Genomic DNA, 102,801 nt, shown 5'->3' on the forward strand with positions numbered 1-102,801 from the left:
GCATGTTAGTATGTTGGTGTAAGCATTATCCTACACAGAGCTCACAGAGCTGCTGGCATGACTGCAGACTCTTAATCTTGTTTATTAGTGTCATGTCAAGGCCAGGTACAACCTCCAATCTTAGCTTATAAAAATAATAAATTCTTTCATCTTTTTTTCCCCCATATAATTTGATAGAAAAAGACCAGGCGTACACACAGGATGATGAATACTGAGGAGCTGCTGATGGATCACACCTAATAAGGCATAAAGCAAAGAGCCATATAACTCTCTCTTCCCTTACATAAGAGAGAGGCTACATATCGACAGTATGCTCTGAAGCTGCCCTCATACTGCTGCTCTGTAGGAGAATTATTTATCTCTTGCTCTATTCCTGGGAGGATGTTGTTGACGGCATCTCATCTCGCTGTCTGAATACCACTGGCTTCCATTAGGGCAGGAATTGCAATATGATGTCTTTGTAGGAGGCTCATCGGTTGCACTATATTTAAAAGCTTCGAAAGCAGGAGTAATACTGAGGCAAGAAAGAAAACATTTATTGTTTATGAATGTGGTGTCACACAGGTCCTGTCAGAAAAAAGAACAGGGAGGTGAGGTCTTGGTTTGAGGTCTCTGAAATAATCCTGCCTCCCCTCTTCTCTTTCAACAGGCAGCTGGACTTTGGAATTGTTCCCGTCAAGAACAATCTGCACATTCGTGTAAAAGCGTTACATTGCAATTGCAAAAGACAGTCTAACATTCCACATGACAACTAGGTTTTACATTTGTGATGCCCACTGTAGTTTATATTGTTATAAAAATTTACAGAATAACATTTTTGTGTCTCAGTGCAAAAGATATATTTGAAAAGAATTTCAGAAAAGCCGTGCCCTTGATAAATGTCCCCCCCAACGCCTCCCCCTGATCTGTGCCCCGACAGTAAAATAATTGGCCTGTTTACAAGACCACCAATAAATAACCAACAGAAGCAGTTTTACAGTCACCGTCAGATAGCAGCAGTGTTTCAGCTTTGACTTTAAATACATATTCACAAACAACAGTGTGTCACTGTACACCCACAATTCATCAGAACAACTTTAACTATAGATAATAATAATTACAGTTGTATTGATAGTAATTACCATGACAATAACAACCAAAAAAAAAGTAAAGAAAAAGTAATCCAATGTGTCACATCTGCATTAAAGTATTTACATTGCTTTTTCAAGTTCTGTGGCTTAATTTCCCGTGTGTGAATTTCCCAAGTAAAAGAAGGCAATGAAGTGTCTCTAAGGTAAAAGGCTGGGAGTGGGGAGTTTATCAGCTGGTACAGATGCTGTTGATGGAAATGATGGCTGGGTCCACCAGGCCCAGCTCCTCGTGCTCGTTAACACAGAGCTGATAGCCGCAGCCCCGCCTACGCTTCAGTGGGGTCACCTTGGCATCGGGCTTGGCGCGAGGCGGTAGGAGGAAGCCCACGCTCCCTGCGATCAGCATGTGCCAGATGCTGTGAATGTAGAAGTAGTTCTCCTCCGTCTCCACGAAGGCGTAGAGGGCCACGGCAGACGTGGCAATCATGGTGCCCGGAAAGAGGAAGAACACCCAGCGTTTCCAGGTGGGCGGGTAGCAACGCCGCCGACGGATGGTACGCACCGTCTAACAGGCCAACAGACAAGGTGAATGGATGGGACAACGACATGATGGGGAAAGTTATTTAGTACCTTGAAGAGGAATTTAGTTCTCTGCTACAAGATCACCTGTGACAGTAACAGATGTGGGACCAAGTCATTGTTTTGCAAGTCACAAGTAAGTCTCAAGTCTTTGCACTCAAGTCCCAATTCAAGTCCCAAGTCAAGACAGGCAAGTCCTGAGCTAAGTCCTAAGTCAAAACTGACATACCCCCAGCTAAGTTACAAGTCAAGACTGACATACCGCAGGTTAAGACCTAAGTCAAGACTGACATGTCCCTAGGTAAGTTCCAAGTCAAGACGGACATGTCCCAAGCTAAGTCCCAAGTCAAGACTGACATACCCCACGCTAAGTCCAAAGGCAAGACTGACATACCCCGAGCTAAGTCCCAAGTCAAGACTAATATACCCCGAGTTAAGTCCAAAGTCAAGACTGACATGTCCCGAGCTAAGTCCCAGGTCAAGACTGACATGTCTCGAGCTAAGTCCCAAGTCAAGACTGACATACCCCGCGCTAAGTCCAAAGGCAAGACTGACATACCCCCAGCTAAGTCCCAAGTCAAGACTAATATACCCCGAGTTAAGTCCAAAGTCAAGACTGACATGTCCCGAGCTAAGTCCCAGGTCAAGACTGACATGTCTCGAGCTAAGTCCCAAGTCAAGACTGACATACCCCGCGCTAAGTCCAAAGGCAAGACTGACATACCCCCAGCTAAGTCCCAAGTCAAGACTAATATACCCCGAGTTAAGTCCAAAGTCAAGACTGACATGTCCCGAGCTAAGTCCCAGGTCAAGACTGACATACCATAGGTTAAGACCTAAGTCAAGACTGACATGTCCCTAGGTAAGTTCCAAGTCAAGACTGACATGTCCCGAGCTAAGTCCCAAGTCAAGACTGACATACCCCGCGCTAAGTCCAAAGACAAGACTGACATGTCCCAAGCTAAGTCCCATGTCAAGAATAACATATCCCAAGCTAAGTCCCAAGTCAAAACTGACATACCCCGAGCTAAGTCCCAAGTCAAGACTAATATATCCCGAGTTAAGTCCAAAGTCAAGACTGACATGTCCCGAGCTAAGTCCCATGTCAAGAATAACATGTCCCAAGCTAAGTCCCGAGTCAAGACTCACAAGTCCAGAGCTAAGTCCCAAGTAAAGACTGACAAGTCAAGACTGACATGTCCCAAGCTAAGCCCCAAATTAAGACAGGCAAGACCCGAGCTATGTCCCAGTTCATGACTGACGAGTCCCAAGCTAAGTACCACGTTAAGACAGGCAAGTCCCGAGCTAAGTCCCAAGTCAAGACTGACAAGTCTTGGGCTAAGTCCCAAGTCAAGACTGACAAGTCCCAAGTCATCCCAATTCAAGTCCCAAGTCTTTAACTTTAAGTTTCGAGTCCTAAACAGGTCACAATGCTCTCTTCACTAAAAGTAATGCCATATCAACAACAAATTAATAATAATTTAAATGTACAAAAATCATAAATGCTTTTTAAAATTTGCATTCATTTGGTAAAACAAGTGTTGGAAGTTGTTGCATCTCCATCTGTAAATTCTGACGTGCAAGGTTGCACATTGCAATTCAGTTTTCGTCGAACACCACACACTGTTCTGTACGTAAATGAACTTATCATTGGTATAACAGTAACTTAACATTTGTCCTTTATGGTTCTCTCCTTCAGCTTGATTGCATGCTGTCTGATTGTTTCAAATTAAGTGGATCTTGGGAATTAAATGTCAACTTTTTTGTAATGAATAGCGTTAACATTTGCTGATTCAGGAAATGGAGGGAAATTAGTTGATTCGTGGCACATTTTTTGAACATCATGGGGGCAGGTATCAAGTATTTTCAAGTCATAAGGCTCAAGTCCAAGTGAAGTCACAAGTCACTGATGTTTAAGTCCCAGTCAAGTTGCAAGTCTTTTCTGATTTCGTCAAGTCATATTTAAAGTCTGACGAAAAAAAAAGAAAAAAAAAAAAGAAAGAAAAATTAAAGTCTGACTCAAATCCAAGTCATTTGACTCAAGTCTACACCTCTGGTTCTGTGAAAGATCACTTGTGGCAGTTCTTAGCTGAAACAGAAGGTCAGCACTACCCGTTATTGAGATTTGAAAGGTGTGCAAAAAAAGGAGCATAATTCCAGTTTTAAACACTGTCTTTAGCTTTGCTACACACTGAAAATGAAACGTAATGTGTTCTTCTGTAATTAGCTTCGAATTAAAAAGCCCTTTCTAAGAAACTAAGACATAACAGTTGCATATCATTTGCTTTCCAGACTTTTTTAGGAAACTAAGGGACCCATAACATTTTACAGTTTATTTCTTTCACAATTGATCTCAAAGGCCCCCGTGTTTAATGTTCTTCTTTCCTTAATTTAATGAAGACATTTCATGCAGAAACAGGATATTGAAGTGGGAGATCACACGGGGAGCAGTCATTCAAAAATGACACCAATGGGATTAGAGCGTAGGGAGCAGCAGGCAGTTTACTTTGATTGGAGGAACAGAGGGACAGGATTCTTCATAAATCTCTGTTGGCTTTATTGTTTGAAATTTGCATTCACGCCTACTGCTGCAGCATAAAGTCACTCACAATGATCATAATCAGCTGATAGATGTTTGAAATTGGCCACTAGCTATTGGCCGGTCACCTTTTTGGTATTTATGCTTGTGTTCTATTCGCCATTAGCAGTATATGATGTCTCTCGGAGAATGTGCTCAGTCTGTGCTGAACGTGTGGCACAGAGAGACTTGGACATTTAATTTAATTTCTTCCTAAACAGCGTTTAGAGAGTACTTCATTATTGAATTCAGTCTCTATTTTCATCGGTTCATAAACACTGATTACTTGCATTAGATTTTTTTCCCCAAAACATTACCATAAAGAATCACGACAATCTCAAGGGAAATGTAAGCTGTTCATGAATGACACAAATAATTCCATGTATTCTGGCAGTAAAATGGCTCTGATTGAGTTATTATGCTGTATAAATTTTAGTCTGAAGACTAATAATCTAAGTGAAGCCAAGTGGAGAAAAACATGAAATGTGTTGTTACTGCTCCAGTCCCTTTGAAACTGCACATTTTTCTAGTTGAGACAAACAATTTCAGACCAGCATGATCTTTTTGCGCTCAAGTCAGGGACCTCATTTAGTTTGGAGGGTTAGGGATATTTGGCATTGACAGATTTGAACTTCTCCCCCTCTTCTTACTGCTCATGACACCTCTGCAAAGCAGCAGACGTTCTGTGCCCTTCACTTGACTGATCTAATTCGGTTGTGTCTGGGAACATTCAGAATGCCAGGCTTTGCAGAAACATGACAAGTTGAAATGAAAGGGCTCTTGTAGAAAATGTGCGAAGCTCAAACTCAGAGGTGCAGCACAGAGGAGAGAGTGCTGAAATGCAGACATACGCTATTGAACAGCTGATAAATTATGAAGTGTCACATAATCAAAGCACAAGCACAGGTTTATCTCTAAAAAACTGCAACATTAGCATAAGATCTAAGTGACTTTTTATGGAAAAGCTGCCGTGCTGAGTATTGTGGCTAGTTGCTGTGTTGCTACTGAAAGATCAGACTATGCCTCTCTGTTGCAGTCATTTTGACATTGCACAGAATCTGTGTATACTTCCATTATGTTGATAATGTGACAGTATACCAGACCATAATATTTGCATTTTACATTTATCAAATAACATATGTCAACAAGCCATCTATAATTGAATTACAAATGTGCCAAAGCCTGAGGAAAACCTGCCAAAAAGGAGAAGCCAGTGGCTTTATGTAATCTCCCCATACACTCCCATTTGAATGATACAGTAGTGTGAATTCTGGAGCGCTGTTGTTAATCTCAGAAGAAAAAAAATCTGGTCTATGGTAAAATATACTGTCTCCTACCTTGCTAAAATGGGAGGGTTTACATGGTGGAATTAAACAATACTTCATCTTCCACGGTTTCTGTAGGATCCTCCAGCTCACAGACAGATAACTCTCAGAGCTACAACTCCCACACTTTATTCAAAGCAAAGCTTTCTCCAAGGAAGCCACAAACCTTGTTTTCAAACTCATGTCAGAGGTTTGGTGTTAAAGGCTTTTTTTTTTCCAAGAACCTTGCCTGAAAGACTATTATTTTTTATCTTCTCAGTTCAGGGAGCACATTATGACTCGGAGAAGAGTCAGTGAAAGTACAAGCTGACTTATAATGGAACTACAACCCATGACTAATACCCACAGGCTGCAAAACTTTTAAAGCCCCTTCCATGCTAATGTAAAATAGCTTCATTGGTCAGAAACCCTCAGTTTTTAGCCATGCACATGTTCCAGCCCCATGTTCCAGCCCTAAGCTTAAATGATGGATTAAATCCTTTAACACTTACTAGCATGAGGGACAATAGTGGGACAGTGCTTACACATTTTGTCGGCATGTTTGAACAAGCTTGTCTATGAATGTAAAACACACATTATGTATTAAAGTTAATCACCCTTTATCCTGTGTTAAATCCCTTGTAGACTAGTTGTCCACATACAGTAAGACGCAACAATTTGGGGGAGAAAAAAAATCTGTCTTCAAGTCTGAAATATGAGATTAAGATGTTGAATTGCTGTAATATAACAAGAGCATACTGTGTAGGCTAATTTTATTCAAGTCCTTTATCTTTGCTTTATTCCCAAAAACTGTTTTAACTTTGAGTGGTCATTTCTATTTACAGCAGCTGCTGTTTTCAGATCCACATAAGCTCATTTTGGAATAAAGCCATATTTCAGCTGTAGGCTACTGGGGTCTGCTGTGCAGTAAATACATGAGTTGCCCTTACCCATGCCACGGCCATGATGCCCAGAGCAAACAGGCTGGGTCCCAGCAGGTTCCAGAGACCATGACGGTCTAGCTGCAGAGCCATGGACAGAGACATCGCCCCCAGCAGATACAGCACCTTGACAAAAAAACACATGGATCAATACCCGCCCTCCATAAACACCGTTGACACTGTTACAACCTCAGAAAATATCAAAATATTTGTGTGGTCAGGAAACAGTACATGGCTGCTTTTAAGGGGAAAACAAATTCTGTCAAAATTGTAATTTTCTCTCCACGTTAGAGAAAATGGTGACAAAAGCTTTGCAGTCTTTATAATGATTGACAGTTACCAAAACACCAGGAGGCGATTTTCACTCACTGAATGTCGAACGTTCATTATTTCTGCACCTGTGTCCTATTTTTTTTTCTTTTTTTTTTTTTTTTGGATGTGAGAGTTCTACTTTTCCTAACAAAGCATAGTGATGCATTCATGGAGGTCTAGAAAAAAACTTGAATGCACCACAAACAGACAGGAAAAAGAGTGCTGTAGTGTTGTGGGTGCAAGTCAGCTCAGTAGGAAAAATGAATACAGTGAAGGAGAACTGAAATAACTTGTTTGTTATTATTCGGTACAAGTCGCTATGGCAATGCATCTTGAACTCTAGCTTGAAAAGTGTTAACAGTTTGTTATTGGCTTTGTGATGTCAAGAAGCCAGTGAGCTAATTTGGAAAACTCTACTCAATAGATAAAACTGGGGATATTCTATATTCTTCTTATTGTCTGTAAGGGTGTAATGATCCATCAGTGTCAACTGACGTATTGATTCAATGATCAATGATCCAGTTTCATTGATGGAAAGTGAATACATCCATACATATCATCAACTTTAGGGTGCGCCTTTATTTTGAAATTCCCATGGCACGTCACCATCAAGCAGTGTTAGTACCAGGTAGATAACGGCACGCAGCCAAGACAGAGAAAACAAGGATATTTACTCTGCTCTTGCAAATACATCAGCAGTATGGATTTCAGAAAAGCATAGGCCATACATAAATAAGGCCATTACGAGATAAAATACCCAGGAAAGACGACGAACCTGGGCAGGCAACTCACTCTGTGAACTTCTGGCTCTGGCAACATTAGCTACACCGTTTCAACAATGGTAGACTGAGAAAAATGTGCATGCAGGCTGAAATTAAATGGTGCTGCTCTGTCAGGAGATGCAGTGACTTAAACCAACAGTGAGTGAGAAAAAATATGAATATCTACAATAATTGGTTAAGCTACGAATAGAGGGAAAGTCCACTAGCTGCCAGGCTAATTTATGCAGTGTGAAAGGGCTTCGGCTAATAATAGGTGACTAGCAAAAAATAACTGTTTTGTCTATAAGCCTTGATGGCTATAGAGTGTGCCAATAAACTCGGAACTCCGTTAGCGCTTTTAGCACTTTCGGTTCTCTCGTCTAAAAGTCAATACGTTTTTTGAATGGGATTTTGGTAAAATGCCTCAAATAAGGTCTGTGGTTAACAAAAGCTTAAGCGAGTTTCAGGTTTTGTTCTACAACATAAAACACATCAGTAAACACCCTACTTGTGAATTTTGAAGCTTTTACGTGTCGTAAAAAAGGCAGTTGCTAACAAGTTGCTCAATACGACTACAAACCCTGTCGGGGACATTAAACGTCATCACCCCCCAACAGGCGAGAGTGCTGGCAGTCCGCCATTACAGCTTCTTATTTAGCTTAAACAGTCTGATTTCCCCATTATACAATGTTTTTGAAATAAAGCGGCCGAAAGCAGTTGAAAGCTGAGTGGCGGTGACGTCAAGAGTCATGTGACCGTGGAGTAGTCATGTAGTCCGTTAAAGACTAACGTTAGCTTTTTACTTCTGGCGATCGCATTTAAGCTTCAAATGTGGTATGAAAGGTGTTCATATGTGAAGATTATCTCGCTGAACAAAACCTGTAAGTATCATAAACTTGTGTTAGCCACAGAGCTTATTTTCTGACATAATCCAAAACACAATGCAAAAATCACATTCACTTTCTCTTCTGGGAACCAGTGCGATGCTAAACTTCCAGGTTTTGACGTCAGCCCTGGCACACTCTATTATTGAGTTGAATTTTATATTTGTATTAAAAGCTCTTGTTGTTAAGTCATACATTGTGTCCTAACTGGATAATATGTGAGCGAACATCAGTGGCTAAATCAGCTGGATGGCAATGTTTTCAGATGAGGTGTCCTAATTCGCAGCAAGCGACGCAGTGCGATGCAGCGTGCTGTTTTGAGCTGAACGTATGATGGATGCCCCCTTTCTATTCTATTCCTGTCGCTCTCGTTAAATGGATTGCAATGGATAGGGAACGACTGAAATGAGGAGTTATCTATACAAAAACTTCTCACTTCATTACAAAAACTTAAATAATGTGGCAGCTGGCTGGAGGGAGATCGCCAGGGAGCAAAAGGTTTCTGGTAAGCATTGTTGTATTGTTGGGGGCAGCTGTGGCTCAAAGGTAGAGGGGGTCGTCCACCAACTGGAAGATCAGCGATCCATCATTGGCTCCTGTAGCTTGCATTTTGAAGCATCCTTGGGCAAGATACCAAACCCCAAATTGCTCCCAATGGCTGTTCTATCGGTGTGTGAGTGAAACTGAATGGTTACTGAGTAGCAGGTGGCACCGTGTAGGTTAGCCTCAGCCACCCACCCATTCCATCCATTTTCATCTGCTTACCCGAGGCCAGGTCATGGGGGCAGCAGGACAAGCAAAGCACCCCAGACGTCCCTCTCCCCAGCAGTGTTTTCCAGCTCCTCCTGGGGGACCCCAAGGCGTTCCCAGGCCAGATGAGATATATAATCCCTCCATTGTGTTCTGGGTCTGCCCCAGGGCCTCTTACCAGTGGGATGTTTAGCAAAGCTTGCTAGCTAGCTAGCTTGTTTTACAAAGTGGAAATGGTGGAGAAAGGCCTAGTATGGTTGCCACAGCGACATCTATACCTGCCAGAGAATTGTTGGGAATATGAATAATAAAGTACTCGCCCATCTTTTAAGTGGTTACATCTTGAATCTGATGTCTTTAAGCACACAGCTGATAGGTGTGTGGTTAGTTTATGTGATGTAACAGAGCTAGCAACGACAACGCTAGCTTGCTGTTAGTACTCATGTTATGTGTGTCATTGGAGTCAATTTAAAATAAGCTTTCCTGCACTTAACCCCTTACAATTATCAACAATTATTTATGTGGGTTTTTTTATGGCCAAAGGCAAAAAAAGGGGTGGCAGCTTCTTCTATATTTGAGTGTAATGGACATAATGATTTCGTCTCACATGGATCGCAGGCCCATGAATTGAACAAAATTTAAATTGTATTGTGACTGACTGTGATATCAGCAAACATCATATCACTGTCCAAAGAATCCATATTATATCATATTGTGATGAAACTAGTGATTTACACCCTTAAGTGTCAACCAATCCCATGAACAATGACTTGATCCTACTACCACATACAGACTGTGTATTCACAGTCTAAAATAGAGTATTTCTCTGTGTAATACACCCCCACTACTGCCACATTATTGCACTGGATGACATATTCCTTCATTATCAAAGACAAAAACACACACACACACACACACACACACACACACACACACACACTGTAGTTTAAATATGCACCAGAGCATCAAATGTGTATTAATCTGCAGCTGAAAATAGTCCTCAACAAATGCTCTATTTCCTCCTGTTTGAGTGATACAAAACTACAATGCAGTATTTTAGGATAAACCTATAAATGAAACAATGTCTTTGAGATCCAGCGTTAAAGATTTACATCTTCTGTAGGAACGAATGGGCTTGGGGCACCAAAGTCAGAAAATATAGAGAGACTATTTACTGCATTGTTCTTCACAAGAAAATATGCCAACCTCTTCCTGTGATATTAACAGTCACAACAAGAGCAGGCTTTCACAAATAGCAAATCTGTGTTTTAAAAAAGGTACAGGCCTATCATTACGTAAACATGCCATCATTTTTATGTAGGAGTGGGGAAATGGTCAGTACAGAAAATAACAGTGTCTATCGAGTTCTGTTGAAGTCAAAATAAGTATGTCCAGGCACTTTCAGGGTAATAAACCAACTGAACTTCCTCTATATGAGTGAGAGCCATAATATAACAAAGAAACAAAACACTGACAATAGAGGCCCCTGCTATAAATAATGCCACTTTAACTTTTTTTTGTCAAGTTCACAATTTGACATAAAGCCACAGGATATAAAAGAGATAAAGTGAGAGGGAAGAAAATCAATAAGCTGTGTTACACATGCTTTGGGAGAACTTAAGCCTGTCCAGGACGCCTGAGGTCTGCATTCTTCTGTCTGGAAGGGAACGTGAGGAGAAATTGGGGGATTTTTTGAGCAGGCGAGGGATGACCTGTGCTGCAGGAGAACAGGACTAATTGGCACAGACCGAGGAGGAGAGGAACAGCGTGGTGCAGCCCGAGGACTCTGTGCAGCAACACTCATCAGTCATGCTGCACCGCTGGATCATACAGGGGCGCCCAAACATGCATGTATACATGTATTGTATGCAGGCATGAATGCACGGACGCTCACAGCCAGGGGTTTTGCTATAATGAATTATTATCTGTCAGTGTGATGGCGGAGCCTTTGGGAATTCTGTTCGGAAGTCTATTTCTGTCTGCAACACATATTTTCACGCTTTCAAATATACGGTAATATAGACTTTGCATTTGTGCAAGTGTGGGCAGTGGATTGCAACATGTCCACACCAGTGTCACCATAAGCTGTGCTTTAAGGGCCATGCTGAAGGTTTTTAATCATTTTAACATGGATGTTCGTTTTTGACTTTTGGAACAGTATGTGGTGAAGAGTTTCAGAGCCAAAAGGTCCACTTACTAGCTTTAAGTGCTTTTAAATGAATCTCATGGTCATTCGCTACATGTAAGACCTTGGCACTTCACCATCTCTTCACCATTTTAAATATAATAATCTATGAATGTTGAAACCTTGTGTGTTTCTGTGTGTATATGTGCTCTGATTTTAAAGGCCTGTACACTCTGTTGATTCTTCTATGATTGGCTGCCTCTAAGTTTGCTCCAAACTACAATTGTTTGCTGAGTTTCACACAACATCAAGCTGGCTGTTCCAATGCTCTACCTGCACTGTTGATCATTTGTCCATCTGCTGAACTCTTTGTCACATAATTATGCTACATTACGCCTTACCTGAATAACAATGTTGAAGCACCTGTGTGTTTTTTTAAACTCTCAGAATAATGAATTTTAAAAATGTTCCAAAACATCACAGCAAAAATTGAAATGAGTAAATTAAAGCACTCTCTTTATACAAGAGGTACAAATAACAGGGTTGACACACTTTTCTAATGATACATGTCAAGCGTTTTCAGCATTACTCTAGGACTTGCTGGGCCAGATTCAAGCAGTTTCAGCCGCCTTGTGGACAACACAACACGGCTAGTGTAGCAAACGGCTAGTCTGGAAAAACCTCCCTACGAGTCTCTGTCAACATTAAACAACTGATCTACATTTTGGCATTAGTCTTGGTCCAAACACCTAACTGTAATATTACCTAAATCCTATTAAGTGAGCATAGCGTTAGTTCAGGAAGGACATAATGTCAAGTTCAGCTCACATCCCAGCTACATCAGCTAATCTCAAACAACCCAATCAACTGATGGAGCAGCTGACTGATGGAAGGGAGTCAGCTGATAGATCACATTCAGGGCGCCCTGTTTAAACTGTTCTGGCCTGCCTACTGTTGCTGCTTCCTCTGCAAGCCGCTTTGCAACCTGCCTCCACCCCAGCTCCTCCTTTTCATGCTGTGTCTGACTTATCAGTGTCATTTCTGTTTGTCATTGGTGCAGCTCTGTTCTGTTCCCGGGGGGTCTTTGCTGCTGCTCTCCCTGCCTTAGGTTTTCCATGTAGGCGCATGGACGGGCAAGGAGGTGTGCTCTCTCTGCATTATGGCTTTCCTCATTTGCACATGTAAGGGCAGAGAGGTATGCTCTCTCTGCCTTAAGGCTTTCAATGTAGGTGCTTGGAAGACACTTACAGTGTAAGCCAGAGGAGAGGCAGAGGGGCCCCAGAACAGAGCCATACCACCAAATATAATACTGAGAATGCAAATAATGTTTTCTTTGACTGAAGTGTTCTTGACTGAATTAGCGTTTTATAATACATTGATGTCATGCATATTATGCCCAACACCAAAAAGCAGCTAGCCAGCAGCTACATTAGCACAGCTGAACTTGGTGGATAAAGTTAGACAGTATTTCATTTAGTATTCAACAGACCACCGAACACAAACAGAAAACACAACACATATAACAAATACCTAACACTGTTTTAGACTAATACACTATAGCATCACATACTATTTGAAAGTACTCTCTCTGCATGCTTGTGTTTGTGTCTGCATGTTGCCCAATATAGTATATTATTTGGGATCTTTAGTAGCCATTTGTAGTTTGGGTTGAGCAACCACAGGTCATTAAACTGGTATTTGCGGCGCATGCTGGACAAGAAAAAGCACTCCCATTACTTTCGACGGTGAGAGAGGGAATGGTGCATGCTTTGGGCCTAGCCTCGATGCAGAGATAGAAAATACATTAAACACTCTGTACTACATTGAATTTTTTTCTTCAGAAGTCGATCAACAGAGGCTCAAACTCATAGATTTGACAGGGTAAATCCAAGCACTATCAAGGACCTCTTTCAAACCCAAGCACTTTCAAGTAGCCTACTTTTTAGACCCCTGGCGACCCTGAAATAATATGAATTATTTTTCATGTACTTAAAAGGATAATTCTGGCTTTTAAATGCAATTTTTTGTGTAATTCCTATCGGTATTCAAGTACCGGTACTCAAGTCTGGATAGGTGTCACTTAAAAGAAGTCTGAATGGCAAGAAACACAAGCAGTCAGATGATCAGACAGAGAGTTATTTAAAAGAGAACAATGGCGAACAATAAAAAAAGATAACCAGAAATGTCTGTTTCATACATCCATCACAGTTCACAGAGCAACATCCTGGTTCTGCTTCTACATAGTGCACTTACCATAGCTGTGCGAGCACAGTTTTTCTGTGCAACACATTTCAGGTGTGCTCACTTACGGTTTGACCTCCAAATAAAGTAGCTGAGCTAATTTGGCTAAATTTTTCTGATTGTCTGAATGCTCATGCTCATCATAACTGCTAAGAAAAAAGAGGTCCAACTACAACTACAAGGTCGAAATTCGAGCTGCAATAAATCTTAATTATCCTTTAAAAATGATTTATATGATTTTGACACAATGACCTTCAGCATGTTGAGTTTAACAAATCTCCAGAAGCAAAAATGCCCTTGCCAGATATTCTGCTGACATATCTGTGAGGACTTTTAGACCTTTGAAGGTCCAAAAGTCATTCACACACACACACACACACACACACACACACACTATCAGGTGCTCCTGGGTCCTTCACCCTCTACTGCTGCTGCGGTCATGGACATAAACAAACAAACAAACACACACATACACAAACAAACAAACATACACACACATTGTCTCCCTCTAGTATACAAACACACACAGCTCCACTTGCCAGTCCTGACATGTGCGATTTGATTAGTGACTGCGTACTGCAGCGCTCAGCAAAAATGAAAACTCTAGAGGACAGCAGATGTTCGTATAGTCTCCCTCCCTCCCACTACTCCGCCCCCTCTCCCCCTCCCCCTCCCTCTGTCTCATTTATGGACATGGACCCACACACACACTTACACATTAAAACACATACACGCTTACACATTGCCTGAGACCGCTCCATCTTGGTGTGCAGCCAGGGAGTGACCCAGGGAGAAGGTGCACCTGTTAGTGTTTACTGTTATTCACCGCAATATGTCAGCAACCAGAGAATTTAGCACCATGCCATTGCTGACTCTAACACATTGATCTTTTAATTATTAACCAAAAATTGAGCCATATGCGGTGCTCATGTATATCTCTCCTCGCAGCTCTACAGCCCTGCTTCTCAGTCCTCTAACAAACAGGTCTAGAGATGCTCTTGTGAATGGCTGCACCTCCGTTTGGACACACAATTGAGCCAATGGGAGGCTTTTGTGGGCGGATCTAAAGGCACTGGCTCCTTTATCTATGTTAAACAATGTGATATCCCACAGCTCCTACACTTTGTCATGACTTAATCCACTTGAATGCTGTGCATGTAATGTAGTGTTCTCAACTTCCCAAATCGAAAAGCTCACAAGTTTTATTTAAGTGGAGACCAAATGGCCATTCAGTTGGACTATCAGGACAAATGTGTCTACATTCACTGCTCTTTCCATTTCCAGTTCCATTAAAAGAGTCATTTATTTCATTCAACAACTCACTTGACTGTCCTTTAAGGATACTCCAGTAGGTGCCTACCTGCTTGATGATGGACTTTAGCCTGGCCATCGCGATGACAGTGACCCACACTGACATGAGCGACCCCAGGAAGTCACAGAACTGCAGAACGTCATACTCCATGATGCAAAAGACCACAATACCCGGCTGGTCACATGCATGGTAGAACTGTCAGAGCAGAGGGAAAAGACAGTCAGTCATTAATCCAACAAGTAGATGCGTCAGAAGAAACATCAAAAATTGGTTCAGTGAAGTTATTAATTATCCATTTATTCTTTTTAAACCTGACAACAGCTTACACGCATGCTATTGTTTGATCAAGTGAATGTTATTCCTAAAATTGATTATTTTAGCCACACTGTCACATCCTGATTACTTCCTAAAAACATCACTTCTTGTGTTTTTGTAAATGCTTTAATAATTTCTTTCATTTCAACATGGTTGTTTCTTTAATCAAGTGATAGCAACAAATGTGTCCTACTTTATTTTCAACCAAAACTACAGAAATATGAGATGTCTGGTTTGTGAGTCATCTTGTCTGTCTTGAGTGTGAAGTGCATATCCTTTTTTAATATTTCAATTGTTCAATGTTTGCACTTATGTTTGTTAGCCTGCAGCTTTCTTTTTCCTTGCCTCTGCTGGTATATTGCGTCTTAGCAGCAACCTTTGTGGCTGAAAAAATGAAGCCAGTGCAGAAGTGCTGAAAACTGCAGTTCCTCTAATGGCCACTTGAGGCTGGCACCAAGAGCGAGTCAATGACTATACACTCCCATGTTAAAATGCCAAACTTTACAGCAGAAAAAAAACATGTTGCCTGGTACAACATGCCTGGTAATGTTTGTTTTTTGAGTATTTTGCTGTGCTAACAGGTGTACGAACTAACTGGGGACGGCAGCTAACACCGAACTTGGTTTGCAGTAAACCACAAGGTGACTGGCATGAGCCAATTGTCATAGAATATTTAAATATATCAGGTGTCTACTGGAGTATTGTGTTGCAAAGTGGCATGCAATCAAAGAAAAAAATGCTATATTACTGTTACTGAGTATAATTCTGTGACACTGTTTGATGTAATAGAGTTGCTCACCAACTTCTTTCCTCACCCACTGACCACAACCCCCATGAAATGACTCATTTCACTACTGAGATTTGATCCATTTGGTCTAATAACATCTAAAGACTAGAATAGCCACACCATTAAATCATTTTTGTTCTGTCTCTGTACAGTACAGATATTGAGAGGTAGAGCTCCAAGTGCCTACAGATGGCGTCAATAAGCTTGTCCTCCATTTGTGATTCACGGTAGTGTCACGAGAAGCTTAACTAATTGCTTGTCTTTGCATCATTCGCAATGCGTCATTCACATCATTCGTGTCATTCAAGTTGCCTTGTGTGAATTCACATTTATTCGCATCTTTGCATTGACTTTGTTCCACCCCTTGTTCCTCCCCAGCATACCCTCTTATTTCAATATGGTCAACCTCAGGTTACTTCTGGGTCCAAGAATCCTAGATGGCAAACGCCAAAATGCCAAACCAGTGGGATGACGTCCATTATTTTTATAGCCTGCCGTCTATTAATGCTGTGCTTCTTTATGCTGTACCATGGCCAACTGTAAATCAGTAGAAAAATGTAACCAGTGGCAGGAATATATATTGTGTCACCTGTCTGCTCGCTAATGTTGATGTGCATCCTTGTGCATACACCACACAAACAAAACATGTTTGCACCATGCTCCATAGCACAACTTTTGATCCAAATGCCACAGGGTACCTTTAACTTGCATTTATAATAAAAGCTCCTGCTGTGTTTATCATAACTTCTTTCCATCACTGACAGAACATTCTAGTTCAGCTACAGATGAAGCAACAGTGCAGCTTTCCAATTGTTTGCGCTGGCATCAGACCCAAAAATATTTTATAGGTCAACTCTGTTTTCTTCTTTTATAGAGGATGGAAAATGCATCACACTGTTTGTGAGGCAGTCACTCACAGTGGAGAAGAACATTGTGAAGATGTAGACTGACGCCTCCAGCAGGTAGTGGCTTCGGATGGCAATGGCCACAGGCGGGACGAACATCAGGTTACTGAGACAGAGCAGGAGGGTGGAGAGGAGCTGGAAACTGTAGGAGTAGGCCTCCGAGTTGTCTGTGCATCCCCAGCCATCCCATCCTATCACAAACAAACACATACAAGCACACAATCAGAACTGCACTGTAGCACTGACTGTAGTACTGTACGACTAAGAATGTAGAGATCTAAAAGAGTTGAGAGCTTTTGTGCTTGCAGGCTTAACAAGGTTGGGAAAACTGGAGGTAAACACAATAATTTAAGCTGCTCAGTGAAAAACAATTACAAAAGACAGAGTTTGATGATGTTGTGAAGTAGCTTGGGAGTTGTTGTCTTCATTGTTACACTACCACCATTGCCAGTGAAAATCTATCCAACATAACTCAGGCAGAAATCATTTTTACAGATGAGGTAATGTATTAAAAGGATGGTGCACCCAAAAATGAAAATTCAGCCATTATCTACTCACTCTCATGTCCTCATAACACTTGCGGAGATCTGAGGGGGGAGTGGGTAGCAGCACAACTGCACACCTGGCTGACGGCGCCCAAGATTAAAACGTCCAAGAACACACACTGCCTCTCTGTACACTGCGCTGACGTGTGTGTGCTTGCGCGAGACCGTGAGACATGGGCACCGTCTTCATGTGTGTTCACGTGCTTTGCATGGGCGCACACGTGAGCTCCACAGAGAAGCAGTCAGAGCTACAGGCCACAATGAGGCTAAAAACAGAGTTCAAATGACGTTTTTCCAAACAGCTTTTTATGTCGGGGCTTCAGGACACTTGGATCACTACGGACGAGCAGTATGGAGATATTTTGAGGTTTCAATTATGTGTTCTTGGACATTTTAATCTGGGGCGCCGTCAGCCATTAGGTGTGCAGTTGTGCTGCTACCCACACCCCCTTCGGATCTCCGCAAGTGATGTGAGGACTCTAAAACTTCACCAGATCCTCCCTCAGCATGAAGGTGAGTAGATAATGGCTGAATTTTCATTTTTAGGTGCACTATCCCTTTAAAGTGTTACTCACGTTTTGTTGCATTGTCATTGCATTCTTATGATATAGCTGCAAGAAACATTAGCATTTAGTGACTATCTGTTGGTACAATACAATTTACATCGTTGTTTCCATTTCAAAGGTATAAAGGAAACAGTCAGTATCTTGGGAAATAGCTTATTTGTATTCTTGTCAAGCACTGGATGATAAGATAGCACTGTCATGTTTGTACAGTAAATATGAAGCAACTGCCAGCAGCTGGTTATCTTAGCTTATCATAAAGACTGGAAACAGGGAAACAATTGGCTTTGTCCAAAGCTAACAAAATCCTCCTACTGGCCTTATATGTTGTTTCTAAGTCCCTATAATGGGGAATTACTATGTAAGCCACAAAAAATGTTAGCTAACGTGACATTAGCTTGCTAAGTTACAGCTACTATAACAGTTAGCTAACATTATGTGGTGAACTTAGTCATGTGGTAGCCCAGGGCTGCTTTAAGCGGTCGAAACAATCAAACAAAAAATAACTTGAGGGTGTTGAATGATATTGAATGAATGACTGAATTCATTAATTAATGACTTCACTTCGAACCAAAATAGAAGAACATAATGACAAACAAACAAGACAAATGAGTAGGTCGAAGTAAACTTATATGTCCCTACCCCTTTTTTACATTTCTTTTTTTGACTCAAACATTATTTCAACAAATTCCTAAATTTATTTATGACTAATATGCAACTATCCCCAGTCTATTTATCACCCACCAAATAAATATCTTGCATAATGTTGTATATTGTAAATGTTGTAATGTTATAATGTACCGTACGCATTAGCTTGGTGGCTGGCAGTGGCCACCTTGTCATAGAAGCTGTGATAAGTGTGTTCAATATTGAAATATATCAATGAATTAGATGTCTACTGGATTATTGTGTTGCAAAGTGACACGCAATTAAATAAAAAATATGTTGTGTGGCAGAAAAAGTGCTATATTACTTACTGAGTATAATTCTGAGACATATTCCTCACTCACCGTCTGCAACCCCCTGAAATGACTCATTTCACTATCGAAATGTATTCCATTTGGTCTGATAACATTTCTAAAGTCTAGAATAGTCACACTATTAACTCATTTTTATCCCCATTCAAGTTAGCAGATGGTGAAACCACAAGTAAGCCGCAAGGCCAGTGGAATTCCCTTATGCTCTTGCTCTTTGGGCCCAATAATGCAGAAGATCTGGGCAATTTTACACCGTGGAGTTGCACTATTTTTTGCTTCATGTTGAGCCATTGAGCAACTGTCAAAGGAATGAACAAGGCCCCACCTCCTATGCTGTATCCTGTTCTTTTTATAGATCCACGAACTAGAGAAGATAAAGATATGACACTGCTGGCAAATGAAACACACTGTTACCTGGAATACAAATTACACATTTCTCTGGGTTTGAACATTGTGGAAAATATTTGGGAGAACACAACTCAACAAACTTATAACACAGGTCAAGTCGTTTTAGACATTTCACTGCGGAAATGTTACATATCAAACCTTCAAAGCACTTTTCGTCTTCCGAAAACTCTAAATAAACTTTAAGAAAGTCTTCTTCAATCTTTCGTCTGATGGATGAGAAGGAACTCTACTGAGGATGAATCAGTTTGTTTCAAAAAGCTCTTCCCTTTAGATTTTATAGTATCTCTTAAAATGGATAAAATATTTATCTCTTGACGAGATGAATGCTTCATCGGCCCTTTCTTTTAAACAGACATTTCTCTGTGAAAAACAATCAAACACAGATATGTGTGAAGTTGTTTATCCTGTAAACAAAGGAGCCTCCTGGTGTGAACTCCCTCCTATGTTAACCCCCCCCCGTAATTAAGAGTGTGTTTTATTGGCTTATATTAGGAGATTAATACCAGGCCGCTGTATGACTCACTGGACAGCAGCACATACAATTTAATCGCTGTACTGCCAGTTCAATTCAGGCCAGAGACCAGTGCAATCCCACCTTGCTCTCTCCCATTTTCTTGTCACTCTGCGTGATGTATTTTCCAACAAATTAGACATTCTTTGCCGCAGTGATGACCCAATTTCCTAACAGAAAGTTTTATCTCGTGTTGTGTGCAAAAAAGGCATTGACTGCTAAAAATCACTTCCAATTATTAATTCACTGTCACACTTTTAGCTAATTATTAATTACTAGTTATTAATTAAAAGCACTGTTGAGTATACACCACAATTATTTCTCCACTTCTATCAAACAACTTGGTTTGTTTTGTTGGTAAGTGGCTTCTATAACTGGGTTTAGTGAATGCAATTTGAAAATAAAGTGAACATTAAAGTAGAATTAAGAACAGACATAAATAGAACAACTAATCTGAATTTAGTTCTCATTCACAATGTGCACAAATTCAAACAAAGAGGAAAAAAACACACTTAATTATTACCTGCTTTGCATTCACACGCAGCATAAAGGTAGTTGTTGGTGCGCAGGAGCTTGCACTGTCCATATGTGCCACAGTCATTGATGCATGGAGTCAGGTATGAGCGCATGTACACCTCTGCGGTGACATTGGTGCACGCCTCAAATCTGGAAAAGTCACAGACAGGCAGAACATTAGGTGAGCATGTGGAACTTTACTGCAGTGCCACTGGTGAATATAGGTACCTTTTTTTTTTTTTTTTACCAGTGTGAAGGTAGAAATGTGCTACAGTTTCTCTTTCTCCTTTCACTTTCTCTCAAGATAGACTATTTAATTTGCAGGTAGTTGTTTTATATTGTAATTTTGCTCTGTCATTCAGTCCACCACTTTGATTCAGACTGAAATAGCACAACAAGTATTGGAAGGATAGGCATCAGATTTTGTTCTGACATTCATGTTCACCATAATGAACCCCACTGATTCTGGTGATCCCCTGATTTTTCCTTTAAGCCTCGTTTCCACTGAGCAGTACAGTACAATTCAGTATAGTTCATTGCGCTGTTATTCTGTTTCCACTGTGAAAAGTTGTGGATGTTGGGGTACCTAGCACACAGATCTGGTACTAAAAGGTGGAGCTGTCAACACTGCAGTCTGTTGACTGGTCAGTAGAGGACGGTCACTCTGCTCAGGGCTGAGTTGTGGCTGGTTTTGAAGCTCATGTAACCACTGTTCATACTGTGGAGAGTTTTATTGCTGTAACTATAAAATGAATGGATGTTTTGCTGCCACTTGTAGCAACTGTAGTCAGAAAAAAAAATAACTGAATTCACTTTTAAGGTGGAACGTTAATTTGTAATGTGAGGACGTGGATCAGTCAACACACCTTAAATTTCATTGTGACAACTTTGACCATTGCTTTAGTTTTTATATGACATACACTTTTAGTAATAAGTGGATCTTCAAATGTTTAAAAATACTTAATTTCGACCAGGTTATGTGAACTGCATATTCTAATTCTCACTTGGAGAAAAAGAAAGCGTTGCGGAGCATTGTTCCTGTGGGCTCCGGCAACGCTAAACCCCTGAGCTTGCCTGAGAAGGGCTAATTGCACAAACCTGCTATTTTTGAATATCACATGGAGAGAGACTCTCACTGCAGCCTGTTCTATTTTGTTCCAAAAATGATGGCGTGCAGCCTCGTTCTGTGGACGATAAATGAGGTGGAGACTTCCCTCTGTGTCACCAGTAATGAGGAAATACAGCGAGTGCTGGACAGAGCAGTGAGTGACAACAACCTCGCCCACATTTAAGGGTTCTGTTTGCAGTGGAAACACTACGGTCTAGGTACCATGTCTGAAGGGTTACTTTCGGTTCCAAAGGTACCATACTGAAAGTGTTTGGTGGAAACGGGGCTTTAGTGGCACCATGAAGTTCACATTTGCAGTTTTGTATAAGATGTCTCAACAACTATTTGATAGACTGCCATCAATTTTTGGTACATTCATGTGCCCCTCAGGATAAACTGTGACAAGTCTGGTGATCTGTTCATGTCACACAATCATCAGGTCAGAGTCCTTAGTTTGTCCAGTATTATGGTTTGTGGCCAAATACGTGGTATTTTTTCCCAGCTGAAAATAAAGACGACTCTACGCTCTATATTATTAGTATCATACTACTTGTAGAATTAGACTGCAGTTGAGGCTGCTGACTGAGGATTGTTTCCAACTCATGTGATCCAATTATTCCCAGTAACTCCAGCCAATTTATTTAATAAAGACAGTTGTAATCATTTCCGAAATCCACAAGTCTTGTGTGATGAAATATTCTGCTTCAATCCCTATTTGCTGGTGTTTAAGAACAACAGCTTTACAGTTTGCTCTCCCACTTGCGGCACACAAAGGGAGGCCCACATCTGTATCTACGGGGTGATCCAGCTGCAGTCTAAGAGCACCATGAATTACATTTATCAATTAAAGGTCTAGTGTGTAGGATTTAGGGCAACTTGCTTGTGCTGAACATGAATGGCCCTGTCTAGAGCCAGTGTTTGATTTGTCCATTCCAGGCTACTGTAGAACAACATGGCAGACTCTGTGGGAGAGGACCCACTTTGTATGTAGGTATAAAAGGCTCACTATACAGTAACAAAACCCAGCAATTCTTATTTTCAGGTGATAACAAACCAAAACTAGTCACTGTGAGCACGTTGAAATGCTGACATTCAGATTTCACTCAAAGCGCTGCCAAATTACAGCCTCTCACAGAGCTGCCAGTGCGGCTGCAGACTCTCAGTCTTGTTGTTTTATCTGCTCCGGCACTGCGTTGAAGATCAAAAGGTCGTTTTAAGGGTTGTCAGATGTCAGACAACTTTACTCTGCTAAGCTTGTGCGATCTCCAGAAGCAATTACAAAAGTAATTTTCTACAAATTATGCCAGTGCTTTATAGACCAACAAGGAAGCCAGAGTTCTGCTGTGATAGTTTAACCTTCATTAAGTATCTCAATTAAGTACTCTACTCGGAATTTTCCACAATACTCTCTACCTATGATAACAAAGAACTCAAGTTTTAGTGTCAGCATCTCCTTTATTTGTATTCCTGTGGAACAATTTCAGCCAACAGATACATATTTGTTAGGAATTTCACGGCCCGTTAGAGGCTGTTGTTATGCATCGAACTGTAACGTACAAACTAACAACTGCACACAGACCTATACGTCATTTGTTAATCTCTGATACTTCATAGGATAAAAGAAAAAAACACCCTGTATATTTGTGCTTTCATTGCATCTTTTCTAATTGCTACGTTATACAATCAGTCACAGAGAGTGAAACTCCAGGAGGTAACAAATGTGTTTCTTTGCCTTCCCCCAGAACCCATTTTTTTAATTGGCACAGCTGCTCGCTTCTTAATCTTTAAGTTATATCACTCAACTTAATTGTAGCCTTGAAGAGCACCTATCGTTCATACCACCTCCTCTCTTCTCTAACAAGATCTGATTAATTTAGCATGTGTAAATTTGTGGAAATCTAACACATAGCTACGTGAATGTTTTCCACATTTTTCTTACCTCAGCAATGCTCTCATGTGAGGATGAGACCATGTCCCACACCATCTGTTATTATTTGTTATTCAAATTCAAATGGAACTCCCAAGTGTCTGGCGAAAAAATCTGCTTAATTTCATTCTGTTCACATTTTCTTGCCATTAAGGGTTTCGGCAAAACAGCTCAATCTGCTGAATAGCTAATACTTAAGAACTCATGAAAAACAGTGCGTTGAACAACTTAATGGAAACATTTTCCCCACTTCTTGTCTTTGCGACATTTCTCACAAATGACTTTAAACAACCCTCGGAGAAAGAGCGTGCATTCATCTGTGCATTAAACTGTGCACACAGGTGGAGAGAACAGTAAAGATAATTTCTAGTCAAGAAAACACAAGAGTTGTGCCCTTTATATAAAAACCCAATATATCTTGTAGGTGCAATGCATTATGGTCTGCTTAACATACTAAAGGTGGTAAAACTAGTTTCTCTACCTCCTTTACGTGAAATGTTTTACCTGTATAAATGGTGAACCGCACAGGAAGAAGCTACTGAATGTTTAAATGTCTGAATATGCCAATGTACAAACATGAAAAATCTGCTTTTAAAATCTCAAAATCTAACTCCCCTCCATGTCATATGCTAGGTGTGGACCAGAGGCACATTTATGAAGCCAATCCTAAATTAATCTGCTCAGTGACAGATGGGAGAGGATGTGGCTGAACGAGGGAGGCAGCACCGTTTAAACAGTGAGCATGGTGTCTTCATTAGAGCACTGAATTATTCATTTTTGGTAAATAAACTAGTGATTGTTATACAAAGATGTTTTTAAGAAAAACTGAATGTCCTATTTTGCAATTGTCTTCCTGTAATTGACAGCAAATATTGTCTCACAGGTTGCTTTGGGGCACTGGGACCGAGCCGATGAATTGATAATGAGACTGTCAAAAATTTATGAGTAACAGTCATTCAGCTGGTTCCACTGAATTTCTGCTTGTAAATGTTTTGGAGACTTTCTGGGGCTGACTCCTACAGAGCACACGATTTACACCATTGTCTCCATTTTAAAGGTATAGAGGACAGTCAACATTTTGGGAAGTACACTTGTTCGCCTTCTTGCTGAGAGTTAGACAGCACTCTCATGTCTGTACGCTCAATATGAGGCTACCACTAACTTAGCTTAGCATACAGACTGGAAATGGGGAAACAGTTGGCTCTGCCCAAGGGTAACAAAATCCACCTAGTACCTCTACAGCTTTCTAATTAACACTATGCTGTTTGTGTAACCTGTATGGAGATTTGTTATTTTTAAACTCGGTTGTAACAAAATTGCCAGGCAACCAGCAGAGATTTCGGGAAGTTATTAGTCCCAAATAGTCCAACACATAACACCCTGTAAAACCTCTAATTGCTGTTTTTACACTTTGGATTTGACTGGATTAACCCTTAGATGCATAAGTGGGGTCAAAAATGACCCCAGGGGTTGTTTTTCTTCAATATCTATGGAATTAAAAGTTTTTATCATTTCACATTCCAGGTATTCCTCATAAAACATGTTTTTGACATGAGGCCATTTGCATTAAAAAAAAAATGTATATACATTTTAAGAAATTGTTGTTTTTGTATCACTACCCCACTCTTCCATAAGTGGGGTCAAAAATGACCCCAAGCATTTCCTATGGAATATCAAGGGTTAGACTTAAGAATCTTTCATTCTTATCGACTGTGACTGTCAGGTATACATTTACTGTCACACTTACACATCTAATGCCAACAGTCTCAAAACCCAGGAGGATTTTTATACAGCAACATACATCTAAGTATTATATTTGTTTTATATCTTGGAATACATATGACGTTATAAAATATGAACTTATTTTCCACATCCATGACTTTTGTGTGATAAAGTATACTATTATTGTCATCAAATTAGCCTTGCTTAAGTTTATCACATAAAACGCATTGATTCTAATTGGGGTCATTTTTGACCCCACTTATGGAAGAGTGTAGGTATTGGTAAGTCATGCATCTAAGGGTTAAACAAACGAGATATAGTGTGTTGATCAGAGAGCTGTAGAGGAGAGTCCTGCAGGGGTCTGATTTCCAAGAACCAGCATCGTGACATGCATTACCACACCTGCCCTGCCACCCACACATATGACCAATCAGTTCCACAGCCCACAACAATCTGCCAACACAAAATCTGCGGACCAACTAAGTGGCAACCTCCAGGGCTGAAAAATGAAGCCAACACAGAAGTGCCAAAAACTGTAGTTCTTTGAACGGCCACTTGAGGCTGGCTCTAGAAGTGAGTCAATCCCCATAGACCCCCATGTTAAAATGCCCAACTTTACAGCAGAAATAAACATGTTTACAGCCTCGTACAAAAAACGGTTTTGGTCTCTATAGCTAAGTTCCAGTTTCATGACAACTGTACGGGGGATAATTTTTATATAACTCTCCTGTTTACATTTTATTAAGGCCTAAAGTTATGCATAATTGAAGGTGGGCCACTTTGAGTGACAATAGTGTCCTCACTTCTAAGGCAGGTCCAAATATGGTCATGTCTTGCTCCAAAAACTAAGATGGCGACGGCCGAAAATGCCAAATTCTAGGCTTCAAAAGGGCAGTTTACAATCCAGTGGGTGACGTCACGGTAGCTACATCTATAGGCCCACCTGAGATCCTATAATTATCATGCACTATTCAAATAATTTGGATAAGCAGGATGTGTAAAGTGACCATTCTGGGACATTTCATACATATCAAACTGAGATAATATATTCAAAAATGAAGGTAATTTAGAAAATGCAATTCAAATGAATATTTTTTGCTTGTTTCATAATATTAAGCAGCACTTCTCCATTAACATGCCTGTTAGTAACGCACCTGAGTGATGCAGCCAACAAACAAAGTCAGCATTCAGAGGATTAAAATCTTAAAACATTACAATAAATTATTATTTTTATTTTAATATATTTATCATCAAAGACAGGCGATGCAAAACTGCATGTTCTTTTTTCACCCAGAACTGAGCCCGGATATAAAATTAAGACAAATTACCACCTCTGTGTTTTGCGGGTCACCCACCAGGTGCCCGACCTGATGCAGGAGTCTGCTTCAGAGGTGATGTTTGGTGGATTCTTACAGTCTTTATGCTAAGCTAAGTTAGCTGAAGTAGCTTCATATTTTGTGTACAGACATGAGGACAGTATCAAACTTCAAAATCACATCAATAAGCATGAATAAGCATATTTTACCAAAGTCTCAAACTTGCCCCTCACAGACATAAAAAAATTTCTCAGCAGTTCAGCAGTTTCTTTTCATGAATAAATGTAGTTGAGTGAAGTTCTCCAGTGAAGCAGAGTGTAAGTGTATACGATTAACAGATGTCTGTAGCCACTCACCCATGCTCAGTGGCACAAAGAGAGCGCAGACTAAGGTACCAGGTGCCTGTTTGTGGGTAGGGAATCCTCAGTTTGGTGATATTAGCAGAGGCGTTCAAAGACAGGAAAAACCCAGCCACTGATTCTGCAACAGAAGAACACAACGATGTAGCAGTGAGCTTAAAACCTAAGGAGCTTTCCACTTATGCAGGAAAAGCATTAAAAAGAAGAGGTCTGAAGATTACTTACATCGACTCACTTCTGATATTTAAAAACATTTGAAATTGTTGAAATACAGCAATCGAAATACAAATACTGGGAAAAAAAAGCTGCAACAGGAGTGTAAACAGGAATGCTAAATGAAGTTCAATTGTCAATTTAAGTGTAAGCAGTAAGGTGAAGTATCAGTTGAATTTAAAGTGCTAACAGAAGTTGAAGATTCACTTGATATATCAGCCACGTGGAGGTGATAAACTGGGCTTGAAGTGTCAGTTGAAGTAGAAGCCCTGATAGAAATTAGCATCGCTTCAAGTGATTAACTAAAGATGATGCCAGCTGAAGTGTTTGCTGAAGTTTAAGCAAAAATTGTGAGTGAAAGTCAAAGTTTTGTGGTTTGTAAGTGTTTTTGTTGTTCAAAGGTGAAGAGCCTTGCACTTAAACTTAATTATGTGTGATATTAGTATAGACCAATAAACACTTTATTTATTCAGAGGTTATTTTGTCAGAGATAAATACCTGATTCACATTTCAATGATGAGTTTTCCCGTAAGAAGAGAGGCATCCCGTGGTTCAGGCAGCCAAACACTGTGACATTAGCTCCTTTCAGCGACGACTGCAAGAGGAAACAAGCAAATGTCACCCATCCATCCAGCCATCAGCCATCTGCTGCCATCACGCTGGCGAGCTAACACCGTTCATGATTACCTCAGGTCTCATTTCAGCCGTGAGATGGTAAACTTTAAAACTAACAAATCAAGTGAAACTGCTCTCCCCCTGTCTGCCCGAGGCACCTAAATGAAGATGTTGGCAGTTTATCTCCTTAAAGCATCAATTATACATTAACACGCTCAGGCATTAAAAAAAAAAATCCTGGAGAATTATTCAAGCGTTGGGAGCTGCATATGCTTATACAAATTGGCTCATTCTGCAGAGAGGTGAAAGGAGACCACTACAGTCCAATTTGGTGTATCAGTAAAAGGACAACGGGAGCACAAATAGCAGCAATAAATTACCGCATGTGTTCATAAAGTATCAGTGCGCACTCATGAGTTTCTAAATTCCCCCTAATTTATTCAGTATCTCTGTCTGTGGGAATGAAGAGCACTGAGATGTTTTACAACTACCGCAGAGAGTGTCCAACTAAGTTACTGAACCTGAAGCTGCAGGTCAAAAATAGTAAAAGTCCTTATTTTCCAGATAAAAACTGCAGAACAAGATACAGCACTTTATATTCATTTGCTTTGTGTCCAGAGGGAAATACGCTTGGTGGTAAGGATAACTTTAGGCAATTATTTCTTGAATAAATAAGATTTCTATCGCCACCCCGCAGCACAAAATGAGCATAATGTATATGCAGGGAGTTGGCAAAGTTGTTGATTAATGCAATGACTCAACAAACACCTTGCCAGGTGCTGAGATTTCAGGCTTCCTAAACTCGCCATCTGGCCCGTACTCTCTTGGTAGTAAGACTCAATCACGCCCACTGGCATTTCGAGATAGTCCCTCCCTCCTCCTCCCCACATCCGTCCCGACTCTGCCCTACAGTTTGAGGATGAAGGATTGAGCAAGAAACACTCGTGGATGGATTACCAGACAGACTGAACCAAGCTCAGGGGCTGGAAAGGGATCAGGATCCCCCCCAAAGTCAGACTCTTTATATGAAGTGACTTTTATTAACATTTCGGGTTGGTAAGCTGAGTCAAAAGTAATTAATGGTGGGGAGGATGATAGAGGACTTTTTTTTAGAGGGCAGTATTGGACCCCTCTACTTGTTAGAGTCTAAAAACGGATGTTCTGTCAAAAAAAAAAATTGGTAGGGAAAATAAACTCTGCCAGAAATTCATCTCTACCAATGCTCAAAGACAACATATAGGGTTGGGTACTGTTCATATTTGAACTGATACCTGTACCTCGAATTCAGTACTGGTACTCAACAATATCTTTTCTTAGTACTTTGCTCTTTCTGTAAAAACAAAAATGTAATTTTTGAACAAGCTGCAGTCAACAAGTGATTCTGCCCTTCTGCTCTTTTCTAATCCCACATAGAGTTAAGTCATCTCGTCTCTCTCAATCTCTGTTTTGACACAAATATGTGGAATAAGTACGTCACTTATAAAAACACAATCCCAAGCATCGGTGATACTGGGCTATTTCTAAAATAAAGTAGAAAATAAACCAGATAGACCCAAACTTGCAGCGCTGCAACAATAGTTTCAGCTTACTGGGAAGCCCACAGAGCTCTATGGCTGGCTTCCCAGCTCAGGGGCACTTTGCAGCGCCTCCGGCTCCTTTCTGAACCAAGTGGATCCTCAGAGCTCGCGTTGTCTCCGCCGTGAAGTGCCCCAAAGCTGGAACACTGGCCACGGAGTTTCGCTGATGGCTGCACAGTACTTCCGTCTCCTGTCTAAACACAGTGTTCTCACTCAGGTGCACTCTTAGGTAGTGAAATTTGGCACAGATTGATTTAACATGAATCAGCACTCGGTAGTACATATGTTATTCAGTCAGTACCTACAAAACCCTAACAACGACTTTGAAATTTTATAAACATATTTTAGTTTTCCAGACTTAAATGCCATAAATTTAAGCTCAGCCTTCAGAATTAAAGTCTTTAATACTGGATCACTACTGGTTGACAGTTTTAAATGATCCTGCCACATGTTTCATGCCCACCACCACCATCTCTCAACAGGAAACATATCAAATTAACCCTATGGGCCCTAGGCGTTTTTGGGGTATTTTTACTGCCTTTACTTTCAAGCTCATATCATATATGTTTTTTTTTTTTTTCAGGACAATCTGGGCTAACCAGATTTGCCATCATTTCATGTCCTTCTATGTGCCTGTATTTTATATCATTTTTTATATCAATGAAAAAAACAAATCTGTGTGACTAAATTCTTACATTTTTACATGTATCTCACCATAGCAAGTTGGAAGAAGACATATTCTGCCATATATGAAGAGGGGAGACTCTCTGGAATCTGGCAATATAAGAACCATGATGCTGGGACATTCTGTCACTTCACAGTTGTCCAAAACATGTGGTTTGTGCCAGGCGGACATGATTGCCAGTATTTTTTCATTATTGCAAGAAATTCCATTGACTCATTCACAAATCAAAAATGTGTTTTATCTGAAAGAAACATGAAATATTTACATCTAAGATCATAGAAAAATAGTCAACCAAGTGCAATGATGTCCTCCAAGATAATATTTGTTTTTCAGTTTCAGTTTATACTGGGGGAACATTTTGGCCGTTGGTGGGGGGGCATGTGTCCCCCTCAATGTATATGGTGACTACGGCCCTGTCAGCATGCATAATTAGGCTGCAGTTGTCTGGGTGCGCAAGGGTGAAGTGGCTGGTCTTGTCATACAAAGTTTGATGGAGTGTCAACTGGACAATATGGAGATATTTGCATCTTGAAAGCCGGACTACAAATGTGGATAGACAGGGAGAAACACACGCAAGCCTAAGATGTGGTAAGATACGATATTCCTCACTATATAATGGATTGTAAAGAAATTTGTTAGGTTTTTATTTTGTAGACACTTGATCTGTATTTATAGCGTGATGGGATGACAATACAATGATGTGTGTGGTATCAGTGGAAAGCTTTGCTCCTGCGCTTTCATGTGATATGCGTGGTATTTCTGTGCGAGCCTGTGTTCGCGAGTAATCCATCCAACAGTAATGTGTGTGCAGAGCTGTATGAAAGCTCTGTTATACATCATTTTAGCGTAAATTTATCATTTTTTTTCGCTGTGAAAACATTGGACTACCGACAAGTGCTTGGCCTTCACGGAAAGCTACAGTTCCGCTGTTTCACGTGATATGCGTGGCTTCTCGCTATGACGCACGGTTGCGGAGAAAATCCACAGAGAAGAACAGGTGTGAATTTGGACGCACTATGCGTCGTTCGGGCCCATAGAGTTAAGATTCTCTCAAGATAGAGATGATTAATTTTTTATATTTTTGATCCGTCTCAAATATATCAACTGAACCACTTATCTGTGCCAAGTTCAAATTAAGATTTTACTGATAACTCGATCCGTCTTCTAAATTCATATAGCACCATCGTCTGCATAAAACTTTAATCTGTCCAAATTTTAATTTATGACAAAATTCCAGCAAAAACTAATGAGACTCCCATCAGCTTCAGATGTACTGGGTGGTAAGTGGTGCGTAGCAAAGCTGTGTATGCTAACTTACTAAATCAGCAAGGTGAATATGGTAAACATACATGTTAAACAGGCTGGCATTATCACTGAAAGCATGTTAGCATGTTGATGTAAGCCTTTAGTTCTAGTACAGCCCCAGGAGCTAGCCTGAGTGTCAGACTGAAGCTCCCAGAACCTTCAGTCTGACATCGCCTCCATTGAAGGCGATTTGAAGGGAATTTGATTTTTCCCTAACCAATCAGTAGAGATCAACGACTCACCCAGAATCTGACGTCATTAGTATCCGTGCCTCAGGGGGGTAAACAAGCGAGCATTGCCCGTTTAAAATGTCTCCGTCGTGCACGCCTAGCTGCATCGCCATTAAATCCAGTTTAGCAGCTTCCTTAATTTGGTCCTCCATTAACGCGAGTAGTGGCAAAATACCTCAATAGCATCGTTAATGTGGTCTGTAGGATCTGTAGCGGTCGCCATTAGCGTGGCGCTGATTGGCTAATCACTAGACCCGCCCCCACCCCCAGCGTTCATTGGTCCGTCCATCGTTTGGACGAGATAAATCGCAAATTCATTGCAGTATGCCAGACCAGAGATGCAAGCCTACTCAGTTGAGTGGGCGGGGTCTATGGTCTGGAACCAGGCTATCCCAGGAGCTGCTAGCATGGCTGTATAATCTAATTCTTGTTTTGCTTTTATTCAAATAAGAGTAATAGTCCTAAAATATATCGGCCCACAGAGTGGTCCATGGATATTGTTTTGCAGGCCAACCAGGAAGTTAACGTCACCGTTGTTCCACTGACAAAAACCAGTGGGATTTTCCACTGGATTTTGGATCATTGCAGAAAATAAACTCTGTGGCAAGCAAAAGTTCACGATTACACATTTTGTTCAGCAAGATAATTTTCACAAAGGAACACGACTTTTTTGATTACTGAAGCGTAAATGCAATTGCTATAAGTAAAAAGCTAACGTCAGGCTATAAACGAACTAAATCATGGTCACATGACTAAATGTTGCCACTACAACAGTCTCATTTAGCCCTTTTTGAGATACGGGAAACCTTTAAAATTCCCAAGTGGGGTATTTACTGCTGTATTTTATCTTGTAGAACAAAACATGAAAAATCTCTGAAGCTAACCAAACCTAAACAAAAATCCATAAAAAAAAACATCACCTTCAAGATGAGGGAAAGGGAGTTGCAGAAATACTAACTTATTACTAGGTTTTAGACAAAACAATATTTCGTTTCTATGATGATTAATTTTTTTCTGCATGATATACCTGGACCCCATTGTCCCAAAATCTGCCTTATTAAGCCTGTATGACTGAGAAGCTTCATGTAAAGAGACAGCAAGAAGTAAGTTCTCCCAAAGTTGTTGCCCCTCCCCCTGGCCTAGATAAAGTGACACCTAAAACTGAGCCAAAAAAAAAAAAACAACAAAAGGAAAAGTATTTTTTTTTGTATGTGTGTTGTGGTTCAAAACATCTCATTACTTGTTTTTCTTGGCACACAGTAAATCGAAAGTGATGACATCACTGTGCATGAGGAGGCACGCAGGAAGGATCCAGCCAAAAATAAAATAGGTTTTTTGGACACTTGTTTTCTTCTGCCTCGAGCAATTAAAACAAAGACATAAGGATAAATAAACACGCCTGTGGTCACTTTAACTATATGAAATATATGGTGTGATATCATTCCTCTAATAAATCAACATCACCAATAGTCCTGGAAACATTTCTATTTCAATCCAAAATGAAATCCCCCAAAATGAAATTCACAAACACCCCTATTTAGTGCAGAAGCCAGAAAATAATAATACCTTAAATAAAATTCTTTTTGATTACGCTCATGATACAGGTCTGTTCTGATCGGTAACTTTAGAATTTACTCCCTGATGCTGACATTGTATTGAATATAAGCTCAACCTTAAGAGTTAAAATCCCTAATACAGTTTTAAATGATCCCGCCACATGCTTCATGCCCACCACCACCTCATCCCCACAGGAAACATATCAAATTAAGATGCTCTCAAGATAGAGATGATTATTTTGTGATATGTTAGATCCGTCTCAAATCTATCATCTGAAGCACTCATCTGCTGTCGACACCAGGAAATGTCTTTGTTTCGACTCCACTCTGCCTGTCTGTGCCGAGTTCAAATTAAGATTTTACCGATAACTTCGGAGGCTCGATTCATCTTCCAGCTCCGTCTCATATGATGTGTCCTCAAGCTGGATGCTGACCCTGCTCCCTGTACCTATGCTGTCCGGTAACAAGTGATTCCAAAAGGACTTCAGTCGCTTCTTAAAATACCTTTCTGTTGTCAGGGCATTGTTGGTAATTTATGCTCGGCTCTTGGTGTGCTCGCCTGTTTTTCTTTTTCTTTTTTTTTTTTTTTTTAATTGTGTGCCCTATTTTAAATTCATGCCTGGAATTTTGATGTTAATTTTGTTTGGGGTTTTATTTATTGCTGTTACTTGTAAAGCACTCTCTAACATTGTTGTGAACATTGCTACATTAATCATGTTTAATATTGTGATTTATATGCCTGATCCATTATGCAGCTGTTAGTTAGAGATTGTGGAACGTGAGTTGCAGAGGCATAATTCAATCAGGGGCGCTATCTTCCAACAATGCAATGCTCAAGGTTACTGACTGAAGCGAACTACTGTAGTAAAAGCCCCAAAGTAAACATCCCTTAAAAACAACTGCTACAACAGGACAGACTTCTGACTTCAGTGCTCATAAAAATGCTTTCGATGAATGCCAGTTCATCTCTGTTGTGTACTCATGTGGCTTTTTGCTTCCCTAAATTTCCCAGGAGTTACCCTGATGACATGTGCCAAGCAAGACACAATGCCAACTGATGCAGAGACACGATGAATGGATGAAGCTGGCATGTGTACTATATGCTGCACATCCCAGTGCTCAAACTAATTAAAATAAACTCTGTGATGACTTTTAATTTTGCTCAGTAAAATATTAATCTGTCTTGACATTTCCCCCTCTGAACATACCAATGAAACAAATTAAAAATTGTTTTGAAACAGTAGTAATGCATTACAGTGATAATATTACTTTTTGTTTTTACAAGTAATTCAATAAAAATATGATATAACTAAAACTGATATAACTTCAGTAATAATATTACAGTTACCCCAAAAACAAATAACTTGTTACAACCTTACTTCTGGTGTCACCTCCCTACTGAGCACAATCTTAAATCTTCTGAAAAACCTACAATAGCACAACAAAGTAAAGCTCTTGCAAATTCACGCCACCAAACGTGAGCCTTCCTCTGTCACGGAGGATGACTGTAGCCCCACACTGGCTCAACAACCACAACTGGATTTTAACATGGACAGCAGCAGGTTACGAGAAAGAAAGGACTAATAAAACTGGTGGCTGGATATGGTGGATAAAATGGTGCCTATCTCCATGACTGACTTTTCATCTTTAAGACAGATCCTTGGGAAAATACCACTCGCAGGCAATATAAGACCCCCAGGTAAAAAATCATTTGCAAGATATCTATCCTTAGCTGCACTAGCTGGAGATAACTCTGACATTTACACAGAGGCACTCATGCAAAGTCTGGATTCTGAGGAGATAGGACACGATTACCAATTTTGTGGAGTGTGGAGTAATATAAAGCGTATTGTGACAAATTACTGTTGGCAAAAAGTGATAAGTCAAGTGATAATATTAGGCTACTTTTCAGAAGTGTAACAAGTAATGAGTAATAAAGTAATTTTGGAGTAACGAGCCCAACACTATTAAGTCATAATTTAGACAAATAGATTAATGAGCAATGAAGGAATAAAGCATACTACATTTTTTGTATTTGTCTATTTCTACATTTCTTTATTCATTTATCTAAATCTATACATTGTAGGGCTGCCCCCTAATAGTCAACCAAACGTTAGTTGACCAGAAAGGTCATTAGTCGGCAAGATTTCATTGGTCGCTTAGTCGCAGAAAAACAAACAAACAACGTGAAACTCTATTAGGAGCTGCGTCTTGTCAAAATAAATCAAAACCTATATGACTGGACCATCTTGGAATTTAATTTGAAAAGACAGACACAGGAAGTGTCCACGCTCAGCAGTCAGATATGTTTCCCTTCTTCTGTAAATATTCAGTCTGATAAATACGGAAAAGCTGATAATTCTAGTGCAGTGCTACCAGCAGACAACAGGCCTAGAAGAAGGTCAGCTCTGCACTCAGGACTTCAGGTAAATAGGCTATACGATGCTTGTTAAGGTTGCTTAGCAACCTCAGACGCAACCTGCTGCTGTGCTCTTGCAAGCTTGTACAAAAAAGGCACAAAAAAGCACCCAGCACCAGACCTCGTGTTTCCAGGTGGTTCAAGACGCAGCATGTGTACGGTCTCTAATTTCCAGGGCTGGTACCTGCGGTTATTCCACAGGCTAGTTAATAACATGTTGGGCAGGAAATCCAAAGTGTGGGATCATTTTGAGAAGGTGAAGGACGAACCCAAGGTGATATGTAAACTCATCTTCATTGGTCGACTACAAACATGACGTATCATCTGAAACATGGAAGTAGCTACATGCCATTAGCCCACAGCGTCATTAACAGGCAGCTCGCTCAGTGTGTGACGTGCACTTGTAGATAAAATATAGGCCTATATTAATGAAGGTTCATTAGTACGGTTTTGTATTTCTCTGTAATGTAGCACAGTGTTAACAATGTTACTGATACTATTCTTTCTCACACCTTCAACTCAAACCATTGTGTTGCCCCGCCAAAAATATATTATTTAATAATTAAATTAATATTGTAAACGTGCGGGCGACTAGTCGACTAATGGCCTTAAATGATGACTATTGATCGACTAGGAAAATTCTTATTCGGAGGCAGATTGTTTTACTCCCACATTTCCACATCTCCTGTGTGATAATGAGAGAAGCTGTCACACAGCTATATTAGCTGATAATATGTGTGACAATAAATGTGGTCATAAATATATATGTACATAAATCATTATCATAAATAATTTTTTTCAAGATTTCTATTTATTAAATCATTTTTAATGTATCATGCTAATTTATTATTTTATTTATCAAATTTATCAGGTCACTTTTGGGCTCCCATACTCAGACAAAATGTGTATTACTGTGAAAAAACAAAACAATTGTGACGTATAAAAGCTGACAATTGATACAGTCCCAGGGACTAACGCTCATTACAGTGCTCACAGTGTCTTTCTCTGCACACAGTAAGCCCCACCTGAAGAAAAGTTTGAAAAATGGATCTAAAGCGATTAAACTGATCCACCGTCAGTTGAGGTATCAGTGGAAATAAAAGCCATATGCATTCCTTTCACACTCCTTCACAGAGAATGATGCAAGGCAGACAAGCAACTCCAGCTATTGTCTCCTAAAGCCCTGCAAATCTGCCACAGTCCCCCACTGGCAGTGGCTGACTGGATTCTGCGCCTGTGACAAGCGAGTGACAGATCATCGCCAAGGGGGGAGAAATCTGTCCATAGAATAATATAGCATGACAGTCTCTCTGAAGAATACATCTCGCGGCTCATACAGCAACAGCAACCAGGTTTCATCACAGCATACTGTCTCTGTGACATCCGCAGACTCCACTGAGTTAAAATCAACCGATTATACACACTTATGGGCTTTGGGGTGGTGGGTTGCAGAGGTCAGGGTGTATCCCAAGATGCATGAGACAGGGAAACACCCGGGAGGTCGTCATTACAGGACTAACACATAGACAAGCAAACAGAGGTTCTCCTAGCGACTGTAACTTTCTATTTGACCCCAGGACGATCTCTCTGAGGTGACAGTTAGCCACCGTGTCACCACATCAACCAAACAATGAATCAATAAACCATCAGATTCATTACAGTCAATTATTTCCTTTCTGTTAAAGTCAACTATTTGTGCTTTTCTCTGACATTTTGGGAAATAAGGCCGTTTGCTTTCTTACCGGGGGTTAGATGAAAAGATCGATTATCAATTTCATCTCTGTGTGTTCAGTGGAGATGAAAGATGTGTTTAGCCTAGCTTATCACAAAGTCAGGAAGGAAGGAGAGACAGCAATGAGGCTGCATGATAACAACCTGAAGCCTGAGTTTTTTTCACGCCGGGCTGCAACACATGATTTTTTTGCATTATCGATTAATCTGATAGTATTTCAATGATAAATCGTGCCTCAGAGAAAAAGTAAAGTTTAATATAATAGAAACGTAAGGAAAGCAGCAAACATTCACATTTAAGAGGGTGGATTTATGCTTAAAAATGGCCTAAAGGTGAAGTCAGTGATTCTGGAGAAAAATTATTGATATGTGAACTCAAAACCCAAACAAATACATCCCTATCATCCGTGCTCCTTCACAAGCTCCAATAATATCTCTAATGATATTTATGTTTCATTATTATCATGACATTGCTCTGTTCCTTGTGGGGAAGGACGTGGAGGAGGGAGATTAGCCAGCATAGTGTTGTGTAACTAAGTCCCAGCTACTTTCTTTGTTTCACATTTAGGGAGCCAGGACTGTTTATTTAACTGACTTAATTTTAGCTAGCGGACCATGACAAGATATTTTACCAAAAAGTAAATTTGATTAGCATCACAGACTGCACCTTTAAATGATACAAAATAAGTTGCTGGTTCATTTTTTTGTCAACTGACAAATCAATTAATTGACTAATCCTTTCAGCTCTATTTGCATGTTTTTTATTGATATGTGTTCAGAGCTATTAGATCGTGTATTGAAGCTTTTCTAGTGACTGATGGCCGAGTCCTCTGCAGTGGTGGTGCTGCATGCAGCCATGTGAAGTTGCTCTTTTACACTTTCCACACTCTCATCATGACTCCTGCGATTACTGGACAACAGTAATTGGTGGCTGGCATGTAAATAGATCATTTTAAAATCGAGAAACAGTAGTAAACAAAACAACCTCACCAGGAGCTCTGTTCAGCAGATCTTTTGGAGCTTTTGATCATAGTCTCCATGGTCATGAAACGTTCAATCTTGACTTTTAAGCAAAAATTGACAAAAAATGTGTACTTAAAGAGCTCTGAAGAAAATGGGAATTTTAAAGTGAAAGTTCACCCCAAAGACTAAGATACACATTTTTCCTCCTACCTGTAGTGCTGTCTATTAATACAGATATTCTGGCCTGAATTGCCAAGTGTTGGAGCTGTCAGCCATAGACATGTCTGCCTTCTTCCCAATATAATAGAACCAGATGGCACTTTGCTTGTGGAGCTCAAGTCAAACCCCCGAGAGGCTTGTACTCATGCCAGCGCAAGATGTAAACATTAATGGTGCCCTCCTCGGCTGAGCTGAAATGTTAGCTGGCTCAGCGGTGCTAGGTGAGCTAGCAGTAGATGCACTCTTCCTTCGGCACAGTGATACGGTTGGCGAGTGTGGTTTGGTAGGAAGAAAATAGTTCCTGCATGAAACTGCTCAGAACAAGATCTGTGGATTATCTTGAGTAACCAGGCAATTTTCTGGGGGACAAGACATTGCTGTTGGGTTTTTCAGAAGTATTTTTTGGCACATTGAGCACCACAAGCAGAGTGTCATCTAGTTCCATTATATTTGAGAGAAGGCAGACATCTCTACGGTTGATATCTCCAACACTCTGCATCTCACACCAGAACAACAGGCATTGATAAACAGCACTACAGGTAAAAGGAGAAATATTTATTTTTGATTTTGGGTGAACTGTTTAACATCTGTGATTCCATTACAACTAAGCAACTCCATCTGCTGAGGAAGATTGTGATTCAATCAAAAGCAGCAGAACAGCTACTGAATGGAGCGTGTTTTGTTCATTGTGGAGTTGTTGGAAGGGCGTATTTTTCCTCATGTTTCTGAAGGCCAGCTGTCTCCTCCTGCTCCTGCCTTTTGTGCTAAGCCACAGGTACTGCAGGCTAAAAATATCCTTGACCAATATCTTCTCTGAATGCAGAGAGATGAAACTGATATCAATCTAACTCCCAGGAAGACGGCGCAAAAAGCATATTTCCCAAAATGTCAGGATATGCCTTTGAACTGAGCAATCAAAAGATATTTGCTGGGGTTTTATGCTTCATCCTCTTGTTACGTCAACACTGGCTGGCTTGCTTTCTATTAGGAGTAAAATGTTCAAAAGTCCATCTGGCAGCCTGCAGCTCTCCGGTTTCTGGCTCCCCATAGACCTGTAGAGCCACTGCAGGTGCATTCCTAATGCCATTACTATCTGAAGGACAGCTTAACAAAGACATGTCAAATCCTGCTTGGCTGATATTTGCATTTTGTTCGCTCTCAATTAGAGACATATGTCACAAGCCCAAACACTGGCGCCTGTTTCATTGTGAACCTTTTCAGCTTCCACAGCAAAGTCTATGCCTATACAAGCATCCATATTTAGCAGCCTAGCTCCGCCAGACATGTTTCCCAGTTCCCCCGTGCCAACTGTTGCATATTTACTTAACTGATTAATCTGATCCTTCGCAATAATAAAGCACACAGCACATGAACAATGGAGGTTGACAACAGAGCACTGTCCAACATCTTGAACCGAAATGTCTCCTTCATGAAGGTGTCTGATGAAGACTATTTAACTGATACACCAGGAGTACAGTGGTTATACAATACATAAACCCATATATGTCTATTTGTCAAGCACTGTCAAGATATACAATAAAAACAAGGAAGAGGACGCCTTGAAAATGAGATGGTACATCTGAAGGGGTTACTCCTAATAAGGACTCTCCAAGAAAATGTAGAGCTCCAAAAAGTAATGAGTTGGCGATGTGACAATAAGTTCTCCTCGCACTGAGGCAAATCTGAATGTATTGTTTTTGGATCAAGGCATGAATTAAGCTTTTCTGTGAGTGCAACAGAACAAAGACACAGGAAAAACATTCAGTTATTTGTCTTGGATGTGAACTGGAGCAGTGTATGACCAGTGGATCTATGGCCCCCTCTGTCACTGGGAAGGCCCATTCAAAGACAAAACATGTGAAGAGGAATATCCAAGTTCCTCCATAAGAAAACCAAGACAGCATTAGCTACATCATTAGTTAAATGCCACAATGATTACAGCTGCATGATGGTACAGCTGTACACCTAAAAGAACAAAAGATAAGCTTCAAAACGCCCAGAACAAACTAATGAGAGTCGTCCATTATCTCAGCCCAAGAACGCATATTCGCTCAAACCATTTTAAGACAAGTGGCTCCCTGTTGAAGGTAAATCTCAACAGTTAAAACTTATCATGGTATATACTGTAAGACTTCACAAGATCTATGTTAAAATTATTTTACTGGGCATGTTCAGTATGTTTGGGATGCTCATGGCCTGAATACAACACCTAGTGTATGTACTCTGAAACAGCCCAATCTACAAAGTACAGCAGGGAGACGCGCATTCCTCTACACCGGGGAGAAGAGTGGAATAAAATCCCAAAGGAATTTAAATCTGCCCAGTCTCTGAATAGTTTAAAAAAACAGCTGAAAACATGGAAAAAAGTTTGTATAGTGAAACGTCCTTTCCAGGACAAGTGTAAGCTTCTGGTCTTGTTTCTGAGTTTGAGAGTTTTTTTTATTGTCTTTTATGACTGTATAACATTGCGTTTTATGTCTCTATATTAGGTGTATAAATGTAAAGATGACATATAAGTAGCATTTACATGTCATTCCCTATTCCTGGCTGCCTCCTAGCCTTGATTTTAGGACCACAATGCAAATAAATCATGTGACTTTACTGTACCACTCTGAAGTATGAATTTTATGACTGTATGCACATTTGTGTATTGTATTTTAATTTATCAAATAAAAGCAATGAATTAATCAATGCTCAATCTTGTCCAGTCCTTAATTTTTTGACGTACTGTATAACTGAAGCTAAACCCACATCACAGACTATAAAAATAATGGACATAGCTACCCCAAAATCACACATTGGTTCGTGGACTCCTGTTATGAAGCCTTCAGTTCGGCATTTCAGTAGTCGCCATCTTGGTTTTTTGGAACCAGAAATCACCATATTTGGGAAAGAGTGTCAAGCTGTAGAGAGTGAGGGGTGGATCTGACTGAGATGCTGAGGACTTGAAGCTGCCTGCTCTTAATTATGCATAACTTTAAGCCTTAATTAAATGTAAAATGGGTGAGTTATATAAAGATTCACTCCCCACAGAGTTGTAATGAAGGGGGAAATTAGCTTTTGAGACCAAAACCATTTTTTGTACCAGGCTGTAAACATGTGTATTTCTGCTGTTAAGTTTATCTTAACATGGGGCTCAATGGGGATTGACTTGCTTCTGTAGCCAGCCTCTAGTGGCCATTCAAAGAACTGCAGTTTTTGGCACTTTCATTTTTCATCCTCAGAGGCTGCTGTTTGAAATACATACGTGTACCCAACTGAAGTGCCTTGGTTATAAACATAAGCATATTGTGATGATAGATTAAAATATAATCCTGTTTTCTTGAATTAAAAACTGTTTATACAGTCAAAAAAAATTTAATTTGTTTAAATGTATGTTTACGATTGGATCATAAATTATACCTTTGAAACAAGCAGTAATAGCGTCATCAGAGCGACTCACCATGTTGAGTTTGAGCTCCATGTTGAGGACTCCTCCACTGTCTAGAACTGGCATCAGGTTAATGGCGAACACAGCGGCCCTGTCCGGTGGGATCGATATATTTGGACCAAAGAACACGTAGAAGTGCACGGAGAAGGTGTCCAGCTCGTTGCGCAGAGTTGGACGGATGGGCCAGCACTTGTTAGTGTCGGCGGTGGGGGCGAGGTAAATGATGCTGTCCTCTGAGGTGTGCAAGCGACTGGCATTCTGTGACAGGCTGGGCAAGGAGGCCATGGACAGCGTGTCAGAGAGGGAGAAACCCATCGCCGTTCCAAAAGACTGAGGCATGTTCATGGAGGAGCTGGGCTGAGCTTGGTCCTTCGACAAATTGGACTTGGAGCAATCTAGTCAGAGGAGAGAGAGACATGAGATTCACAAAGGAAATCAATCCAGCTGATTCCAGTAAGATGGATTTTCACTGGCTTGTTGCAGGAGCATTTAAAAATGCACCTTGCAACATCTTGTGTAATGATCTCTACCATAAAGTCAAACAACCAATCCCCAGCAACACTCAAACAAACAGGCAATAACCAAGTCAGTTATTTTACTTGCGTTATTATGCATGCTAAGCAACCAAGTCTTTTGCAAATGTTTGAAATGATCCCCTTCGGCTGGCTTCCATAATGTAAACAGCGAGGTTCAGCGCTGTACACTGCTTTTTAATGAGACAAAGATTCACAGTAATTGCAAACAGTATGCTTTCACTCAACACAAAGCAACTCTGCAAAATGGTCATTGATGGCAACTGGCAAAGCACCATCACATACCGCCAATCCCCAAGGGCAAAGGATTTCAAAGGCTTTTCTAGCTCAGCCTCGTTTGCATAGTGTTGTCTCTGAAAGGGTTTGAAGTATTTTGATGTCCGCTCAGGCAGCTGAAGCACTCCTAAAAATACCGAAATACCAAATACAGCTGGCTGGAGGCAAATGTAAGTTTGGTGGAAACATGAAAAATCTGTGTAAAATCAGTCCAAATATGTAGCGCATGCTTATGTATGCATATGTGTGGGTGGGTGGGAGTGGAAGGGAAGTGCGTATCGTTTCATAACATTCATAATCCAAAAGCACTGGGTTCATTTTTCTTTTTATACACAGCCTAACACATACACTGTCTTCAATGCCCAACCATCTATTGAGGGCAAGACACCTGCAGTGAAAATACTGTATAAACAACAATAATAAATAATAAAGTGCAACCTAGTTTCACCACTTCCTGTCTAGCCAGAGAACATGATATCTGTAAATTGGACTGAATCCGAATAAGGGCACATATTTCTGAGACGGCTCATAACAACAATAACAGCGAGAGAAGCATGAGAAGGTGAGGACTCCAGATGGTCTTTTCCCTGAACCTGAGGTGTTCTTCAATTTAAATCCACAAAAGGTCAAGTAAGATCTGCCTGGCAGGCAAGGGGGAGAGACAGAGTGTGAATAATTAGTGTCTGTGTTGCCATGGTGACAAAGTGCACTGTACAGTGTCCAACAGAGGGAGGAGATCGCTATATGGGAGAGGACTTCCCACAGATTTGTGAGCCATCCCTGTGGAGTGAGCATGAAAAAATATCTCAGCTCTCCACAACCCCAAAACAGCATGTAGCACTTAAGCATGGTATCACTGGCCTCTTAGCAATCCCATATGAATCCCCACAGTTTGGGCTCCAGTCTTTACTTGAACAAGCCTCTTAATGGTCCGACTGTGTCTGCCCTCCCTTTCTTCCCCAACAAAACATGTTTTAAAAAACTGTTGCTTTGATACAAGGACAAAATCACACGCAGGAAACAGTCGCCTTCAGAGAGCACTTGTGAAAGGAAGCAAAAACCCTTTTTTGACTTAATTTTGGATGTTAGGTATGACATGCTGCAGAGATCTACTTTGAGCCTTTGTTTGGCCCTAATTTATGAGTTTACAGAAACCACCCTGGTATCATCTTGAATTGCACATCAAAAGCAGCAGGAAGAAAAATTATGAACAACACTGCAAGCAAACAGCAGATTGTGGTGATAAACATGATCACAATTCATTTTAAAATGATGAGAGGAGAGGGAAATCGTCTCATAAAGCATTAAATAATTTTGTTTAATTGGTAAAATACACTTATTTAAACGGTCTGCACAAAACCCTGATGGGACGAATGAAACACTGCAAGGTTTTTTCACAGTGAGACAAAAAGCAAGGATGCCAGAGAGCTCAAATATCGTGCTTGAATGTGAAAGCATTAAAATAATCTACAAGTGATAAATGTACAACCAACCAATGACTTTTGCCACAGTGGTGATTATAAACTTAAGCAATGAACAGACCCGTTATGAAAAAGTAGGGACTCATTAAGGTTTTAATTTCTGCTTCTTTGACGTCTATGACTAATGCCTGTTTAAGTGGTTGGGTTATATTACAGATAATATGAAATATATATATTAAAGCACGGTAGATCAAGATCAAGATCAAGCTACTGGGTGTATACAGTAATTAAAGGTATGCTATGCAGGCATATCTTTTGTGGGTTACTCTTTGTGAACAGCATTGCCAGTGAAAGTGAAAGCCAACCCAGATTTACTCTCATCTCTGAACAAGCTTTGTCCGCTTGGCGTTTCGCCTCTCTATATTTGCTTTTTTCCTGCGCTGTGTCTGTGATGTTCATAGCTTCCTCTTGGATGCCCGCTGCTTGCAGCCTGGCACCTGGGCGGCTACCTTTTTATAAAGTCACAACCGCACCTACTCCCTATTATTAGCTTGGGGCTACACACCACTGCCCAAAGGTTGCAGCCCAGAGACGTCCCTAACACAGCAAAACAAGATGGAAATAAGAAGACGCAGGCAGTGGGCAGGCTCTTTGGAGATAAGTACACTGCCACAAACATCTAGTGGTTCATGAGTGATGATTGAGAGGGATTTCTTTATTGTTATACCTCTAAAATCTACATGTTTCAAGGACTTTCAAGGATAAGATGAATAGATGAGAATGGGTATTCTGTTCTCATCATCTCAGTGCTTTTAATTTAATGTTAAGAAAGCATTTTACTGCTGTGTTTTGCCACATGTACAGTCAGCCTTGAAACAAGCTCTGAGGCAACTGAGAATCAAAACAAGCCAGAAATAAAATTCATAAGAATGAAGGAAAAAAAAAACCCTTAAGGCTCATTAATCACATTTTGACCATAAAACACACTCACCTGTGACCTGCACCCCGATACGGAAGTAGACGTTGCAGTTACTTAGATATCTCTCCACCAGGATGTAGTACCATTGTTCCCAGGCAGGTACGAGAGTGTCTAATTCACAAGGGTTCCACTCCCTGCAGTCAAGGGCACTTGAGTTATGCACTGGCGGCGCCCGCGCTCTTATCTTCAAAACCACAGGACAACTGTCGCTACTCTTGTTCTTGGTGCTGCAGTTTACCAGCTGAACTTTCACCTTTGATATATAATTGGGGATGAACACTCTGCACAAGCACACACACACATAGAGAAAAACACACACAGAGAGACATGTTTTAGACGATAATAATACCAACCCAGGCTTTACACTGTATCAGACAGCAAAATGTGGAACAGAGCTGTAAAATAAAGTATTCAAGTTAATGTTTATTAGCCAAAAAAAGTGTCTAAAAAGGCCCCAGTAATTATTCCCAGAAGGAAACAGCATGTCTTTGTCATTGCAGTTTAATTATGTGAATTACTTTAACGGTAATGTAACACGTACTTTGCTCTTGAGCAGGTGCCTATGTAGCAACTTAATATCTAATTAAATGTCAGTTTCAGTTTCAATTACTGGTCTTTTGGACATTTTGCCCATTTTCTCTTTAATAAGAACACTAATACACTGCAGAGGCTGGTGTTTTAAATAAAAAAAAGGATAAAATTTTCACACATACACACACCAACAACATAATTAAGATGTAAATATATTGTATATATAGTATTCAATAATAAACTAATACCCTTCACATCATTAGTTATCATGCACAGCTCAGTAACGACTCTCTTTCCTTTAGGCACCTTCGAAAGATCAGAAGCAACAGAAAACAAACCTTGAAAATTCATATTCCTCTGCTCACAAGACTGAGGTGACTTTTAGAGAAGGGGAAGTTAATAAAGATGCGCAGACTGTAAGCACACACTTGGAAATTGCATCTTTTTAAAATGAAAATGCAAGATAAGCTTACAGAGAAGGCTCCTAGAAAATCATAATTTAAGAGACAGGTGAGGAGCAACTATGGAGGTTGACTGTGCAAAATAAAGGGAATTTTTTTCTTAGATAGTTCAAGATTAAGAACTTAATTTAAAATCCAACCCAACCTGACTGTTGGTTTAGGGAGCTTAGTTGGAAGACTTACTTATAAAGCGCAGATCTGTTATGGATGGGGATCATCTGGTCGATGAAGTAACCAGGATAAAGCACTGAAATCCCAATTAGCCTCTGGACAATGAGCTGAGGCTGGAACAGATACTGGCATTCTTCAGACAGACCCTGCAGAGAAAACACAGCAGAGATTCAGATGGTATTTTAGTGGTTAACTCACCAATGTTTCTTAAAAGCTGGTAAGGAGGAGATTAGATATCATTCAGACTGGCTGAAAATTCCTAATGGACTGTGTGTATAAAGCCTGTCACAGCCTCCTGGATTAATATCACTCTGTCCTCCCTCTGCCTGCCACACAGCGTAACACGCACCCACTATTTCACTCATGTTGTTCTGAACCATTAATGCTTGATGTGCATTACTGTGTGAGATGAGCCGAGCAGACAGAACGACTCAGAGCCAGGAGGCCGTGTATTGTTTCCACACATGATCCGCTGTAAAAATTTGTTTTAAAATGGAATGGGGGCGTCTTTTGCACCCGACTCAAAAGGACAGGTGTGAATGCCAAATGAGGTCCTTCATTCCTGTCAGCCGATCACTGACCCTGCCTGCTTGAGCCACAATTACCGTGGCATGTCATTAGTCCAGGAGCTGCCGAGGTGACCCTTTGATTTATTACAGCCTGTCAGCTGGACCTGCACATGTGTCATGTAGAGCAAGTTGTGTTTTAATTAAGGCTCTCAAGCAGTATGGGGCTTTTAAAGCTCAATGTTTTTACACTATAAGTGCAGACATCTTTTGATGCCGTTCAATAGCTTTAAATTTGACTGTTTTCATGCCAGAAAAGAAGATATAGGTATTAATTTATTTCCATCAGGAATTCAGTCTTGGCAGGATGTTAAAGCCTCTAAAACCCAATTTAGGCCACAGAGCACTAAAAAAACCCATTGAAACCTTGACTAATTCCATTACTTTAGCTCTTTCAGTCTGAATGACCCACTGAGACGATGCAATTTTATGGAAAACTCTGGGGTACACACTGAGCTCCCACTTTATTAGGTACACCTGAACAATCTAATGCAATCCATTGCAATAGTGCTGCAATGATTGCAACATTTGAAAGCTTGTGTGCAGCTTTATTGAACTCCATGGTCATTTTCAAGTCTGTAGTAAGTGGTACTGTTGTACTGAACTGCATTGATTTGAGTTGCATTTACACATTTAAATGAGACAGAAAGGAACCCCTCCCAGTATTATTTTAAAGAGACATTTTTCCCCAAATCAAAAACACGTATTTTCTTCTAACCTGTAGTGCTATTTATCGGTCTAGATTGTTTTGGTGTGAGTTGGAGAGTGTCAGAGATATAGGCCGTAGAGATGTCTGCCTTCTCTCAAATATAATGGAACTAGATTGCACTCAGCTTGTGGTGCTCAAAACACCAAAAACATACCTCTGTAAAAGTCAACAGTAATAATCCAAAGTAACTCACAGACCTTGTTGTGAGCAGTTTCATGTCGGAGCTACTTTCTTTTCATTGAACTACACCCACCGACCCCCTCAACGTGCAGAACAAAGTGTGCATCTACTACTAGCTCACCTAGCACCACTGAGCTAGCTAGCGTTACACTAGCCTCTGGTCCGTGAGTATATTAATAATAAACATGATTGTGTCCTCCTTGGCTGAGCTGTAATGATAGCTAGCTCAGCAACACCTCATCACATATCGACGTTTTGGTCATGGACTTTCGACATCTACGTACAATGTGCAAGGTACCCTGGGTGCGTTGGTTGTTGACGTTCTGGGACGCCGTGTCAAGTTCTGCCTGTTACATGCATTGTCGTCTTTCGAAATACACTTATGTTTTCACAGGAAACTTAACATTTACATACAGTCTCTCTTTCAAAATAAACGCACTATGTTGGTACAACACCGTGAATTGACTTTTTTTTTTTTCCTTCAACAACAAACACACACAATTGGGTTTAGGCAACAAAGGCACGTGGACCCATCCACCACCCCTGCCGTCCACCCCAGTTGGACTTTCACCACCTTAACTTTCGCCCTTGTCCCGCCGCGTTTCCCCCAAACGCGTGCTGTTAAACTATAATGGCAATCGGCCACGTATCATGCCGACGTTAAAGGGCGCCTTTTTCCATTGGTTTCTGATGCTGCCTAAGCGCCAGATTTCAATGACTTTTAAGTGAGACCGGGCTCAGCTCAGTGGTGCTAGGTGAGCTAGCAGTAGATGCACACTTGCTTCTGTTCAGTAATGGTTGGCAGGCGTAGTACCGTAGAAAGAAAAATAGTTCCTATATGAAACTGCTCACAAAAGGTCAGAGGAAACACATGTATTTTTGATTTTTGGGGTGAACTGTCGTTTAAAGGCTCACATAGGAAAGGTTTATTGCAGGAATAATATGTTAAATGGCTTTAGACTTTATCAGCTAACACTGTCTTTGGTCTTTGTAGGAAAAATTATACTAATTTACAAAGGATATGAACATATGAGTTGTTTTAATGAGTGGAAAAAAAGATACTTAATTGCAGCTTTTAAACTGTTTTCTATATTTGCAGTCTGGGACTGGGGCCCCATTTTACTGACAGCAGACAATGCAGACTGGCCAGCATCCAACATTTAATAAAAAGCTAATATATCATGTCAAAGCTTGATTTTAATGATCATCATAAAACAGTAAGATCTTTTTAAGTAATGGGTAAGTGAGAGAAAAGAAACCCCCTCCAGAATTGTGATTGATGGTATTAAGAGTTAGTCTTTCTCACTGAATTCCCACAACCGTCGCTTTCATGAATATGTTACTACAGCCTGAAACTAACTAGTGTCACCATTACCCAGATACAAGATAAAATGGTTTCCCTATGCCTCAATAAAGTTGTAGAACCAGAAGTCTAAAAGATGGTTGGATGCATGGGTTATCATTTAATATAATTTATTACTTATTCCACATTCATTTTCTCTTTGTATGACGTGGAAAGACTTTATAATCAGGATATGGTACATCTGATCTTCATAAGCAAATGATGGAAAAAGCATCTTGTCTGTAACCAATGTTGCTTTTTGTCTTCTTAAAGACATTATGGGGTAAAAAACAGAGTAAAAAAATAGAAAAAATGCATTTAACTATTCGTTATTCTACGAGAGAATACAGATAAAATTATTTTCAGAGAGATTTACTCGAATGACACATATGATAATGTTCAATTTTGCTTTGACATTTCAGCATGTCAAAGAACATCTGACAGAAAATACAGTCCATCATTGCTCCTTCCTTTGTGTTCCTAAATACTTATATCCTGTGTGCTAAGTTTAGTATTTGACAGATATCGTGATAAATGCAGCGTGCATCCTCCCATTCTGCTTGCATTGCCTCCACCCGTGTTTCCTTTCTGAACTGATAACATCACATCTCGGTTGCTGAAAAAAATTGCCTCAGAAAGCAAAATGTGGAAAAGGTGTTTTATTTCCATCTGCACAGTGTGTCGCTGGATGCTGGTCACATTTTAGCCACAGCAGCTTCTATTCTCAGTGCCCCCAAAGCAAACCAATTATTTTGTACATGCAATGTTGATAGCAACTTTTGATGATATTTTTGATTGTTGTGTGTTCCAGGTGCACTTGTGCCAGCCAGTGGAATCCACAAAGGAAGCACAACTGAACACCATGCCAGTCACAAATAAATTGCCTGAAATGGAAATCAGCAGGTGTTTTTATGTGGCCAAAACAGGAGAACATGATGAGATGAAGAAAAACTCTCTGACACTGTTCTGCCTCTTTAAGCTCGGCAGCACGAGCAGGAATACTAATCCCAACCAACGCTTACATCATCATTTCTATCATTACACGGAGTTAAGTTACCATGAAGAAAACATTTTAGATGTAGATTTCATTTAAGTTATCTTACATAACACTTTCACATAGATAAGTGTCTGTTTCACCAGTCTCCATAGTGAGCGATGGTTAAAAAAAGGCAGTGACTAAAGCTTTTTATGTGCTGCTTTAAACGGCTGGTGCTGGATGAGATTTCTCTTCTTTGGTTCCAGACATGTTGGTCTTTTGGTCACTTTTCCACCACTTTCGCCAACACTGACTTATCTCAGCAACTATTGGATGAAATTATGTAAAGATATTCATGAGGAAAAGAAGGACAAATAATAAAACTTTGGTGATCCCCTGACTTTTCCTCTAGCAACACCATGAGGGCAGGTTTTGGTAGTCAATTAAATGTCTCAACAGCTATCAGATGGACTGCTAGGAAACTTGGAGAAGGCATTCATCGTACCTAGAGGATAAATCCTATTGATTTTGGTGATCCCCTGACTTTAGCTACCTCCACAAGTTGGTAAAAAATTCACTTATTGATTGAAATTGTTGTGTCTAGCATGTGACTTTACCTCTAGCGTCCTCATGAGGTTGACAATTGTGGTTTGGAGGGGAATGTCTTGACAACTTTTGGAAGAACTGCCATTAAATTTGATTCAGACATTAATGTAATAACGTTGGCAAATAGCAGGAAAAAGTTTCATCAAATACTAATATCCGAGGCAGCCTCAGCTATTCTTTATGTTCAGTGCAAATTAGCAGCCCGTTCTCATCCCTAAGTCATCGAATAATGCCACTTTGTCAGTGATATTGGCAAATTGCAGTGGTATGATACGCGGTTGGACGGCATTAGTATCTGACTCGGCCAGACGAAACCTTTTGCAGTGCTATGATACGCCACCAGTCAGCCAGACAGCACCTGTTGTGGCAGTATGATACACCACTGGATGCCTTTAGGTGGAAATGCTGCTGGTAACAATCTAATATAAGGAGCTGGAAAGTCCTTTTAGGGCAGGTTGGTCAAACACATCACGGACTTTTACCCAGGAGCCTGGCGTTCGCTTCCTGTATGAATGTAGAGACAAACCATGATGGGTTTTTTTTCTAAACCTAACCATGTGCTTTTGTTGCCATGCCAGCCTTGGTCACAGCATGCTGGAACTTTAACAGCAGATACAGAAGGATACATAGCATAATGTGTAGACATGAAAGGCCACTGACAAAGTGGTGATATGTGACGACTTGGGACGAAAACATGTTGAAATTAGCAAATGTTGTGATGCTATTAAACCAAACTAAGATCCTTAACACTATACCTGCCAAAAATCTACATGTTAACATTAATATTGCGAGTGTGCTAGTGTTAGCATTTAGCTCAAAGCTTTACTGTGCCAACAATGCATTGTCATCCTAGGTCATCAAATACTGGCACTCTCACATGTGATTACAATACCAAAGGCACACTTTTATGTCTCTATGAGATGCACTCTTTAAATTCTGTATGTGACAAACAGCTGTCTCTAGGGTAAAACTCGTAACATTTGATTAAAGTTGTCAAACCATCACATTCAGGTTTAGGCAACAAAACTAAACTTTAAAAAAAAAAATACAGCATTTTGAGTTAAAATAAGTAGGTAATGTGTTGTAAATACCTCACGAGGGTAGTAACTACATCACGGACGAGACTCAAGTAATGCTACGTTAAAGAACCAATGACTTTGGGTTTCACATGAGACACAAACAGCTGTCTCTTGTCTCAAAGTCTGTGTTTGGTTGACCCATCCACCACCTCTTCCTTCCAGCCTATATGGACCTTCTCACTCTTCATACTACATCACTTACTCTAATATTGCTGGTGATGGGTTTACATTGGAATTAGCTGAAAGCCCTGTGCCTTCAGCAGCCGTATCACATGCCGAGGGGTGTGAAGAAATGTTGGTTTTTGACGGCCAGGCAATGAGACCAGGCTGGTGCCAATTTATAATCTCACAGAGCTGCTACCATGGCTGTAGATATTTTATCTTGATAAAGGATGAATCTGGTTGTTAACTTAATCAGTTACAGATAAGAAAAAACAAAGTGGCTTATGTTAGCATCACCTACGCTGCCAAAATCACAACTCAGAGGTTCAAATTCTAACATAAAACTTTGTTGTTTATTTGTGATGAATGTTCAGGCTCACCTTGACTGAGATCTTGCCCTCATCCTTGGGTAAGTGTGCAGCTAGGAACCAGTCTCCAGGGAGCGGGCTGGTCACGTTGAATGCTCCTGTTGTACGGTTTGGTAGAGTCCAGGTAAGAGTCACAGCAAAGGATCCTGGGACGACTGTGTCCCGGGGGAAGCGGGTGTACAGGGGGTTTATTACTGGAGGAGCTCCAGACCTGAAGTACCTATTAATCACAAAGCCAGAATGTATTCTCTGTTAGGCCTAATATTTTCTGAAACAACAGAGGCATCTGTCAAATATAAAATCCATCCATGAGAACAGCTGATAGCACGAGCACAGATGGCTTCATCTATTTAAAATATGAAAAATTCAAATCCAAAACATTAATAATCATATCCAGCTCTACAAATATGAATGTGATAACCATGCTCACGTCAATCACAACGTAACAGGGACACAGAAAAGTCACCTGAGATAGCAGCTCTCATGACAAACACTGCTTACTAATATGATAAATATAGACAGGCAGAATTAAAAGTTAAATGCAGCTAATGCTTTAACAGCAGTTTCTCCATATGTCAAGGCTGCCGGTAATAGCTGATGCCGCTCTGGTTTAACCAGCTGCTATAACCCTTTTCCCAAAGGTAGAGCTTATAAGGTGCTTATTGTTATCTTTTTATACCCTAGAGAAGGAGCAGCTTCTACGTGTCTAACTTCAACAAAAGAACAACAAAAGAAAGGCTCTGAGCTAAACACAAGCAGCTCCAGAGACAGGGGGAAAAAAAAGATGTTGTGACAAAGTCATTGTCTTACACAGTCACATTGCGGTTTGGGCAGCTGTCTCCAAACGTGCCCCCTTGCTCCTTGAAGGTGATGAGGTTCCATACGGCCATCATGGTGTCGTCAGGCACATTGAAGTGGAACAGTTCCACACTGGCGAAGGAGTTGAAAGCATTCAGCTTACGAGGCGTACGGGTGAAGTATTCAGTCACAAAAAGGCAATCTGTAGGGAACAGAACCAGAGGAAAACACGTCTGAATATGTGTGAGCATAAACATAAGAAACAAAAAGAGACATCCTTATTTAGATAATTAAGTGTTGCCTTCATTTGATCAACAAGATTAAGAGTCTACAGCCATGCTATTGGCTGTGAGGCTGCACTTCTGCACAATGCTGCTTTGAGCTTTGAGCTTCTAAGAACCAGTTTGCTTTTACACGGGCTAGAGAGCCACATCAATATGTCACTGAACACATCTGTTTACATCTCTGTTTTCCCAGCAATGCTAGCGCCAACTAAAACGTAAATTGCAGTTAAACAAATGTGTGTAAGCACGCTAAAATATTTACAATGACAATGCTGTGCAGTTGCTAAGCAGGTAGCCTGCAGTGTAATGCCTACCATGTTTACAATCTAAATTTAGTGTGTTAGCATGCTAACATTTGCTAATTTGCACAAAGTACAGCTGAGCATAGTCATTAACCAAAGTATCTGTCAAATTTAAATTTTGACATGATGATGGCACCAGATGAAAAGTCAAGGTATCTTTAAAGTAATTATGATTCATCCTCTGGGAACCAGGAGTGTCTGTGCACAGTGTCGCCTCCACAATGGGGCACCAGGGGGCAGCGTCCCCTCCCTTGTATAAAGGCATATCATTGTCTTCCTAATCAGACTTTCACTTGAAAATCTGTGGAAAAAACCTGCTCCTGTATAATCCATACACCAGGAGAGCATTATCTTCATTTAACAGTCATTCCACAAATACAAACACAGAGATAATTTGGATATTTTGCCTGTGTCATCAATTTGCTGTGATCTTGTTATGTATTAGCTTATGTCTGTTTTGAATAAAACGTTTTAGTCCTTGCATGTCCTTGCATTTATTTACACCTAATGGATTTCTCCTTGTGTTTTTGTCAGCTAACGCAACAAGAACGCTCTATTTTGTGATTGTTTTTCTTAACATTTTCTCTTGTGGAGCATCCCCACGCCCACACAAAAGAAACGTCTGAGCCCTTGAAAAGGTCCAAAATATGGGCCCTCTCCAAATCTGCTTTAACTTTGACTATTTTCTTCAGGATCTCAGGACGATATCAATGCATGTGCAAGCTCTCTCTACTAGATTATTATTTTTTATTTTTTTTTGCAACGGTTGCATATAAAAAAGAAAAAAAAAAGGCTCATACCATTTTCAGGAGAGGGGGTATTCATAACTAAACACATTACATTTCACTAAAGCAATAATAAATACAATGTTTGTTTTTGTTGTTTTAATAAGTAATGGGGGGTATTTTGTTGGTCTCCATGGGCCCCCCAGCAGCTGAGCCCCAGAAGGCTTTTCCCCTTGTTTTCTCCTTGTGGGTGGCCCTGAGCATACCACCGAACGGTCTCCCTTCACTATGTATGATTACGTTGCCACTTGCCAGTTATTTGATGCCCCTCTCTGCTATAAGCCTCGTGCCCCTCTTGAGTATCTGTTCTAGCGCCAACACTGTCTGTACCAGATGTTTGTGCCAATTTTTCCGGTAGATGTTGAGATATTTCACAGGCTATGTGAACATTTCTACGTACTGCTGGCACAAGATAAAAGATCACGAGATCACCAAAGTCATTAGAATTCATCCTCATGGGCACCATTGATATCAGTACAAAATTTTAATGGCAATCCTTCCAAAAGTTGTCAAGAGATCCCAGTCTGAACCAAAGCGCTGGACGGATAGACCGACATCGTCATCCCTAGCCACACTGCTAGCTCTGCTGACAATGAGTTAAGACTTTTGCTCATAAAGACTGAATCCCAAGAACAAACATTTTCCAATTTGTCAGCACTATCATCCTTGTAAACAGAACAGAGGCATAAGCAGTCTCTGTGTCTTAAGTCCATAATGACAAGCTTCCCCTTGAACCTGGCAAACTGTAGAGTGCTAGATCATCTAAATACGACTTTAACTCCTTTTAAAGCAGCGGAGGGAGATGTATGTATGCAGGCTCACTTGCGTCCTGCATAATGTCAAATCCTTGGATTACATCCACCAAAGGCTCTGCATATAAAAGCAGCAGAACAAGTGGCAGGTGTAATCTGCCACATTACCTACATGAGCCATCAAGCTACACCCAGCGGGTGGGCAAAATGTGGGGGAAATGGAGTGTGAGTCAGTTAATTGCTATACTAGAACACACTGCTTCTCTTAGATAGGTGTTATCATAAATATAAACATAAGTAGATAAAAAAAGACAGTTGGGTTTCATTAGAACAATGTGGAGGCTTGATGTTTCACTGGAGGAGAACATTTGTAGCACACTCCCTTTGTGTTTATGCATTTCTACCATCTGTACCTGGAATACCTGTGGCGATGGTGTTCACTGCTTTGTTTCTTTTTGGAGGTAATTTCTCCCACCTGCACTTTGTACAAATGTAGTTGAAACTAGGATATCACTGTTAAAAATGAGGACGCCATGAAAAGCCTGTGCCTCTAAAACAGCATGAGCCCAATTCATTTAAGAGTTGTGGCGACACAGTAAGCGAGCTGAACTGTACTAATGCTGTCATTTGCAGCTGCACGCTTTGCCACTGCTTCTGCCTTTTACCTTGATGACGGCACAGAATACAGAAAAAAAAAACAACTGACCATCCACAGCGATAAGGCGCCGAGGCGTGGATGCATGAAGGAAACAGTTTTCTTGAGTGTGCAGTGTGTTCTAATGTGTGTTCGGAAAAAGAGAAAAATGGCTCTGCTCTGCTCCTCTCCCCCACACTATTACCAGTCCTCAAAGCGCGCGCTGGCTCTCACCTATGGAAGCAACCTTGAATACTAAAGACGCAGGATAAGGAGGCAGAAACTCAGAAGAATGAAGCAATCTCACTGTCAAGAACTAAGGCTTAATCCCATACAAAGCTCCCAGCCTTAATTTCACTCTCATCCCAGCCTTCCTCTGGTGAGCTATCTGCATTATATGTGAGCCTTCTTTACATTAAGGTCCTTTCCCTTTCATTAAGTGGATACATATGACTGAGGCTGAGGAGGAGCAGGTTTCATGTCACCGACTGAAGTGCTAAACTCAATAGGTGGAGTGTGGCACTTACAGAGCTGAAGCCTTCAGTACAGCTACCGTATGTTCTGCTTGTCTGATAAGACAGAAACACAGCGACAGCTCACAGCTTGATAAGACACTGTCACCAGTTGATTACTTGTGGTTTAAACAGATGTTTGAAAGGAAAAAGTCCCAAATTTTGCACATCTGGATTTTAAAGTCTTTACAGCAGGACGAATTGTGCATCGCCCGATCTGCAGGCAACGCAACCTCACACGAAAGTCGCCATTTATTAGAGCAAAAATAAGCTTCCACACGCTCTCTACATCAATGGTTCCCAACCTGAGAGTCAGGACACCCATAAGGGGTTGTGAGATGATTAAGGGGGAGTGGGGACTCAGAAAATCTAATTCCTGCTGCGTAAAATTCAGTTTATTTTTCCTCAAGTCTTTGCCTTTTCTTTTATAGTTTTACCTCGTCAGTGTGGAGATTATAATTAAATATCGCAGTTAAGGGAAAAGCACTCTTTGATTGAGGCGTGCACCCTGTGATGGCGTTGGCAAGTAGACGCTTCTTTGTTGTTAAAAAAACAAATTTCGGAAGCAATGGTTTTAATAGCTGAGAATGTTTCATACATTCTCTGTAAGTGTTGATGATGTGCACTGGGTTATTTTTATCTCAATTCATTCTCCTACACACCTGTCTGTACAGAGGTGTGCAAAAATACATTGATTTTATTCGTCATTCATGTCAATGGACTGTAAATGTCCAATAAACTATTGAATAGCATTTCAATAGTAATCGTCACAACCTTGTGTTTGCCAGATTCCACATCCCACAATTTTGTAATATGTACAGTACACGCAGGCAAAAGACAGGCTTCATTTCAAGCATATCAGCATCTTAGCTTGTTGTGACAAATTGAACACATGCCTGAAACCCACATGCCAAGCTATTATTAGAAAACTAGATTAATAAACATGCATATCTATTTTTAACCTCCCTCTATGTGGGAAAGAAAAAAAAAGACCCTGCAAAGGAAAAATGTCTCAGTGACAATCCAGCAGCCACACGCTGTAACTGCACCTAACGTGAAGGTGTAAACACACCACACAGTATTTAAATATGCTTGTTTGTTTGCCAGCTCAATAAAGACGTTGAAAGATAAAGGCAGCAGAGTGCTTACAGGCGTTCTTACAGCGCAGTTGTGAATTCAGTAATCTCAGTAATCTTCAATGAGCGCCTCCCAACCACTGTTTTACTCTGTTAGAGGCTTAATACAGACATAATCCTGCTTTTTGTCATCCCAACTGGAGATTTACCCTTGAATGCTGAGTGGGATCGTCTTTAAACTTTGTTTTTTGGGAACAGCGGAGGTAAAAGCTGCTTCTCAAATTTCCTCCTCTATTAGCATGATGTTGAAGGATTTTAAAAGACAGAAGAACCATCTGTAACAACAATGAGTAAAAGGAAAAATTTGGCACACCTTAGCCATCAATTCCCACTCTCAGTCAAACACAGCATCCTCACTGGGTAAAGTGACTTCCAGCTGATCATAAAGACAATGAGCATTCAAAATAAACAAACAAAGGCACTGAGAAATACATTAAATCCTCTGGTATCACTGGGAGAAAAAGAACCCCAGTAATCCAGGGAAAAGAGGGCAAAGGGAGACACTGATCTCACTGACTTCGACCAAGTCCAAAATTTACAAAACCAATGAAGAGAAACAGCAACAAGTCTGTCAGGTGGACTGCAACATCCTCACACAGACCTCTCAGGTCTTCCGTGACCACAGCCAGTACAGCGTGTGCTGTAGGTATGGATTCATTGTTGTCTCACAATTGAGCTCTGAGGTTTTTGTTTCACACCTCTGTCTTGAAGCAGCACAGTCTTGGTGGATAGAAAACACTCTCCATGTCTAGCTTTGTTTCTAAAAGAGAGAGAAATATCTTGTACTTGTTGGTCACATTTAATGATAACATGAGGTGGAATTAAAGGGATTTAAAGGTTTAAGTTAAGTGAGTCTGTTCTCCAGTTAAGGTGCATTAAACACAGGACATAACAACTTAAACATTGCCCCGTCGTCCGATGATACATTTGCATGAAGCCAGCGTGTCTTAACTTGTCTCTGCCTTCTTTAACAGAGCAAAACAACCCCCAAACAAATAAACAAACAGCAACAATGCAAGCGTCCAGCCTGATGTGCTTCCCTGTGGCCACACACTCAGCCCCGAGTATCGCACCGTACAACCTATAGAAGCATCTGTCAATGTGTTGCGTGCCATAATTAGCAGCAACCTTCCCCATGCGTCACGTAACTGAAGCCACCCTGTGTTCTTGGACACGGTTTTGTTTGCTGGCCGAGACTAGAAGCAGCGGCTGTGGATGTTTTAGGAGATTGAGAAGCACAAACGGGATCCGATGCTGCCGCCGCCGCTGCTGCTGCTGCTGCTGCTCTCTGGGAGGATTTCAGCACCCCCGAGAAAAGGAACAGCTCCCCGTGAATCAAAGCAACACACACTGAATGGAAAGCACTCACCTCCAAGAGCGCACAGATAGGTGTAAACAAGCAAGAGGAGCCTCGGAGGGCTACATCCTGAGCCCAGACGCTCCAGTTGCCACATCGTTAGAAGCAGAATATTATGTGGAGGGCTACAGCCCGGGTGCAGTTCTCAGTCGCTGTGCTGGTCTACATTTTTTCAGATTTTTGCCAACGACCAGCTGTTTGTGCATGACGTAATTCAGACGACGACGGGACAGCGCCTCCCCTTTGGCTTTGATTTGACAACCTCAATATGTCGACTTATTTCATTGGACCTCCGGCCCTGTCAGTCCGGGGACGGTGCAGACGTACATTGCACCACAAGGCTCGTCACTTCGGCGTCCGGGCCACCACACACACACACACACACATACACACACGCACATACACACGGGGCAGAGTGAGGAGTACAGAGGCTGCAGCTGCCCCCGGAGGCTGCAGCCTCCTCACCCAGGAGCCGGGACACAAAGTTGGGGGGAAATAAAGCATCTGACCTGATCTGATCCTGCACAGCCCTCTGAACTCGGACACATCTGTTTCATAAAAAAATATGTGTTTTATCTTGTTGACATTTACAGCTTCTTCTGCATTGCAGTGTATTTCACTCGCAACAAAACTGATACTTGTGTTTAGAAGATTTGTGTCTCTTCATAAGTTGGGATGATTTGGCTTTTAATTCCCCTGTGCCTTCTTAAGAGCTCAGAAAACATTATATTGCCACCCTGATACTTGAAACTTTTCTCAATTTTATGAGAATTGCTTACAGACATGTTTCTTTTTTTACTGATGTTTAAGAAGTCTGTCTGACTTCTGTGTGACTTTTGGAGATCTTTGCAGTAAAACATGGTGAGATATGAGACATTTTAAATGCTCTAACCTGTATTTGTGACAGTATTTCTTACACAGCACCACCACTACCAAAATCCAAACAGGTGTCTTTGGATTTCTGTTATTAATGCCTAAGACATCCAAATATTAAAGGTCCAGTGTGTAGGATTTAGGGGGAAATATTGGCAAAAATTGAATGTAATTTACTATATTTTCTTTAGTGTATAATCATCTGAAAATATGAATTGTTGTATTGTCGTTACTTGAGAATGAGCCATTTATATATACATAGGGAGGGGGACCTTGTCTATGGAGACAGCCATGTTGCACCTCCATGTTTCTACAGTAGCCCAGGACGGACAAACTAAATACTGGCTCTAGATAGCGCCATTCTAGGTTTTGTTTCGGCCACTGAAGTCAGCAGCCACTCCTCAACAAGACTGTCGGAAAAGCACAGGTTTTTTTTTTTTTTTACTTGAAACTGCTTTATTCAGTGTTTTTACTGGTTTAAATCACCTGGTCCAGAAATAAGGTGGGCACACATTAGCAGGCGCTGGGCTAGCAGCTGTTCTTCAACATGCTGAACGGCATCGGACACTGATTTGTAGCATGAAACAGTGTTATTCAGTGTCCGGTTTAATTCACCAGGGGTCTCAATCATAGACACTGCATACACACAAAATGACACTTCCAGTGTAAAAGTTGTGATCTACAAAAACAGACTTGATTGGAGGAACTTTGACCCATGCTGATGAACATTTTGGAGATGGGAAATTGGCGATACAGGTGGTAAGGTGGAAGCCTGATTGTAGAAATTTTCAAACATTTATTGGGGCCATTTTTGGCTTTTGTCTGTACATACATTTTAATTTGGATCCTACGCACTATTTTATAAATGAGACCCCTGTTTTGGAGAGGATGAGGCCTTTGCAGATAATTTCATCACCTGGAAAAATCCTCCTGAACAATGAACACTGGAGGAATTGTAAACGGAAGAAGTTTCGGCTGGTTGCAGTCTGTAATCCTCACCGCTTGATGCCACTATCCATCCATCCATTTTCTAACCGCTTATTCTCTTGAGGGTTGCGGGGGGGCTGGAGCTTATCCCAGCTGACATTGGGCGAGAGGCAGGGTACACCCTGGAGAGGTCACCAGACTATCACAGGGCTGACACATAGAGACAGACAACCATTCACACTCACATTCACACCTACAGACAATTTAGAGTCACCATTTAACCTGCATGTCTTTGGACTGCGGGAGGAAGCTGGAGTACCTGGAGAAAACCCACGCTGACACGTGGAGAACATGCAAACTCAGCACGGAAGGGCTCCCACACCCGCGAGTGAACCAGGAACCCTCTTGCTGTGAGGTGATGGTGCTAACCACCACACCACCGTGCCTTCATACCACTAAATGCCCCCAAATCTTACACACTGTTCCTTTAAGTAATGTCACCATGCTCAATATTATACTGTGTATTCCTGTCTCTTTGGCAAAACAAGAGTAATACACATTTGTTTATGAACAGCCCATATAACATATAGCTTTTATTATGTGTTTAAACAATGCTCATGGCCTTTTATTTTCAATATTTCATCACCTTCGTCAAATATTCCACTCCAGTTTGTAGCCAATTGTTCCACAGGTAAATAATGACATTAACACTGTTGCACTGAAAACAAGAGTGAATTCAAACGACTAAATTTCTGTTATTAAGTTTGATTCAAACTGAAAAACAAGTCATATCTTTTCTTCCTAAATTAATGCGCAATTAGTTCTCCTGGACTTTGAATAATTAATTTTAAGCCTCTATCTCACGTTTAGCTGGGGATTGCAGACTCATTGGGGGGAAAAAATGAATTTTTCACCAGTGTCCCCATCAGACAATAAACCATTCCCCTCCAGGAGCTGGACATTAAGACTGACTCAGTCATGATTATTTTTAGGCTGTGGGGTGACTTCAACATGAGTCATAACTGTCCAAGCAGATCTGTCAGCAGAGTGAGCGAGCTCCTGAATCAGGTTGGCTATAATTTATTTGACATAAATGAATCATTAAAGTGAATTGTTGGCACTGAACTACGAACAAATGTCGAGCAGGTTGAGAATGATACATAGGCTGAGTTTCACTTTTTGACAAATTTATTGCTGACCTCCAACTAACCCGACTCACAACACACATTTTTTGGGGAGTAAATTAGTTCGCAGTTAAGTCGCCCTAACTGCCTGGAGTGTTTTCCACAACGACTGCCTACAGAACAGTCAGCTATAAATTCATCTCTGTATTTCAGTGAATGTTTGAGGAGTAAACAGCCACAATGAGCCACCTAACAGGAGCCTGCTTTGCTCTTTGCAGACTGACAGGAACGTTTTGATACTTTATTGATCTAAAATGGGGACAATCTTCGACTTGTCCTCCACAGGAAGGTCAGCGAGAAAGAATCCATATTCAAGTCAAAGAGTCTGTATTTTGTTGTTGGCCTTAACAAGAAGAAGACGCAGTTTACACCGTTTCAGACAGTCATTCATTCAGATCCTATCTGGAACTACAAAGCACATGAAGCACATTTCAGGGACCAAGTAAGAAGAAATGAGGCGGATTATGAGAAAACTTGTAAGATGCGTGGAACACTACATTCCCGTCACTTTGATGAGGACACGAAACAACACTGCAAGAATGTTGATAGCATATAGTTGGCTGCAGTCAAAGTTTGCTCTGAAGTTTCCTTCAAAGTTGTATAGATTGTCAGATGCCCTGGATACCACGACCCACGCGTAGCAATCCATCGTGTACAGCTGGCCTCGCCATTAAATGCAACAATCATCAGCTCAGCTAGAATACAGCTCCACTGTGTCTGATTGAAGCAGCCTGGTGTGTCCTTCTTTGGCTGTAGACACTATTTGTCCCTATAATGCAGTGGCACTTTAAAGATACACAACGTTGATGCAACATGGACACAATATGGGTTTCTAAGGGGAAAAGTCTTGTGGTGCTCTGAGGGTTAGTGCCAGGTTTGACACTTGACCCTCTTGAATTGCGACTTTATGCATTTGGGGTTTTAGTCCTAATACCAGTTGGCACATTTGTTAATTTCTTATAAGGAGGAAGAATGGCAGGTTAACAACAGGGGCACATTTTGGTCATTTTGCTAACAAGGAGGATAATGGGATTTTGCTAACAAGCGGGATGAAGTCCCTCCTCATCCCCCCTTCAAATCACCTAATGCCTAAGACATCCAAGTTTGGACACACTGACTGCACATAGCTGTTAATGAGAGCATCTGTCTGTGTGTCTGGCAACCTGATTGCCATTTAATCCAGTGCATGCTGGAGAGGGCTGTCATCCTCTAGGTTGTGAATGTTGTGAAGCATACAACCTCAAAGCCAAAATACCTGACATCAAATCAAAAGCTTGCCAGACAGTGTGACAAGACAAAAGGACGCCCTCGTCCTTCTGTAAAAAGGAGGCCACCCAGTGAGTGATTACTACTGCAATTAAGAGCGGCCACAGTCAGAGAGAAAGGTTAGGCCATAAATCTTGAGTTGAATTATAAATCTTTATAAACACCCCTGATTGCTCGACATGCTACGTTTCTGCCGCCTGTTTCTTTTATAATGTAGCTTAAAAACTGTGACACAACACTGAGAAAAGACTTTTCTGAATCAGAGGAGCTCAGTGTCTTTGGCCAGTTTTTCCTACTTCAATAAAATCCAAACTTTTAAAACTGGTTCATGCTGTTTGGTAATGATCCCAGTCACATTTGGTGGAACAAGATGAAGCATTACCAGCGAACCAGTTTTAAAAACTGGTGGTAGGAGGTGGTGGAGGATGTGTGTGTGTGTGTGTGGGTGGCGGGCACACACACACTCACACACGCTCATGCACATCATGGACCGAGCTATTTCTGCCTTTCCCTAAGGTGAGGCTCTTCACAGCCTCAGTGTTCCAGCCACACAGTTATACACAGAGGAGCATGAACGGCTTCAAGTTAAGCATTTTACCCAGCTGGCTTCATAGGAAGGCATTCAAACATTCAAATCCACTGCTGCACCTAATCCCCGGCCACTAAAAGTCCTATAGAGGGGGAGAAAAATGGAACTTGTTGCCAAAGTGAACTCAGATGGTCTATACCAATATGTGAGCATACCAACTGTGTGCAGCATGTTCAGTTAAAGAGATAAATGGATAAAATGGAAAAGAGGGAGGGAGGGAAGGACGGGGTGGCCAGCTGGTAAAGTTAAGCACTCTTCCTCGGTGGCTCAGCTTTGGTACACAGCACACTCTGCCTGTAGCATGCGATCTGTAAAACTACATCCTATTCCCGCCTGCTATAACACAATATTTGCCCAATTATTAACATGAAAAGCAAACGTAAGGCGAGCTCAGAAGGCATAATAAACCCCACCAGTGTCTCTTGACAAGAGATTTTACTCAAAGTGTGCATACAGAGATAATTGCATGGAGCTTGGACATTTAAAAACTGTATGTTTTTCCTCACACCAGCTCCTCTGGGAACACCAGAACACCTTTATGTTATCTAAAAGGCATTTAGTTTGAAAAAGGTTGCTTCTATCATCCCATTGTGGCCAATCAGATATTTATAGCTAAACAGCGCCCCCTTATGAAGACTGTTTTAGTCTGATACTCCTCTATCAGGGACTGAGAACAAAAAGATAGCAACTTGTGGTTTTTCATATTTTTTTAAATTCATCATTTACAGGATTAGATTTAAAAAATCCGACTACGACAGTAAAGAAAGGAAACAGCTGGGTACAGTTTGCATTTACACCGGAATAGTAACAGTTAAGGCACAGCTCATTAGTGGAAATATCCCACAACAACAGCACACCATCCAATCACTTCCCCATTGATCCGAGGTTGTGTGATTCTACTTCAGTGATTTTTCTTCTTTTTTTTTCAGGGTTTGTTGCTCTAAATCTGGTGACACAAGTAAAACTACAAAGACTACTGTAAGTACAGTACATGTCCAACTGTGACAGGCAGATCTGCACCTGTGCAAGCTACACGAGCATTACATCCTGAACACTCCAAAGCGTGTCTTCTGCATTGGTGCATTCAGGGCTGCACTGAGGCTCAGTCCCAAAACCATACGCGTGTCGGCTGGATCAATAATCCCGTCATCCCAGAGTCTGTGGGGAAAAAAAAAAGACACCACATTATTAAAGTGCACATTACACAGCTTCTTGAGGTACTTATGACACTTGTAGAGGTTTTAAAAAGGATTCTGTATCATTTTTTTTTTAACTCTGCAAGGGTAAAATTTTTCTCTATTATCAGTTACCATAATTGTGACACTGGCATATTATTTTAATGGCTATAATCTTTCACTCAAATATTTTTTGCAGCTTCTTCGTAAGAAATACCAGTACAGTACTTAAAGTAGTGTTGCACGGTATACCGGTACTAAAATAGTACCGCGGTACTAGAGTATTCCAAACGGTACTATACTGCATTTGGAAAATACCGGTACTTTGAAATTGATTCAATTCATTAATTTAGTTAATTTATTTTACTCATTTATGCACACAAACGCCTTTCTTGTTCCTATTGGAGCACAGATTGCACAAGTGGTGTGTATGACAACACCTGTATCAACGTTCGCAGCTGGCGCACGTGAAGAAAGTCTGCCTCGCAAAGGGAGACAACACGAGACAACACCAACTTGGTGAAACATTTGAGCAACCAAACTGTGACATCCGTACCGAGGTACTTACCTAACCATGATTTTTTTGGTACCGTTACACCCCTACTATTTATTGTTCTAAAGGTTTGTATCCATAAGGAAGGAAAAGTACCGAAGAGTATCGAAAAGTATCGAAATTGATAGTGGTATCGGTACCAAAACAAAGATTTTGGTATCGTGACAACACTAACTTGAAGTATATACCAGAGGATGTGAAGTTGACGTCACAGTGTAAAGTGTAGGGCTGCCCCCTAATAGTCGACCAAATGTTCATTGGTCGCTTAGTCACAGAAAAAAACAACAACAACCAAAAAAACAAATGTGAAACTCTATTAGGAGCTGCGCCTTGTCAAAGCAAATCAAAACCTATCAGACTGGACCAGGTGGGAATTTTGTTTGAAAGGACAGACATAGGAAGTGTCCACAATCTGCAGTCAGACAGGAGTCAGGTTAATTTCCAGGGCTGGTACCTGCGGTTATTCCACAGGCTAGTTAATAACATGTCGGGCAGGAAATCCAAAGTGTGGGATCATTTTGAGAAGGTGAAGGACGAACCCAAGGTGATATGTAAACTCATCTTCATTGGTCGACTACAAACATGACGTATGATCTGAAACATGTCAGTAGCTACATGCCCATTAGCCCACAGCGTCATTAACAGGCGGCTCGCTCAGTGTGTGACGTGCACTTGTAGATAAAATATAGGCCTATATTAATGAAGGTTCATTAGTACAGTTTTGTATTTCTCTGTAATGTAGCACAGTGTTAACAATGTTACTGATACTATTCTTTCTCACACCTTCATCTCAAACCATTGTGTTGCCCTGCCCAAAATATATCATTAAATAATTAAATTAGTATTATTAACATGCAGGCGACTAGTCGACTAATGGCCCTAAATGATGAATACTGGTCGACTACGAAAACTCTTAGTTGGGGGCAATCCTAGTAAAGTGTTCTTGAAAGGACGCGCTGTGTTACCTGCCTGGGTCAAGCTACGGTATTTGGCCAAACTAGTCATGATGAACAACATAGATCCATATGATTTGGCGGCCCAATGCTGGATTACAGATCCTGATGCACTATCTCACTAACCTGGACATTGTAAACTATCTTGTTTTCGTACTGAGTGCACACACTTTGTAATAGAGATAACAGAGTACCAAAAGGATGGCGCCCCCATCCCACACAGCATGACATACCTTGACATCCTCTACAGTCACTGTTTTACAACCAAACTACCTTCTCTGAAAAAATGCGTCACAAATCCTTTGGTTCATTTATTTTGACAATTTTCATATAGGACATCTTGGCATTTTGTCTTTTTAAAATCCTTTTCATCTTATCTGCTTTGTGAATCTTGATTATTCTCTTTTTAGTTCATCTAAATCATTGTAAGTCTGTGTTGTGTGTTTTGAAACCTCTTTGTCGTACACAATATGCTGGCTAGGACACTACTGTAAAAAAAATTTTAAAAAAGTGAGGCCCTAATCCGTTAAATAAAAAAATCTACCTGGTGTTTAAAATTTGAATAGTTTCCCTGCACTGCAACTTAAACACACTATTTTCCAACATGATGCATATTTTGTATGTAAGAACACTATCATCTGATATGTGCTCTGCTCACACACACACACACATACACACACACACAGACACACACACACACACACCATGAAAAGAGCCCACAGGACTTAATGAAAAGCAAAGATGGCTCATATTAGCAGAACAACAGGATATCTAATGGAGTAGAAATACGCTTTAAACACATCACAGCATCACCTCTCATGCATGAACAGTCTTTCTTATGACATGGAAAAGCAGGATAACATGATATATTGAAATGATTTAAAAATAAATTTGAAGCAAATGCTGATGGCCTGTTGCACCTCTGCACAACATTGTTATTCAACAAAGAACATTTCTCTTGGTGGTTTAACTGTGGTGACTTACTGACATTGAGTCAGTGCTGTAGAGAGAGACACACAGCATGATGTGTCATGACCAAAGCTCACCTAGCACTGGAGTAGTATGGACTGCCTTCCTCTTCAAACCGCTGCACTATTGGTTTCTTCATGGCAGCCTCTTGTTCTGCTGTGAACTGTGAAAGCATTGTTAAAACAAAGGAATTAGCTCCATAGGTCTGCCAAAGGTATCTGCTGAAAGGAAAAAAAAAAAGTTTACCGTCGTGTGCATTTAAATGCAGAATTAGGCAATAAGGACCTCTGTGCCAAAGCATTTTCAAGGCTGTCTGAATTGTACACGGCACAGAGGAAAGCAGAGCTGAAACCACATTTCAGCATTTCATTTGCTATGGGAGTTAGTTTCCTTGGCTTGGATCCTTGTGGAAATTATAAAAAATAATGAAAACACAGAGTCAATGCTGAAAAGCTTTTCAGTGCTTTTAGTCCATCCTCATTGACATAAATGGGGGCGACTTCTGTGAACATTATAAAATATTATAATTCAACAGCAACTGCAGCCTCCAAAATAACCCAGAAAATTGAATCAAGACGTTTCTAAAAACAGGTCACCAAACTGAACATAATAATTGTCACTAAGTTTTAATTCATTGCAAGGCTGTTGGATCAGACTACATTAGTTATAGCTACAAGGAATAAAACTGGCAACTGGGTGCAGACTGTATGTTGGTTGAAGACAACATTTTCCAAGTTCTAATCCTGTTTCACTCTATATATTATCTAGGGATGCACTGAAATAAAAATTTGTGACTGAAGCCGAAGCCGAATAAAATTAAATGCTTGGCCGAATACCGAGTACCGAATAGCGTTGTTTAGTTTCATTAGTTTTTGCAGATGAACCCCCTCCAGATTAGTGTTGTCACGGTACCAAAATTGGGACCCACGGTACGATACCAATGAAAATATCATGGTTCTGAGTAGTATCACGATACCACAGCGAAAATGAGGCAGATGTGCCTTTTGTCATTTATAAAAAGATGAATCACTTCTATAATACATCAATGATATTTCAATGGAATAAATTACTTATTGGCTTATTCATACTTCAAAAACAGCATCAATAAGTGATTAACATAGGGGGATCAAAATAAAATAAATAAATAAAATAAAAATCAACCAGCCACCCTCCTCCCCCTCTATAAGTAAAGAGCAGTCCCTAAAGTGCAGTGAGGTTTGTGGACCGTTACCTGCCACAAAGAGAGAAATGTGAACGGCTCATTTGTCCTCTGACACGTCACATACCTGTGTGCCGCCACGGCTCGGCTGTTCAGGTACTACTGGACAGTCATGACGCCAAGAAGAGGACATTATTGGAGCCGGACTTCTCCGTCGCCAGTAAGCCTTATCTTGCGCCGCGAAGCACTATGGCCGCCATATTTGACAGGAATATGTATTCCTGTCTGTGTCTGTGACCCCCGTTCAACCCACAACTGGCGGGAATCGCCTTTTGTTTCTGCTGCTGGTTGAAATCTGTAGTCACACAGTGTGCAATATCGCCACACTGCCGACATTTTACTCCGTCCGTCACCACATGCTGTTTGATTGCTTTATCAAAACATGCCGCTATTATTCGGCCTTGCTTTTCACTTATTGCAGCGAATACCGAATGTGTGTTTTTTTGCAATATTTGGCCGAATATATTCGGTTACTGAATATTCGGTGCATCCCTAATATTATCCAGATATCTCCTGTTATACGGCAAACATGGGTCACTAAATTTCATGCCGGCAAGCAACACCAACAATGGCGGCGTCCACAGGATCACGGGGGGGTGCGCTGTGTTTGGACCCAGGCCCTGGTGGCAGATCTGATTCAACACTGGGAAGAATATCCATGCCTTTATGATGTATCGTCTCCAAGTTAAAATACGTAGTTTGGTGACGTCACCACATTATCTGGGACTCTCTCGCGAGGGCTCAGTGGAGAAATCTTGTGGTGTGTACACACAGGTTGTAACACAGTTGGCGAGACTCCGGATGACAGAAACACACGTCGCCAGGTATGAACACTCAAAAGATTACGATAGTCTCTGCGACCCAGAATTGGGGTGAAAATCGTGTAATGTGAACTAGCCTGTAGGGATGCACTGATACCACTTTTTTCAGACCAAGTAAAAGTACAAGTACTTACATTTGGGTAACTAATAGCATTACAGTTCTATCAATGACTTTGAAAACATGTTTCATTTTCACCCCTCGGCGGGGTAAACCAATAGCAAAGCCTGCTACAGGGCTGTCGAACATGTATATATAGGAGTGTTTATCTTTACTTATAGTGCAGCTATGTTTAAGATAAGATAAGATAAGACAAGATAAACCTTTATTGTCTGTCACAGGTAACAGAAATTCGTCTTTGGCAAGCTCCGAAATAAAATAGACAAGAACACACAAAACACAATAGACATTGTGTGTCACAAATCTGGGGAGGAGGGAGGAGATTAAGGAAAGCAACAGGGACTTTAAAGGCTACACATGTTAAATACTAGCTCACCCTATGTTCTATGCAGTTACTTTATAAATGAGGTAAGCTTAAATAACTCAAGGGCAAGGGCTACACACATACTGCAGCTACATCCAGGTAACTTGTTACTATTTTTTGTGAGGTGGCGACAGCTGGGAATCCTATATTTCCGCTCTAGTAACATAACACTGAGAAGACATCAAAATCCTATATTATCTACAACTGACAGCAGCTGGCCATGAAGAACATCGCACTGGGTAATAGCTTTTGTTATTTTTACCGCCCATTGGTTGTCACTTCTCCAAGGTTTGCTGCAAACTTTACTGTTGCTGTTTCCCGCTAGCATTAGCAAACTCCTTGAACTCTGTGTCATCTTGGTTCTTTAGATGTTTTATCAAGTCGCTTGTGTTAAAGGAACTATTTTTCACTCGTCCTCATGGCAATTTAAAACAGCATAGTTTGCCGACTGCTTTACTTTGGTTAATATCACTCAATGGCAGGCAGCGGTATTGTGAGCTGCTGTATTTACACATTTTACAAGTACAATTACATGAGGGGTGTGTGGGTAGAGGCCAAAAGTATTTTTCTGCAGTATTCGCTAAGCCAAGCCGTGTCTACATCAAAAAAGACTACATTTCAAATGCATTTAAAAAGGGAACTAATGATTGGTTTAATTTTCGGTCTATTTAATGCCACACATTGTTAAACCATCTTACACATCGCTGATTGAAACGCCTGCCATCAGGGCACTGATGTCAGGTTTCATTCTGAAGCTATTAATGCACTCTTAATACACCCATAACAGCATACCTGACACAATTTAATTATAGCCGTTTGATGACTGCACTATTCAGAATAAGTCATCACTGTAACACTTAACACTGATATAATTTTATCCTTGTATAAGTGCCATGTCAAACCATTACTGAAAGAAAAGTGTCTTTCATAATGTTTATGTGTTTGGCAGCAAATCCACAAAAGCTAATTTGAGCCTTTCCAGTGAAGCACAGACAGGATGATTAATGCGAATCGTTACCTCCTTCCCCTCGCGTGCCCTCTGGTCCTTGGTGATGGTGGCCAGGACAGTGGCTGCCTGCTCGCCGCCCATTACAGAGATACGGGAATTTGGCCACATGTACAGGAATCGAGGGCTGTGAGCAGGAAAAGAGGGAAGTGTCAGTTTGCTCCAGTTTGCTGAGCCAGAGGAGTCAGCTGAATCACAAAATCAACAGAAACCTGCATTAATGAAGATCTAATATTCCATTAATAGTGTAATAATCTGATGACAGCCAGAGGAAAACATGATTTATGAGACCTTAGGCTGGGAAAAAGTACCACTTAGGGAATACTAAATAATTCAAAAAGGCCAACCACAGGTGAGCATAAATTTTCCAAAACGCTAAATCGTCTGTGTTTAAATGTAACATGAACTATTTCTTTAAATTGATGGAAAACAAAAAGGAGAAAAGCCTGAATGAGACATAAGGTTATGTTTTATTAAATCAGACAACAAGCTTGTGTCTGTCTGTCTTTTTCTATTCTATAATAACAGGTATGAATGTGCACACAATGCAGAGGCACATATCCCGTTTACTGGTCTTCATGTGGTACGACTGGCTATGTGAGAAAAGCTGCATAAAGCCTTTTGTAGATCTAGACACCATCGCATAATTCTCTGCATCTCATTGTTCCTATAGAAGCAGTACTGTTGGGGGACACTGTGGATGGATGAAGAGGCGAGGAGTTCATAGTCAGTGTCAGAGACCTAATTAAAATGGATGTTTTATTCTTAAATGTGTTTTTAGCATTGAAAAGGTTTAAATCTAAAAGCTTCTGCTGTTACAAAAGGCCACTTCCACCTGAATGTAAAAATCCAATGGCATCTGATGCATATTATTTTACATACTCAACAGTATGCACAGTACGCTTAATACATGAACAATTCAGACACAATTATCTCCATGATTATGTATTAGGCCTTGGCCGGGCTTCTATTTTGTTCATTCGTGATGCTACCTGTGCTGTCTTATTTTACTTTTCATTAACTTCTTCATACCTGTAGGCTCTGCCGCACATGCCGTAGTTTCCTGCACCATAGGAGCCACCAATGATAACAGTAATCTTGGGTACATTGGCACAGGCAACTGCAGTTACCATCTTAGCTCCATCCTTGGCAATTCCTCCTGCTTCATATTCTCTACCAACCATGAAGCCTGAGATAAAGACGAAGGGGAGAGATTACAAATAAAAACTGGGTTGACTCTGTGTGGTAAATAATAAATGATCAATGGCAAACAGCAAGAACTGAAAAAAATGTTGAAGAATAATGTACACATCTTGTCACATCTGAATATAAACTGTGATATCATCACTTTGTCTTTAATCACACATGACTTTGCAGTGAGTGATTACCAGCTTGTATTAAATACAGGGTTCATTAGGTGCCTTAAGCCCTATTCGCACGGGACTAGTATTACCAGGGGATCTCATGTCATTTAGAAATTAACCCTACACGTCTGTGTCGTATGGCACATTTTACAAGGGATTAGCTAAATTTTATTTTACTTAAATCCACCGACATTAACCAGTCATTTGTAACTCCACTCTACACAACATGGAAACGCTACACAGCACCACATGTGACGTGCAACGTTAACTGTCTTTTTTTTTCATTTTTAATGTGGTTAAACAAACAGAACCGATTCTGCCACACATTGTCATATCATCCATCTCATTGTCTTCTTAGTTTTTGCTCTCCTAAATGATTTGAGCGTGTTCTTTCTGCATACAGGCGAGATGAGCCTCCTGCACCCAAAATGCTGTCAAAACCTTTATTTATAATTGCTAATGCAGCCTTTCAGTTGTTTATTGGCAAAAATCGATGTCTGCATCCATAAATATGTCATCATTGGTGTATTATCACCTCCACCAATAATCTGACTTATTCTCATAAAGGAGAATTTTGGATTTGTTTGTACATTGGGCAGGTAAGTTGTTTGGGGGGTTCCATAACGTTTCGCTATCTTAAAAGTACATCCGCCTGCAAGGGACATATATCACTCCTTTCTTTGGCGTTTTCGTTGAGAGCCCGGCCAGCGCTGCGTGACTGAGAAACCGAAGGAGAGGAGCAAGAGGCGCTTCGCTACTACCCGGCCGGCACTACTGCAGCATCACAAAGTACCACTCTTTGAGCATAATGCAGGATCATGCATATGCAGCATCATGGGAGACGGAATCCTCGTCGCCAAGAAAGCGCAAGAAATATGGAGACGTTGGTGAATCCTTGATGTTCTTTCAAATTCCCGTACCAGTTGAAGGGCATTCTTCCCAAATGGACTGGCAACATGTCAGAACGACCATCGTTAAACAGAGGAGGTGGCCTGCGACACGACTTATCTCCCACCTACAATGCAGTCTTGGGATCTCTCTCCAGATGACTTAACACCTAATCAGGCCTGGTCCCACCTTACCCCACATTACAGCCAGACGGGTCAACGACTCACATGAGACCTTAACGACTCTATAAGGGTTCACGTCCACACAGAGTTTAAAGCCTGCGACTCCACACCAGTCATTTAGAACTGAAGACACTTCTGGGATGAGAGGTGAAACGTCTTCAAGAAACTCAAGCAAGTGCAGTTGCACGTATGATAATGCAGCCTCCATATTTCTTGACCGAGACAGAGGCATGAAGAAAACAAAAACCTAAATACGACCCCATATCACAGAGAAGCGTATTTGCACAGGACTCACACTATCACATGACCTCTGTGTTTGGTAAAATATGGTAGGTAATTTGCGGCGGCGACCTCCGCAATTATTACAAATCACGTGAGGTCCCCAGGTAATACTAGTCCAGGCTCAAGATCCCAATAAAAGCCACAAAATTAACATGATGTTTTCAGTTACTTAAAGGTGGAGCCAGTGATTCCTCAGAGAGCTTGTTGATGAAAATACACCCCTCCTGTCAGTGCTTCCATCAGCCACCCTGTCAGTCCTGCTGCCTTTCTCTTTATGGCGTTTCCCTTGTCCTTTACATGAGCAGCCCTCCTATTGCTAACTGGCTTTGTCGTGCTCTGTAGCTCACTCTGAGCCACTTTGTTTGTTTCCCATTTACAGAGCTAGAGTTGTCTATGAAGACCAGATTTTTTTCATTGCACACACACAGCGGACAGCTAGTGGACCATAAGGAGATATTTGCTGAATTTGACAATAAGTGGACAGGATTAGGATGGCTTACTGCACCTACTTAAATCATAATAAACACCCTTCATTATCGTTTTCACTCTTCACCGAGGCGATGGAGTAAAAGAAAGAGAAAATAAACACACCACAACAGAAGACAATCTGAGATGTCAATAATCCCCAAACCTCAGATATTAAGAATTCCCACTGACCTGTTATGTTTTGGAGGAAAAGAAGTGGAATGTTTCTTTGGCAGCATAATTCGATGAAATGCGTTCCCTGGAAAGGAATTCAAATATTCAGTCAATCCATTAAAGTCCCACTGCAAGAGAACAACTGCCCAGAGGACACAAACACAGACATGTACTATCACTACTTTTAAATTAAATGACAGGATGGGAATGATTTATTTTTCTTGGTACCTTAATATTTAAGCAGAATTAGAACTTGTTCCAAGAGAAACAGACTGTATTTAAAGGACACAAGTGTACACGCTGAACTGTTGCCTGGGCTGTTGCTATACCTATATATCTATACTGTCTGGATCACACCTGGAATTTGTGCTTCCACAAGAAACTTCTGGAGAAGCTGTGGGCTGATTTGAAAGGCCAAATTAAACTAAGTATAAAATTGAGACCTGCTTCATGTTCGTCAGACCTTTCAGTTAGTGTATGTCCTGTGAGCAGTTGGCCTCACCTTTGTCAGCATCCTCATCTGAGTTGAGACCAGTCAGGACAGAAATTTATCAACTTGGGAGGGAGGTCATCCAGCTTCACACTGGCTTTGTACTCGCTAGATTTTACTTTGAATACGAAAGAGGTGAATGGCCTTCAGCCTTGCCAGAAAAAATGCACCGAACAACAAAAAGCTGCCAAGAGCTATTGCACAGGAAAACAAGCACAAAAGACTGTGCACTGTGCGGAGACACCTCATTTCCATATACTTTGTATTGCTGAATTACTCAGGTGTTTTCTTTATTTTGGCAGTTACCTCTGCTGGCTTTCTTTCAGTGAAGCTTCCTGCCTTGCATTAAAAAGCGTAAACACAAGTTGGAGACAGCGTGAAAGACGGCTGCCTATTAGAAACTGTCACTTGGTGAAAAATGATTCATCAGTTTGCTCCCAAATGTGCACACAACAACAGAAATCTAATCATTTCTCTGTTACCTCTCCCTTTCACAAACACCTGGGGAAAAGCTTTTAACAATTTAACAGTTAGCATAATAGAAGCCTGGGCATGTCTTAAGTGATGACAGCGTGTCTCAAAAATGCATCTCGAAATGCAGGTGCTGTATTGATTTTTCTTGGATGTGCTCTCTGAGCCTGTCTGTTCCACATCTGTGTCTGTCTGAAGCACTGTGTCAGTCCCTTTCATCTGCGATTACACTGATGAGAAAACCAATGCTCATATCGCCATATTGAGACCTCACAAAAAAATGGATCAAAGAAAGGTTTTTGTTTTTTTTTTTCTGGTCAAGCTTGTAATCTAATTCAAAAGGTGTCTGAAAAACACATTAGTCTATAATCACAAATTCAGCTTCTAATCTTTCCTAAGCCCGTGTAAAGTTCAGATGTTCATGGCAGACTGGCTTGCAAATTAAGTGAATTATATTGAATGAAAATTATGATTGTCCCTTGTCCATGGTTTCTAAATGCTATGTTATTACAATGCCATTCATCAGAGCACTCCTGAGATGGTCCAGACAAGTGCAATTTGAGAGCTTATTGTATGAGAGAAACTCGTCGCCTTGACTGTGAAAGGTCAGTACGAACCATTTGTTGTAAGCAGCAAATCTCTGTGGAGAATACTTTCTGAAGTGCTTCAGTATTAACTTAAAGTCCTTGACATTTAGAGAGACACATTGCTAGTACAGTGTTTACTCCTTTGAAAATTCCACAAGATCATAAGGCTTAGCTTTTTACACTTTACACAGGTGTTGCCTGTTTGTTCACAATATTGCAGGATCAAAGCCGTACCATGAGTCTGATCGTTCTGAGAAGCCAGAGGCAAATCTTTGCTTTTCTAATAACACTGTGAAGATGCTGGAGACAGTTTTAAAAACCATATTTATTCTTCAGAGAATTTTTTTACTCTACTGTTTAAGTCATCTCCAGGTACGAAGGATATTTACCTTTTTTGCAGACTCTGAAAACAAGACTCCATTGTTGCCGATGATTCCGACAGGGTAACCAAATATTCTCGAAAATCCTGAACAGGTACATATTGAGAGTCAAATGTTAACAACTTAATGAAAAATTTACCATAATTTAAGCATATTTTTTTCAGGGTGTAGATGTGGAAAAAGATGTATTTCACAAACCTGTAACAAGGGTGTCTCCATAGAAAGCTTTGAACTCATCGAATTTACTGCCATCTACAATTCTGGCGATGACCTGCAATCAAGGGAATAGAGGAAAATTATGAAAGCTAACACTGGACTATAGACAGGAAATGGAAAAGACTTGCAAAACAAGGTTGCATTGTTTTTTTGTTTGTTTTTAGCTCTATATTCTACGGAAGCGTATTGCATTCACCTGACAAATAAAAAAAGCCTTGTTTTTCTGAGTAATTTTTTCTGTTTTTGGAGTAATTTATTTATTTTTCGTTTTTTTTGGTGTATTTTTTTCTGTTTTTCTGAGTAATATTTTCTGTTTTTCTGAGTAATTTTTTCCCTGTTTTTTTGTGGTAATTTTTTTCTGTTTTTCGTGGTAATTTTTTTTTTCCTGAACGAGGAGATGAGATACTTCGTTTGTCAGCTAAGGTAATTACGTGCCTTACCCTTATTGATCCTGTAGCTGAAACTGTCTAGGAGCAGGAGCATGGATGCAAAATACATCCATGAGCAGGAGTCACCATGGATGCTCGCTTCTCGCGAGATTTTGAACTATCTCGTCTCCTCGTTCAGGAAAAAAAATTACTACAAAAAACAGAAAAAAATTACCACAAAAAAAAAAAAAAAAAAAAAAAAAAAAGAAAAGAAGGAAAAAAACACCACAAAAAAAACCAGAAAAAAATTACCACGAAAGACAGGGGAAAAATTGCTCAGAAAAACAGAAAAAATTATACCAAAAAACAGGAAAATAAATAAATTACTCAGAAAAACAGAAAAAATTATACCAAAAAACAGGAAAATAAATAAATTACTCTGAAAAACAGAAAAAATTACTCAGAAAAACAGGGCTTTTTTTATTTATCAAGTGAATGCAATACGCTTCCGTAATATTCTGACATGTTCCAGGGTAAACGCCTTTGCACATTGAGTCTTCTGTTTCTTTTCGATTATTTAATCTGTCATCCGAAAATAATCTTACTCACAGAAACCTTGCACACCGTGCCTTGTAGGTTTTACTGATCTATTTGTGGCAAAAATCGCGAAACAAGACAAAATGTAAAGATACATTTGCTTCCATGATTCTATCCAGTGAGCTACCTCCCTCTGTTTCACGACTCTCTGCTGGCGTCTTACATTTACCACCGCTTGTTAAAGGGCTGAGCTGTCCTCCCTCTCTATCTCCACACAGTCACTCCCCTTCTCTGCGTGCAGTCTACATCCTCTTCCTTGTCATCATCCATCTGATTTTTTACTATCTGACGTATTAAAGTAAGCTAATGCGAATGTTTCCTGCTGCCACTTTTTTTTTCACAGTTTCTTGGTCAAATAATTCTCTAAATATGAAAAAAACACAGAAAATCGAACCTATTTCATTAAGTTTAACGGTAGACGAATGTTTGAGTCAGCGTGTAAATGTGATTCATACAATGTGAGATCTTTTTTTTTTTTTGGCTTGCTTGTGACAATTATGGATGGAAAACAAAACAACTGAGCGTGCACAGGCCTTAAGGCTGGTGGTATTATGTTTTTGTTATCATTAGGGCTGTAATTATTTAATTCCATCAATTATTTAATTGTCAATTAATCTGTCAATTGTATTCTCTTTTAATTGATTAGTTGTGTAGTTTAAAAATTTTAAGAAAATGGTAACAAATGTCAATCTGTGTTTCTCAAAGTCGAAGGTGATGTCCTCAAATGTCTCATTTTGTTCACAATCCAAAGATATTCAGTTATTGTCATAGCGGAGTAATGGGCTGGCATCAGAGAATTTTTACCTTTTTTTCCTTAAAAATTTACTCAAGCCATTCAATTATCAAATTAGTTGGCGATTAATTTAATGGCTGACAGCTAATCCAGTAACCGTTGCAGCTCTATGGGGTTACCAGACATTTTCATGGACAAAATTTTAAATCCTTTTTCAAGGATGTATCATAAAATTTCCATGAACACGAACATTGCTCCATCTCCAAAATGTTGTACAATTTAAAAGTAATGGCAGGGCATATCAAAGGTATGGAATTTATGACCCTACGTGTTAAATTATGATGTCAATCATTATTTTTCTATTTATCAAACATGTCAGATTCAAAGTCTATTCAAACATAACACCTTCTAGCTGGCATATATGGAGGGAGTGACAGAACGTGGGGAGAAAATGAAGAAACATATGCCATGGTAAAACATCACACACATCTTAGAACTTTACGCTACGTCGACAGCTACAGAAAATAAATTCACGTTGTGTTGCATTATGTGGAAGTTTATCGATGGAAGATTATTGTGACTATTCATTTCATTCACACAACAAAATTCCATGACTTTTCAAGGTTTTCCATGACTGTGGGAACCCTGTCTATAGCCCCAAGTCCATTCATTCTTATTGAAGATGTAACTTCTTTTAAATATGCCACAAATATATAGTTTATTTTTTTTTAAAAAAAGCTCAGTAATTTCCTCCAACAGCTGGGCACTGCCATCTTTAGCAAATGTTATTCAAGCACAGGTTCATTCATTCATTTTCCGTAACTGCTTATCCTGTTAGGGGTGGCGGGGGTCTGGAGCCTATCCCAGCTGACATTAGGCGAGAAACGGGGTACACCCCGGACAGATCACCAGACAATGGTAACCACTGCTCCACCGTGCTGCCTCAAACAGAAGTTACTAGTGTATTTGTTGGAGACTATTTTCAGCCACGTTTATGGTGGTAGTGAGTATTTATAGTAGCAGGAGGGCGTGCGTTCAATTAACTCAATATAAACTACAATACCTGTGTTCATGGTGATGAAGGAACACGTCACCCAGTGTAACAGTGTGGTGCACTGATGTGTATATAATAGCTTTTGTATCTGATGTATCTGGCTACAGGCAATACTTGTTAGTAGGATTAATTCATTGTTGGTTTTGGTATTTTTGTAGGAACTGTTTCCAAAAACAAAACTACACAAAGTCACCAGACTCTTACTTTAAACAGCTTTTACTGCAGTGATTTACCTTAAGTGATTTAGGGGCGCCCTGTGTTGAAAAGCCTATTACTGTTGAAAAACTCCTGTAAAGAGGGAGCAGCCGCTTGATCTTGTTTCCTAAATGGACTGCCAATACTGTTCTACACTACAAACAGTTTGACATCTCTGGAGTTAGCAGTAATTCTTGCTCCTGGGTCTACATCAAGAATCAAAGGCACAGGCTTTAAACCAAATGAGAACATCTGGCAAGCACTGCCACAGAGAGCAAAAAACTGAGTGACTGATGCCTGCTGTCCATTATTGACTCAGCTGCTGACAGAGAGATCTGACAGCTAAATATTGTTTACAGTGCAGTCTGGACCTGTAAACGCCAGGTTTGTTTGTACTTTTCATAAATCCTTAGCATAAAAGAGAGGTGTGAAGTGTGTATATGTTCTATAAATATTGTTTTCTAGTGGTAATATTAAAACAAACCAATGTAATCAATGTCAGTGCTTTGCTAAATACACATTAGACAAATAGCATTGTGGCAAAGTTATATATAAAGATGACTGAGTGGAGTTAAGGAATCACTTTGAATGAAACATGTTGTAGCTTATTAATAAACCCCTCATCATTTCATTAAAAATAATCTAGATTTGAGTGTTGCTATGTTTGTGTGGAAATATATAAAGCATTTTTTCTTGAAGTTAAACCTGTAACTTTGTTTTCTTGCCCCTTTGAGACAATGTGGAGGAAACTGAGCAACTACCTCTCTGACATCAAAGTTGCGTTTCAAGTTATCTCCGACTATGCCATAGAGTTCATCCGCAGGGTAGAGCGGGGCTTCAGTAGGCTCTGTGGTGACCTGAAAAACACAAAAGACTCCGCGTCAACAGAAAGCTTAACACGGCAGGCCATTAAAGGTAATTTTTGATAACTGTCGTAATTGGACTGACCTCGATATTTTTCTTGTAGTTGAGGCTCCTCACAGCCTTTCTTGCTAAATGGAGCGCATGGTTGTCGTCTAAAGCGTAGTGGTCTGTCACACCGGATTTTCTGTAAAATAAGCAACAAATCGATCACTGTGACATCAGTACGGCACATAAATCAATACTTAGAAAAATAATGACACTGATAAGAGTGTGTGATGCATTTCATTAATGTCAACAGCATATAATCATGTGACAAAGCAGAGCCTGTCCTGATCTCCCTGGGGCCCAGCTACCTGACCACTGAGATATGTAAACCGTAAACCACACAGTCACACTTGACCCCCCCCCCCCGGTGCTCCCACTACAATCCTCCCGCATTTAAAACAGTTTCCTCCATCTGTCAGTTTACGAATAAGTAGACATATACAGAGGAGAGTAAGGTCTAAAAAAACACGTTTATTCCACATTTTCAAACATAAAATACTCTTTATAATGTGGTTTGGCTGAATACTCAGTGGTTATTATTTCCTGAGAGATGTGCGTCCACATTGCACATTATGCCCAGATAGTCAACATTCAAAATTCAATATTTAGTCTGTGCTAATCCATTGCTTTCTATTTTACTTTAGTCCTTATTTTTCCAAAAACCACAGCATTCAAATCTGTAAATGTGGACCGCTGACCTTTTCTGACAGTTTGTTGAGCTATAAAAAATACTGAGATCTAGGCTGTAGATGATGAAAAGAGTAATCTCTGCACACTGACTTCAAACCACACAAATTTTATTCAAATCAGCAACGTTTCGATCCCAGTCGGGTCTTCTCGTGTCAGAAACATTTTGACCTGAGAAAAATATAAATTTGAATTATTCTTCTCGTCAGTGCTGCTTTTCAATAGCCTCTAAATGTCAAGTGCACACAATTACACTCCTTTTGAAGTGAAAAACTAATTGCAACTACTGTATTAGCTATGACTTACAATTCAAAAAGGAGAACCTACTCTGTGTGTAAACCCGGCTTGTAAATGGCACCACTGGAAAATATTTGTACCACTTTTTTGTCATGATTTATCAAGAATGTTGATCTAACTCATACCCCTTTACCACCAAAATTAGTGCATGTACACAGGTTTTTTTGAACACCTAAAACCCGTTAAAAAAAGCTATCAACTTTCCTTTCCCATTGCCATGAGATAAGAGCCTTGTACACAGCTCTGCTGCAGACGAGTATGCCTTTCTGTTTTTGTTTTTTTTACTGGTATATCACGTTCTATGTCACGGACAGTCTGGAAAACAGGTTAGCAAACAGTAGAAAGCAGCATGGAGGCTGGTGACATGCAACGGTCGTTACTTCTTTTTATAGATCTCTTACTTATTCAGTGTCCCTTTCAAACTTGGTGTCTGACTTGGAACAATGTTCGAGTGCTGCTTGGGTGAAGATGGACAGTATTTTGTGGCAGTGCGTCATTACATCCCCAGTAAAGGGGCTAAAATTAGCACATTCACTCAAGCATTACATTCCCATAGCTGCAAATTGGAGCCAGAGCTGATAAATACCTGTTACTACTTCAGAGTCATTTAACCCGGGCGTGAATGCCGATTGTAACCTTTGCCATCACATACAAAAGTCAGATGTTACTAGGTGTTACTAATGATGTTTTAGTTTGTTGAACAGCATTTCTCTAAAAGCAGAAAGATGAGGAAAAAACCCATACATGCTACATATGAAAAATAATGTTTCATACTTGCAGTGAAGATCAGCACCACCAAGGTCCTCTGCAGAAACCTCCTCCCCAGTGGCAGCTTTGACCTATAAATACAACAGCACACAGACTCTTAAACAAGCACAAACAACAAACACAGTGCCAGTGAAGCATTTTCAAGAAGTGTCTTCTACCTGGCCACTATTCACTGTGCAGCTTTGACAAAATAGCTAGTTATAAGTTATTTCTTGTGCTTAATTTAAGACGTTGGGAAAACCTATATATAGTTTGCAAAGCATCAATCCACTGACAGGATTCTGAGCCAAATTGATGCTCCAACTTTCATCCTATTCTCATACAATGTAACAACGAAGATATATCCTACCAGTGGAGGTCCTCCGAGGAAAATGGTTCCTTGCTTTCGCACAATGATGCTCTCATCTGCCATGGCAGGTACGTACGCTCCTCCAGCAGTGCAGGAGCCCATCACAACAGCAATCTGAAAGGGTCAAGAGAAAATCTAATCACAACAATGCTCATCCAAGACTGGCAAGACAGGAAAATTCTGATATCAAATGAATGGCTGATTTCTATGCAATAAATATGAAATTTACTCTAAGGAAAACTTCAAGAAAGTTTGTAGCTTCACACTTGATTACACTGGTAGCAATTCAGATTTAGTATTGATTTTACACTCTGTCCTGGCTCTGTCCTGACGGGGCCTTTTCAATAAAGGATTAAATTGTCAATATGATTAACAACAATGTAATGGGCACTGGCAAGTGGACTCAGAAATTTGTCATACAGCAATCTAGTGGCAAATGTGGCGGTGGTACAAAATAGGGATGGGGAAAACCTTAATGGAAGAAAATGCCGCAGAAGAAAAAAAACCTCAAATACTATGCAATTTTAATCATTAGGAGACAATATTACTATTAATTAATGAATAAATGAGCATTCTGTTAACTTAAGTTATATAAACTAATGTTGTCACAACAGTGGAATCAATAGAGACTGTAACCATTGACAACGAGAGCAAAAAAGTGCAGTTGGTACTGACATACCGATACAAATCAGCCTTAAAACCATTTCAAACATTCAGCATTGATATGTATCAGTAACACAATATTGTTGACAACACTACACTAGTTCAGCCGTGTTTATAACTGCTGGGTCTACTGGAGAGAGGTGAGAGCAGGACCTGACTCTACAGCACCCGTGGCATTTATCAGCTCTCATACAAACTGACTTCTCTTTGTTCTGTTTCTAAACACAAGGATGTCTCTTCTTCACTAGTCAATGGCAAGATAGATTTTAGTCGCTTCCAGACAATGAAAAGATGAACAACCTACAGCAGTGCAGTTCATTTAAACTTACCACCTCTGCTCTAATACAATTTTTCAGTCAACCAGTCTGTCTCTAAGAACTGATTCATGAATCAATGCAAGGTTGTTTTTTCAAATACAACAAACCCCAGACAACAATAGACCACAGTAAAAGATAGAGAGCTATCTTAGCTGGAGTCTCAGCTTGCTATGTATGTTATATAATCAATGTGAAATGCACTGTTACTAAGCATCACCTGTGCTATTCCCTCCGAGGACAGCCTGGCCTGGTTGAAGAAAATGCGTCCAAAGTGATCTCTGTCTGGAAAGACTTCAGCCTGTCTGGGGAGATTGGCACCGCCCGAATCCACTAAAGGAGTCAAGAACATCAGAATATTTAGGAAACTCAGTGATTAATATTAACATCTGGCCTCTGGCTATATTACAGACACACAGTCTCCTCTTTTATGATGCACTGCAGCCTGAAAGCCTCACCAAGGGCGTTCTTGAGTGTCCCAAGTCTACACTAACGAAAAAACACCCAAACAAACACAAAAAACATTACAGATTTTTCCCACAAGGCTATTTAACTTTGAAACAGCTGCAGAGGAGACCGGGCTGATCAAGTGAGCATGAAGTCTCGAGCATGACTTTTATACTGTTAAGTTTAATTCTAGCAGTGAACGTTTTCATTTTTCCCCTTTTGTAAGTAACGTTTTTTTGTTCCACCAAACTCTTACAAATACAAAAACACTCACCTAAGTAAATGCACGGCAAATGGTTCTGCTGGGCGATCTCCTGTGCACGAAGGTGTTTCTTCACAGTAACTGGGAAGTACGTTCCACCTTTGACAGTAGCATCATTTGCAACAATAACACACTCCACTCTATGAGAAATAAAGAAAAGATTGAAATTTGCACCTGGGGTACTCGAGGGAAATCAAATTAAACAAAAAGCTAATTACAAGTCAGCGAGGTGAAATTAACACCCCATGTAATTATCATAGGCTTTTATATTTGAATATTTTGCATCTAGTTTAGGATTTGCTACTGTCTCTGCACCCTGGATATAAGGGTGCAGAGACAGTAGCTTAAAAAAATCTTTATTTTGTAGAAAAATATCTGCCTGTTCGTAGCACTTACCCTGAAATCCGCCCAATCCCGGTAAGTATACCGCCTGCTGGAACTTCCTCTTTTCCATACAGCTCATATGCGGCAAACTGAGAGAACTCCAAGAAAGGCGTCCTGCAAGAAAATGTTCAATTTAAAACAACCTATTTGCAATTGAGATGTCCAAAGTTTTGAGTATGAAACCATGATGTCTGTTGTTTTTTCAGGGATCTACAGTTAACAGTAAGATGACAGCAATGCTACCCTTCTTCCCTTGTTCTCTGAAATATACAGCAACAGATATTAAAACTACCTGCGCCATAGTTTTTGTAATGACATCAAACCAGAGAACTACAGATGTTTTACATCTAGTCTGCTGGGTATGAGCCAACCATGAATTTTGAAACAAAGATGTAAGATGATACTGTACCCTGGATCCAGCAGCCTGTCTATACGCTCTCTAGGCAGCAGTTTCCCACGAGAAGTGTGAAGTCTTCTGGCTTTCTCTCCCCCACCTGCATTAATAAAAATTACAGCAGGTTATCAAATAATTTGGCAAAACTTTGGATGGTCCAGTGTTGATTTTCAACTGATTAGCATGTGTCTAAGTTTAGATCCTGATCCAAACTTTAAACCTATGCTACACATTTAGTATGTATGCACCACTTTACTCTCTGTTATATAAACTGTCATGAAACTCACTGTGGCTACACACTGTAATCTACTAAAACTAGATGAGTAACCACACTGAAATATCTACTGTAAATAAAAGTGTGACTGGCAATGTGTACGAGTTTTTAAAGATTTTAACCTAGGCCCTTAAAACCTTATCTACAGGTGGACCCTGAGCAGTTTCTTTAGGACAGACAGGGCTAAGTAAATGTGTTTTATCAATACTTTCATCACTCATCTGGACTCAACTTTGACACTTGCAATGTTGGAATGAAAACATGTGTGATGTGAATTTACAATAAGTTTGGTGTAGTGTGTTATCCGGCATATGCTTACACCTACCCAATTTAATCTTCTCTGTCCGGCTTTGTAGTTCATCAACAAGAACTTTCATTCGCTCATAATTCTCCTAAAAAACAAGAAAAACATACACAGACATTTGTGTTGTTTGTCATGTTGTATAATTTCAACTGATAACAGTATTTTTCCTATTACAAAACAGGGCAAGTCGTGATTATGGAGCTAATTAAATGGTTAAAGTCGGCTCTTAGACCATTTACCCCTTCAACACAAATTGCACATCTCAAGAGAAAATGAAAAAGGTCAAGAACATATCTTCAACAACACTGAATTAATGTGCGACATGATCACTTAATAAGCATGCTTATGTTGGTGTATTTTATCTCATCTTTCTGCAAGCTAGAAATATTAAGAAAATGTGCCTGTGGTGCCATCAAGTGATATTTTTTGGTGTTGCATCAGTGAGGATGAATGAGAACACTATGTACCAACAGTGACACTCAAGGGTGAAGATTTAATTTCAACATTGAGGGTAACACATATGAGACAGGGGATTTGGGGGTCCTCCGCCAGAGAATTTTCAGCAGCAAACAATTAATTCCTTGCTTTCTGATGAATTTTTATACACTAATTTGTGCATTTTCTACATGAGTGGTTCTCAAATGGTGCGCTGCAACAATCCAGGTGTGCCATGGGATATTGTGATAGCCACACATTATTATTGCAATATTCAACCGGGCCTGTACAAAAAGCCATGAATGTTTTTTTTTTAATTGACTGTGTCAGTTAGTTGTGCGCACAAATTTCCTAATACTCTAGCTAAAAAATGTCATTTAATTTAGTTTAATAAACCTTCACGCGGAACCTATTCGTTGTCGTTTGCAATTTATAAGTTTGTGACACATCAAAAGCCCTGATTGGCAGCCAGTCAGAGAGATGATGAGAAAGCCGTGTGTGTGACAATGGACTACTTTATTGTACGGAGCAAATTACAACAAAGCACTTGTGAAGACGACCTACCACCAAAAGTTAAGAGATACAAAACTGTCAGTATACAGTAACATAAAAGCAACCTGTCTTATTTTTCCTTATTTTTATTGTCTTATGTAACACATGTTACACAAGCTATTGTGCACAGGTATAGATACAGGTGTGCCTTGAGATTTTGGCTTGCCCCTTGGTGTGCACAAAAAGTTTAAAAACAACTGCTCTACATCAACTTATAATGTAAAAGTCTTTGATTATGTCAAAGTAAAACTCCTCTGCTCCTTTTATGTTTTTATCATGGACACAAATGCAAATGTTCTAAAATCTACACCTGTGGTTACACTGATACACCTTATGACTAACGTTATTAAATTATAACTTCAACCTGACAGTCGTAAGCATTAAAACCTTTACCAATAATAAAGAAAAAGTATTCCTAATTTGCATTTTCTCCTACATTGGTTTGGAAACTTTCTACATTTTAATAATGCTTCCTGGTATATTCTGGTGTTAGGTATTGTTTATGGTAGATTTAACCCTTTATGTATGTCACTTCCTATCAGATAAACTGTTGGGCAGAGACCCTGCTGCTTGCCACTCTAGTATCCATACAACAGGGATGCACTGTTTGCACTGCATACAGTCCCACTACAGAAGTCTCAACTGTAAAAATGAGGATTACTTGAGAGGCAAAGACTTGAGGCTAGGGTGCATATAAAGTGTTATTTTACTCCATCAAACAGACTTGGTGGAATAAATAACCAACAGGACCTAGAGTCGCATATAGACCTGTCTTGACATGTGTCAAACTACTGAAAGGCAGGATAAATGGTGTATAGTAAGTGCAGCTGTCTGACTGGTGTGATGATGCTAAGACCTTAGCTGAGCACCATGACAGCTCAAGGTTTTGACCTCTTCTTATCAGTAAACTAGTTATAATTCACCTCTGCGTCTTTAATGAACAATTAAATAAACTAGAGTTTTAATCATTGTCAACATAAGCTGACCTCAGCGTGGTTTTAAACGTGCCTGTCAGCTGTGTAGGTGAATAGTTAACGCTGACATTAGCAGCTTGTACAGTTGTACAGTCTGGCTAGCTAACGTTAGCAACATGCTAACTTACCTGATACTCAGATGACTGTTTATCCGGCTGAGATCCGAGTCGAGCGACTTTATCGGCGTAGTAAGACCGTGTGCAAGCCGTAGGTAGACTCCTGCAACGAAGCAACCACGGTCTGACCGTCTGGAGAAGCATTTTGATGGTCGCGTCTATCTAAACGTTCAATTTGTTACAGCTAGCCTGCTAGCTAACCTAGCAGTGATCTTCTTCTGTGGTTACCGTTAGTGGGACTGAAGCTCGACATTGCCACCTGGTGGTTATGGAAACTGTCTACATGTGCTCAACATATGTACCAGAACTACAAAATATTCTTAACTCAAGGTCCATTTTCAAGTTTTTTCTTCCTGGAGCTTTCAGCTGCATCTCATGAATGAATGTTTAATTTTTGATCTTATTCTATTCTTGTATATCCTATTGATGTATATATTGTAGTTAAATGTCACACTTACAACCTCGACACAGTGACGAAATATATTTTATTTTATTGTATTTTATTTTAATCTGTTTTATTTTACTTTATTTTAATCTATTTCATCTTTATTTATTATTTATTGTATTTTAACATTTTTATATCTTAAGATATTAGTAGTATAATGCACATTCTACTTTTATTTTATTCAATGCACATTTTTTAATTTTATTTTATTTTGTTTTATTTTATTTTATGTATCTATTTGTTTTTATCGCTTTATATTTACATACTTTTATTTCATACTCCTATTCTTACTTCTTATAATTCCCTGTTCCTCGGAGTGACTTTAACGAATCACAATTTCCCCTCGGGGATCAATACAGTATTTCTGATTCTGATTCTGATGAAAAGTAAGTGGACCTTGAGTGAAGATTATTGTGTCAAAATACCATTCCCAGGGTTGAGAATCAACCCTACTCAAATATGTAAGACCTAAACACATTACCTTATATAGAAATACACTTAAATATAAATCTATCCATAGCATGTGTGCCAAAATGTGGTTTCTCACATAAAAAAACCCCCAAAAACAATTACATCTTTATTCATCAATTAAAATGTGATGCTTTTAAAGCATTTTAAAGATAAAATGGTTAATTTTATTCCAAAATAAATGAATTGATAGATAAATAGATAAAAAAGAATCAAACAAACAAAAATAACATGATGTCAAACCATAGATGAATCTGTTAAACCAAGAGAAAAGAGATCATCAGGTCCATGCTGCCATCATGTGAAATTTTACAAGTATTACACCCATGAGATCAGAGCATTATTTGAGAGTGTGTGAGAGAGAGAGCAACCCCACATTAAAGAAACATAACCTTTGTCAAGGTCAATTCTTGTTGAAGGCCACAAAAGAAATCTAGAAAAAAAAAAAAACCTGAATGTGACTTATTTGAAGGCAGGCAGATTTTTCTTTTTCGACCCATCACAGGTGGACATTTTGATCATCAGTATTTACCTTAGGAATAAAGCCGGATTCAATCACAAGTGTCTCTAAACACATGTTACAGTAGTGAAACAGATGCAGAGAAAAGGCCTTTTTTGAAATGGGAACTAAAGTTGGTTTTAAGTGGGAATCAGAGTTAGCCTAAAAGCTTCACAACACATCCCTTCTGACCCGAGTGCTTTATACGAGCTAGAGTACATTTGGCAGAGTATAGGCTGAAGAGCATTCAAACCAAGAGCTTTTAGTTCATTTAGTTTTAAGAGGCCTTTCTCCTCCAACGCTTCCACCTATTCTGTCGGCATGCATAGAAATGTCCATGACCTCCACTCAAATGGTTGCTCCTGTTTTCTTAGGAAATATACAATCCTCCACTCTCTGTGCGAACTTAAACCCTCTCACTCATCCAGCTCTCTCTACTTTGCCGTGACCCCTGAACCCATCTCAGTGCTGCAGCGCTGAAGTGACAGAATAGATGTAGAGGCATGAAAAGCCTCTTAAAAGTTAAAAAAAAATTAATAAATAACATATTTTGATGACTGGGAGTGGAGTGCAATAAAGTGGTTGAAAAGCACACATGGGTTGGATGGAACAGAAAGGAAGAACTGGGTATCATTTGGTCATGAAAACTGTGGAAAATCATAGGGTCAAGCTCGGGCCACTTTACAGGATTTTGCCAAAATGTTTTTTTTTTTTCTTTTTTAATTTTGTCTTGAATAAGGACAAATATCAAACCTTAATACCTTTTTTGGTATCACTATACTACTGTCTATTTCTTTCAATCGGATGGTTCCTGACTTAAATCTAAACTTTGACAGCTATAGAGAGTATTCTATTCAGGCACAGTTTCCGTAGTGCTGAGACAACATTTAACCTTTGAGTTAGAAAAAAGTATGTGTAGTGTGTGAAAAAACATGTTAGTATTTCTCAAGGTAAAGTTCAGAAAAAGTCATATTTTAGTACCAAAAATAGGTACTGATATGGAAGAGTTTTAAAGATCCCCTCCGCTCAAAATGTGTTTTTCTAATGTTTATGTCTCCCAATATGTCAGACCTTGACTTTGCTGACTTGTATCTGCGTTGTTCTTGTATCACTAAAGAGGTGTTTTCACGTTCCTCTACTAAAGTGGGTGCTTGTCTATGCATTTCCATAAAAATCTGAGATTCAAACATACGCCAGGCTAGATTATGTGCATTACTAAAAAGTAAACCAATCGCTGTCTGATACAGAAAACATATGATGGGCAGAGGCATCTGAGCCCTCCAGCGCAGAGGAGAGCAGAGATTGCATCAGCACAGTGAGAGTTTGGACAGCTTACATGGCAATGTGTGCAGTTTTTGTATATTAAATATTAATAATAGCAGACTATTTTTGATATAGCTTATTTTAAAATGTGTCTGGAGCATAACTTCACACAGTATAAAGTCTTAGTTTTAGAGTGAATTAAAGTTAAAGGGCCACTCCACCGACATTACATATGAAGGTCAATCTAATCATCATGAAGAGTACAACTCAGCCTGTGAAATCCGCTGTGTAATCCCTTTTGTGGCTCTGGAGGGAGCTTTCTAAAGTCTGGGCAAAATAACCCCAATGATGTCATAAGAGTTTCCTAGGATTGGGTTTGCAAACGACACTATTTTAACAGCTCAACCATGTGTTACAAGCAGGGGGTGTGTAGTCTGACAGACACGGGAATTTGCAAACAATGCTGTGTTCCACTTAACCTCACAAGGTGAGGCTAAGAATGGCATCACACATGAGTTGACCACATTTCACTACAACTAGTCGGGAACCAGGATGTTGTTAGCAATATCAGTTCTAGCCAGGTTAGCCACTGTTAGCAAAACCAGTTGATATCAACACATTATGCTGTGTTTTGAACATACAAACAACATGGCAGCATGTTCACAGATAGAAGTTGGACAATACTGTGTTGAGGCACAAATAAGTGAACAGTCTTAGTAAACAGTATACTGTTGATGTGCAGACCAGCCATCTTGGCTTTTGAGGTCGGAGTTGGTGAGGTTCCCCCGACTTCAGGAGGCATTCCAGTTGAAATATCCCTTGGGAACTCGGAAATTCTGCCTTAACAGTGCAAGAGGAACACACCAGAAGGGTCCGACGAATGATGCTAATCACTTGCATTATGGGAAATGTAGGATCCAGGGTCTTTGGGAGCACAGTCTCAATCCAAAGTCTTTGAGATCTGATACTTACGCAGTGACTTGTAGCATCAGAAACCAACGAAACAGGGTGTCCTTTAACATGGGCATGATACCCAGCCGGGAACACGGCGGGATAAGGACAAAAGTTAAGGTGTCCTGTAAGATTAAGCCAAACCCTGTTCTTTTTCCTAAATCCAACCATGTGCTTTTGTTTCTCAGACCAAACCATGTGCATTTGTTGTTGAAGGATATAAAACGTCAAATTGCGTTGCTGTACCGACGTAGTGCTTTTATTTTGAAAGAGACTGTATGTAAACGTTATATTTACTGTGAAAACTGAAGTGTATTTTGAAAGACGACAATGCATGTAACAGGCAGAACTTGACATGGTGTCCCAGACAGTCAACAACCAACGCACCCAGGGTACCTGCACATCGTATTTGGATGTGGAAAGTGTATGACCTAACATTGATATATGACGAGGTTGGAGTGAAAATGTGTTGATGCTACCCACTTGCATTATGAGCAATGTAGGATCCAGGGTTTTTAGGGATCTTGCCTCTTACTATGAACTGAAAGTAAGCCTCTGGCAAGTCTCCAAACTTTATGGGAGTGCGCAATATAAATATAAAATCAATGAAGTGCCCCTTTAATCCAATCTTTAAAAACATTTTAAATCTTTTAAATCTTCAAAAGACGTACACCTTTCACTGAAGGTACTTTTTAAAAAATGAAACTTGTTGCAACAGCATCGATTGCTGTATAAGTTGAACTGCACACAGAAAAGCTACTTCTGAAGGCAATGTGTGGCTCACACACACACACACACACACACACACACACACACACACACACACACACACATACATCCATACACAGTGACAGATTCCTCCCCTGTCTTTATACAAGCTGAGCTGAAATCTCTCATCCTTCCCTTTTTGAAAAGAGATAATGATGCTCGTTTCACAGCTCAAAGAAGTCATTAATGTGTGACACAGCCTTGAATGTGGGATATCAAAGCGCCACAGAGTGCACCCCCCTCCCGCCCACTAACGGACACAACCTCGTTAAGATGGCGGAGACATGAATTAATCATTAGTCCACCCTGTAATAGGGCAGGAAATTGTTAGCAGCAGCATCCGTTGTTGTGAGAAATGTCCCTTTGAATCGCTCAAAAGTATAAAGCTCCTTACAAATCTTTCATCTCATTAAAGGATCACCATCAAATTTATTCCAGCAGATAAGCCGATGGACGCGCTCCCTCCTATCCTACCATGACCTAGCCTCTTTCACAGATGTGATGAGAATGGCAAGGTGAGAAATGGGAGGAGAAATTAGTAAGTCAGTTATGACAAGGACAGATTTGTGTGAGTTCAAATGCAATACAAGGCTGGAAAAAAGAATCCTGTGAGCCGTATAGCTGTGATATAATCCCATTAAAAATACACTAAAGTACATCCTGAATACATAGCATAAACTGTCCCTGCACAAAGGGAACAAAACTCTATTCACATGAATTCCCCTTTCACAGGTCTCTCCCTCCAAGTGTGCCGGGACACATTTTTGCAGCACTGCGAGCATCATTTTTTATTTCCTTTATATTTTTAGTGGGGGCAGGGACTGACAGAAATGAACTTTCAGCCTAGTGTTGCACTAATGTGAAAAGGTGGGCTGAAATGTTAGCGCTGTGACAAAGTGTTCCTTTCTAATGCCATACTATAAAATGCCACGCTGAGTTATTGTCTTGCACGTTGCTCCTCTGTGTGGGAAAATCCTGCTGGTGCATATTAGTCTTAGGTTTCTATTACTTTATTACTGTCTGAGAGCAGAGTTTGTCTGATCCTGGGTTATAAGGTAATGTCTTGTACTTGGCAGAAGTTATTAGGTTGCCTGCAGTGTGTCCGTGTTCACAGCTAATACTTAGGAGTAATAAAGGAGGATAAAATCCACCCATTATTGGAGGTCAGATGTTACAGCAATTCATCTGCGTTCATTATTTAAGTGAAAAAATCCTGACAGTTTCAGAGGTAATTGTCCCTTTTGTGCAGACTGTGTCTTCAGAGGGAATAAAGGAGTACAGACACACAGCGGCGTATCCACCGCCATCCCCTGGGATTTTTGTGTATGCCATCAAAAGACTGACCAATGTTCAGCTGAGGTTTTATGATCAAAGCGCAGTAGCTACTGAAAAGGGGTGGTGTTGTTCACTAACCTCCCCATTCCTGTTATCAGGTGTTGAGGTTTTGTTACAAAAAAAAAATCTCCTAGCAACCACGGCTAGTGCTGTGCCAGAAGAAAGAGCACTTTTGTAGAGCGGTTTAATCTGCCCTTAGAGGGCAAGAAAGCTCTGCTGATGTGGTGATTGATCCAGAAATCACTTTTGATTGAGCATTAACTGGTAATGAAAGAGCATCTGATACGGTTCATGTTGGATGCTGCTACTGTAATCGGTGGTTTATTTTTTCTGATTAGCCCTTTGGTACTGCATTCTGTGTGTGTGAATGACACATTTCAGACTATTTGATTTTAATAAAATTATTCTGGGCTGTTTTTGCACATTTGTAAATAAAGTTTTGCAGTGAGCCGTGAAGAAAAACATTGTCTTCTTTGTTTTTAGCTATGTTAGCTCCGGCTTTAGGTATTGACAGGCTAATATCTATCTGGCAGTTAGTCCTCCACTTCGGTCCAGACTGAAATATCTTAGCGATTGATGAATGACATGAAATTTTGTAGGCACATTCAAGTTTTCCAGAGGAGGGAGTTTGCTGACTTTTCCTCTAGCGCCAACATTGACATTGACAATCGTTGATTTCGATGGTTCAACAAATATTGGATTGATTGCATAGACTGTGTAATACAGATGGACGACATGACCGCTCCCAAAAAATGAAGCCAAACATTGCAATCGCCCCCTGGTGGCTGGCTGCAAAAACACAAAGTACACGTAAAATAAATTCTTCCCAAAGATGGGTTCTATCATTTTAGGAAGTTCTTATCACACTCACGAACGTTCAAGTGTTAATTTTGTGATAAATTTGGTTATTTAGTTATGTGATGCTATAAAAAGGGGGATTGACGTCATGATTGACAGCTGTTAGTGTAATTTGGTGTGCTCACAATCAGTGGCACTGCTTGCGATTGGTTGGATGGTTGGATGGTTGTATTGGCGGGAACTTGATACAATGGAGAACGCTAATGTCCAAACTCTGGCTCCAAATGAAGTCACCAGGGGCAAGATGGCAGCAGCTGTATCCAGGATATTTAGGCTTTATTTTTGTACAGTGGGAGGAAGTGGAAGTGCATTGTCCATCTTTAAATACAGTCACTGATGGGTTGCCAAGACATTTGGTGCATGTTTTTTTTCTCAGGAAGAATTGTAGCATAATCAAATTGGGGATCCCTTAGATTTGTGTACAGCACCATCATTGGGTTACATTTGTTATATGTCCAGTGCTTTGGATTATGATAAAATACCTACAAAACTAATAACATTCCCATTAGCCCCAGGAGTACTTTGTGTTTAGTGCTAATTACCTCTGCCAAGGAGGTTATGTTTTCGCCGGTGTTGGTCTGTTTGTCTGTTTGTTTGTTTGTCTGTTTGTCTGCAAAATAACTCAAAAAGTTTTGAACGGATTTTGATGAAAATGCTAGCATGCTAACATTTGAAAGTAAGGTGGCAAACATGGTAAATCAACATGGTAGCATTGTTATTGCCATCCATGCACACATGCTAACATTAGCAGTTAGCCAAAATATTGATAAAAAAATACGTGTTAATAAAAAGCTATTCTACAACAGGCAACCACACAACAGTGCCCGAAATAATCATTAGCAAATGTGATCAAAATAATAAATAAACGTAACAAATTGCCATTAGGCCAATTATTAGTACCGGTTTACATTTACGGTGTACTGCAATTCTGCGCATGGTCCAAATGGTGTTGCTGTACTCCAGCAGAACACATTTCATGGGCGTATTCAACTAACGGCCATGAAATTTGTTTTATTATGTTATATCTGTCAGATTGTTTAGACAGTAGTAGCTTTCATTCATCTGTATAGAATACTGCATAGTTGTACTTGGTCATGATAAACTATAAAATACAGGCAGAACTGGAAATGAGTTTTCAAATTTTGAATGTTTTTCTAGGGGGGCAGATTTGGTCCCACCCAGTGTTGACTCCATGGCTATGGTCTTGGCAGCATGTAAGTACGGCCTCAGAAAGCCTCAGAGTGGCTGCAGACTCGTGTTTAATGCTTTTGCCATGAACTGTGTACGAAAGTAGAGCTTCACATACTTTGTTTTGAACTGCAGTAAATATTCACTCTGTTGCATCTATGATCCTCTTCAGGAGACTCAAAAGTGTGCTGTCAGTGCTCTTAAAGTGAATTCATTAAGAGAGATTCTCACCGAGCTCTGAAGTTAGTAGAGTAGTATTGTAATGGTTCTGTAAAGTGGCACTTTGCAAACATTATGCCAGCAGACTGTCAGGTCGCTAACGTGGTCATGAAGGTTTTTGGGAGGACAGGAAACGAGACAGTTGCGGTCACAAAAACAATATCAAAGTGTGCAGTGTTGTTGAGAAGTATTTTCTATCTTTGCAGCTTTATGAGCTAAATCTACCAGCAGTGTGATGCAACACATGCGAGCTAAAGCCATCTATTGTGTGGCCTGTTTGTTTAATCCAACTTCTATGTCTGTCAGGAAAGTGGGCAATTTGCAAGCCGCAAGTGCTCTTGATATAAAATGTTGAAGTAGGGTTGGCTCATTCCCACATTGCATCCCCACCTTTCCTCCTTCTCTCCCACTTTGGGTTGTTTGAAGTGCCGCTTGGAGAGCTGTAACACGAGTATCATTCACTGTAATGGTGGAGCGTCCTCCTCCACAGCCCTCACTTAGATCACTTAATCCACTTCAACAGTCCAGCGCTGTGCTCTGCGTGAACACAGCACGTTCACAATAGGAGGTTAGACTGGGACTTGCGTTGACCTGTCAGCTTGCACTAAAATGCCACACTAAAACACTTGAAACTCTTGTTTCCCAGCTCACTTAGTATGGATGTGGAGTATGCCTGCCACACAACTACGAGTCAAAATGCAGAGCTTTTTGGGCAAAAAAGTTGGTCACAATATATTCTAAAGAGGACATAGAAGATTCATTGTGATATTAGTGTTTTCTGTATCATTCATGACTGATGTTAGGGTAAAATGGGGGGTATAGATACATAAATCGACGCACTGTTGAAAGAAATACATTTATAGAGTAGCCAATTTTGTTGTAAATAGCATAAATGAAATGAAAAATCGTGGAAAATGAAATGAATATGAAAATCTTAGTAAGGGGCCTGGGGCAAGAAGCCCTCAAGCTTAAAACAAACTATATGTACTATATAACGGTGTATCCCAAATTTGTGCTTGTGTTTGTAGAGAATCCATCCATCCATCCATCCATCCATCTCCCCAGCAATACTCTCCAGCTCCTTCTGGGGGACCCCAAGATGTTCCCAGGCCAGATGAGATATGTAGTTCCTCCAGCGTGTTCTGGGTCTGGGTCCTCCCGAAAGTGAGGACCGCCCGGAACACCTCTAACGGCAGCACCCAAGAGGCATCCTGATCAGATGCCCGAACCACCTCAACTGACCCCTTTCAACGGGTAGGAGCAGGGGCTCTACCCTGAGCTCCCTCCGGATGTCTGAGCCCCTTTCCCTATCTCTAAGGCTGAGCCCAGCCACCCCAAGGAAGAAACTCTTGTTTGCCGCTTGTATCTGCGATCTCATTCTTTCGGTCACTACCCAGAGCTCATGACCATAGGTGAGGGTTGGGACATGGATGGATGGACCAGTAAATCAAAAGCCTCACCTTCTGGCTGAGCTCCCGCTTCGCCACGAGGACACAGCGCCGGCATTACTGCAGAAGCTGAACCAAACCGCCGATCCATCTCACGCTCCAGACCTCGCCAGGTATGGGGACACCAGGGCCCCTCCCTGGAGCCAGACCTGGGAGGGAAGCTCGCCATCAAGCATCTGGGTCAGCCTGAATAGATAACATGGAGCCGTCGCCCTGTGGGCCTGACACCCACAGGGACAGGATTCAGGGTTCGATGCATTGTGTGTTGGGTGGCAGGCAGGGGTGGGGCCCCAGATGTGTTGATCCCTGGCTCCACGGCTTGTAGACAATGTAAAAAAAAAACACTCACCAGAGTAAATATTGGCGTTGTATGTTTATGCAAACCACAAATATGTTACATTTGTACCTTATTACGTAGCAGATATGTTGAAACTTAAGTTTCAACAACATTGTGGTTAACATGTGGTTATTTTTGGCACAAAAACCACTTGGTTGTGAGGAAAAGATCATGTTTTGCTTTAAAACACCTGGTTTTAAACTAAGGCTGAAAATGGCACCAATGTATTACTAAAAAACAACCACTTTTGTTGTTTGTTGGTCCCAAACAGTGGTCTGCAGCTTGGCAGCTTAAACATACAAATGTAATGTATCCATGGATGCAGAAATATACAATGCCAGCACTGCCTTCTAGCAACTGGGCTGAGAAAATAGTTGTTCTAAACTGCCAGTAAAGTCACTGGAATAAACCCAATAGCCTTTGCAGATACAATGTGGACACTTTATGTTTAAGCTTCAGCTTTGTGCCTATGCGTACAGAGGATTCAGAGGCAGTTTTGGAGTTCAAAAGTAGGTTTGGGCAGCTAGATTTAGTGCTAAGTCCAGAGCTAAAAAGTAAACAAATCAAAGGACAAAGCAGAAGTTCTTGTTCTGGTTGTTTTGCCACAAGACAGTGTTGCAACTTTATTTCAAGGGTAGAGAGCCATAACCTTTCATGCAAAATTAATGTCTGCTGCGGAACAGGCTGTAGCCAGTGTAATTGTGTGGTACTAGTACTGGATTGTCAAGGAAACCATTAGAATATTAATGCCCTGGGCATGCACAGAAAGAGGCAGGTTGATAATGAGACCGTTAACAGGTTGCCATACACAAATGAGGGATGAAATATGTGGAGCAGCAGACAAGTCAAGTGTTGTGTCGTGAAAATTTAATGTCTTTTTGCAGGAGGGAAGGGGTCTGTTGCCGCTGACTGTGGTTTAACCTGTGTCATAAGTCCATCTGAACCAGCAATCTATTTTTCATTTCTGCTATGAAGTATCAAATACCATGGATACAGAAAATCCTTCTTTGATACACACTGCAACACCACAGAGGAAAAACAAGGTCATCTTCCTCAGCTGGGCGAGTAGAGAGGAGTCAGAATATACTTTCAAACTAAATGTTATTCAGTTAAACATGGAACACAAGCTGCCTGTCCCATGCACAGAATGGGAGATAACTAAATATATTTACTTGTACTTTACTTGAGTAAATCATGCTACTCTCTCTCTCTCCTCCATTAAAGTTCAGACGCACTGTTGCACTGTTGAGTAGTTAATTTACTGATTCTGATTAATAAATTAAAATATACTAAACAAATATATTATGATGTATTATGACAGGTTAAGATAAGAATTAATTAACTCAAGAATAAAATTTAAAAGCCATACCAGCAGTATGTAACATAGGCCTACCTAAAAAATTAGCTTTACTACCTGCAACATTAAAGTGATGTTATTAGATTAATGCATCAATAATTATAATTCAATATTATAATAGATGTGATGCTGAAATGGGCTATTCTGTATAATGAGTACTTTGACTTTTGGTCATTTAAGTGTATTTTGATGCTAATACTTTTGTACTTCTACTGAGGATACATGACCAGGCCGATAGCTTATCATCTGATAATTGGAAATTTATATTATCATTTATTATTTCCAATAATAACATTACAGCCAATAAACAGAGCTGATAAAACAAAGCAAAATTGCTATTATCGACTTAATTGGTGCAGCATCTACACCGCCAATAAACACAGAGGAGAAGAGGAAGAAGTGCAGCATGCTGATTAAAGAGCCAAACATGTTGGGGCCAGTTTGGACGTTTTTCACAGTTTTAGAGGAAGACACCATAACTGTGCCGCTGGTCTGATCCCTTTCTGTTACTCCCATTACCCTGGTTAAACACCTGGTTAGCACGAGCTAACGCAGCAGCAACACTGAGCTGCTAAACAGTTCCAACAAACAACACTGACAACTAAACAGCTTCACTCTGCCATTCAACCTGTTAATAACAATTTGATAATATCCGCCATGTGATGTGGTTAAACCCGTTCATCTCACAGTGAATAGAGATGGAGAGAGAGTGGATCAAGGAGGGGCTACGGGAATTAGTTCGCTGCGTGCAGCTCTACAATAAAATCAAAGTGTACCCATTTTAATAGTTAAAAAACAAAGGGAAAATCAAATTTTGGCAGGTCAGTGTTGATACGGTGGCTGTCACAAATAAATGAACATATGGGAAACACAAGGCTTTTTCTATATTGAGGGATGCACTTACTTCAATTAACATGAGTATAAAGTGTTGACATGTCTGATTTGATAGATTATGTCAAAGCATTTAAATTTAAATCTTAGGCGAAACGCTCTATAAAACCCAAAGTATGTTTATGAAGTATTTTGATGCACTGTAGTAAAATGAAAAATGAACATTTGAAAAGTCAGAAATGTCTCTTGTTTTGTGGTGGTAACAGTCGTGATGTGAGTTAGATTTGGTTTGAGGTATGGAATATTAAATCATCCACCTTTGCACTACACCATAGCCTTTCTCACCCTTGGGTGTGCATAAACTACAGGTTATGAACTTCTTTTTAAAATACAGAAATGTGAACTTATCGTTTATCTTATCAATATTGGCCATGAGAAGTAGATAATGACTGGTTATCACATTGGCTGAAAACAAAAATCCATATTGTAGATGACTTTTACTTGGAACAAAGAATGTATACCCCTTAGTTATTGCTACTTTTATTTAAAGGTCCAGTGTGTAGGATTTAGGGGGGATACTGGCAGAAATAAAAATAATATTCATAGCTTTATTTTCATTAGTTTGTATCACCTGAAACTAAGAATGTTGGTTCTACAATAGCCCAGAAAGGACAAACCAAACAATGTCTCCAGATAGGACCATTCATGTTTTGCATTGACCACTGTAGTTCTCCAACAGATGGGAAAATTTTCAGTGGGTTGCAATCTGCAACCTCACCACTAGATGCCACTAAACACCCCACACTAGACCTTTAAGTAAAGAATTTCTTCCACTACTGGACTTACTTTTCTTCTACATCTGGACAAAGAATCATTACTGCAGAACTTCTCAGAAAGTCTCAGACAAAATACTCCACACAATAATTTAATAAAATCAACCACAGACTAGAAAAAAGAGAGCAAAGGCATTTTGTATTGAAGAGGAAAGAAAAAAACTCAACTAGCAACAGGAAGTTTCTTTCCACTGTAAGCTTGAATTATTACATGTTTACAGTCAGTTTATAACACCTTCATGAGTTCAGTCAAGCTAAATGCTCTACACATCAGTATTGTACGTAACATCATTTCTGTATCAGGTCATGTTAGCCAGCTAACTTAGATGAGACAAGTAACATTGAGGTTTGACTCTTGACGTAAGAATAACCAAAGTGTATTTCATATCTTTCCATTATGAATGAGGGTGAAGGTTGCACAGTTGCTATTTAGTACAGAAGGTACAGATTTTATGACTTCAATTCAAGAGCAGAAAATGCAGCTAAGCAGTCAGTGGCAGTGAGGTGAACGAATCAACATTTGAATCTGAGAGCGTAGCTGACTGCGGCAAACACAGAAATGTTTCAGGTTTAGAGAGAAAGCACAGAGTAAGGCAAACACTGTGAACAAACCAATATCATGACCAGTCCTTCAGAATGTACAGTGTCACTCTGCGTGTGTGTCTGTCAAAGAAATTACAAAAATATCAGAGTAATATCTTACATAGGGTCCCTCCTGTATCAAACTCATTACACTTTTTCTCACAAGAGGTGGCTTTGCTGCAAAATGTCCCTTTGTATTCACACCAGTGCAGTTATTTTCAGTAGTTCCTTCAACTCAACTGTCTGTCTGTGTCACAGCCATAAAATAACTTTAATGTTTGCAAAGAAAATAAAAAGAAGAAATAAATGTCCATCTTTAAATCAGCTTCTCCTTGGCATTTAACTGAAAAAAAAATTCTTTATGGTGAAATAGTGTCAAGCATTGAGCAAATGCACAATGTGTCCTTTAATTCATTCATGTATAAGGCATTCAGAACTGACAGAGGGTGCCCTTGAAAAAGGTAAGCAAAAAGAAAAATGGTATTGAGCCAGATAAATAGGTTGCAGGCTTCATGACACCGATGATAACATAATAACATGTGCTATTCTGATGCTGAAATGAGTTTAATCCCATCAACAGTAAAAGCCAGAACCTCTCTCTGTTGATTGCTTCTTTCTTTTCCTTCTTAAATTCATGGGTTGAGAATGTTTTTGAAATCAAAGGGTCTAGAAGTGTTGTTTTATATATCAATCAGTCTCAAAATAACCTTGAAGTGAAGCAAAATGATGGATCCCGCAAGGGGTATGACCTGATGCTTAACCAAGACGTTATATGATTATGTCTAAGAATGAGCCTTCAAAATACAGAAGCCCTGAGAGGCATGTGGCAAAACACGTGGTGGTCCATTTTCTAGTCTGATCTAAGCTGTTTTCTCTCTTGTGTTTGTGACTTAGGCTCGGACTGGGAAAAAAAAAGGTTTTGCCAGGATAATCTTTTTAAGTCCCTCATTTATTTATTTAATCCGTGAAACAGGTGGATTTTTTTTTTTTGTCAGGTAATTGTCTTTCTTTCAGCAGGTGGAAATTTGTCTTTTTTGAAAGTGTTTCACTGTAGCATTACTCATTTCTGCTAAAAGAGGCTAAGTGCACCACAACCGCATGTTCCGAATAGGACTGAAAGCATTAATATTTTCTTTGAGGTGACTTTTAGTTTCTCTGTGCACTCTAAACACAAGATACATATTATTGTGTGTTAGCAAGTTATGTAACATTACTGGCATGTACGGCTGCCCCTGACAAAACGTTTTCCGAGTTGGCCAATAGTCGTCATTTAGAGTCATTAGTCGACTAGTCGCCCGCATGTTTACAATATTAATTTAATTATTAAATGATATATTTCGGGTGAGGCAACACAATGGTTTGAGTTGAAGGTGTGAGAAAGAATAGTATCAGTAACATTGTTAACACTGTGCTACATTACAGAGAAATACAAAACCGTACTAATGAACCTTCATTAATATAGGCCTATATTTTATCTACAAGTGCACGTCACACACTGAGCGAGCCGCCTGTTAATGACGCTGTGGGCTAATGGGCATGTAGCTACTTCCATGTTTCAGATGATACGTCATGTTTGTAGTCGACCAATGAAGATGAGTTTACATATCACCTTGGGTTCGTCCTTCACCTTCTCAAAATGATCCCACACTTTGGATTTCCTGCCCAACATGTTATTAACTAGCCTGTGGAATAACCGCAGGTACCAGCCCTGGAAATTGACCTGACTCCTGTCTGTCTGCTGAGCGTGGACACTTCCTGTTTCTGTCCTTTCAAATTAAATTCCCACCTGGTCCGGTCATATTGGTTTTGATTTATTTTGACATGGTGCAGCTCCTAATTGAGATTCACGTTTTCTGCGACTAAGCGACCAATGAAATCTTGCCTACTAATAACCTTTCTGGTCGACTAATGTTTGGTCGACTATTAGGGTGCAGCCCTAACGGCATGTCTTTCTTTTGGCTAGATATATTTTAACCAGCACCGATCTGCAGTTAGCACTGGCTGTATGGATGGTTGCCATTAGCCTGCTAGCTAGCGAGTGAAAAAAAAGAAGAAGAAAAAAAAAAAGAATTGTTCATGACTAACCAACAGCTGCAACCCAGGTTTAGTTTATGGTGGTCATAGGGCACTTCAACCCCCTATGATTGG

General features: G+C 40.2%; 2 protein-coding genes across 2 annotated transcripts; both read right to left on the minus strand.

Moving 5' to 3' along the window:
- Nucleotides 1–512: 512 nt before the first annotated feature.
- tmem8b (transmembrane protein 8B) lies at nucleotides 513–58,877 on the minus strand. The gene is made up of 13 exons (XM_033618707.2): nucleotides 58,692–58,877; nucleotides 52,930–53,119; nucleotides 52,132–52,339; nucleotides 46,144–46,277; nucleotides 44,981–45,249; nucleotides 41,772–42,154; nucleotides 27,528–27,624; nucleotides 26,814–26,937; nucleotides 20,392–20,534; nucleotides 16,877–17,055; nucleotides 14,906–15,052; nucleotides 6,482–6,598; nucleotides 513–1,635 (listed from the first exon to the last, which is right to left on the minus strand). The coding sequence occupies exons 1-13, from the start codon at nucleotides 58,774–58,776 to the stop codon at nucleotides 1,300–1,302; spliced, it is 2,412 nt and encodes an 803-aa protein (XP_033474598.1). The 5' UTR covers nucleotides 58,777–58,877; the 3' UTR covers nucleotides 513–1,299.
- Nucleotides 58,878–63,937: 5,060 nt separating this feature from the next.
- On the minus strand, nucleotides 63,938–87,497 carry mccc2 (methylcrotonyl-CoA carboxylase subunit 2). Its single transcript, XM_033620395.2, has 17 exons — nucleotides 87,284–87,497; nucleotides 85,216–85,282; nucleotides 84,632–84,716; nucleotides 84,235–84,336; nucleotides 83,851–83,978; nucleotides 83,350–83,462; nucleotides 82,153–82,266; nucleotides 81,810–81,874; nucleotides 80,091–80,190; nucleotides 79,904–79,999; nucleotides 76,178–76,250; nucleotides 75,989–76,065; nucleotides 74,070–74,136; nucleotides 71,729–71,885; nucleotides 70,709–70,823; nucleotides 67,246–67,331; nucleotides 63,938–64,676 (listed from the first exon to the last, which is right to left on the minus strand). Exons 1-17 carry the CDS (start codon nucleotides 87,413–87,415, stop codon nucleotides 64,559–64,561), a joined length of 1,695 nt encoding a protein of 564 aa, XP_033476286.1. The 5' UTR covers nucleotides 87,416–87,497; the 3' UTR covers nucleotides 63,938–64,558.
- Nucleotides 87,498–102,801: the final 15,304 nt, after the last annotated feature.

This window comes from Epinephelus lanceolatus, chromosome 9, assembly GCF_041903045.1.
Source record: "Epinephelus lanceolatus isolate andai-2023 chromosome 9, ASM4190304v1, whole genome shotgun sequence".
NCBI classification, from domain to species: Eukaryota; Metazoa; Chordata; class Actinopteri; order Perciformes; family Serranidae; genus Epinephelus; species Epinephelus lanceolatus.

What these genes read in the sequence shown, in the direction of transcription:
- tmem8b (XM_033618707.2), bottom strand. Translation starts at nt 58,776, where the DNA reads ATGTGGCAACTGGAGCGTCTGGGCTCAGGATGTAGCCCTCCGAGGCTC. An exon ending in AACAGATCTGCGCTTTATAA is followed by an intron (nt 45,250 to 46,143) that starts GTAAGTCTTCCA and finishes GTGCTTGTGCAG; the next exon opens with AGTGTTCATCCCCAATTATA. An exon ending in CTTTGTGCCACTGAGCATGG is followed by an intron (nt 20,535 to 26,813) that starts GTGAGTGGCTAC and finishes TGACTTTTCCAG; the next exon opens with ATTTGAGGCGTGCACCAATG.
- mccc2 (XM_033620395.2), bottom strand. Translation starts at nt 87,415, where the DNA reads ATGCTTCTCCAGACGGTCAGACCGTGGTTGCTTCGTTGCAGGAGTCTA. An exon ending in ACTACAAGAAAAATATCGAG is followed by an intron (nt 80,000 to 80,090) that starts GTCAGTCCAATT and finishes TGTGTTTTTCAG; the next exon opens with GTCACCACAGAGCCTACTGA. An exon ending in GGGCACGCGAGGGGAAGGAG is followed by an intron (nt 67,332 to 70,708) that starts GTAACGATTCGC and finishes ATGCTTTCACAG; the next exon opens with TTCACAGCAGAACAAGAGGC.